Source organism: Loxodonta africana, chromosome 4 (assembly GCF_030014295.1).
Source record: "Loxodonta africana isolate mLoxAfr1 chromosome 4, mLoxAfr1.hap2, whole genome shotgun sequence".
Lineage (NCBI taxonomy): Eukaryota > Metazoa > Chordata > Mammalia > Proboscidea > Elephantidae > Loxodonta > Loxodonta africana.
Window position 1 is genome coordinate 111,226,932 of NC_087345.1, and position 114,279 is coordinate 111,341,210.

General features: G+C 39.8%; 1 protein-coding gene across 2 annotated transcripts; it reads right to left on the bottom strand.

Moving 5' to 3' along the window:
- Positions 1-23,025: 23,025 nt before the first annotated feature.
- BMAL2 (basic helix-loop-helix ARNT like 2) lies at positions 23,026-107,960 on the bottom strand. 2 transcript variants are annotated; one of them, XM_064284449.1, is made up of 17 exons: positions 107,815-107,960; positions 80,633-80,783; positions 75,887-75,988; positions 71,763-71,804; positions 67,838-67,995; positions 60,910-60,989; positions 58,571-58,663; positions 55,716-55,833; positions 54,513-54,656; positions 39,005-39,245; positions 38,427-38,533; positions 38,111-38,261; positions 37,398-37,456; positions 36,467-36,575; positions 31,798-31,876; positions 29,993-30,101; positions 23,026-28,862 (listed from the first exon to the last, which is right to left on the bottom strand). In XM_064284449.1, exons 1-17 carry the CDS (start codon positions 107,843-107,845, stop codon positions 28,726-28,728), a joined length of 1,911 nt encoding a protein of 636 aa, XP_064140519.1. In that variant the 5' UTR covers positions 107,846-107,960; the 3' UTR covers positions 23,026-28,725. The 2 variants fall into 2 exon arrangements, with proteins under 2 accessions (XP_064140519.1, XP_064140518.1); XM_064284448.1 differs by having other exon boundaries at positions 31,786-31,876.
- Positions 107,961-114,279: the final 6,319 nt, after the last annotated feature.

Consider the following 114,279-nt stretch of genomic DNA (forward strand, 5'->3'; position numbering starts at 1 on the left):
CAGACGTATAAAACAACAATAACACATGTAGGAAACATGCTTCTTAGTTCAATCATGTATACAAGGCCTAATGGGCATCATCTGCCCAAAAGCAAAGACAAGATGGCAGGAAAGGACAGGAAAACTGGACGAATGGACACGGGCGCGGAACCCGGGTGGAAAGAGGGAGAGTGCTGACGCATTGCGGGGATTGCAACCAAGGTCAAAAAACGGTTTGTGTATAAATTTTTGAGTGAGAAACTAATGTGCACTGTAAACTGTCATGTAAACACAACAAAATTAAAAAAATAAGTCACAGAGCCTTTATGACTGGTTCTATCACAATTTAATAGCCAACACTTATTGACTGCTTATTAATGTGCCACACACATTTCTAAGTGCTTTACATATACCACCTAATTTAATTCTTACCGCCTCAAAGCCTATAAGGAATGGAGCTGGAATTCAAACTCGATTAGCCAGGTTCCAGAGGCCATGCCCTCAAGTCCCACTGTAGATGGTCACTCTTCATGCTGGAGTCTCACTGTTACTCAGCAAAACTTTTATGCATCTCTGTTGACTCCCAGACATATTGGCCACAACAGCTGTTTTCTATCTTCCTCAGGTTCCTTTCCCACTCTGCCCCCACTCCCACACGCTGCCAGCTCCCGCGGTGACCTCGCCTCCCGAATTGCTGCACTGATCAAGGCCATGTGATGTGAGCCTTCGTCTTTCCTTCTCTCCCCTGCCAAGCAACTCCTTTGTGTAGCCTCCTCATCATTCGAATGTCCTTGTGTTTCCACTCATCCTCTCCCACTCCTGTCCTATCTCAGAGAAATAATTTTTCTGCTCTTTCCCAGGGCTGCCTTCATTAAATCCCTTGTTCATTCCTGAGAGTCCCTGGATGATGGAAAAGGTTACTGTGCTCAACTGCTAAATGAAAGGCTAGAGGTGGAAGTCTACCCAGAGGCAACTCTGAAGAAAGGCCTGGAGATCCACTTCCAAAAAATCAGCCACTGAAAACCGTACAAGAGCACAGTTCTACTCTGACACATGTGGGGTCACCATGAGTCAGAACTGGCTTGACGGGCTACTTGTTTTTTGGGGGGGGGATTATATTTCAGTAATTATCAACTGCAATTTCAAAAACTTTTTGAGTACCCATTCTGGTGTTTTGCTAGGCTCCCACAATTTCTTTAAAGAACAGGCATATAAATGCATTTCTTACATCTTCAAGCTCTGCCTCTGCATGGTCACTTTGCCTCTTTGCAAACCTGCTCCTGTTTCCCCTCTCTTAGAAAAAGAATCCTCACTGTGTACTTCGGCTGCCATCTTATCTCTCTCCTCCTTTTAATGAAAAATTTTCAAAATTTTCAGAGACTGTAGTTGCTGTCTCTATTGCTCATCACATATTCACATCTTAACTGCTTATAATATGATTTCTTGATTGCAAAGTTGTTTTTCGTTTTGCTTTTTTTTTTTATTGTTAGAGCCTTTAATAATTGAATTTCTTGCGGGCAGTAGTTTGGCAATTGTACTCTTATGTTTCTCCACTTATTTGGGCCTAGAGCTTTTTCTGTGCTCAAAGCACTTGTGTATCATGAGCCACACTTTAGGAGATCCTTATTTTTCATGTTTAATAATTTTTATTATTTAATTTTTTGCATTAGCACTTTATTTTTTTGTTGTTGTTGAAAATGTACAAGGCAGAACATATACCAATTCAACAATTTCTACATGTACAATTCAGTGACAGTGATTCCATTCAAGTTGTGCAACCATTCTCACCCTCCTTTTCCATATTGGTCCTCCTCCATTAACATAAACTCACTGCCCCCTAAACTTCCTAAGTTACTGTTGTCAATTTGATCCCATATAGATAGTTATTTAAAATAGCACAGTGGTCCAGGCAGATATTCTTTTTTTTTTTTTTCTTTAGATGAAAGTTTACAGAACAAACTAGCTTCTTATTAAACAATTAGTACACGTATTGTTTTCTGACATTGGTTACCAACCACACAATATGTTAACAGTCTTGCTTCTCAACCTTGCTTCCCTATTACCAGCTTTCTTGTCCCCTCCTGCCTTCTAATCCTTGCCCCAGGGCTGGTGTGCCCATTTAGTCTCTTTTTGTTTTATGGGCCTGTCTAATCCTTGCTCAAAGGGTTACCCACAGGAGTGACTTTATTACAGAGCTAAAGGGTGTCCAGGGACCATACTCTTGGGGTTTCTCCAGTCTCTGTCAGGCCAGTTAAGTCTGGTCTTTTTTTGTGAGTTAGAATTTTGTTCTACATTATTCTCCAGCTCTGTTCAGGACCCTCAATTGTGATCCCTGTCAGAGCAGTCAACGGTGGTAGCCAACTGCCATCTAGTTGTGCTGTACTCAGTCTGGTGGAGGCTATGGTAATTGTGGTCCATTAGTCCTTTGAACTAATCTTTCCCTTGTATCTTTGGTTTTCTTCATTCGCCCTTGCTCCAGACAGGGTGAAACCAGTGGAGTATCTCAGATGGTTGCTCACAAGCTTTTAAGATGTCAGGTGCTACTCACCCAAGTAGAATGTAGAACATTTTCTTTATAAACTATATTATCCCATTGATCTAGATGATCCTTGAGACCATGGTCCTCACAGTATTCAGCCCAGCAATTCCGGCCTTCAGGGAATTTGGATGTGTCTATGAAGCCCCGCCCCACCCCACCCCACCCCACCCCACCCGCAGTGGGAGTGGAAGTAAAGAAGAAGAGAATGGGATCACTTACAACCCCAAAAACCTGCCCCTTGGCTGGGATGGCAAACCCATTCCCTACTGGCTGCATAAGCTTCATGACCTAAATATAAACTACAACTGTGAGATCTGTGGAAACTACACCTACCAAGGGCCCAAGGCCTTCCAGCAGCAGTTTTCTGAATGGTGTAATGCTCATGACATGAGGTGGTTGGTCATCCCAAACACTGCCCATTTTGCTGAGTGACACAGATTGAAGATGCTGTCTCCTTGTGGGCCAAGCTGAAACTCTAGCAGGGGTCAGAAGGATGGCAGCCTGACTCTGAGGAAGAGTATGAAGACTCCAGTGGGAATGTTGTGAATAAGAAGATTTACGATGATCTGAAAAGATAAGGACTGCTCTAGTGTTCTGATCTGTCTCAGCTGTTGGGGTTGCCCTAGCTTCCCAGAGATCTGCTTTTTCCACTTTTCCCCATCAAATGCTCCTAAGGACTTTTTGCTACATAGTCTTGTGGTCTAGCATGCATTTTGTAGAAACAAGGCATGCTGGCAGATTGCAGGGTTGAGATGTGGTTTATCCTTGTTTTATACAAAAGAAGATTCTGTCAGAAAAAATCAGCATTTCTTCTGGAAAGAAAAAAAGAGCTTTAACATCACGTCACCAGATGGCTAGAGTTGTAACCAGGTATATGAGCCTAGGAGTCCATTCACTTTTCTTGTATGGAATCAGCTCAGGTGTCCAGGTAGTCGGTCATCAAGTGTGTGGTACAGGCTCTGTCCTACAGTCTTAGAGGGGCAGGGGTGTTTGGTGTAGGTACAGGTATCTGGTTGCAGGAAGGGCTCATGCTCTGAATATGGCAGTGGGCTGACAACCATCCCGTGAGTGTCTATGAGGAAAGCACGTCCCTGTTCCCTAGAGCACACAGGCGGGTGGGTTCTGCAGCTGGACCATGGGCTCCCACTGCTTTTGGTTGTAAGGACTGGGAGTTACCACTTATCCTTGGTCCCTGTCACAGGTGGCTAGGTGTTGTGGGTGGAGCTACCAATCCTTAGGCCCCTGATGTGGGTAGGTGAGGATCCTGTTTAATAGGCAATGTGGTGTCAAACATCAAACACCCACCTCTGGACAGCACAGCTGAAACAGTTGCAGTCTGCCAACAAGGGCCTATTCTCCTGAAATGGGCCCACGCAGGTCCATGCAGGGGTGAAAGGTATTCAAAGTCCGTGGACCATTTGTGCCTGGATAGGAGCCACTTCTGTCCTGAGCTCCCCAGATTAGTGGAGCTGGCAGATTATCTTTTCCCCCAATTGTTAATTTATTCCTTCTCTAAGGCTGGGAGAATGGCTCAGGGCTCGCAGCCAGACCTATCTCAGGCCCAGGGAAATTGATAGCCATTTTGGGGCTGGGGTCACGGTAAAATAAATGCAAGTACTTAGCTTTTGCTGAGAGCACCATTCTTCTCTGTTCTGGAGGTGTGAGTAGGCTGTGCGGCTGGCTGGTTCTCCCTGAGGAAACTGCGTCCAATGCTACCACCAGCCCCGAAGCAGTCACTCCAGGGGTTGGTGCCTGAGGGTTCCCACCGAATCAGCCCTGGCAACTCATCGCCACTTCTGAACTGTCTCTTCCTCCCCTGGCCACTCAGTCCATTTTCTAACTTTGCCTTTGACGTTCAGGGCTCCTAGCTTGTCATATATATAATCCTTTCATTTGTTTTTCTGGATCTTTATTGTAAGACGGATCACCAGAAGCCTCTGACTACTCCATCATCTTGGCCCTACCTGAACATTATTTCTAACATCTCCCAGGTAATTAATTCTCTGTTCTGGAAAGTGCTCCCTTCTCCAAAATATAGTCCTTGAAGTGTTAATTAACCAGTCCTGAAGTGTGGATTCTTAAGAACCCCTTTGATATAGATTAATGTTAATTTACACACAAATCCATCACACTGTACTGAAGTAAGTTCCTGGATCTACTGGCATTAGAGTCTAACAAATGATCTAGCTAAGAAGAAGCCTAAGCTAACTGATAAAGTTCAGTGAAAGATCTTCAGTGAAAACTGGGCATTATTAGAACAAACTCAGTTCAGGTCAAGTGGTGCTACTCAGACACCCCAGCCTAGTCTGGGGTGGGGTGGGGTGAGGGTGCAGGTGCTGGTGCAAGTGGATATGAGGATTACTGAAGAAATACAACGTTGCCTGATACCCGACAAAGGGATAAGAAGACCAGAATCAGTAGCACATCAATGGCCTTGAGGAGAATAAGTTGAGATGACCAGGTAAGACCCTCAGTAAGGAACAGACTGAAGCTGCCAGGAGAAATGACCTCCATGGATGTCTCTCCTAAGAGGAACAGAGCTATGTGCTGGATGAATGCCATGTCCCTCTTTGTGGTCCACAGAATTGATTCCTCACTGCATTTGATAAGATTAGCTCAAGAGGTTATTAAACATGATTGGAGTAGGGGCCATGAGCTAAAACTGGCAGATGAATAGACAGAGGTAAGAAAGAGGAGGGAGGCAGCAAAGGCAGGCAGCTAACTGCTAAGGTCTTTGAATAAGCCTGAAGGAGTGACATGGCTAGAGATCTTAGACCCAGGTAGCCAGGTATTGCGGGGACAGTGGTGACTCCTTGGTAGAATTTTCACCTTCTATTTTTTTTTTATGCAGGAGGCTCGGCTTTGAATTCCTGCCAGTGCACCTCGTGCATAGCCTCCATCTGTCAGTAGATGCTTGCATGTTGCTATGATACTGGACAGACTTGGAGAAGATTCCAGACTAAGAAGAACCTGGGAGGAAAGTCCCCAAGATCTTACTTCTGAAAGCCAGCCAATGAAAAGCCTGAAAGCCAGCCTTTGGCTCACAACAATTAGATCACAATGGTCCCAAGCGGCATTTTGTTCTCTTGTATGTGGGGTGGCCATGAGTCAGGGGCCAAGCACCCTTCTTTATGCTCTCCAAAGGGAAAACTGACTTTTTAAGAGCCAGTGGTTCTGCTGTGGGATGAATAGAAATACCCAACCAGAGAAATTGAATTGCACTGTATAGAAAGAAGAGTGAGATGTATTTGTATTACCAATGAATTACTCAATGGGTTTATATCAGGTGTTTTAACTTTCCTCCTTCAAGGCGACAGATGAGAACTAATTCTGTATAAATCCACTAGTGTTATATTTAACTTAAACCAAATCTCTTTTATGCAAAAAAAATTTCCAGGAAGGAAAAGCAAGGAGAAGGGCCCCATTACTCTCTTCTGCAAGTCTCTTAATCCAAACCCTCAACCAGCAGTTTCCAGTATTATTTGCAATTAGTTTTAATAACTTATTTTTTGCAGAGAAGTTCTTTATAATTGAGAGATCTTGTCAACTTGTTTCAATCCATTATTTTTTTCAGAAAGTGATGGAATACTTTGTCCCTACCCAAAACAGCTAGTATGTCTAAAAGGAGCCTGGGTAGCACAAGTGATTCATGATCGGCTGCTAACCTAAAGGCCAGCTGTTTGAACCCAGCCAGCAGTTCCGAAGAAGAAAGGAGTGGTGATCTGCTTCTGTAAAGACCACAGCCAAGAGAACTGTTTGGGGCAGTTCTACTCTGTAATGAAAGAGGTCACCATGAGTCAGAGACCCACTTGAAGGCAGCTAACAACAACAGTATAAAACAAATTATTATGCCTAACGGTCATTAATTTACTGCCCTACCTTGAATAACATTATAAAAGGTGCCCTTCTTTACTTTTGTTTAGGATATTGGTGGGGGGGGCGAGGGGGGCCAGGGGGAGTAGAGATTGGAAGAGAGGATTAAAATTTTTCTGGCTTCTGGAGCAGAGCCTGGCTGGGATCCCTTGCATAAAAATCTGATGGCCCAAGTTGAGTTTTGTCATTCTGACAAAGAATGCAGAGAAAGAGCAGAGAAAAAATATTTCAGGTTGATTCTTTTATTTGTTCTTGCTTTTACACAGTGGTTGGGGGTGAGCAGGAAAAAAATGGTATTAAATTCAATATGACTACTCTTGCTGTATCAACAAGTAGTATGTATTCTACTAAACACAGTAGTAAAGTCTAGCTGCCTGGGAGAGCCAAGAGGGAATCCAAACCAAACCCATTGCCACTGAGTCAATTCTGACTCATAGTGACCCTACAGAACAATACAGTTTCCAAGGCTGTAAATCTTTACAGAAGCAGACTGCCACATCTTTCTTCTGTGACATGGCTGGTGGTTTTGAACCACCAAACTTTCAGTTGGCAGCCGAGCGCTTAACCACTGCACCAACAGGGCTCCTTCAACCAAGAGGGAGTCTACTCATATTTATTGTGCCACTCTGACCTTGTGATCTGAGTTTATATTTATTATGCCATTAATCCTAACAACTTCTAGGGTAGTTAGTGTTCTGAGAGGTTAGTGACTTATCCAGTGCAATTAGTGAGTGGCAAAGCAAGAATTTAAGAGCAAATTTCCCTTAACTGAGAAGCTGGTGCCTTTTCTACTTCACCTATTTCAAAAAATATGTATTTTAATCAACAACTATTTACTGAGCATCTGCTAGAACAGTGCTAGGTACTATGCTGGGCAGGACGATACAAAAATGAAGGGACATACAGCTCCAACCACCAAGGAACTGCCTGTCCAGTGGGGTGATGGTCAGATGCAATATGTCAGTGCTAGGTTAAGTGCTATGGCTGCTAACCAAAAGATCGGCAGTTCAAATCCTCCAGGCACTCCTTGGAAGCTCTATGGGGCAGTTCTACTCTGTCCTATAGGGTCACTATGAGTTGGAATCGACTCGACGGCACTGGGTTGGGTTAGGGAAGGTCACCATGGGGCAGATCAGAGAGGCACCTGGCTGAGTCTTTGGGGCTCAAAAGCAGAAATCCATAAGAAGTATGTCTACAAGGGGCTTGAAAGCAGTGTTTCTCAAAGTTAGCATACATATGAATCACTGGGGGGTCTTGTTAGAATGCAGGTTCTGGTTCAGTGGTCTAGAGTGAGGCCTGAGGCTCTGCATTTCTAACAAGCATCCTGTGATGCTTCTGGCCCATGGGCCACACTTTTAGTAGCAAGGCTCTAAAGGACAAGTGAGGGTTAACCAGGTGAACAGGTGCTTTGGTGAGAACTTTCCCAGTAATGACCCAGAATGTACAACTCAAGGAGAATAGGAACAAGCTCAACTCAGGCACCTGCTGTTGATCATCTAAGCCTGGATCATGGACCATGCAGTGGTGAAGTAGTCTGAGATGGGGCCGGAGACGAAAGTGAAGGAGTGAGCATGGATGCATCGTGCAGGCCCCATAGCCTTGCTAAGGGGCTATACCTAATCCTGGGGACAGGGAGATGCCATTAACATGTTTTAAACTTAGAGTTTAAAGTTTTCAGATTTGTGCTTTCCAAAAAAGCCACAGTGTGGAAAACCCATTAGAGCAGTGTTCTCAACCCTGCCTGCATATTAGAATCACCTGAGGAGCTTTAAAAAAGCTCCAGCCCAGCCCTTACCCCAGAATCTCTAACTCAGTGGTTCTCCAAGTGTGGTCCTGGACGAGCATCTTCAGCATCATCTGGGGACTTGCAAGAAATATAGATCCCCAGACCCCACCCCAGACCTAATGAATCAAGAACTCTGGAGGTGAGCTCAGCAGTCTGTCTGAGACTGGATTAGAGGGAAAAAAGTAGAGAATGAGAGAGACTGATTTACAAATTAGGAAGTAGAGAGTCGATGGTGCTGTGGGGGCCCCCCAAAAGACCACCAGGGAAACCTTTTTCAAGATTTATTAAACTTTCCAAGCAATGGAGAACACCATCTTGACAGAGTCCCAGGAACATCACAAAACAAGGAGGTTAGGAAGAGGGCTTTGCTAGGGAGCTATTAGTGGTGGGGTGGTTTCAGGGTGGGACTAAGTAAAGTCTGAGCAGCAATCGGTCCAATTTGTAAAGTAGGCAAGCTTCTGGAACAATAAGTGGTCTTGCTGTGGAGTTACTGCAAAATAGTTTATGTTCTTATCTTGGAACACATGGGTGTGAATGAGTTGCAGCTATGACTATTTGAGCTTAGATAGCTTGTGTTGCACTTTATTAGTTTTGAAACGGTGGTTTCTGTTTCATTTTTTAGAATCCCAAGCTAAGGCAGTGATATGAGTAACTGAAAGTCAAAACCTATAATGGGGTTGCCAGGTAAAGTACAGGATGCCCAATTAAATGTGAATTTCAGGAAAACAAATAATTTTTTAGTATTACATGTGTCCCAAATATCGATGGTAGATACTTCTACTAAAAAGTATTTGTTATTTATCTGACTTTCTCATGGTGACTTCATGTATGCAGGGTAGAACTGCACTCCATAGGGTTTTCAAGGCTGTGACCTTTTGGAAGCAGATTGCCAAGTCTGTCTTCTTAGGCACCTTTGAGTTGGTTCAAACTGCCAACCTTTCAGTTAATAGTCAAGAGCTTAACCATTTGCCCCACTGGGCATCCTGTATTTTTATTTGCTAAATCTGGCAACCCTAAGCTATAAAGAACTGGTATAGATAGACAAATATTTGTTGAATGAATGATGTGGTTGATGAGATTTATAGAGTGAGGGGGAGAAGCAAGTCCATAATGTCTTCCAGGTTTCTGGCTTGGAAAGCTGAGTGAATCCTGGTACCCTTCAGGGAGATAAGGAACACTGGAGGAAAAGCAGATTGGGGAGGAAGGACAAAGTGATGAGGTAGATTTTGGACATGTTGACATTAAGGTCTCTTGGAACATGCAAGTAGATATGACCAGTAGCTGCTGGATATATAGTTCTGGAATGAAAGAAAAATCAGGAACGGAATCACGGATTTGGAAATCCTAAGCTATTAGGTAGTGACGAAGCTATAGCAGTGGATGTGATCATACAAAATAGAGTGTGTAGGAAGAATGCCCAGGAGTAAGCCTTAGAGAATTTCAACATTTCAATGGCCAGAAAGTTGAGAGAAAAACCAGGAATGAGACATCAGAGAAGTTGAGGAAGGAGGATTCAAGAAAGGGAGGAAGTGGTGTACAGTGACGAATATTACAGAGAAATAAATGCTGAAGACAATGAGGTCATTGATGATTTTGTTGAGGAGAATTTTAGCAGAGGAATGTGAAACGAGAAGTAAGCTGGAGGACAGGAAGTGAAAGCCGGAAGTGTGGGAATCTGAACAAGCTTTACAATAAGCCCAGCTATGAAGAGGAAGGGAGTTTGGAGAAAGACATGGAGCCTAAGGATGGCTGTTTTCCAAAGGGGAATAAATAGAGTAAGTTTAAATGGTGAAGGGATGGAGGCAGAAAAGATACAAGAGGGAGAAAGACTGAGGTACCCAAGGTACTGGGAGGAGATTAGATGCAGAGCCCAGGTTAAAGGCTCTTTGCTCAAGAATAGTCCTCTTCTATTTTGACAGGAAGGAGGGTGGAAGGAGTGGGTATACATGCTGGTGCATTTGTAGGTTTGGGGAAAGGAAATCAAGTTATGGCAGGAGCTCTTTTCATAGACCTTGTTCCTACTGAGCTGTCTTCCCTTTGTGACCTGTCCCTGCCAGTTGTACTTGTTATTGTACTTAGTAATGTAAAGTGATGGAATAAAAGTTTACAACAAAATCATTTTTATGAAAACTTTGGAAAAATCTTTAAAAAGTTGCTCTTCTTTTTTTTACAAATTAGGTGGGCAATACAATTGTAAAAGTTTGGATTAAAAAAAAATCAAGACTTGAAAATCTAGTAGTGTTCTGTACATACATTGCTTCACTTAAACAAATTCAAATTGAATAACAGAGAAGATAAATTATTGGCAAGGTTTTTGCAAAACTCTGATTAATGGACTTTATCTCAAAAGGGTAACAAATAGATGCACATTTGCATTTTAAATTGAAATGTTTAAGCTATGTATGTATTTTGTATGTGTGATTTTCTGTTTTAATAAAGCTTTTCAGTTAATCAGCCAACAAGCAGTCCTGACCACATCAAATACTAGGGCTTCTGCTTTACTCTCATGGTGAAGTGACATGCAAGGGCATCTTTTGTGAATAAGGAAGAAGAAAGTTTGAAGAGAGTGAAAAAACTCTGAAATAGCTGCTAAGGGAGAATGGACAAGACAACTGGCTTTGTAGCACCACTGCCATGCCCTGCAACACCTGAAAGGTACAGGTAGATGCAGCCCATTACCCAGAGGAGCACAAACTTACATAACCTTATTCACAGCTAGGTCACCAAGAACACACTTGGGATCCGTGGATGGTGCAAAACTTTTCTTCACCTGACAATTTTAAATTCATACAAAGTTAACTGTAGGTAAGTGCCTTAGTTTCTTAGTACTGCTACAACAGAAATACCACAAGTGGGGGGCTTTACAGAAAACAAAAAATTTTTTTTGCAGTTGAGGAGGCTAGAAGTCCAAATTCAGGGTGCCGGTTCTAGGGGAAGGCTTCCTTTCTCTGTTCACTCTGGAGAAAGGTCTTTGTCTCTTTTCAGCTTCTGTTCCTCCTCAGTTCCTTGGCAATCTTCCGGTGGTATCTTCCCCTCTGTTTATGCTTGCATCTCTGTCTTAGCTGTTCTTTTTTTTTCTTTTTGTGTTCTAAGTGAAAGTTTACAAATCAAGTCAGTCTCTCATACAAATATTTGTATACACCTTGCTATGTACTCCTAGTTGCTCTTCCCCTAATCAGACAGCACATTCCTTCTCTCCACTCTGTATTCCCCGTGTTCATTCAACCAGCTTCTTTCCCGCTCTGCCTTCTCATCTCCCCTCCAGACAGGAGCTGCCCACATAGTCTCATGTGTCTACTTGAGCCAAGAAGCTCATCCCTCACCAGTATCATTTTCTATCTTATAGTCCAGTCCAATCCCTGTCTGAAGAGTTGGCTTTGAGAATGGTTCCAGTCCTGGGCTAACAGAAGGTCTGGGGACCATGACCTCTGGGGTCCTTCAAGTCTCAGTTGGACCTTTAAGCCTGGTGTTTTTATGAGAATTTGAGGTCTGCATCCCACTGCTCACCTGCTCCCTCGGGGGTTCTCTGTTGTGTTCCCTGTCAGGGCAGTCATCAGTTGCAGCCAGGCACCATCTAGTTCTTCTGGTCTCAGGCTGATGGAGTCTCTGATTTATGTGGCCCTTTCTGTCTCTTGGGCTCATAATTACCTTGTATCTTTGGTGTTCTTCATTCTCCTTTGATCCAAGTGGCTTGAGGCCAATTGATGCATCTTAGATGGCTGCTTCCTGGCGTTTAAGACCCCAGACACCACTCTCCAAAGTGGGATGCAGAATGTTTTCTTAACAGATTTTATTATGCCAACTGACCTAGATGTTCTCTGAAACCATGGTCCCCAAACCCCTGCCCCTGCTACGCTGGGCTTCAAAGCATTCCGTTTATTCAGGAAACTTCTTTGTTTTTGGTTTAGTCCAGCTGTGCTGACTTCCCCTGTATTGTGTGTTGTCTTTCCCTTCACCTAAAATAGTTCTTGTCTACTATCTAAATAGTGAATACCCCTTTCCTCCCTCCCTCCCCACTCTCATAACCATCAAAGAATATTTTCTTCTCTGTTTAAACTGTTTCTCTAGTTCTTATAAATAGTGGTCTCATACAATATTTGTCCTTTTGCAACTGACTAATTTCACTCAGCATAATGCCTTCCAGATTCCTCCATGTTATGAAATGTTTCATGGATTCATCATTGTTCTTTATCGATGTGTTGTATTCCACTGTGTGAATATACCATAATTTATTTAACCATTCATCCGTTGATGGGCACCTTGGTTGCTTCCATCTTTTTGCTCTTGTAAACAGTGCTGCAATGAACATAAAAAAAAAAAGAGAGAGAAATTGCATATATCTGTTCGTTTTTTAAAGGCTCTTATTCCTCTAGAATATAGTCCAAGGAGTGGGATTGCTGGATTGTATGGTAGTTATATTTCTAGCTTTTTAAGGAAGCGCCAAATTGATTTCCAAAGTGGTTGTACAATTTTACATTCCCACCAGAGCTGTTCTTTTTATAACTCAAAGGGGGGACTGGTTTAACACACACCCTTCACTGACATGGCCTCATTAACATAAAAAGAAAACCCTATTCCTAAAAGGCATTACATCCAAAAGTATGTTGTTGTTTTGTGCCATCAATTCCGGCTCATAGCAACCCTACATGACAGAGTAGAACTGTCCTGTAGGGTTTCCTAGGCTGTAATCTTTTCATGAGCAGATGGCCAGGTCTTTTCTCCTGAGCCACTGGTGGGTTCCAAGCATTTAACCATTGCACCACCAGGGCTCCTTTCCACAAGTATAGAGGTTAGGGTTTACAACACATGTTTTGGGGGGACATGATTCAATCCAAAACAATAGGCTTCCAGGAGCTCATTCTTTTCCTGCCCCCCCCTTTTTTTGTTCTGTTTATGTAGTGTATTATTATTATTATGCTTTAGATGAAGGTTTACAGAACAAACTAATTTCTCATTAAACAGTACACATATTGTTTTATCACATTGGTTAACAACCCCACAACATGCCAACATTCTCCCTTCTCGACTTTGGTTCCTTTTTACCAACTTTCCTGCTCCTCCCTGTCTTCTAGTCCTTGCTCCTGGGCTGGTATGCCCTTTTAGCCTTGTTTTGTTTTATGAGCCTGTCTAATCTTTGTCCAAAGGATGTATTTTCCCTCTTCTTTTTCTACCTCTCTTCTCTCCTGCTAAGGTCCCTCCTGTGTGTGCTCCTCACGGTCAGTCTCCATTCTGGCAGGGTATGGCTGGATCCCTTGGTAAAAGTTAATTTCTCCTTACACTTCTCCACATGATTTGTTTCCCCACCTACCTCTTCAGAGTGTAGTATTACTAAGATAAAAACAAAACAAACAACCTACCCAAAAAACTTCAAACACAGACTCAGAGATTTGTATGCCAGTGTTCATTGCAGGACTGTTCCCATTAGCCAGAAGGTGGGAAAAACCTAAATGTTTATCAGCAGATGAATGGATAAACAAAATGTGGTACATACATACAATGGAATAATACTCAGCTGGTAGAAGAAACGAAGTCTTGATACATGCCACAACGTGGATGGAACTTGAAGAGATGTTGAGTAAAGTAAGTCAATCACAAAAGGACAAATATTGTACGACCTCACCATGAGTCGGAATCAACTTGACGGCACTGGGTTTGTTTTTTTTTTTTTTCACTTTTATAAAAAGATAAAATTCATTGCCATGAAGTTGATTTCCAACTCATGGAAATCCTACTCTCTATGGGCATTAGACCTGCCCCATAGGGTTTCCAGGGCCGTAATCTTTATGGAAGCAGACTGCTACATCTTTCTCCTGTGGAATGGCGGGGGGGTTCCAACCACCGACCTTTCAGTTAGCAGCCAAATACTTTAATCACTGTGCCACCAGGGCTCCTTTATAAAAAGACAAGAAAAGGCAAATGTATAGAGACCAAAGCTTATTGGTAGTCACCAGGGATGGGCGGGTGAGGGAAAGAGGGCTTAGTGGTGATGAAAATATTGTATTGATCAAGGGTAGGGTGGCACAGCCAATTATTGTAATTGCTATCAGTAAGGTGTACATCTGCAAAAAAGTTGAACTGGCAAAAACTATGTAATAGATATATTTACAATGACCAAAAAAAAAAAAAGAAGCATAGCTGCCGAGAATGCTTATGTATATCCAAACCTCATTGGATTTGGTTCCTCGGTTTAGAGGTTTAGGGTCATGGTTTCATGGGACATCCCGGTTAATTAGCTTAATAAGGTGTTCAGCACTTCTGTTCTACCTCGTAGTTAGTTGCATAGTGCCTGGGATCTTAAAACCTTGCAAGCAGCTATCCAAAGCTTGACAGTTGGTCTCTATTTGCCCGGAGGAACAGAGGAAGAAAGAGAGTCAGGAATAGGAGGAGGATATGGAATGCGTGGCTAATTGCCTCCATGAATAACTGTTTTTTTTTTTTTTTTGCCATAAGACCGCAAGACTGAATAGTGCCCAGCTACCTTTAGTGAACATTTTGATCAAAGATTTTGTAGAAGAATTCTGATCAAAAGGAGGAAATCCTGGGGAGGGACAAAGAGGGGAATTCACTAACTAGATAGTAGATAAGAATTATCTTAGGTGAAGGGAAGGACAACACACAGTACAGAGGAAGTCAGCACAACTGGACTAAATCAAAAGCTAAAAAGTTTCCTGGACACAACAGAACAATTTGAGGGACAGAGTAGCAGTGGCTGGGGTCTGGGAACCATGGTATCAGGGGACATTTAGGTCAATTGGCATAACAAAGTTTATCAAGAAAAAGTTCTTCATCCCACCTTGGTGAGTGGCATCTGGGGTCTTAAACACCAGCAAGCGGCCATCTAAGATGCATCAATTGGTCTCAACCCACGTGGATCAAAGGAGAATGAAGAACACCAAAGACACAAGGAAAATATGAGCCCAAGAGACAGAAAGGGCCTCATAAACCAGAGACTACATCAGCCTGAGACCAGAAGAACTAGATAGTGCCTGGCTACCACCAATGACTTTCCTGACAGGGAACACAACAGAGAGTCCCTGTTGGAGCAGCAGAAAAGTGGGGAGCAGAACTCAAATTCACTTAAAAAGACCAGACTTAACGGTCTAAGACTGGAAGAACCTCCAAAGCCGTGGACCCTGGACACTCTGTTAACCCAGAACTGAAACCTTTCCCGAAGCCCAGTCTTCAGGCAAAGATTAGACTGGACTATGAAACGTAAAATAATACTCGTGAGGAGTGTCCTTCTTAGTTTAAGCAGATACAGGAGACCAAATGGACAGCTCATGTCTGGAGGCAGGATGGGATGGCAGGAAGGGACAAGAGCTGGTTGGATGGACATGGGAAACCCGGGATGGAAAGGGGGAGTGTGCTGTCACATTGTGGGGATTGCAACTAGTGTCACATGAAAATATGTTTATAAATTTTTGTATGAGAAATTAACTTGAGCTGTAAACCTTCACCAAAAGCACAATAAAAAAAAGAGGGTTGGGGGGAATGCAGAACAGATTTAAAATTTTCACAGACTCCAGACTTTCTGGAGCCAAGAGGGCTGGATGAATCTCTGAAACTCTTGCCTGAGATAATCTTTAAAACTTGAAACTGAAAATACCCTCCAAAGTCTTCTTAAAACCAAACAATAGTTTAGCTTAACTAATAAAAAGATGTCTGCCTTGAGCATTATGGTCTTTTAAGAACTATCTAAATGGGATGAAAGTGACAACAGCAACTTGGAAAGAGTAGATAGGAGCCTTAGGGGGCAGTGACTTAATGGGGGAGGAACAACTCAGAAAAGGAGGGTATGAATGGTTGCACAACTTGAATACAATCAATGTCACTGAACTGTACATGTAGAAACAGTTGAACTGGTGTATGCTTTGCTGTGTATATACTCAACAACAACAAAATAGACTTTAAAAAAAAACATCCTTTTTGGGGGGAAGAGTAGGAAGGGCTATACTAAGCACTTCTTCAATGTATGTTGTGAGCTCCCACCCCGGAGAGGATGGAAAAGATTGAAGTGAGTGAGGGGAAATAAGAGGCTCGTGCTGCCTCACTGAGGCTAATTGGAGACCATGAATTTTGGCAGCTTTGATTCTCTCAGGTGATGTTTGGTAGCCCTACATAGGAGTGGGGTCATCAGAGAGCTGAATTGATCCAGAGCTGGGATTTTCTGGAGTAAGTGAGGAAGGACCATAAGGCCAGATTGAGGAAGAACAAGAAGGCCAGATTGTTGAGAATATTGACAAATGATCGGTGGAAAGATAACCTTAGAGGACTGGTCTGGGTAGGCAAGGAAGGAAAGGCTGTGTGTGTGTGTGTAGAAGGGGTCATCCAAGGAAAAATGAGAGAGATCAGAGGATGGTGGTCTTAATGAAGATAAAAAACAGGAGAGAAATTTTATTCCCATGCCCTTTAACAAAATGAGGGAAATAATTTCTGTAGAGCAATGGCGCTCAGCTGGAATGGGTGGAATTTTTCCACCTTGGGGACATTTGGCAATGTCTGGAGACATTTTTGGTGGTCACAATTGAAGGTTGCTACTGGCATCTAGTGGCTAAAGGCCAGGGATGTTTCCAAACACCCTGCAGTGCACGGGACAGCACATTCCACCCCCCACCCCCCACCCCCCACCCCACAACACCTGAAATGTCAATGGTGATATTACCCATGATTTAAAAAATGTGCCTGGTCTTTGATGGTTAGGAGGGTGGGGAGGGAGGGAGGGGGGTAGTCACTAACTAGATAAAAACTAGATAGTAGACAAGAATTTTTTTCGGTAAAGGGAAGGACAACACACAATACAGGCGAAGTCAGCACAACTGGACTAAACTAAAAGCTAAGAAGTTTCCTGAATAGCAGGGGCAGGGGTCTAGGGACCATGGTTTCAGAGAACAGCTAGGTCAATTGGCATAACAAAGGTTATTAAGAAAACATTCTGAATCCCACTTTGGTGAGGCATCTGGGATCTTAAGACACAAAGGAAAATATGAGTCCAAGAGACAGAAAAAAAAAAAAAAATAGTGCTGAAAGGGCCACGTAAACCAGAGACTCCATCAGCCTGAGACCAGAAGAACTAGATAGTGCCTGGCTACCACCAATGACTGCCCTGACAGGGAACACAACAGGGAGTCCCTGTTGGAGCAGGGGACAAGTGGGGTGCAGAACTCAAATTCTTAATGGTCCTACTGAGATGTGAGGGACCCCAGAAGACATGGCCCGCGGATTCTGTGTTAGCCCCAAATTAAAATTATTCCCGAAGCCAACACTTCCGACAAAGATTAGGCTGGACTATAAGACATAAAATGGTACTGGCGAGGAGTGTGTTTCTTAGCTTAAGGAGACACTTGAGACTAAGTGGGCAGCTCCTGCCCAGAGGCGAGATGAGAAGGCAGAAGGGGACAGGAGCTGGATGAGTAGACACGGGAGATACAGGGTGAAGAGGAGCATGCTGTCACGTTATAGGGAGAGCAACTACGGTCACATAACTGTGTGTATAAGTTTTTGTATGAGAGACTGACTTGAATTGTAAATTTAAAGCACAATTAAAAAAAAAATGTGCCTGGCTAGTGAACCCCCAGCTCTTTAGCAAAGTTTAAACTGGTATGAAGTGAATATGTTTATGAGAGAGTGGGTAGATCTCAGGAGGCCCTTGGAAGATGGGGGCTTGATGCAGCCTTCAAGCCCCCAACATGACCAGTGCCCGGTATCTTCTCTGCATAGCACCAGTCTCCCACAGATGCTGTCTCAGCCCCTGCATCTGTCCCAAATGTGGGGTAACCTTTCAATTCCTGGAGCAAAGATGCTCTCTTGCTTGGTTTGGAGGCAGCCCTCATTACTTAAAATGTCCTCTTTCTATTTATAGAAGCTTGGATTGTTTTCATAGCTGCGGAAGAGCTACGTTATTTTCCCCTTAAGCTGCCACAGATAATAGCAGTCAACTTCATGGCTGTATTCTTATCATGTTTTTTCCCCTCTTCTTGTTATTTATAAACGAAACTTCTAAATCTAGTGACAAAAGAGAATAGATCTTCTTTAGTTGGTTTGTTTTCTTGAAAATGCAGATTTTTTTTTTGTTCTAAAAATACACAACTTTTGTACTCGATTTTGATATGGAGGGAACATCATTGTCTGATTGCTCATTAGATGTTATATTTGAAAAACCTTTTCTGTATTCTGCTTCTCAAATGTAGTAATAATAGAATTATTATAATAATTCTACTATTGCCAACATCACACAAAATGACAGCCTTTAATGAGCCTAGGTAAGACTGGCCAAGCCAATACCAGACACAAACTAGAGCAGTCGTTCTCACGCCTTGGTGTGCATCAGAATCACCTGGAGGGTCTGTCAAAACAGGTGCTGGCCCTCAGCTGCAGTGTTTCTGGGGTGGGGCCCAAGAATTTGCACTTTTTTTTTTTAATTTTTTTTATCAACTTTTATTGAACTTCAAGTGAACATTTACAAATCAAGTCAGACTGTCACATATAAGTTTATATATACCTTACTCCGTTTTCCCACTTGCTCTCCTCCTAATGAGTAAGTCCTTCCAGTCTCTCCTTTCGTGACAATTTTGCCAGCTTCCAACTCACTCTATCCTCCCAACCCCCCTCCAGACAGGAGATGCTAACACAGTCTCAAGTGTCCACCTGATATCATTAGCTCACTCTTCATCAGCATCTCTCTCCTACCCACTGTCCAGTCCCTTTCATGTCTGCTGAGTTGTCTTCGGGAATGGTTCCTGTCCTGGGCCAAGAGAAGGTTTGGGGACCATGACCTCTGGGATTCCCCTAGTCTTAGTCAGACCATTAAGTATGGTCTTTTTGTGAGAATTTGGGGTCTGCATCCCACTGATCTCCTGCTCCCTCAGGGGTTCTCTGTTGTGCTCCCTGTCAGGGCAGTCATCGGTTGTGGCCGGGCACCAACTAGTTCTTCTGGTCTCAGGATGATGTAAGTCTCTGGTTCATGTGGCCCTTTCTGTCTCTTGGGCTCTTAGTTGTTGTGTGACCTTGGTGTTCTTCATTCTCCTTTGCTCCAGGTGGGTTGATTTTAGATGGCTGCTTGTTAGCATTTAAGACCCCAGACGCCACATTTCAAAGTGGGATGCAGAATATTTTCATAATAGAATTATTTTGCCAGTTGACTTAGAAGTCCCCTTAAGCCATAGTCCCCAAACCCCTGCCCTTGCTCCGCTGACCTTTGAAGTAAGGAATTTGCACTTTTAACAAGCTCCCAGGTGATGCTGATGCTGCTGGTTCTGGGACCACAATTTTGGAGTTCCAAGACCGGGTGCTGTCGAGTACGGGTGACCCCCTGTGTGCCAGAGTAGAACTGCACTCCATAGGGTTTTCAAAGGCTATGATTTTTTGGCTGTAGATTGCCAGGCCTTTCTTCTGAGGTACCTCTTGGTGAACTTGAACCTCCAACCTTTCAGTCAGCGCAGATCATGTTAACTGTTTTCATTACCCAGGGACTTGACACTTTAAAAGAACCACTGTAGATTTTTACACTAATTTTTGATGAATTATGCTTCAGTGTGATGTTACATTTAAGAAATCAGCTGTTTGTTTTAGCATCATATAGTATGTTGCTCTGTAAGAGAAAGAGTAGATTTGGTTCTTTTAACAGTTAATCCTGTGAGCACACATATCTGAGAGTGAAAAACATTAGAGGTTTTACAACCCTGGATGTTCAGAGCAGCTGTTGCTATGATTTTTAATGACTTGATTTCTACACTCTCTTGTAAAGGACTGACTTATTAATAAAATTTCACCAAAACTGTATCTATGTAAACACATAAAAAAAAATCTAGAGTAAAAGAAACGCTAAGCTCTAGGTGATGGGCCTGAGTGGCCATGACTCCTCGTTTGTTTAAAATACCAGGTAAGTGTCCTATTAGTAATGATATAATCCCTTTTGTTTTTAGTTATTCAGTCTTTTTAGTCATTTCAATTTAAAACAATCACTAAACAATATTGGGTAGCATTTTAGAACTTTCTTTCTCCTCACACTTTTGAAATCTGGATTCCTGCTTTGAAGGTATAGTGATATTCATGTTTTTTAACCTTTAAAAATTCATCATTTTTGTAGAGACCAAATGCCACAAGTTATATGTAGAATAAGCTAAAGCAGGCTAACTTTTTTCAGAGAGCTGATAGCAATGTTATAAATGATGATTCTCTGGGAAATACCAGAGGCCCATTTCAATAATACTATTTCATACAAAACTAATTTCATAATGTTTTAATAGGAACAATGTTACAAAAAGGGTTCCGTAGTCAAGTCATGTTATCAGGAGGGAACAGTCCCTGAAAAAAGACATCATGCTTAGTAGAGGGTCAGTGAAAAAGAAGACGACTCTCAGCAAGATGGGTTGACACAGTGGCTGCAAACAATGGGCTCAAGCTTAACGATTGTGAGGATGGTACAGGACTGGGCAGTGTTTCCTTCTGTTGTACGTAGGGTCCCTATGAGTTGGAATCAGCGCAATGGCACCTAACAACAACAAACAACAGTCAAATCAATTTAGAAAATGATGGATTAATCAGTTAAATAATTTTCTTCTGGGAGTATTTAATATGCTTGCCATTCAACATTAACCTCTGTGAATCTGCAGCTAGGGCTCTTTCTCAGCGCAGCATGTTTGCAGAATTTTGCTTTACCTAACATGTTTCAAGGATTTCATGTTTCAAGTAGATTTCATCTCATGTCACCTCAGCTGATTGTCAATGATTAGCCTAGAGCACTGTGTTCTGAAGCCCATCTGGGTTCAGCTAGAAAGAGTGTATTTCTTTAGCCAGTTGTGATAGGGGTGGTGAGAGAATGGTGGCACAAATGCCATGTACTTGCTCTCCCTTTTCTAGACACCTGGAGGGATCGTTCTTTCATCTTTCTCCCATTTCTTCTTATATAATTGTATTATCCATATTTTCTAGTTTTTTTTGGGTAATATGATGTTTTAATATCCACACCAGTGCCCTCACTGGGTTGGTGTCCCCCAGTGTGGTAACTCATGGTGTCACGCCTCCATGGACCTCCTCCTGTACCAGACCACACACGATTCTTGTAATGTTTTTGTACCAATGTTACTTGTAAATCATAATTCCCATATATCGTGTCTTCTTTTCCTTTAATCACTGTTTCATTCTCAAAAAAGTTATTGATATAGGTTCATAATACTAATTACCACAATATTGTAGGTAAAACGCCAGAAAATTTGACAAAAATCAGCAACTACAAAAACACTGGCAGCAAGGAAAACAGCAGCGCGATTGTAGCACATGCTTGTAGCTCGTGCACACGAAAACACGGGTCATTGTGACTGGGTAATAATGACAGCTCTGACCACAGCGCATTAGAAGGTTCAAAAAGTAAGTTAGTATAGAGTTTTAGCTTGTATTTATATTGATACATGTAAGCTGGGCTTATGAAAAATGTTTTTGTTGTTATAACCATAGGGATATTTTTATTAAAAATAATAAATTTCTGTTGATACACTGTACAAAAATTTTATAGACATTTTGTGTCATCCCCTTTGACAGTGTTACCGATGCAGTCTGCACCCCCCCACACCCCCTAATGACACCACTGATCTACACCCTTTTCCACCCATGTCTGCTATGTAAGAAGCCCCCGTAGTTTCCCATTTGATAAAGGCCCCGAGCCCCAAGTCACGAGTTTCAAATAAAATCCCTGAGTGCTCTGGCCTCTCCCAGTCACACTTCCCATAAAAACCACAAAACCCGAAGCCCCAATCCATCTCTGCCTTGTAACTACCCCTTTCAGTTACCCCGTGTGACCCTGCTGGGTGTGCTGTGAACACCATGGACTGTGAGTACAACTGCGGTGCAGTGAATTACTTAATATGGCCGTTGTAGCCAGAGTCTTCGTGACTTCCACAGAATGATTGGGTGGATCTATGCAAATAAGGTGCTTGTGGCCCACGAGGATTGGAGTTTGCTAATAATACAAATAAGGTGCATGGCACACTTGTGGGGATGGGACCATGCAAATGAGATATGTGGAACCCTAATGAAGGAATTGGTCAGTTAGGCTTAAAATGACCCATCCCAGAGGTGGAAAGTAAGGACTTCACTACCACCAAAAAGAGATGGTAGGGGAATACGTCCTCTGGACTTGGGATCCCTGTATTGAGAACCTCCTAGACCCAGAAGACAGAGAGGTGTGACACCAGAGAGGCACAAGACAGTGAGAAGTGGTGGTAGAGAAGCAGCCACCCCAGAGCCAGAAGATTGGCAAGAGACAGCACAGTGAGGTTACCAGCCCATGGAGCAAGGCGGTTACAGTAGGTGTGCCAACCCACAGAGCAAGAGAGCTAAGAGCCTTCGGGCAGGTGGCTTCCTAATGGGGTGATGCCTCAGGGCATTTTCATCCTTACAATTCCATCTTGATTCAAGTTCTTACAGTTTTCCGCCAAGCTCTGTGGCAGACATCTGGTGTGGTGTGGCCACTCCCATGTATGCCCTGTTGGTAACAGTAAACTCAGAGAACCTCTCCTCTCTCAGTTCATGGCATCCCAATAGGGCTGACTCACCCAACTGACAACCCAAGTTTGGGCACGTGACCAAAGCCTGGCCAATCTGTATATTCTAGCCTCTTGGCTACAGGGAAGGCAATGCAAACCACGTTGATTCAGAGACCCAAACAATGGACATTGTTGTGTGAATTCCTAGGAAATATAGATGCTCTTTTTCCATTGGGATTATCAGGTGTAAGAACAATTTATGCTCGGAGTTTCTGAGGGCAGAAGGCTTACGTGAGGATAAAACGACCACCTTAGAGCAAATCAAAACTGAGAGATGGAGAGAGGAAGAGACAGGGAGGAAGGAGAGCTAGACAGCAGTGATGACATCAGACTGGGATGTGAGCCAGAAAGAAACCTTTATTGGGTGATGCCACAGAGATTTAGAGGTCGTTACAGCTGTTACCCTGATAAGTACACCCTAAAACGCATATAGTAACATAGTCCAATGCCCCTCTCTGCCCAGTGGTCTGAGTGCACTGGATCTTTTCACTAATCTATGTTTTCACATTAAAAAAAAAATTAAGGACATGCTTTTTGCGTTCGTTAATATTCTAAAAAAAAAAAAAAAACCCTCCAAACTAGTAATTACTATAAAATATAGTTTAATTTTACTCTTTTCATTATTTACCACAAAATTTTTAAAAACACCAATACACAGTGCAAGTGAACTGGAAGAGAGCTAAAAATTGTATAAAAGACAAACGTAAACTCAAGGTTGTATGAGCAGTGACATACATACACCATACTCCCCAATAGCAATGAGTTCAGAAGGCAGGTTCCAGGTTGCCCAGGTTTTCTTTCTAAGGCCGGCTTTAACTGAGGCCACATCTGGAAAGGCTCCCTAAGCCAAAGGGAAGGATCTTCCCAGACTTCGCTTAGACAGCAGCTCCTTATAAAACAACCCACAAAAGGTACATACCTCTAAGAACCTCCAGTGAATTTTTATACTCAGAACTACCAGAGAGGCAGATTTAACCTAGGCACAAAAGTCACCCAGGCCTCTCACAGTCTCCAGGTAGCTTGGAAAAATCAACCTATTAAGGAAAACAAAGTACTATACAAAGGGAAAAGTGGCACCTAGTGGCCATTTAGCAGTTTTTCTTTATGGCTTCTGATAATTCTAGATGTCAGCCCTATTCTGCCCCTGATACTGTACTAGGCAAATGTGCCCAACGATGAGTTACCTGCGTGGTAGATAACTCTTTAAAGTAGGACTCATAACTGGTCACCATTAGTAACTGGTCATTGGCTATTTCATATATGTGTGCCCCAGGCCCTACAGAGATTCTTCAAAACTATGACAACCACTATAGCCTTTCCCTCTTTGGACACTGTAAATACACACCTTTATCACATTTGCTTACTAAAATTCTCTCTATTCTGTATTTTCCCATGTGTCTGTTTCTCAACAGATTTCCAAATTTAGTGACTACCATAACCAAAAAAAACCCGTTGCCGTCGAGTCAATTCTAACTCATCGTGACCTTATAGAACAGGGTAGAACTTCCCCACAGGGTTTCCAAGAAGCGCCTGGTGGATGTGAACTTCTGACCTTTTGGTTAGCGGATGCAGCTCTTAACCACTATGCCACCAGGATTTCCGTGGCTACCACAGGGGGTAGTCAATTTCAAGGTATTATCATGTAATAAAAGGATAACATTTTTCAAGTGTTAATAATTTTTAAAAAATGTTTTAAATTTGGTACATGAGTTCACAGCTACTTGATTGTACTGCATCAAGATCAATAAATAATAGTTCTTTAAACAACAGTATTTAGAGGTAAATATCATTTATGGCATAATCCTTTGGTCTACTTCAAGCTAATAATAGTTAACAATAAAATGTTCTAGAGCAGCACTGTACAACAGATATGAGCCACATATGTAATTTTAAATTTTCTAGTAGCCACATTAAACAAGCAAAAAACAAACACGTGAAATTAATTTTAATGTTTTATTTGACCTAGTGGATCCATAATCAACACCCACGGAAGCAGCAGGCTGCAAAAGACTTCTTTAAAGTGTTGAAAAGCAAAGATGTCACCTTGAAGACTAAGGTTCACCTGACCCAAGCTATGGTGTTTTCAATCGCCTCATATGCATGTGAAAGCTGGACAATGAATAAGGAAGACTGAAGAAGCACTGACACCTGTGAATTGTGGTGCTGGAGAGGAATATTGAATATACCAGGGACTGCCAGAAGAACAAACCAATCTGTCTTGGAAGAAGCGCGACCAGCATGATTCTTAGAAGCAAGAATGGCAAGACTACGTCTCACATACTTTGGACATGTTCTCAGGAGGGAGAAGGCCATCATGCTTGGTAAAGTAGAGGGTCAGTGAAAAAGAGGAAGACCCTCAATGAGATGGATTGACACAGTAGCTGCAACAATGAGCTTAAGCATAAAAACGATTGTGAGGATGATGCAGGATTGGGCAGTGTTTCGATCTGTTGTGCACAGGGTCACTATGAGTCGGAGTTGAGGAATGGCACCTAACAACCAAACAAGAGTATATCCAAAATATTATCATTTCAACCTGTAATCAATATGAAATTGTTAATGTGTTATTTCACATTCTTTTTTTATACTAAGTCTTCAAAATTCACATTGTATTTTACATTTACGGCTTATCTCAATTTGTGCTAGCTACATTTCAAGTGTTCAATAGCCACATGTGGCTAGTGGCTATCATATTGGGCAGTGCAGTTCTAGAGTCCTACACTAAAGCTCAAGTTCTGTGAATGAGAATCACAGGATCAGAGCAGGGTTAGAGACAAAACTTCTTTCATAATTCAGGAAACTGAGGCATGGAGACTAAAATGGCTTGCTTGAGATCATAGTTAAATGTAAGCCGAACAGGGTCTTCTTATTGTGAGTTTTCATTCTACTTCATTACATTACTGTACAAAGGGCAGGCATCAGCAATACCAATGCCCACAGACGCAGCAGTCAAGAAATCAAATGATATATTGCATTGGGCAAATCTACTGCAAAAGACTTCTTCAAAATCTAAAAAACAAAGATGTCACTTTGATAACCAAGGTACATATGACCCAGTCACCTCATATGCATGCAAAAGTTGGATGATGAAAAAGGAAGACTGAAGAATTGGCACATCTGAATTATGGTGTGGAATATACCATTGACTGCCAGAAGGGCAAACAAATCTGTCTTGTAAGAAGTACAGCCAGAATGCTCCTTAGAAGCAAGGATGGTGAGACTTCATTGTGCTTACTTTGGACATGTTATCAGTGGGAACCAATCCCTGGAGAAGGACATCATTCTTGGTAAAGTACAGGGTCAGTGATATAGAGGAAGACCTTCAAAAGATGGGTTGACGCAGTGGCTGCAACAATGAGCTCAAACGTACCTACTACCGTGAGGATGGCACAGGACTTGGCAATGTTTTATTCTGTTATACCTAGGGTCACTGTGAGTTGGAACCAACTCGATGGCACCTAATAACAATATTATTGTAGCAATAATTCTAAGGGTTAAAAAAAAAAAAAAAGAATGAGAGTGCTCTTCTTATGATCCTTCCATTCAACTTGGAGATGTATTATTTTTCACAGAAATGCATGAAATCAATTTGCAGGAGAAAAAAGTAATATTTAGTATAAAAATCAAAAAAACCAAACCCGCTGCCATTGAGTCAATTCTGACTCATAGTGACCCTATAGGGCAGAGTAGAACTGCCCCATAGAGTTTCCAAGGAGCGCCTGGTAGATTCGAACTGCTGACCCTTTGGTTAGCAGCCATAGCACTTAATCACTACGCCACCAGGGCTTCCAAACATTTAGTATAAGCCATAAAAATACCTGTTGCTTATAACAGTAATCAAATGTTTGTAGTTAGAATCCCTTCTGAGAAAACACTAAACTTGGGAGAGCTACAGTATCATACAGTACATGAGTACTGTATTCTGAATCCAAGGCAAGAGAATCTACAGAAAATATCTGAGTATCTAATAAAAGATCAAACCAAGCAGAAGACATTCAGTTGGCTATTTGCCCATTGCTCAATGAAATAACCCCTCCTCTTGTAAAGAGAAGAAACTTTCTGTGCAAGGCAGCAATGGCTTGCTTCTAGAAACTGTCTCTAATCCTTGCATCATGACAATCTGCCCTGCCTGCCTTTGAGGGCACCCAACCACAATGGCCTATCATGCTACCACTGGCTTGCGTAGACCCTCTTGAGGCCAACCTGCTATCTATGGTTTAATCCCCTAAAATGTTATATTGGTAGACAGGTCCCCCTGCTTGACTTAGAGAACAGATGTGATCTTTCAGGCTTCTGGAGACTTAATTATAATGCTTAGACTGCTGCAAACCAATGCCCTTCTTCCAGAGGTTTGTTTTTTTGGCTTATTCTACACCTTCATGCTCTTGAGGCCTCAAGTATCAGAACGAGGAACACTGTATTAGCTCAAGAGTACAGCATACCAGTACACCCTTGCCCACATGTCCACTGCAGATTCCATGCTTGAAGAGAACATTCGCTTTTGGTTATAACGTTTTGGTATGTTTGCTATTAACATGCCTGACAGAGGTTCTAATCTATCACCTACAGCCTAATCAGGCAGGGTCAAAATAATGCTTTGTTTTAGTGAGGAGCTCTGAGGGAAATTCACTGGAAAGGTGAAGCACCATATTGGGAAAGAAAGCTGGATTTGAACCCCACATCTGAGCCTCAGGGTTTCCCTCATTATTCTCCCAGTCTGTCTTACTTGTGTTTGTGAGGTACGAAAGAGAATATATAGGAACACACTTGGTGAGCAAAAAGAGCTAATAAGAAATAAGGTATTATGAATGCATGATCCTCAAAAAGGTAGACAAACAGTATTCTAAATATTCTTAATTCTTACACTCAGTTTGAGCCACCTCTGGAATAATTACTGGTTGAAAAATGTTCTGCAAATTTTTAATTATAGCAAGATAATTGGTTTTTAGATGATTTCTCATTGCCTCATGGTTTTAAAAATGTACTTACAATTTATGTCATTACCTTCGATTACATGCAATGATAACTGTATTTACTTAATAATCTAAAAGGCCTCAACTCGTTCCTGGGTCAGTTAATTATTTAACCACTGAGACCTCTGCTTTCCCAAATGTGTATAAAGAAATTGTTTTATATACAGTAAACATTAAAATATATATAATTTAATGTATGACTTTACACAAGACACTTGATCTGTCTGGGCCTGTTTTCTTCCTCTAGAACTAATCCATCACTAAATACACCCTTTCAGTATCAAAAACCTATCTATAATGAAAATCTTGAGTGGTTATATTAAGAGTAAATTCTGTATCACTAAGATTTAGGGCACAAGACAGCTCTTCCTTTTCTGTAAGCGAAGTTGAAGGACAACTTTTTATTCCTGAGTTTTAAATAAAAATTTTTCTCACTTAAAATCCATCCCAAAGTATTCAACCAAACATAAGTATCCTAGCTCTGTTCTTGCCCAAGTCTACAAAGATGAAATTTGGTATTCATTGTGAATATGATTATAAATTGCACTGTCCCTTTAAGTGTTCAAGTACTTACCATTTTCTTAAAGTGTGTAAGCCCTATCCTCAATTAGGAATGAAATACGCAAGGAATGGAAACATTCCAAATAACACACATCTACTATTAGAAACAAATCTTAAGACACAAGGAAAATGTCAATATATTAAATTTCTCAAATTCAAAAAAGTACATCAAAAATCAAAACAATACGTATGTGATATTTTTGGTTAAAAATATTTTAGCAAAAATATAGCCACTAGTGGGTTTCAAGCCATTTCACTGAGTAAAAGGGTCTGTAATAAACTCTGAGATGTTCTATTGGGAGAACATATTTCCTCATACGCCTGTGAGAGTAAGGTGCAAATCTATAAAATTTGATAGAACATTAATAGAAATAAAAGATAAAAACAGTATCAATACAGTACTGAAGAATATACAGTTTCTTGTAAATGAAATGCTTTAAAATGTTTCTCATTTTTGGAGTTAAAAATCAAATGCTAGAGTGTCCACTGGATGTCACTGAAGTCTCCAGGGTCTCCCAGGCCCCCTTCCGCTTCTAAATAATTCATGAACGCAGCCATGGCTGTGTCGTCATTGTCACACAGGGCATCAAAATCCAGTTGAGTACCATCATCTATCAAATTAAAATATAAGGCCGTGTAAGTAAAGGTGATCAATAAAGTCATATATTCATACATTTGAAGACTACAAAATGATTACCATAAAAATGGCAAAGCAAAACTAGGGTTCCATACCGTGTATTTTTGAGGGCCAACTATATGTCTTAAATTGCAGAAGTCTTATGTATCTTTAAATGGGTCACTTATTTTTATAACAGTCTACTGTCAAAAAAATTGCACTTAATTCACTTGATGCACAGAAGTGAGCTAGTCTACGAGTTTTCTAATAGAAAATGACACTGCTAAAGGGTATAATCAGAGAGGTGGAAGCTAGAGGCTGGCGTTTAAGTGTGTTGGGGAAGAGACTGGAAGGAGAAATTTAACTTTAATCTGTCTTGTGAAAAAACTCTGTTTAACTTGAAAAAAAAGAAGACTGAGACAAAACCATCATCTTCCAAAAATTTGAAATATTCTTATAAAAGGGGGTTAATCAGATTTTTTATTAAAAAAGGAAATAAGAAGGCACCATGGAAACATAAAGAAGAGGTTCTAGAAAATGAGGGCTAAAACACAGATAAAGGTTAACCAAAGTTTTCTACGTTATCTTTCAAAGTACAATAGAATTTGAGATGATTAGTGTGCGGCTCTGTGTGAAGCTGATACCCAGGTTCCTTCTAGTCCTTTGATTCTCTTTAACAGACATTTTCAGTAGAACAATTGATATCAGTTATGGGGCATGAAATGGTGTCATTTCAATTTACTCAGTTTGGACTTTGCATAAGCATTATTAAAATGAATGACTGTATTTTAATCTTTTAATGATTTATAGCCTTTAAAAATCCTTGGGAATTGCTTGAGAATAGACATTTTTTTCCTAGACAGAAATACCTTCATTTTTAAAATTGTGTGTATTCAAGACCAGCCATAACTGAATCAGGTGATAACCTCATTTTTAATGACAAGTCCATTAAGTAACATTCATTTCAAAATCAAAAGTGTGGTTATTCTATTTTTAGAATTCTAAATGGAAAATTTTTAGTTTTAAAGCTGTTTGCTTCTCTAGAAATCTCCTGTGCCTGAGAATACAGTGATTGAGGAGTTTTTGGAAAACTAAAATGGCGGACAGTTGCCAAGGAAAACTTACTGGGGAGTGATTTGTTACCGTGGAGAGCAACGGTGCTCTGGTTTTGCTTTGCAGCTTCTAGCTCCCCTATTTCAGAAGGACTTAGTGGAATCAACTCCTTATTTGACACCTGAAAAGACAGTCAGAATAATAAATAGTCAGTAAGGTTCCTACTTGAATGAAATAAAGCCCTTTTAGCAAGCAGTTACTAGATATAGGCCTGCCACTGGCACCACCACTGCCATCATCAATATGGCAGCTAGTGCTTATTGAGTATACCGCATGCATCCTCTCCTTTCGTTTCTAAAACACTATGACATAGCTGTATTACAGGTCAGGAATCTGAGGCCTAAAGAGGCTAGTATCTTGCCCAAGGTGTTGGAGCCATGATTCTAATCCTACTTTATCTGACTCCAAAATCCACAGTCTTAACAACCATAACTTAAGATACATACTATAAGGAAAAGTTTTGGATTAAGAAGGAAAAGTTTATGACCAAAATGCTTTGGACCAAAGTTATTTCTGTATTTTTAAAATGATGGCAAAACCATACGTCACATGAAATGACTATGGGAAATACTGCTTTAGAGCGGAAACAGGTTAAACCAGATGCTTTAACCAAAAAGCTCTTTACATAATTGCAGGGCAAACAAGAGTAACTCTGTTTTACATAGTTACAGGCCAAATCTAACATTCAATGAAGCTCCTCAAAATACTAAGAAATAATAGTGGTTAAAGAGCTCAGGCTGCTAACCAAAAGGTCAGCAGTTTGGATCCACCAGCCTCTCCTTGGAAACCCTATGGGGCATTTCTACTCTGCCTATAGGGTCGCTATGAGTTGGAATCAACTCAATGGCAACGGGTTTTTGGTTTTTTAATTGTCTGATGAAGTTTACACACTTTATTTATAGAATGCCTACATAATGTACACTACATGGAGATACGTGTTCACTACAATGACTTAAATCCCCATTTCTAGCACATTGCCTGGCACACAATAAACATTTGCTAATGTATGAATAAATGAATAAATAATATACCAGAAGACTTAAGATCTTATTTGGGTAAAAATATAATACTTGTATTATCAACTTCCCTTTGTCCCTGGCTCAGATTTAGTTTTCCGTTTCTCCTATGTTCTTATACCACTTAGTTTATATACCTACTTTAGAGCTTTTTGTTGTCTGTGCTACATCAGAATTATGTTGTATGTGAATCTTCCAGATGTTTAGCACTATGCTTAATCATTTTTGTATATGTAAAAATGCATTTCATGTAGCTAGTATTTGTTCAACTGAACTAAACAGTATACAGTTCTTATTTGTGGCTTATATTATTTAAACTTCTTTTCCCAGACCACAAAGAGTACATTTAATCCACTGAGTTGGAACCTATTAAAATAAGAACAATAATAATAGCTACCATTTACCGAGAACTTACTGTGTGCCAGGTACTGCTTTATGAGCTTTTGTCTGCTTGTTTTTATATTAAATCACTTAGCTCTCACACTGTTCTAACAGGTTGGTGCTATTATTATCTCTGATTTACAGATGAGGAAGCTGAGGAATGAAGAATTTAAGTAATGAGCCTTAGGCTACTTAGCAGTTAAGTGTCTGAGCCACAACTTGGACCCAGGCGTATGGTTCCAGTGACCTCACTATTAACCACTGTTCTCTATTGCCTCTTAAAAATCATCAACTGGCTGGAAAGAATTCATTTATTTTTCATAGGATGGCTTCTTTTCCCAGAAGAAATAATTAATCTCTTAGGAACAAATTTTATTGTTCATTCATTTAATGAATATTATTACTTACAAGTGTACTCACATTCCTGCAGTTTAACATGGTACCATCTTTCATTGGATCTGTTGGACCTGAATCACCAAGGGATGAGGCAGACTGTAACCTTTAAAAAGTGAAACATAAAGCCATTTGTTTTAATTGTATATTTTCAGAAGGAAAATTTCTCCTCTGAAAACATAATAATCTACTGATAATACATAGTGATGAACTAGAGGATGACTATTATTACAGTTTTCACAATTAGACTGACTTGTTAGGTGCCAGATTTATTTTTGACAATGGAGTATTGAAAGACATAGCGTTGTAAATAGACAAAACTCTGAGGTAAAAGCTCTTAAATAAATCATGCTTTCTGTCTTAATACAGCACATGGCCAAGGAATGGAAAACAGCACACTTAGTTTGAAACAGGCATTCAAATCAAGCTTCAGTACCTCATCAAGTTACTAACAGAAAGTAAACACACATTAACATTCTGCAACCTTTTTTAAAGTGGAAAATATTTCATAGTTTTACAGTAATACATTAGCACCAGGTACAAAACCAACGCAGCACATGCAGAGAACAGAACTGCATAAACCCAGCTTTATGTCTTTATTCCCTAGGAAGCAGCTGAGAAGAAATGACAGAGCAAGAAACTGAAACAAAGGAATGAAATGAATTAGGTAGGGAAACTCAGAGATGAAAAGATCAGTGACCTGTCTTGTGAGATTTTCCATAGTTAAGGTAAATACCCTGGCCAGATTTCATTCTGTGGTCCATTTTTAAAATCATTACCTGCTCATTTAGTCTTGATTTAAAGACAAAAGCTACACCCACACCAGGCTCTTCACTACCAGATTAATCTTCTGAAACATGACTTTCATCATATTAGTTCCCTGGCCAGAAATCAGCTTTTAAGTACTTCCACTACTTGACTTTGCCCTAGTTAAAACTCTCCACTGCTCACCAACCCAACTCCCCTCTCAACTGAGCCACCTTGTTGTTCTCTGAAACCATCATGATTTCTCCCACTCATCTCCATACCTTGGCTGAGGTTCCTTCTAACGCTGCTTGGCTGTATCCTAGACATTCTAATGCTACCCAGCTGTCTTAGTTTACTGGTGCTGCTACAACAGAAATACCACAAGTGGATGGCTTTAACGAACAGAAATTTATTCTCTCACAGCTGAGGAGGCTAGAAGTCTGAATTCAGGACACCAGCTCCAGGGGAAAGCTTTCTCTCTCTGTTAGTTCTGGGAAAAAGTCCTAGTCATTGATCTTCCTCTGGACTAGGAGCTTCTCAGCACAGGGACCCTGGGCCCAAAGGACGCACTCTGCTCCTGGCACATCTTTCTTGGTGGCATGAGGTCCCCCTCCTCTCTGCTCAATTCTCCCTTTTATATTTCAAAAGAGATTGACTGAAAATACAATATAATCCTGTAGATTGAGTCCTGCCCCATTAACATAACTGACTCTAATACTGCCTTATTAACATCATAGAGGTTAGGATTTACAATACATAGGATAATCGCATCAGATCACAAAATGGTGGATGACCACACAATACTGAGAATCATGGCCTAGCCGAGCTGACACATATTTTGGGGGGACACAATTCAACCCACGACACCAACTGTCAATATTTGACTCAATTTCTGCTTCTGCTTTCTAGATCCACTGAGTTTTTTCATTACTAAGTCATTGAGAGTTTTAAAACCTTAAAATTGGAAGAAAACTTGGATCCTATATGAAAATTCAGTATAGGAATAACTATCAAAAATGTGTGAACTGTACACTTGAGTATTTCATAATACACTATATGGTGCTATCCGTTCCACATAAGTTTTGTGAAGAGATTCATGATCCAAGTATATATGGATATGTTTGTGCATATGTTTTGCAGCACTTTCAATACCTGAAGTATAAAAAAAACTTGATTCCAACTCACAGTGACCCTAAAGGACAGAGTAGAACTGCCCCATGGGGTTTCCAAGGAGCAGCTCGTGGATTTGAACTGACAACCTTTTGATTAGCAGCCGAGCTCTTAACCACACAGCAATTATTTGATAACTTTTTTTTTTTTTAAATGAAATAGGCAGGTTTATGGCACATGACAAATGTCTCACTAATGACTTTTTCAGTTCAAGTTTTTTTTTCTTAATTTAAAACTAAAAATCCAAGCTGTACAAAAAGGTAGAAAATGAAAAAGCAAAGCTTTCTCTCATCTTTTACATCTCCTGTCCCCTAACACCTAGTCCCATATATGAGAGGTAACTAGTCAGAACAAATTTTTTATATTGTTGTATACTATATTGTGGAGTATCAGGTCACTACTGTCCAATTGCCAAATCTAAAATACTCTGGAAACTGAAAGATTTTCTATAATTCATTTGTCAGCAAAACTTGAATAGATCTAAACTCAGCAAAACCTGACCTTGACTGACATCAGTATATATATATATATATATATATATATATATATATATATATATATATTTTTTTAACCCTACTTTGTCTCCCTTATTATGCACTTTTACATATTTCACTCCAGAAATATTTTGAAGCTTTTTATTATGGAAAATTTGAAACAGATATAAAAGTCAATAATATAATGAAATCTCATACATCCATCAAACAGCTTCAATAATTATCAGCTCATTCCCCATCTTGTTTAATGTAAATACCCCCTTACTCTTGCCCCCTCTCTCCAGCTCCCCCGCCCCCCGCCAAGGATGTATTCTGTAAATACTTCTCATTGCAGAAATATTGGTATATTTGATTATTGGGTGCTGCCCATGATATAACTGCTCTCCGGGTTTGTTACTCCCTTAAAAAAAAAACCGAATTTCAAAACACTATCTAAATTAAAAAAAAAAAAAAGAAAGAAATCTGACTTCAAAACATAACTGGTCCCAAGGATTTTAGCTGAGAGATTATGGACCCATATACACACACACACATCTTTCTTTTTCCCTATACAAGTGGGATATTATACATAATTCTTTTTTTCTATTCCTGTGCTTTTTCGTATTTCCCATGTATTTTAAAGATCTTTCCATGTTAACATAAATAGAGCTATCTCATTTTTACCAGCTGCAAAGTACTCCATTTTATGGCTATTCTATAACCAGTTATTGTTATGATAAATATTTAAATCACTACTATAAACAATGCGACAGTGAACAGTCTTGTTCATACGTCTTTGCATAATTGTATAAGAGTGTTTGCTCCTGGAATAAAATTGCTGAGTCTACGATTATTACACTTACATTTTTGATGGATATTACCTAATTGCCTTCAAAAGTGGTTGCATTAACTTATACTCCCACGGTTTGAGTTCTTGTTTCTCATACTCTCACCAACATTGAATATTAAGTGAAAAAAGTATCTTATTATTGTTTTATCTTGAGTGAGTGTGTGTGTGTGTGTGCGTGTATTTTTTTTAACTATGACTGGGGTTGAGTCAAGTTTCTTGGCCTTTTTTTTTTTTCTGTTCATGTCCACTGTCCAACTTTTTTTATTGAATAATTTTCAAAAACTGCTTAATAAACTCTTCAAATATTAAGATAGTACTTTCTAATCATGTGAATTACATACATTTTCCTCAGTTATAATTTATCTTTTAACTTTGTAATAATAGCTATTGTTATGCTTAAATTTTGAATTTTTATATCATTAATTTTGTCAATTTTTTTCTTAATGAATTGTGGATTTTGTGTGATGCTAAGAAGGGACTTTGCAAACCAAGATTACAAAAATCCATACCTATGTCCTCGAAATACTTCTATAGTTTCATTTTTTACTTTGAAATCTTTTACTTATCTGGGATTTATTTTAATAAAGAATAAGGTTGGGATCTAGCTCTGCTTTTTTCTCCAAATGGTTATATAATTATTATAATGCCATTTGCTGTTAATCCATTCCCCCCACTGATTTAAAATGCCACTTTTCCCATATAATAACTTTCCATATGTATTTGAGTCTATTTCTGAACTCTACACTTATCCATTGATCTATCTTCCTCTTTGTGGATTATACCAAAATGTTTTAGTGTCTGTAGCTTTATAACATATTTTAATATCTGACAGAATTAGTCTCACCTCAGTACATTTGTTTTTCAGAATTTCCTCGGATATTCTAGTATGATTAGTATCATTTTATCAGATTCCAGAAAAACAAATGAATGGTGGTTTTTTGACTGGATTTACATTAAATTCATACATTAGTTTAGGGAACACTGGCATCCTTACAATACTGAGTCTTCCCATTGGAAAAAAAAATATATCTGGATAGTTATTCAAGTTATGTTTGTTGTAACATTGTAGAAATAAAGTTTTCTTTTATAGGTCTGAATTCCAAAACCCAAACCAAACCCATTGCCGTTGAGTTGACTCTGACTCATAGCGACCCTATAGAACAGAGTAGAACTGCCCCGTAGAGTTTCCATGGAGCGTATGGTGGATTCAAACTGCCAACTTTTTAGTTAGCAGCTGTCACACTATGTCACCAGCATTTCCATAGTCCTGAATAGTTTTTGTAAAATTTACAAATATTTTATCTTTCTTGCTGTTACTATAAATGGAACTTCTCTTCAATTATATTTACAAACTGATTATTTTCATATATAGAAAAACTACTGTCTTTCGTATACTAATTTTGTAAACATAATAATGGCTTTACTTGTGAAAATATTTGCAGCAATAAAACATTACCTTTGTAAATCCAGAACTTCATTTGCGATATCTGTTCCAATACTACCAGCACCAAGTACTATTCCAGAAGACATTCCAGGCATACTACTATAAGACTGTCTAGAGGACTCTAATAACAAAAAGAAAACACCAATTGGGAATTTTTTAGAAGCATATAAAATTATACAATATCTTTCAATTCAAATATATTTCCTATTTCCTCCTCTAAAAAAATAGATTAGCTGCATCCTAAAATTTTAGAAAACATTCAGATCTGTGTTACAAATACAACTCATGTGGTTCTAAGATACTTATGAAGAAGTGATATGAAACAAATGTCTAGAAAGTCATTTGAAGGTAAGTACACAGTCTCTTCCCACTTTATGCTCCATACTGAAGCCAGAGAAATACTACTACTAATAATAAAATACCAATATTTTTATTTTTAATAACACAAGTAATATATTAATACATTCCTGTGGTAAAAAAAAAAAAAATAACACAGATAAAGCAAAAAGTTCCCTTTAATGCTTCTCACTAATTTGTCCAACAGATATTTATTGAGCACCACAACATATAAGGAGTTATTCTGTAGGGACAGATAATGAATAAAACACCATTCCTGCTCCTGAAGAAATCACAGGTAGTGGAGGGCCAGTCAAATGAACAACTAATTGCAAACAATGTAATATTTTAACAAGTGTGAGCAAAGTGCTATGACAGCAGTGAGAAGAAATGGCGTGACCCCTGGCGGTTTCATCTGGGATACTGGTTTCCTTCTGGACTTAGTCTCTAACTTCTAACTGAAGCTGGGATTCCCACAGCCCAACCCATAGAAGTTTTTTCAGTTTCAACTTGAAATTCTTTCCCTCACCAAGAGACCAAAAGATAATGACTTAATAATAATTCCATAATAATACATATTGGGGAGTAATAAGTCTTCCAAACTTACCTTCTGATGATTGAGAACTGCAAGGAAGTAATGATGCTTCTCCAGTCTCACTGTGTCCCCTAGAATTAAGAAACACCATAGGACTTTTTTTTTAAGGTGAAGGAAATTGTTAAAGCAACTGTATTAGCTTCTGTATATTTGATTTGTCAATTCTTGACCCACTTATGTTTTATTTTGTGTGAAGAATTTAGCTTTATCCAAAGAAAGGTCTGGCCTTTGCTCTTAGGTGTTGGAAGGTAATCTTTAAGCACTTGGAATGTCATGACTTATAGAAGTGTCTTTCTTTAGGGAGCAGGCTAGCTATGCCAGAAAGTCTAACAATGTGATTTATGGAGGGATTCTGAGTCATATGCGGTATTAGGTTAACCTCTAGCAGGGTTGGAAACTGAGGTCAGCTATATGCGTAGTTGACATGGAGCCCCAGTGAAGAGTCTGGACACCATGGCTCAGGTGAGTTTCCCTGGTTGTCGATAATCCATGTGTATTGTCAAACATCAATTCCGAAAATATAAAGCAAACTTTTAGCTTAAATCTGAGAACAAATGCCAATGAATTTGAGTAAATCAGTTACTCAAAATATTTATCTCAAGTAATATAAGGCCAGAGGACCACACAATTTTAATGCTTTAAAGAGATGAGAAAAGAAAAGAGAAGCAAAGATTGCTCATTTGAAATTAATATAAAGGTCTTAACAACATAAGAAAATTACTTACAAAACTAAAGTGTTGATGGACACAATATATTCCAGTTCTTTGGTCCAAGGATTTGTGAAACTAAACCACTGGCTTTTTAAAGTTACAAAAGAGCCATCTTTCACTCTGAATTTGTAAGAATCTGTAAATATTTTCTCCTTACTCTGTAGAACTTAACAAGAAAAGATAATAATCAGCATAACAGTCTACTTTACCACTATAAAAATCAATCCCTTGAGGATTAATTCAAGCTTTGGATTTCACAGGAATGAGAAATTAAGAGTTTAAGCTGTAAATAAAGGTTTCCAAAGAGAAAAGTACCCCATTCAATGCATACCGGCTTTGTGCTTGTCAGTTAAATTACTATGGTCATCTTGATGAAAATATTCATAACAAGAAGTTCCCAAAAGTTCCTGAGGCAGATATCCTAAAATTGCTGTTGCCCTGGTTTTAAAATTGAAAAAAACATGTCAGAATTGGTGAGTGTACTCCCTCCCAGAATACTGCCGGCCCATAGGTGGTCAGGACCGATGGAAGGAGACTGGGGATGAGTAACCCATGTGTATCACTTGGGTCCCTTTGGCTGCCCTAGACCCAGTTGGGTGTTGCAGGGCAGAATGAACACCCAGGCACAGGGCCAAAAACTCTACCCAGGGTATGCTTTCACCACCATGCACCAATAAAACTGTGGCCACAGACCATGTCCAGTTTCCATGCTACTGGTTAAAAAATATTATGCACGTTTACATTCTTGCTTGAACAAATTTACTCACATATCCATATCCTTATTTCATTTAAACTTTTACCTCCCATTTTGAAGACTTAAAAAAAATCCAGTAGTGCTACAAAGCCACATCTTTTAATAACCTTAAACATTCCATTGAACCTTAATCGTTATGACATGGAAATGCTTACCTTTGGTCTACGTAGACAAATTTTCCATTCACTGCAAATCGGGTTATAAATTCAGTTGGTTTGACTTTGATCTCTCCATTGTTCTGTGGGACAATAAAAGGATGCAATCTTCCAATGGCAACAAGGCAAGTAAAATTACTGCTGTCTTTCTTATGGTCCCTTTCTTCTTCCATTCCAACAATATTTGAAGGCCAGCTTCTTAAGTAACCAGTGCAGTGGACAGTATAAAATTTTCTATGATCTAATTCAAAAGTTAAAAAAAAAAGGCATTTGAATGATTATGAATAAATTCTTAAATTTTTTACATTGACATTTGTAATAGTTATAACTGTGCTACCAAATGCTGTTTAAATATGCTAAAATACGAAAGGGAAACAGTGTATTGTATTGAAAAGAAATCATCGGTCTCATTTATCTTAACAACTTGGCTCTTAATGAGTTATTTTTCCCAGGAACTCAATTATACACACTACACCCAAAAGCTGACGGATTACTTTAAGTTTAAATAGATCTATAGATTAAGATATTTCCTAGTCAATTTTTCAATTACAGCAATTTATATCTGTTAGAAAAATTAATCTCCATGCCCCCTTTCTCTTAGCCACAAAGATGGCTTATTAAGTTTTTATATTATAATTTATATTCAAAATTTTAAAAGGTGGTTTAAATCACTTTGGATACATTCTTAAATTTCTTGTTAGGACTTATAATAGCTAACATATATAGTTATAATAGATTATAGATTCATTTTGGAAAACATCATAAATGGCATAAAAATAAAATTTGACTCAAAATTTTCACTTTTCAGAAAAACTCCAAGCAATTAACTCCAAAGGAAAAAGCTTGTCAAGCAGGTTTAACCAGAATAATAAAACTTTGGAAATAAGCGATATGCCCAAATATTAGGAAATGCTTAAGAACGCAATGAGATACAACACAGGCATTTGAGATGGACAGTTTACAGATTACAGCAATCCACACACACACACACAAAAGTGACTTAAAGCTTAAAAAGTAGGCAAAAAACTGTTTAAGTTACTTAAAATAACTGTTTGCGACAAGATTTAGAAAGGACCGGAACAGTCATTGCTTTAAATCAGCACTTTTTGGTAAGACTATTACTAAAAAAAAATCTTTTTTAAAAAAAGTTCTTATTAGAAGATGAAATGGGCTGTTTTATGAGATAGCAATTAACAATAATAACAAAGATTTATAGAACGCTCTATGTGCCATGCTCTAAGTGCTTTAAATGTATAACTCATTAATCTTCTTAATAGTCCTATGAGATGTTCTAATATTAGCCCCATTGTCTTAGGAAAGTAAGAGTTAAAAGCCAAGGTCACAGCAGATGAAGGACAGAGCTAGTGTTTAAACCCAGGCAGCCCGGCTTGAGAGCCCTTTCTTAGCCACTAATGCTGCACTCATTGATGATTAGTGAGTGCTCTGTCATGGAGGGTATTCAAACAGGAGTTGCCTGGGTGACAGAGGGGATGGGGTACAAAGGGGATGCAGTCAGAAGGAACAGCCAATGCAAAAGTGAGAGTCAAGAGAGCAGTCAGATGTGGCTAAAGCATAGACTGTGGTGGGGAAATGGCAAAGAATAAAGCAGGGAAAAGATAGTTTAGGTCTTGTAAGCAATGTTTAGGACCTTATATTCAACATCTAACAGACATCACCACCTCCATGGTCCACAGATGTCTAAAACCACAAACGTCCAGAAGTAAACTCATTGTTATCTTCCAATGCTAACCCAAGTCTTTATCACCACGCCCTTTCTTGTTTAATGACACCACAATCAACCCAGGAAGTTGAATTAAAAAAACTTGGGAATCAGTCTAGGCCCCTGCCTTCACCTTACCCCTAATATTCAAAATACCTCAAAGGAATTAAATTGGGATAAGCACGAATACAAGATGTTCATTCATATTAACAAAACAAGATGGCAGTCAAAAATTTTAGAAAAGGTTTATACACAGGGTTTGGCATTTCTGATGACATTTGCCTGCAAATTTACAAATGATACTGACTAAAAATATTCCACTCAACTGAATGTAGGATAAACGTAGAATATAAAAAGAAGTTTTGTATTTATAAAAGAATGTCATCACACAGAATCTAGACTTGTACTTCGAGTCTTCTCTTACAACAGGGTTACCACCTGAATTTCCAAATTAATGTCTCTCAGTTCTCACCTTGAACATTTATTCAGTTGGTAAATTTCTAGTTGGGATTATGTAACTCCATCCACATCAATTCATTTGATCAATTACCTAAAGTTACGGGGGGGGGGAGAGGGAGGACTATCCCATAAAAATATTCTTATCCCAAGAAATCTTTACATCTTTTCATGAATCATGGTTCCCAACCTCTGCCAAACTATTTATTTATATCAGCTGCACAGGATAGATTCAAGTGTAATCTATTCCATGATTTTAAAAAGGGAAAGAAATAACCGGTATTACCCACTGCCTTAATTTACAGGACATCCTTTCAAATTCCTTTATGAAATTTTTCCTCAACATGTTGCAGGCTGAGTCTCAACTTGGCATCTTGTTGCCTTAGTTTGAATTCTTGCAGAAGCAGATCTTAAGAAAAAGATTCAAGTATGAGAAATTTATGAGAAGTGATGGCAGGGAACACTGGTGGGGAAGGGCAGAAGTGAGACAGAAGAGAAGGAAGCTAGTATCAGGCAAGTTTTCTAGCAAGCTGCCGCTTCAGGAAACGAAGCTGAATCTATTGGGGCATCCTGGGGGAAAAGGCAGAACATGAGCCCCAGAGTTATACTTTCTTCAGTCATTGGGTGAGGGATGCTCCAAGAGGGGCATTATCCCCAGCACTTCAGGCCTGTCCCTAGCTAGTGTAGGCAGAATTGGCTCCAAAGAACTGAGGTAGGAGGCCAAGTGTAATGGCAAGTGCTGAGGGGATACCTCTTGGGCTCTGACAGTACCTGCTACACTTGTAAAAGAAGCAAATGGATTCTGAGTGCCACTACTGTAGTAAGATTATCTTACTAAGATAAATTTAAGAAAAACCTGAGACACTGGGTAGCATTCATCCACCCCTCTTCGGTCTTTGATACCTGAGTAATTTTATCCCAGCTTTAGAAACTTTCTCAAAGTTTGTGTCCATGGCATTAATGTTAGAATCAGCATAAAAATACCTTTTTTTTTAATGTTGATGTTGTTTATTTTTTAAACATTTCATGTTATCAAAATCTCAAACATATATAAAACTAGAGGGAACAGTATATCAAATTCTACTTCTGCAGTTATCAACTCATGGCCAATCTTGAGAAATGGCCTTTGGATAAAACTTAAATTCAGTTCCCAGTTAACATTAAAAGGGCCACTTTCTAGTCTCTCTTCTTTTAAAATTAAATGGCAACTGAAAGAAAAACACCTTTACTAGCCACAGGCTCTCATCATCAATGGGAAGTGCTCTTAAAAAACAGTGGATCCCATTCCTAATTATCACTGGAAAAAACAATTTAGTAGCAATTATATGCAAAATGAAACCCTGGTGGCACAGTGGTTATGAGATCGGCTGCTAACCAAAAGGTCAGCAGTTCAAATCCACCAGCCGCTCCTCGGAAACCATATGGGGCAATTCTGCTCTGTTTTATAAGAGTCGCTATGAGTTGGAATCAACTCTACAGCAACGGGTGTATATGCAACATAAAATTGTTTTACTTCAACAGACATTCTCAATTAAAGTAGAATATAAGATAATCTTCCGCTGGAAGTCAGCCCATGCAGCCAGCCAGGGTTACATTTTGCAGTTACCTTATCCTAGTCCAGGCCAACCACATGCAATTCTCACATGAGGAACTTATTTGGACAGGGACACACTGAATTATTACTACATGCCCTTACCATTCCTCAGGCCAAATCGGTCTCATGCCTTTGGCACAGAGCTCTAGGGTGTTAAATAAATACTTGGTTCAAGTGCTTGAGCAGATTAAAAGCTCCTTTTTAAGAAGATATTTGACGCTGACTGCAGGAATCTGTGTGGCCCAGCTTGAAGTGCAAGTGGAACCTTCTTGTGTGGGCAGGAACACATTCCTACAACAGAAGTCAACTCCCTTGACCATGACATAACATAGTTTATAAAGAATATGTTCTACATTCTATTTTGGTGAGTAGCATCTGGGGTTCTAAAAGCCTCTGAACAGCCATGTAGGATACTCCACGGGATATATGAAGAAAACTAAAAATACAAGGGAAAGATTAGTCCAAAGAACTAATCGACCACATCTATCATGGCCTCCACCAGACTGAGTCCAGAACAAGATGGTGCCTGGCTACCACCACTACTGCTCTGACAGGGATCACAATAGAGGGTCCCAGCCAGAGCTGGAGAAAAATGTAGAACAAAGTTCTAACTCAAAAAGAAAGACCAGACTTGCTGGCCTGACAGAGAACGGAGAAACCCTGAGAGTATGGCTCCCGGACACCCTTTCAGCTCAGTAATGAGGTCACTCCAGAGGTTAACCTTTCAGCCAAAGATTGAAGAGGCCCATGGAACAAAACAAGACTAAAGGGGCACACCAGCCCTGGGGCAGGGACTGGAAGGCAGGAGGGAACAGGAAAGCTGGTAATAGGGAACCCAGGGTTGAGAAAGGAGAGCGTTGACATGTCATGGGATTGTTACCCAATGTCATACAACAATGTGTGTACTAATTGTTTGATGAGAAACTAATTTGTTCTGCAAACCTTCACCTAAAGTACAATTAAAAAAAAAAAAAAGTCAACTCCTTTGTTGGCATGTCTGTTATGGAAATCATCTAGAATGAATCTAATTAATAACCTTCAGAATCTACTGTAGCAGATGGTATTGCATAGTAGAAAGAATAAAACCTAAAATCCGTTGCCATCAGTCAATTCCAACTGATAGAGAACCTATAGGACAGATCAGAACTGCCCCATAGGGTTTCCAAAGCTGTAATTTTTACGGAAGTAGGCTGCCACATCTTTCTCCTACAGAGCACCTGGTGGGTTCAAACCGATAACCTTTAGGTTAGCAGCTGAGCACTTAACCACTGTGCCACCAGGGTTCATTAGTAGAAAGAATACAGAACTTAAAATCAGATTCCTGAATCTGCCACTTTCTGTGTGACTTTAGACAAATTATATAACCTCTTTAAGCTTCAGTTTCCTCATCTGCAAAATGGGACCATATGCTGCATGAATGTTGTTGTGTGCCATGGAGTCGATTCCAACTCATAGCGATCCTACAGGACAAAGTATAAGGAATTATGCAAAGTACTTAGCACATACCCAAAACCCAGTGCCATCGAGTCGATTCCGACTCATAGCAGTCCTATAGGACAGAGTAGAACCGCCCCATAGGGTTTCCAAGGAGCAACTGGCGGATTCGAACTGCCGACCCTTTGGTTAGCAGCTGTAGCACTTAACCACTACGCCACCAGGGTTTCCACACTTGGCACATACTAGGTTCTTAATAATTATTTATTCTCTCCTTGCTTTTTCATTTTTCTTCTTTCTGAGCCGCAAATAACAGCTACCATTTGTTGAGTGCTTATTAGAAGCCAAGCACTGCATTACCAGTACCAGCTGTTGTCTAGTGGACTCTGATTTGTGACCACCCCATGTGTGTCAGAATAGAACTGTGCTCCACAGGGTTTTCAATGGCTGATTTTTCTGGCAGCAGATCACCAGGCCTTTCTTCTGAGGTGCCCCTGAATGGACTTGAACCACCAACCCCTTCAATTAGCAGTAGAGCACATTAACCATGTGCACCACTCAGAGACTCCAAGCTTTGCATTACATCAACTTAATCCTAGCCCCACTCTTACGAGGTGCTGCTATTATCATTTTTCATAGGAAGACACTGACAGAAACTTGCTTACAGTCACATAGTTGTTAAGTGGCAGACCTGGCATCCAAATCCTGTTGAATTCAAAGCCCAGGCTCTTTCCACTCTGCCCTAAAGCCTGTCCATGCAGGGCGGTTGTGAGGCCAAGCCTAGAACAAAACCTGGAACACAGGACCAAAAAAATACCAAACCCATTGTCATCAAGTCGATTCCAACTCATAGCAACCCTATAGGACAGAGTAGAACTGCCCCCATACAGTTTCCAAGGAGCACCTGGTGGATTCAAACTGCCAACCTTTCTGGTTAGCAGCCGTAGCTTCTAACCACTATGCCACCTGGGTTTCCAGAACACAAAAGGGGACTCAAAAGCATATTAGTTCCTTTAGCTCATACAGAATTCAGCTACGAGTTAACTCTAGCATTTGCCAAATATTCTTCAAATATCTGTATTTTCCACTAAGATTACCACTTCTTTATTTGAAAGGAAATAAAACCTTCCCTGTCTCTGCTATAAATCTCTAAAAATTATAATTAAAAAAAAAATCCTTTCAGAAACCACATGGAAGCACTAAAATTTGATTATTACATTCTTCAAAAATGCTGCTTGGACGCATGTATTTTTTAACCTACATATGTGTTTTTGCTTAACATTCAATATTTAGAAGATGACTTCAAATACTCTAACAGGACTGTGCAGTTCCATGGAGGACATCCCACCTTCCTTTTTGTATCTCTGCAAAGGGTTAAAAGACCACACATAGAAATCACCATAATTCCAAGGCTATTATTGGTCACCGACTTGGGCTTCCCATGTTTAAGAAAAATTCTCCAAGAATGTATACATTTAGTCCTGAGTTATCTTAGAATTTCACAAAAAATAAGATGAAAAAATGTAAGGCAATAGAAAGAGGGGAGAGCCTAGAAACAGTAGAGTCCTAATACCAGTTCATGACTTATAGCTCCACACTTCGAGCTGCAATTTTGAAAGGCCAATACAATAATATGCATTTATTTTCAGCAAGGCCAGATTCCTCTGGTTCTCATTACAGGGCCTTTTCCAGGTTTATTTCACAGGAGAAGTATGGGATAGGAAATGGTCCAAGTTGTTTGCTAAAATCTTCTTGGGATAAAATTTAAAAATTACATTGAAATTGCTTTTGGGGTGGAACAAAAACACCACAATGAAAATTCATTCACTGGATTCTTAACAGAGCCCTTGTGGTGCAGTGGTTAAGAGCCTGGCTGCAAACCAAAAGGTCAGCAGTTTGAATCTACCTGTCACTCCTTGGAAACCCTTTGGGGCAGTTCTACTCTGTTCTATAGGGTCACTATGAACTGGAATTGACTCAATGGCAATGGGTCTGGTTCATGTGTATATTTAATTTAATTAAAAAAAATTTTTTATACCTACTACCGTACTGATATATCATCTGTGTCATAAATCACAGATAAAACCAAAATTAAAAATATAAGAGAAAAAGACAAAAAAACACTATTTTAAGGCCACATTTTATTTATTAATTGGAAAACCTTTTGTTCTCTACAAATTATTATACATATTCTTTAGTGAGAGCAATATAATTAATTATGCTTCATTATTTTTTTTAATCTTATTTTTTAATACTTTATGAGATAGTGATTTAAAGTCCTGGTTCTAAATTTAACTTCCTCTTTTCTTTTTTTTCATAACACTTATCACTACCAGCAAGGATTTTGTTTTGTACACTGCTCTGGCCCCAGCACATAGCACAGCATTCAGCAGATAGTACGGAGTCCCTGGGTGGTACAAACGGTTAATACATTCGGCTGCTAACTGAAAGGTTAGAAGTTTGAGTACCCTCAGAGGCACCTTGGAAGAAAGGCCTGGCAATCCGTTTTTGAAAAATCATCCATTGTGGAACACAGTTCTAGTCTGTCACACATGCAGTCTTCATGAGTTGGAATGGACTTGATATCAACTGGTATGTATTTAATATTTACTGAAAAAAAGTTCATTCTTTTTAAGCACAATACCATATAACAATGTGTCATTTGTACATCTCTACTCCATAAACGTTTGGCTGCTAAACAAAAGGTTGGCAGTTCAAATCGGACTGTCACTCCTTAGAAACCCTATGGGGCAGTTCTACTCTGTCCTACAGGGTCACTATAAATTGGAATTAACTCAACGGCAACGGCTTTGGTTTGGTTTTATTGGTTTTCCTACCCCATATTGAATGATTTCATGCTAGTAGCTTGAAATTGACCACAGAGATTAGCAAAGCTACAAATCAGGGCAATTCATTCATTCATTCATTTATGCATTATTGTCAACAGCTAACGAAGTGATGGAGAAAATTTAATATTATAGATTAAACTTAAAAGTGTGTTATGTCTGTGAATAGCATTAAAAAATTAAATAGTCTTTCAATATTTTAAAACTATTATCCAATTCAGCAAAGAAGTCACTCACAGCATTGATGAATGACTGAAATTCTGATCACATGCCTTTGTGGTTTCCCTTTCATCTTACTCATTAATATAGAGAAAAATATCAACAGCATTCATGTCAGAACTACACTCAGAGAACCAGCTGTTAAACAGCTGCCAGCACACCACTGCCCATAACTTTGATGGGTCTACATATCTGGTCCCAGCTGCCTCCCTTCCTACCACTATCTTCTGCATCCGGGCTCTAGTTACACTGATGTTTTTTTTTTGGTCCAGACGTTTATACTTGCCTTTCTCTCTGCCAGGATTTCTTCCCATAGATCTCTGCATGACTGGCTCTTTCTCATCATTTAGGTTTCAGATCAAATGTCACCTAACAGTGACTTTTTCTGAGTGCTCTATCCAAAGGAGTTGTTCCTTCCCAGTACCTGTCCTTCTCAGTACCCCACTGTACTGATTTCACTGTACTTCCCATTACCTGAAATATTTGCTAGTTTATGTGTTTAGGGGTTCTCTCCTGTCCCTATATGGTCCAGTAGAGCAGTAACTTTGTCTGCCTGCTCACCAGGGTATCTTTGCATTTGGTACAGTACCTAGCATACAGTAGGTACTCAATAAGTAATTGTTGACTGACCAAATCTATTTATTTATTTAATTACAGTCTATTACACCAAGTTTGACACACTGATGGCACAGTGGTGAAGAGCTCAGCTGCTAACCAAAAGGTCAGTAGTTTGGATCCAGTAGCCGCACCTAAGGGGCAGTTCCTCTCTGTCCTATACGGTTGCTGTTAAGGATTGAATAACGTGCGCCCAAAAATCATGTGTCAACTTGGCTTGTCCATGATTCCCAGTACTGTGTGATTGTCCACCATTTTCTCATCTGATATGATTTTCCTACATGTTGTAAATCCTACCTCTATGATGTTAATGAGGTGGGCTTGGTGGCAGTTATGGTAATGAGGCAGGACTCAATCTATGTGATTAGGTTGTGTCTTAAGGCAATCTCTTTTGAGATATAATAAAGAGAAGCAAGTGGAGAGACACAAAACCTCATACCTCCAAGAAACAAGAGCCAGGAGAATAGCGCGTTCTTTGGAACCAGGGTCCCTGCGCTGACAAGCTCCTAGACCAGGAGAAGATTGATGACAAGGAAATTCCCCCCAGAACTGAAAGTGAGAGAAAGCCTTCCCCTAGAGCTGGTGCTCTGAATTTCAACTTCTAGCTTCTTAAACTGTGAGAGAAGAAATTTCTCTTCGTTAAAGCTATCCCCTTGTGGTATTTCTGTTACAGCAGCACTAGATAACTAAGACAGTTGCTATGAGTCAGAATCGACTTGATGGCAAGGGGTTTGGTTTCGGTTTTTATATCAAGTTTATCTATAGCATTTCTACTTAAGCATACCCAATGTGCAGGGACTCATTTAGAAATAAGATGGTCATAGAAGTTGTGAGACAATGAGAAAGAAAATACAAGTGGAGGAGCCATCCCCACTAAGAGAACTCCAGCCCCTGACGTGGGCACTGCTGCCCGGTATTCCTTCCTTCTTTCTCCCTTTCTCCTCCTCTTGTGCTCCCAGAGATCTGACATTTAAGACTCTGAAGCAGTGGTTCTCAAGGTGTGTTTCCTGGATTAGCAGCATCAGCAACACCTGGAAACTTAGAAATGCACGTTCTCAGGATCACCCCAGACCTATCGAATCAGAATCTCGGGGGTGGGGCCCAGCAATCTGTGTTTTAAAAATCCATCCACGTGATTCTGATGCATGCTAAAGTTTGAGAACCACTGGTCTAAAAGAATATCTTAAAATATGTATTTCTCCAATGTACCTAAATTCTACTAAAGATTTGGGAGGGGTTTCAACTGCAATGAGTGAGTTTGGGTGGAGGATCAGGCCACGGGATAATGCAGTTTTGCAAAGGGGTTTATGAGTAGAAGCTCACCCTGGATACGCATTTTCAAGCTCAAGAGAAGAAATCATTCAAATGCAATATGGGTTCAAAATGAAGAAAGATGAGTAAATTTATTCATTTTGAAAGGGAGAATCAGATTGGAAGACTGACAGGGAGAATTAGACTAATGGGGAGGGGAAAAAATAGAGACAGGCTAAAAATCAAACCTGTGGGGTTGCAGGGTTTAACAGCAAAGAGTGAAATGGTAGGGCAAGGAGAGGAGGGTGAAATCAGAATTTATAGAAGTAAAGGGTTACACTGGGCACTAGCCATACACCAAGACAAACAGATGAACGAAACGCTAGTACTAAATAAGTCCATGGGGGAAAATCTCTTCCTGGAGGGAAAGACAAATATATTTGGTAATCTTTAAAACTCTTAAAAAACCTGATAATTTCAGCCTCTACCTGATAATTTGTATCAACTACCACAGAGATTTCAGCCACGTTAACGTACTCTAATTAGTTGCTATGTTTTCCTCTCATATCGGTTGCTGGCAGATTACCTGATTTGCTTATGGTTGGATCTGCTTGGCATGGTGTTTGTTCACCTCAAGTCAATCCTAAGGGTAAAATGTACTACAGTCCAGGTTCTACCTGAAGTATGACTCCTTGGACCATCCACACAGAGGGGATGTTCCTGCCCTTGAATACTATAATATGGCCATGTTCCATGTGTCCACTATAATAAGATTAATATGGAAGACTTAGGAAGGAAGATAGAGAGAGCAGGAACTTGAGGTAATGACAATAATGGGTCTACCAGAGAGTGCTCCTGTGAGAATTAAAACATACAAAAACGCTTAGCACAGTATCTGGCACAGGGTAAGTGCTTAGTGAGTGACTATTAGTGCTTATCATTTTAGATGGTTCCCAAAAGAAATTTTAACTAAAACTGACAAATGGATTGAATTTTGTAGCTATATATTGATATCCATTTAAAGGATGTAAAAACAAATTTCACATTGACCCAAAAGACTTGAAAGCAGAGACTCAAACAGAGACTTGCACACCAATGCTCCTTACAGCGCTATTCATAATAGCCAAAATGTGTAAACAACCTAAATGTTCATTAATGGATGAGTGGATAAACAAAGTGTGGTATATGCCTACAATGGAATACTACTCAGCCAGTAAGAGAAATGAAGTCCTGATACATGCTACAATATGGAAGTCTGGATACATGCTTGAAGACATTATGCTGAGTGAAATAAGTTAATCACAAAAGGGTAAATACTGTATGATCTCACTTATATAAAAAGATAAGGACAGGTAAATGTATAGAGACTGAAGTTTCTTAGTGGTTACCAGTGGCAAGAGGGAGGAGGAAAGAAGAAGGTTACTACTTATGGAGTACTGAACTTTAGTTTATGGTGCTGCAAAAAAATCACATTGATTAAAGTATGGTTGCACAGCCAACTAATGTAATTGCTGGTAATAAGTTGTACATGCGTAAAAAGTTAAATTGGTGGAATTTGTGGGGTAGATACATTTACAACAATGACAAAAAAAGAGTAGCTGCTGAGGCTGGTTACGTACAACCAAACACCTCATGGAATCTGGTTCCTTGGTTGGAGGTTTACTGTCTTGGTTTCATGAGATATCCCAGTTAACTGGCCTAATAATGTGTTCAGTGCTTCTGATCTACTTCCTAGCTTGCTGCACAGTGCCTGGAATCTTAAAAGCTCACAACTGGCCATTCAAGTTACAATAATTGGTCTCTACTCACCTGAAGCAACAGAGGAAGAAGGAGAGTCAGTAACAGGAGGAGAAAATGCAATGTGTGGTTAATCACCTCCATGAACAACTGCCTTCTTTGCCATGACACCAGAAGAACTGGATAGTGCCTGGCTACCATTATGGAACATTCTGATTAAAGATTCTGTAGAAGAATCCAGATTAAAAGGGGGAAAATACAGAACTTCAAATTCCCACAGAATCCTGATTATCTTGAGCCATGGAGGTTGAACCCCTGAAACTATTACCCTGATACAATCTTTAAACCTTAAACCAAAAATATCTCCTGGATAGTTTAGCTTAACTAGTAAAGGATGTCTGCCTTGAGCATTGCGCTTTTTTAAGATATAAGTACATGGGATCGAACTGAGAACAGCAACTTGAAAGATTAGGTATGAAATTTAGGGGGCAGTGAGATTATGTTAATGAGGGAGGAACAACTTAGAAAAGGAGGGTGAGAACTGTTACACAACTCAAAGTATGTAATCAGTGTCACTGAACTGTATTTGTAGAAATTTTTGAGTTGGTGTATGTTTTGCTGTATATATTCTCAACAACAACAAAAATAAAATAAAATGTTCATGTTGAAATTTGTATAGGGAATCCTATATATAATAGCTTAATAATCTCCTAGGAAAAAAAGGCATGAGGTATTTTGCAGTCCATGAAATTTTCCAATTAAGTTTAATAGATGAGTGTTAAATCAATTCAAAATGTAAAAACCTATAAATCAAATCTATAAAAGAATCACAAGAAAACAGAACTAAAAATATATACCAAAGAACCACAATGTCATGAAAATTAAAACCACCTGGAATATCTTAAGAAACTTTCACCAAAATTAATCAAATCAGGCTCCTGTACTATGGCACTATTTTTAAGGACCTAACTTTACATTTTAAAAGTGATAATGGAACTTCACAGCACAAGTGTTATTTCCATCTCTCTCAATTTTTCCCACTTTCTAGGCCCCAAACTCCAATTTCAATGACTCCATTAAAATCTTAGGTAATATTCTCTAATGAGATGGAGAAACAAATCAATTTCATATGGAAGGGAAAGAGGCCCTGGATAAATAAGGCATTACTGAAAAAGAAGAACAAAGTGGGAGGCCTTATTTTACCTGATTTTAGAACCTATTATACCACCACAGTAGCCAAAACAGCCTGGTACTGGTACAACGACAGATACATGGACCAATGGAACAGAATTGAGAATCCAGACATAAATCCATCTACATATGAGCAGTTGATATTTGACAAAGGCCCAAAGTCAGTTAAATGGGGAAAAGACAGTCTTTTTAACAAATGGTGCTGGCATACCTGGATATCCATCTGCAAAAAAATGAAACAAGACCCATACCTCACTCCATGCACAAAAACTAACTCAAAATGGATCAAAGACCTAAATATAAAATCTAAAACGATAAACATCATGGAAGAAAAAATAGGGACAACGTTAGAAGCCCTAATACATGGCATAAACAGTATAGAAAACATTATAAAGAACGTAGAAGAAAAACTAGATAACTGGGAACTCCTAAAAATCAAACACCTATGCTCATCTAAAGACTTCACCAAAAGAGTAAAAAGACTACCCACAGACTGGGAAAAGTTTTTAGCTATGACATTTCCGATCAGCGCCTGATCTCTAAAATCTACATGATGCTGCAAAAACTCAACTGCAAAAAGACAAATAACCCAATCAAAAAATGGGCAAAAGATATGAATAGACACTTCACTAAAGAAGACATTCAGGTAGCTAACAGATATATGAGGAAATGTTCACGATCATTAGCCATTAGAGAAATGCAGATCAAAACTACAATGAGATTTCATCTCACTCCAACAAGGCTGGCATTAATCCAAAAAAACACAAAATAATAAATGTTGGAGAGGCTGTGGAGAGATTGGAACACTTATACACTGCTGGTAGGAATGTAAAATGGTACAACCACTTTGGAAATCGATTTGGCACTTCCTCAAAAAGTTAGAAATAGAACTACCATACAATCCAGCAATCCCACTCCTTGGAATATACCCTAGAGAAATAAGAGCCTTTACACAAACAGATATATGCACACCCATGTTTATTGCAGCACTGTTTACAATAGCAAAAAGATGGAAGCAACCAAGGTCCCCATCAACAGATAAATGGATAAATAAATTATGGTATATTCACACAATGGAATACTACGCATTGATAAAGAACAGTGAGGAATCTGTGAAACATTTCATAACATGGAGGAATCTGGAAGGCATTATGCTGAGTGAAATTAGTCAGTTGCAAAGGACAAATATTGTATAAGACCTCTATTACAAGAACTTGAGAAATAGTTTCAACTGAGAAGAAAACATTTTTTTGTGGTTACGAGAGGGGGGAGGGAGGGAGGGAGGGTGGGAGATGGACGTTCACTAATTAGATAGTAGATAAGAACTACTTTAGGTGAAGGGAAAGACAGCACACAATACAGGGGAGGTCAGCACAACTGGACTAAACCAAAAGCAAAGAAGTTTCCTGAATAAACTGAATGCTTCAAAGGCCAGCGTAGCAGGGGCAGGGGTCTGGGGACCATGGTTTCAGGGGACATCTAAGTCAGTTGGCATAATAAAATCTATTAAGAAAACATTCTGCATCCCACTTTGAAGAGTGGCATCTGGGGTCTTAAACGCTAGCAAGCAGCCATCTAAGATGCATCAATTGGTCTCAACCCACCTGGATCAAAGGAGAATAAAGAACACCAAGGACACAGGGCGATTACGAGGCCAAGAGACAGAAACGGCCACATGAACCAGCGACTACATCAGCCTGAGACCAGAAGAACTAGATGGTGCCCGGCTATAACCGAGGACTGCCCTGACACGGAACACAACAGAGAACCCCTGAGGGAGCAGGAGAGCAGTGGGATGCGGACCCCAAATTCTCATAAAAAGACCAGACTTAATGGTCTAACTGAGACTGGAAGGACCCTGGTGGTCATGGCCCCCAGACCTTCTGTTGACGCAGGACAGGAACCATTCCCAAAGCCAACTCTTCAGACGTGGATCAGACCGGACAATGGGTTGAAGAGGGATGCTGGTGAGTAGTGAGCTTCTTGGATCAAGTGGACACTTGAGACTATGTTGGCATCTCCTGCCTGGAGGGGAGGTGAGAGGATGGAGGGGGTTAGAAGCTGGCGAAAAGGACACGAAAAGAGAGAGTGGAGGGAGAGAGCGGGGGGAGAGTAATTGGGAGTGTGTAGCAAGATGTATATGGGTTTTTGTGTGAGAGACTGGCTTGATTTGTAAACTTTCGCTTAAAGCATAATAAAAATTATTAAAAAAAAAAACTTAGGTAGTAAGGAAAATATGTACTTACCTAACCAATTTAAATGATATGATTTGAATGAGTCCATCTAAATAATTCACGTTAAAAAAAATCTTATTTTCTCAGGTGCTTTTGGCCTCAATTATTAGTATGCCTTAACCATATATTTTATTTTTTCTGTATAGAAAACATTTAGGGTATTCATTTTATATCCATGCCTTAAAATATCTAACATTCAAAGCGATGCTACCTTTCTTCCGTGAGTTGGGTAAGCATTCATGCTCTTCTTTGACAGAGACTTTACAACTCTTTATCCGACAGAAAAAGGATCGTCTTGAGCCAGAATACACATGTGTCCTTCCAGTGTGGAAATTACCATGAACTCGCAAGCCAGCTTTCGTGGCAGAAGTGGGCAAGAGAATAGGTGGAAAAGAATTATTTTTAAATAATTGTGAAATTTATCTCTGAATGTTTTTTAGTTATCTATTACATTTTTGTCTCATAGAGACCCTATAGGACAGAGTAGAACTTCCCCATAGAGTTTCCAAGGCTGTGATCTTTATGGAAACGAATTGCCACATCTTTCGTCTACAGAGTGGCTGGTGGGTTCAAACCACTGAGCTTTCGATTAGCAGCCAAGTGCTTAACCACTCCACTTAACCACTGCTCCACTAGGGTCGCTATGAGCCAGAATCGACTAGACAGCATGCAACATTACATTTTTGTACAAATTTTAAAAAGAGAAATAGTTGCTTAAAGCAATGACATGATTGTACAGTAAACCCCAATGCAAAACATTTAAAAAATGTATTTGTCAAGCAGTCACATTTTGATGACTTACAAACACTTGCAATTTACCTTTACTTTTTCCCCAGAGAGTGAATAATAAATATAATTTAAGTAAAATGAAGTGAAAAAACCTGAAGTATAGCTGCAATTAATGGAACAAAGCTTCATTAGTTTTTTTAATTATAAATAATTATTTGGAACTTAGCATTTTCAGAGAAGATAAGAAATACTTTATAATTTCCCAACCACAAGTATACAAGGTCTTTTGTACTAAGCAAACCTAACTCATGTAAGAAAAAAATTATTATCTCTCGGTATATAGCTAAATAACTAAAATTCCAGCAATCTTTATCAAAAATAAGATACTTTCTTGAAAATATTTTATTAGCACAGGAAAAACAGAAAATATGAATCTATCATATTTTCTCAAATCAAAGTACCTTCATGTGAATATATGTCCTCATATGTGTGTATAAATACAGAAATTCTCTATACAGCTATACTGATGTTTTTTTTAACTCTGAAGTTAAGCATTATCAAGTTTACTAAATAATTCTCCTCTCAATAAAACCATTATTAACTGTCTAAAAACACCGTATAGCTGTACTTTTAAGTAATAATTATATTTACATACAACGGTAAATATGCTAAAATGAGCACGTACTTTTGGCATCCATTAACTTCTCTCTTGGTGAAACATCAGAAGAAGAAAGTTGTTCCTTTACTTTGGCAACATCTTTGGGATGTAAGAAGTCAAATAAGCTTTGTCCAGTCAAACTAGCCTATTTATAAGGTAGACAGATGTTCATTTAAAGAGTGCTATAACATTTCTACTTTTCCTTATACAGACATATGATAAATACTTTTTCTTTTATTAAAGTTGCTTTTTCATAAGTTCAAAGATACATTACTCTACTGTGTAACATTAACTTAGTGCTAGAAGCAGGGCAATATTTGTAGACAGGAAAAAATACACGAATACAGAACCATAACCAGATATACACAAACCAATACAAACACCTCATCATTAATGTCCTGTTAACTCTTGTCTAATGAAAAACTTCCTCCAAATCACATCTTACTTCTGAATCATATTTATGATTTACTTTTAAAATTTTTATCCTTGGTAAAAAGAGATATCATAGTTTATAAAATGGAAGTATTAAAACATCGGTGATTTTATGGAGTGACTCAAAAGAGGGTTACCATACTGTTAAAAAAACAAAATCCAACCCAGAACACTTATCATTTCCCATTCCCCCTCCCACTCTGCAGGGCATCCTGGATCTATGCCTTTGCTTACAAGGTTTTATCACCTGTAATTCACTACTCTTTCTCTACACAATCAATTCCCTGACCATCCAGCTAGTTGCCTTTTACTCCTTAGACTCCTCTCCTGGCCCAAAATGTCTTCCTCCCTTTTTCTGCTCATGTTAGAGAGACAGGGCTAGCAGATATTCCATTTCATGTGTGAAGCCCTACCTGACCCTCAGCTGTCACCCTTCCTGTGAACTCCCTTATTAACCAAGTAGAGATTACTATGCAAGTAGTGTGCATTGCTTGGCAGTTAGATATCTCAGTCCAAAAAAACTAGCAATCTGATTTATCCATCAGTCTATTGTGTATTTGGTTAATGTAAATCTATGCCCAGAGTATGACTAACTCTTGGCTTCAGAGCAAATCAGGTTTCTGAATCTAAAAAGCTGAGGACTAGACCCTACATCATGGGAACCTCAATGTCCTCCTGAGCAGGCAGTGAGTCTCTTGGATGGCCTCTGAAATACAAAGTCAGTGAGTGCACAGTGGAATTGGACTTCTTGTCACTTATGTGAAACTTAAGTGCTATCCTGAATTGTCAGTTATCTTAGTGTATGTATGCAGTGTATGTAGTGTTCTGTTTCTCCAGTTAGAGGATAGAATAGTTGGGTTGTACTGTTTTTGTGTCCTTAACTGTTGCGTGATTCGTATGGTTCTCGATCCTTCTGTATATAACCACATAATATCTCTTTTTCTGTTACTTAACTCATTATCTGTGAATGCCTAATATTCTCCCAAATTTTTAAGTTCGTAAGGAAAAGAGGCTGAAGTTAGTTAGAGTTATTTAACATTAAAGCTGTGGTCTATCTGACTTCTATTTTAAATGAGATCACAGGTGCTAGTTTCTGCCCTCTGTTGGATTAGTTTCAGTTGCTATAGTTTTTTAAATAACTAGTTTAAATAAATTGTGTTCAGTAATAAGGAGGTACTTACCAAGCTACTTAAATAAAAGACACCTGTTAGTGTTTACTGCCAGAGATTAGGCCAAAAGCTGTTATGTAATACATATAAGTTAATAATTAACAATTATGTTGCCTCTTGAAGGAGAGTCAGGAAGAGGAGGAGGAAATGGAGTGCATGACTAATTGCCTCCATGAACAACTGCCTCCTTTGCCATGAGATCAGAAGAACTGGATGGTACCCAGCTACCTTTATTAACATTTTGATAAAGATTCTATAGAAGAATCCTGATCAAAAGGGGAGAAATGAGGAAACAAATTTAAAATTCTCATGGAATCCAGACTTTCTGGAACTACTAAGGCTAGATGAACCCCTGAAACTATTGTCCTGAGATAATCTTTAAACCTTAAACCAAAAATATCCCCTGAAGTCTTCTTTAAACAACGGTGTATCTTAACTAGTAAAGAATGTCTGCCTTAAGTAGCATGCTCTTTTAAGATCTATCTACAGGGGATCAAATTGACAACAGCAACTCAAAAGGTTAGATAGGAACCTTAGGGCACAGTAAATTTAAGTCAGTGGAGGAGGAACAATTCTGAAAAGGAAGGTGAGAATGGTTGCACAACTTGAAGGATGTAATCAAAGTCACTGAACTCTACATGTAGAAATTATTCAATTTGGTATATGTTTTGCTGTGCGTATTTTCAACAATTAAAAAAAACTTTTTTTTTCAAAAATAATGTTGCCTCTTAGAGGATATAGAGATACACTTTTAGATACAGATATACACTTTTTTTTAGATATAGAGATACACTTTTTTATACATTTTTCAGGTACTCTCAAATACAAATACTGTATTTAGTCTTTATATCCTGAGAGACAGTTATAATCATCATTCCCACTTTTACACAGGAGAGAAGACTGAGGTTCCGTAAAATTAAGTAACTTGCTGAAGGTCAGAAAACCAAAAACCAAACCCATTGCCATCAAATCGATTCTGACTCATAACAACCCTATAGGACAAGGCAGAACTGTCCCTATAGGGTTTCAAGGAATGGCTGGTGGATTTGAACTGCCAATTTTTTGGTTAGCAGCTAAGCTCTTAACCACTAAAGGTCTGAAGAAAAAAAGTGAACACTAATTCAATAAAAATCCATACTCTTTCCATCTCTCTTGGAGCTCTAATTTAGCAGAACCTAACCCTATATCCCAATGGGAACAAACAATTTAGGAAAAGCACTTTAAAATGTGTTTCTTTGAAAAATTAAGAATTGTGTAGAAAATATCCTCAGTTTTGGATACCTGATCATAATTAATCGTTTTGGAGACTGATTTAGAAACGAAGAGAATTTTTCCTCTTTCACATCCAACCACAAAAAGGAAGCCTTCTGCAATCTAAGATTAAAAAAAATAAAAATGAGTATTTTAAAATACCTTCTGTCTCACACAAACATACATTCAGATTTTGAGGAAATTATTGTGGCAGTATAACTAATGAGGTGGTCATAAATTTTCTTAAGATATAAAAATATTTATAAATAACAACAAATTGAATCCCAGTCTAATAATGTTTTTGACATGGAAAGTTCAGCCATGGAATATTCAGTTGGGATATTTCCTAATATAAGGATAACTTTTACCAAATTCTACTATACTCTATAGGAGATAGCCTATAAAGATATCAAAAAACTTCAGTAACAATGATTGCCTGTGGAATTGATGGAGTGGAAGGACCATGCAGAGGGAAGACAAGGAAAGGATGAAGACATTTATCGTATATATTTTTAGACTTTTTGGTATAAATTTAGTTTTTTGAAAACTAAATTTAAAAATTCTAATATGTCAACTACTCCCATAAGTTCTACCCAATAAATCCCCATGAAGCAATCAAATGGTTAAGGTGCTAACTGAAAGGTTGGCGGTTTGAGTCTACCCATAGTTACTATGGAAGAATGGCCTGGAGGTCTATTTCCAAAAAGACAGCGATTAAAAACCGTATAGAGTACAATTCTTCTCTGACACACATGCGGTCCCTATGAGCTGAAGAAGACCCAGTGGCAACCTTTTTTTTTTTTAATGTATTGACACACAGGATAAGTCGGGCACTTCCAACTTGATGTTTCCTTGGACTAATTTGTATCAATTGGAAACAAATATGAGGTAAATTAGGTAGACGTGTTCTAGTCAAATAAGGGGACAGGACCAGGGTTACATTAAGTTATGACTCAAAAAACAAAGATTGGCGAGAATTCTTATAAGCTATGGCACATTCTACTATCTTTAAAAATGGTTTTGGTAAAAAAAAAAAAGGGCTAGCTGGTCTGACAGACTGGAGAAACCCTGAGAGTATGGTCCCTGGACACCCTTTTAACTCAATACTGAAGTCACTCCTGAGGTTCATCCCTCAGCCAAAGATTAGACAGGCCTATTGGGCCAACAATAGCACACGTGAGGGACGTGCTTCATAGTTCAATCATGTATATGAGACTAATGGGCACACCAGCCCAAAAGCAAAGGTGAGAAGGCAGGAAGGGACAGGAAAATTGGACGAATGGAAACAGGGGACCTGGGGAGGAGAAGGGGAGAGTGTTGACATTGGCTGCGGTGTGGCAATCTACGTCGCAAAACAATTTCTGTACTAACCATTTAATGAGAAACTAATTTGCTCGGAAAACTTTCACTTAAATTGCAATCAAAAAAAAAAATTCACAGAGCTGCAAAAAAAAAAAAGTTTTTGTTATCTGCAAAAATCCTTTATGCTTCTGTCAGGAAAACCATGTTTAAATTTAGCTATTCAAATAAAAGAGTGGCTTTTAAAAGAAATTTTTAATAAAGAAAAATGGACAAAAATATATACAAAGACTGCATTTAATCACACTATGGCTTAACACCTGGTCATATTAGGCCATGAACAAGGCACTTAACAATTCCTGTGAGCAGTATATGCCAATTCCAAACCAAAGCAAACCCACTGCTTTCAAGTCGATTCTGACCTACAGTGACCCTATAGGACAGAGTAGAACTGCCCCATAATGTTTCCAAGGCTCTAATCTTTACGGAAGCAGAATGCCACCTTTCTCCGTCGGAGCAGCTTGATGAGTTCAAACCACAGAACTTACTTAACAACTGTGCCCCCAGGGCTCCTCTGTATGCCAATTACATGATCATATTTTCTATGCCAAATAAACCCCTAGAGCGGTGAATCTGAAAAACCACGCATTTGAAGTGATGAGGACAGAAATGTCAAAGCATCAACTCATTAAGTAATCAGTGGCTGGCTACTCCGTAGAGAACAGGATTCTGAAGAATGGGATACAAGTTAAGCTGGCTTTGAAGGAGTAGCAATAGTGGAGCTCAGATCCTATGGTGTGACAGGTGAGTCCATTAGGCAATGGAGGAGGTCAGTACTAAAGACAAGCTTTGCTTCATATTTGGTAAAGTGCTTACCTTCTCTCTCTACTTTGATTAACCTGAACTAATAAGGCACGGCTACTTCTATAACTTACATTTCTATATTACAAAAATAGGGTTTAATGTAAAGTCATGTTTACAACAAGAAGCAAATTAAAGAAAATCTGGCTCCCATTTAAATAAAAATGAAAAGATAAATACAACTTAAACAAATCGATTGTTCTACTCACCTTAAGGATTAAGTGCCTGAGCTCATTATCCTGAATAAATGAAGGCCTGTAATTATCTCCTACATAAGAATTTGGCACGCCTAAAAATAAACAAGCCAAAAGTTATTGAAAATATAATATAATAGAGAGGAAAACACAGTTAAGTGCTCAATAATGTTAGCAATGCTGCTGCTGCTATCGTTGGTGATGATAATGATGGTACTTTCTTTCAGCAGACTGTAAAGAGGTAGTTATTCTCTTTCTTCATTACTACGAGATTAAAATTTCTTGAGTGTAGATCGTAAATTCCCGGAACTCCTTTTCCTTTTTACTCAAATGCACAGACTTAATAAGGGCACGATATAAAAAAGAAAGTATTTTAACAAAATATACATACAAGGACATTTAAGAATATAGTTATTTTTACAATTGCTTATCTTATTAAAACTGATCATATGAATTGCTCTGAATGTTCAGATTTTATGGATTCATAGCAGTGGTGTCACTAGGTGGATGCGGGGTGTATGGACTATACCATATGACAGTCAGAGGGGGTGACACCAAAATGACTGTTTATAAAATTTTTGTGCAGAATTCAGAAATTAATTATTTTTTATAAAAATATCCCTGTAGTTAGTTATAACAAAAAATATTTCATAAGCCCAGCTTACATGTATCAGTATATCTACAAGGCAAACAAAATTATAACTCAAATAGAAAGACCAGACTTGCTGGCCTGACAGAGGCTGAAGAAACCCTGAGAGTATGGCCCCGGGACACCCTTTCAGCTCAGTAATGAAGTCACACCTGAGGTTCACCCTTCAGCCAAAGATTGGAAGGGCCCATAAAACAAAATGAGACTAAAGGGGCATGCCAGCCCAGGGGCAAGAACTAGAAGGCAGGAGGGAACAGGAAAGCTGGTAATAGGGAATCCAAGGTTGAGAAGGAAAAGCATTGACATGTCATGGGGTTGTTAACCAATGTTATAAAACAGTATCTATACTAACTGTTTAATGAGAAATTAGTTTGTTCTGTAAACCTTCATCTAAAACCTTTGCCGTCGAGTTGATTCTGACTCATAGCGGCCCTGCAGGACAGAGTAGAACTGCTCCATAGGGTTTCCAAGAAGCACCTGGTAGATTTGAACTGCCAACCTTTTGGTTAGCAGCTATAGCACTTAACCACTATGCCACCAGGGTTTCCAAAACTTCATCTAAAGTACAATAACAACAATAACAAAATATATATATATATTGTCATTGTTGTCAGGTGCTGTTGAGTTGATTTCGACTCATAGCAACCCTATACACAACAGAACGAAACACTGCCCCATCCTGTGTCATCCTTACAATGGTTGTTATGCTTGAGCTCATTGTTGCAGCCACTGTGTCAATCTACCTCGTTGAGGGTCTTCCTCTTTTCCTCTGACCCTGTACTCTGCCAAGCATGATGTCCTTCTCTAGGGATTGGTCCCTCCTGATAACATGTCCAGAGTATGTAAGACACAGTCTTGCCATCCTTGCTTCTAAGGAGCATCCTGGTTGCACTTCCTCCAAGATTTGTTCGTTCTTTTGGCAGTCCTTGGTATATTCGATATTCTTTGCCAACACCACAATTCAAAGGCATCAATTCTTCTTCGGTCTTCCTTATTCATTGTCCAGCTTTCACATGCATATGATGCAATTGAAAATACCATGGTCAGGCACACCTTAGTCCTCAAGGTGACATCTTTGCTTTTCAACATTTTGAAGAGGTCCTTTGCAGCAGATTTGCCCAATGCAATGCGTCGTTTGATTTCTTGACTGCTGCTTCCATGGCTGTTGATTGTGGATCCAAGTAAAATGAAATCCTTGACAACTTCAATCTTTTCTCCGTTGATCATGATGTTGCTTATTGGTCCAGTTGTGAGGATTTTTGTTTTCTTTATGTTGAGGTGTAATCCATACTGAAGGCTGTGCTCTGATCTTCGTTAGTAAGTGCTTCAGGTTCTCTTCACTTTCAGCAAGCAAGGTTGTGTCATCTGCATAACGCAGGTTGTTATTGAGTCTTCCTCCAATCCTGATGCCCCATTCTTCTTCATATAGTCCAGCGTCTCAGATTATTTGCTCAGCATACACACTGAATAAGTATGGTGAAAGGATACAACCCTGACACACACCCTTCCTGACTTTCAACCAATCAGTATCCCCTTGTTCTGTCCAAACAACTGCCTCTTGATCAATGTAAAGGTTCCTCATGAGCACAATTAAGTGTTCTGGAATTCCCATTCTTTGCAATGTTATCCATAATTTGTTATCATCCACACAGTCGAATGCCCTTGCATATACATATATATACCTACAAGGCTAAAATCCCCTGCTAATTTACTTTTTGAACCTTCTAACGCTCTCCAGAGCTGTCCTTATTACCCAATTACAATGATGCTTCGAATCATGTGGTTTCATCTGGATGCACTACAAGCATGCGCTGTTGTTTTCGTTGCTGCCAATGTTTTTAGAGTCACTGATTTTTGTCAAATTTTCTGGGGTTTTGGCTACAATATTGTAATTAGCATGGGGGTGTCACCATGAGTTAACACACTGGGTGACACCAAACCTAGTGATGCCACTGATACACAGGATTTTCAAGTAAGAAAGGTCCTTTATAGAGCATATGGAGACTCTGAAAATACACACAAAATGTATAAAACATAAATGAAATAACTCATTTTAAGCCCGTAGCCCAGAGCTTATTATATTAGTCTCTGAAGCAACAAAAGAGCTGGCAAAATGATATGGAATTATCAGGCCAAAACCTACATGAAAGTTTGACTGGAGAGAAACAACCAAAAAAAAAAAAAAGGTTGCCATCGAGGCAATTCAGACTCATAGTGACCTTATAGGATAGAGTGGAACTGCCCAATAGGGTTTTCAAAAGCTGAAATCTTTACGGAAGTAGACTGCCACATCTTTCTCCCACGTTGGGGCTGGTGGGTTCAAACCACTGACCTTTCAGTTAGCAGCCAAGCACTTTAACCCCTGCGCCACCAGGGGAGAAGGCAAGCACCAAAACTATATTTGTCTTGAGGGCATCTGCCAACCCTGACACATCAAAGCCCTTCAAGGACACAAAGGGTATAGAGGAAGAAGTGAGATTTCCTCAGCTACCGCAGGGTAAAGTGATTCAAAGTAAATCAGTTTCCTCTCCCTTGTATCCAACCACTTTCCTAATCCCAATTCCCTCCCCTTGAGGACTACAAGAAAGGTTGCTATCTCAAGAAAGGTGGGGGGTAACACTCTGAAATGTTTAAATCACAAATTGGCCTTTGGATGGATTTGCAACCCAAATTCACCAGTTGCTTAAGTGATAAAAGAAACCAGAAAACAAAATCACCTTCTTCTATGATTTGGTAAGTATTTTCAGACAGGTAGCATCCCTAAGAGCCTGGCTTGAGCAAAAGAAAATCTTCTCTTTAGGAACGTATCTTTATTCTAGGCCTCAAAGAATTCCCACAAGTCATTTTTTGTTATTATTGCAGGCAGGTAGGACTATAGCAGGAGGGAACTGAGAAAGGGATGAAAGATGCAGACCCAGAGTGGCAAACCAGGGAACACCAATAAATCGATTTTGAGAAGGCAGTGACATTTCCAGGTCTGGCCTGAAGCTAAGCTGGCCAGGGCACTGCAGAATTCGGCTGGGGAGATCCTGTCAGCGTAAATCACCGGAAACGGTGAACCCTGACTAGGTAAGTAAGTGAGGATGCGTTAGAGAGAAAATGAGGGTAGTAAACGCAGAGCTGAAGTGAGGGTGAGGTTGGCTAACAGAACGCATCTTGTGACGTTCCATACACTTGCTGAAGAAGGATAACAAATGTGACTCTCAGATTTCTGGTGGCAAACAAAAATTAGGAAACATGATCACTTACCTTTTTCACAATGTTCATTAGATTTAAAAAAGAAAATGATCAAAATGACAACAATAAATACTACTACTACTTCTACCACCACCTCCACCATTCGTGAAACTGTGCTAGTACTTTATACGCTTCATTCTTTAGTCTTGACAACAACCCTATGAGGCAAATGCATTATCCCTATTCTACAGATATGGAAACTGAGGATTAGAAGGTTCAATAAGTTGAGCAAGTCACATAGCCATTAAGAAGTCAGGGAGCCAGAATTTGAACCTAGGAGGTTTGTGTCCAGAACCCACACTCATGAACCACTCTCCCTATTGTCACCGGATACTTAAGCCACAAACAGAATGCCCACAGGCTGTCAAAAAGTGCATGCGACAAAGCAGGGGTACTCCAAATGTGGTCTGCAGACCAATGTCATGAGTGAACTCTGGTGAGATAAGTACGGAAATTAAGAGTAATCATTTAGACACTTTTCAAGAAATATAACATTGCTGTGGTATCCAATCCATGACTGTTTTCCTACTAATTGTGCTACATTTTACAATGCATTGGGAAAAAAAAAAAAACAAAAAAAACTTGTCCTTCACCCAGATAGTTTGCAAAGCACTGCAGTAGAGTACAATGAAAAAAAAAATTTATTTCACCATCCTTCTGTCTTTAAAGTAATTAAGCTAAGGACCAAAAATAAAATGATTCATATGCAGCCCTCTGATGGTTTGGCTTCTAAGCTTTTTTTACCAAACAAGTTTGAGGTTCTACTCTGGTAAGTACACTGGAATGCAGACTCAACCTCCTTAAGTCATCTCACTCACAAATAGATACATAGATGTCTGCCATCCAGCCCACTCTGACTCATGGCGACCTTAGGTATAACAGTACAAAACATTGCTCCGCTGACCCTCTACTTCACCAAACATAATGTCCTCCTCCAGTGATTGATCTCTCCTGATGTGTACTCAAAGTCAGTGAGTCAGACATTGTTATGTTGTGATCCATAAGGTTTTCATTGGCTAATTTTTGGAAGTAAATTGCCAGACCTTCTTCCTACTCTGTCTTAGTCTGAAAGCTCCTCTGAAAACTGTCGACATGGGTGACCCTGCTGGCATTTGAAATACTGGTGGCATAGCTTCCAGTATCACAGCAACATGTGAGCTACCATAGCACAACAAATTGACAGATAATGTGGTGGCACTGGCTAAAGGTGCTGGCCAGGACGTGTGGCCTTTTATTTTTGCTTAAAAGTGGGCCAGTGGCAAAATCTCTGTTTCAAAGAATTCCCCTCTGGATTTAGACAGATAAGTATCTCCTCCATGCTGAGTGTTCACAGCCTCTCATCTCACTCATCCCTGTCATAACAGTCATCACACTAGGTTTCTCTCTTCCTTGTTTATTAGATCATCAGCCCCTAGAGGACAGCAACCTTATCTCATTCATTTTTATAGCCCCAGCCCAGAACAGGAACCCAGCTGATGCTCTAATGTTTGCTGAATTAATTGACTGATTCATAGCTTCTTCCCCATCCGCCCTCCCTCAGGACATTTCTAATGTGAAATCAAGTGATTTTAGGGCTGCAATCAAATGACCTCAGTTGAGCCTGCAAAAATTTCATTGCTGAAAGATTTAAGGGAAATGCCACATATAATTTGTGCAAGCCCCAGTTGTGGGTAAAAGAGAATCTTATTACACAATAGGCTATTATGAAAATAAGACCTAGAGTCCCACTCCCAAAAGGAAGCCTCCCAGGCAGTATCTCAGCACTCAATCTGCTTTCCAGAGCACTGAAGGGATCAAGGGCTTTACTCTCTTTTCCCCACTGTCTGCTCTCCAGAGAGGCACACACACAACCAGCTGACTGGAGTACGTTAGCCATTATCTACCATATGTGGAGATCTAAGGAGGGTGATTTAACGTTATTATTTTTATTTTTACGACCTGCACAAGTTACTATTAAATAAGCCTTTAATAGTTGTCTCTAGTTTTACTTCCTAATTTATATTTACACAGGCCCAACCTCCCCCTCCCCGAATGTATTTCACAGGTCTTTTTTTTGTTGTTGTTCAGTATGAGATATGATTCTCTTTGTCTGAGCCTGGTTTGCACCAGGAGTCCAGGTTAATACTGCTCTCCTTTAAGACACTTTAACTTGACATAACAAATTCCCTGTATTCTGTCTACATAATTCCCCTTTTCCCTGAAATAGATGTTTTTTTCCCCTGGCATGCAGGGTAGGACAGAGATCTAAACTAAGACCCTTGGGTCATCCTTTGCTCATTTCTTTTTCATATTTTTTGAGCCAAATTTCTCTAAAATCTTTTATATTTTTACAGATCTCAACTTTTACAGGGTTCTCCTCTGTGGTCTCCAGTATGCTACTCCTCCAGGTCATCCTGTTTTCTCAATCTATCTAAAACTCAATGCCATTCCCACTACTCTGTCCCCATCCCCAAGTTTGTATTAGGGTTATTCCCAAAGCAGATGTGACTTCTACTATCTATATGTATATATACACACATACACACATATACATTCATTATACTTCAATTTAAAATTCAAACTCAAGTTGGAGACTGCAAAAATCAGAAATGATTACACACACACCAAGAGGCACTGAGGATCTCCTTCACCCAATCTCCAATATATGTGAAAATACCTGAAAGAGAAATTGCTGAGTTTAAGGATATTTTCTTTTCTAAGGATGGGAATTGGTTGATAAGTTATAATAAATACTACTACATTTCAGAACTTCTAAAATATTCAGAGGTATGTGGGGCAGGTATTATCTTCATATTACACATGACGAAACAAGAAGAAATATAAAATCTTGTTTAAGTTCACACAGATAAAGCTTTTTCAGAACCAAATGTTCTGACATCAAATTCAGTATTCTCTCTACATACAGTTATGGAAAAGCTTCAAATAAACACCTATCAAGCTGAAAGACAACTTTATACAGAATCTCAATAGCCAATATCAGCAAAACAAACCAATCATAGACCTCAATTACAAAGAAGGCTCTACAAGTCTAAGTGTGGAGCCATTTTCAAAACTCACCTTTTAGAGATTTCAGGTGTTGAACAGCCATTCTTAAAACTGTAAGTTTGTCCAGTTTGCGTGCCATGGGATTGCACTGAGGGATCATTGCAGACAGTTCTTCAATCAGGTTGTTCATTTTATCTCTCCTCCGCTTTTCTGTTTGGCTATGAGTTTCTCTAGGAAGGAAAGATTCAGCAGACCCACAGTTACCCAGGAGGTACGAACCAAAGCAGATGTCAAGCCCCGCAACCACACATTGTTCTTCCTCCCAACTTTAGCCCTGCAACTGCCATTTAGGGAAGGGGAAGGAGCTTCTAGGAAAAGGAATAACCAAAAAAAAAAAACAAACCCAGTGCCGTCAAGTCGATTCCGACTCATAGCGACCCTATAGGACAGAGTAGAACTGCCCCATAGTTTCCAAACAGCACCTGGCTGATTTGAACAGCCAATCCTTTGGTTAGCAGCCGTAGCACTTAACCACTACATCACCAGGGTTTCTGGGAAAAGGAATAGTACTAATCAAATCCGTGTTTCTTTTACCCCAACGCCCATACTTGCCTTTCCCTCCCTATCTCATTTCCTAAAACCTTTAAGACCTAAGACATCTGTCCAGGAGTCACCACAGTTTGTCTGCTTCCTTCCCATCTCAGAGGAAGAGATATGTGAGCTTCTATTCCAAGTTAATTCCCTTCTGCAACTACCTTATACAGTTATATGCATCTTAACCTCATTCTCTCTCCCAGCTCCTTATCATGTGTCTATAAACGTGCTCAAGTCTTTTCCTCCAGAAAAAATCCTTTCTGTAATTCGAGTCTTTTTCTTGCTACTGCTTTCCCTTCTCAGCCAAGCTTCCTGAAAGAGTATACTCTCCACTCAATCTTTCATTTCCCACGTATTAAAATCAAGCTTCCACACCACCACACCACTAAAACCACTCTAGCAAAGGTCATCCTTATGCAATCCCTTAGCTGACCCCAGTATTGAATTTGACACTGTGACACTCTCCTGAACGTGCCTCCACCATTCTCCCTGCTCAGCTCCATCCCCTTGATGTCCTTGCTCAGCTCTTCCTCTTTCCTTAAATGCTATGTCCCCCATGATTCCCCACTTGGCACCACTCTTTTCTCTCTCTCTATGGCTTGTCCCTAAGAAAGCTTATTTCTTCACAAGGCTTTACAACTACTTATAAGCTACTTACTACTCAATCCCTATCTCATTCATACTTGACCTAGTTGAGACTTTTGGAACTAGACTTTAGCACCCCAGTGATTCACAAGCTCCCTAAAACTCAAGAAATCCAAAACTGAACATATCTATCCAGTTCACCTGAGTTCAACTCTCCTTCCTTCATTGCCCTTGTTTATTCTTCCTTACATAGGGCTTATCTTGGTTGCTGGCATCACTAGACTTATTCTAGACCCTTTCCTCAACTGTAACCTAGGAGCCAAATAATTGCAACCTCCTGTAAATTCTAGTTCTAATATTTATTAAACCTGTCTGTTCCTTCTCTCCATTCACTCTGCCATTACTTTAATTTAGTCCTTTATTATAGTTCATTGCACTACCCCAAAAGCCTTTTAAACTGACGTTTCCTCTAGTCTCTTCCTCTTCCAGCCTACCCTACCCACTACTTCCAGAATATCATACTAAAAAACAAATCAAATCATCTAAGCCCACTTAGAAAACTGCTCAATGCATTTCTACTGCCTAAGAGGAATAACCAGACTCCCTAGGATTACACACTAAGGTTCTCCATGACCTGACTATGCCTTCATCTTCAGATTCATTTCTCCATGTCTTTTCCCTACAGCTCCAAATTTTACACAGCAGCCATATAGCAATTTGCCAGTCTTCAAGCAAGCCATGTCATCTCACATCTCCTTCACGCCTGGCCCTTCGCAAACCCTGGGATATCCTTCCCTTCTATATTCTTGGAAAGATCCTAGTCTTTCTTCAAAACCCAGCTCAGTTATTATTCTTCTGGGAAAGACTACTTTCTCTGACTACTAGTGCCATCGAGACTACTACATAATTAATCACTTCCTTCCTCAGCTGCCTCAGTACCTTTTACAAACCAATACTACATTTCATCAAACCTAAGACACCATCAATTGTAACAGGCATCCCCAAGAAAGAAAAATGCTACCAATTAACAGTCAGATGCCGTTGAAGAAAAGACATTTTCCAAGATGATAAAATGGGCGAGGGGGTGTAACTCTTAAGAATTGAAAAATTATGCTATTGTACTTTCATACTTTACTGTAATTATCAGTTTCTCTTACAACACTCAGAGCATAGCAACTTCAGACTCTCTTGATAAGAAGAGCTTAGGAGGGCAATTCAATGAGAAAGAGGATAAGCAGGGGACTTGCCCTGAATCTGTCTTTAGAAAGACTATAAATTAGGTTTTTTAAAAATGTTATTTTCCACATAAAGAGTGTATGGGTTGGGGGTGGGAGGCGCAGACTCACGGAGACCAATGGTGCTAACTCCCTGACCCATTTGCCCTCAGCATTGCCACTCCTGAAACAAAGTACATACCTTTGAGCCAACTGAATGAAATTCAAATTGAGGCAAGGACCACATGTGTATTTACATAAAATTTGATTACCTACTCAAACTTTGGTCTATTCACAAGCAATTTTTAGCTTAAGATTTTATGCTTAAAAGAATGTTGTAGTTTTGCTCTTGCTGAAATGATCCCCTTGTCTTTCTACCAGTACTATGCATTAGCAGGGACACTAGCTGCTGATGTCCCCCAAGACAGTGTCCCTGCTATGGACAGAAGCCTTACTCCAGGAATGTACAGCAGAAGAAGGGGTGCTGTCTCTCAGAGCTCGGATTTAGAGAGGGGTGAAAGCAAGGTGCAAGCAAGGTCACTGTGGAAAACAATGGATGATGACAGCAGAAGCTAGGAAACTCAGAGGAAGGAGGAATAGCCAGCTTTTTGTTGTTGTTATTATTGTTGAGAATATACACATCAAAATACACACAAATTCAACCATTTCTACATGTACAATTCAGTGACATTGATTGCATTCTCCGAGTTGTGCAACCATTCTCACCCTTCTTTTCTGAATTGTTCCTTCCCCACTGACATGAACTTGCTGTCCCCTAAGGTTTTTATCTAATCTTACGAGTTGCTGTTTCACTTTGTTCCCATATAGTTCTTAAAAGAGCTTAACACTTAAGGCAGACATTTTTTACTAGTTAAGCTAGACTACTATTTGGTTTTAAGAAGACTTCAGTGGATATTTTTGGTTTAAGCATAAAGACTATCTCAGGATAACAGTTTCAGGGGTTCATCCAGCCTCAAAGGCTCCAAAAACTCTGGAGTTGAAGAAAATTTGAAATTCTGTTTTGCATTTTCACCTTTTTAATCAGGATTCTTCTATGGAATCTTTGATCAAAATATTCAGTAATGGTAGCCTGACACCATTCAGTTCTTCTGGTCTTATGGCAAAAGAGGCAGTTGTTCATGGAGGCAATTAGCCATATGGAATAGCTAGTTTTTTTTTAAAAGTATTTTACTTGAACTAGCTGCACAAGAAAAGGTTTTGGAAGATTTCATTAAGGAAAGGTGTATTTATCCAGAGGCTGGTTCTCTGCATTGTAACTTATCGAGGCTCTGGCTCTTCACTCTGTGTACAGTTACTGTCACTTTAAACCACTCCAGTGTTTTACAGTATCTTATCAGAAAACAGAATAAATGGAGAGAAGGCAAAACTCAGATCTGGTCATGCTGACAGATGTAGAAAAAAAATTGTTGTTGTTGAAAGAATACATTGAAACAATTGACAAAGGATATATGATGGCATAACAAATGAGAAAAACCTAATATTCAAGAATCCATTCCATCTTGACATCACCTTTAGCTTTGGCTAAAGGTTTGCATGTATAAAATTTTCCACCCATCATGTACCATCTCAACATTTTAATGTACCTGAAGGACTTCATTTTTACTTGCTGATCACCATCTTCCATTCTACAAAAAAGCAGGATAAAACATCAAACTACATGAAACAGCTTTTCTGTAATTCTTGAGAGAGAAATAAATGTAAGAGTAAGTCTAATCATCCTAAAAAAATTCCCGTTAAATATTTAGTTACAAATGCTATCACTGGGCACATAATGACCTGAAATGGTTATCTATGTGAGCTGCTCTCCTACTGATGGTCACACCGGTCCCATCAGGCTAACAAAAAGCTAACTGATAATGAACAATAATTGGTGCTCTATTTAGAAATGATTTCATGCCAGCTCTGAGAAAGAGTAAACTTTTCATAGAAATAACATTAAAGTATTATTCTTAAAATAACTGATGGCTTAACCAAAAATTTTGACAGCTATATTTAAAAAGGACTGAAAACACATTACAAATCTCAGACCTTTAATCAAAAGGATTTACTTTGTCTAAATATCTGTAAGGATTATTACTGAAACCTGGAAAATAATACTAATTTTCACATTCCTACATTCCCTAGCATCAGAAATGTAGTCACCAGACCACTACTGAAATGAAATATATTGATGGTAATAGAACACTTTCAACATTAAAAAATTAGGCAGGTTGAGTAGTTTTTTTAAATACGTTTTTGTTAGTGTTGTTGTATTCCAAAAGTATCATTTGTTTTTGGGGGGGGAATTTAAAAAATTCTGGGAAAAACATCACCAATACCACTACCTGGAAATAACCACAGTTTTTTTTTTTTTTTTTTAAATATTTTAATGTGTCTCAGTCTCTTTTCTAAACATGTTGATACATATTAAAAAAAAAAAAAACACTCAGCATTGACTATTTCATTTAGCCATGGCATGTGTGTGCATGTGTGTGTAGTACTGTATATACATGTCAGTGTCTATGTGTGTTAGATCTACATAATAAACAAAACTGAGATCATAGTGCATACATTTTTTATGTCTTGTCTTATTTACTTAACACTATAACGTGAATATTTTTCCATATCTTCAAATAATCTTGAAGAACATGATTTGAAATGGTTAAATAGTAGTCTAACGATTAGCCACACCATAATTTACTTAATTTCTATTGTTAGATATTCAATTATTCTAATTTTTCAATGTTATAAATAATATAGTAAATAATTTTGTGGTGTATGCTTCTTTGATTAGTTTCCTAGGATAAATTTCTAGAAGTATAATTTATGGATAACTATTTTAAGCCTTTTGAGTCATCTTGCCAAATTTCCCTCTTGAAAGACTTAATGATCATTGTCCAGACTTTGAATAAAGTCTAACCTACCTTTGAACTGTTTTATTCATTTGAATTATTTTAGTATTTGTTTTTAATAATATTTTTTCTGTTTAAAAAAGATAATATATGTTTACAGAAAATTAACTAATTTTACGAAGTTGTTGTTGTTAGGTGTTGTTATTTATAAACATTCCAAATAAAAAGGACCTCCTTTTATTCAGGGGTTCCTTTTTCTTCTTACCATCTAAATAAGAGTAGTTTTATATTTATAGTACTTTATCAATAATATTTTCACATACATTATTTAATTCTCACAACACAGTGATGTTGATGTTACTACTCCCATTTTACAGATGAAGGAACTGAGGCCCAGTAAGGTTAATGACTGCTCAAGGTCACATCCTAATAAGAGGCCAAGTGAAGACTCAAAACTGATCCTATATAGGGTGGTGTGCCTGTACTATACCTTGCTATTTCTCTCATCATTGTCAATTTGTTCTATGAGTAGACATATAGAATTACAGCTTCTTCAAAGCAAAATAGAGGATTAGATTAAGTTAGCTTCTTTTCTCTTCTTAGCCTGACCTCATATGTGGGGAATAAAACACAGAAAATAATTATTCAGGTGAATAAGTTTCTTCCTTAATGGCCTAGAATTATATATTCATATTTTTTTTTATACAGCACTTCAATTTCAAAAGGTAAACTTTGGCTTTTTTAAAATCATGCTTTTGCTTTGATTATAGGCATTTTAGCAAACAAACTCACTGAACTTGCTTCCTTGTGTGAAATCTATATATATTATATTTATGAAATCCAAATACAATTGTACTTAATGGTCCCTGGGAGGAGAGAATAAAGGCATGATCTTGCTAGCCAGACAATTTTTGTTTGAAGCACAAACTTAGATAATTAGTAAATTTGCTATTCGTATTTTTTCTCTGTGCTGGCATTTGGTCTACAGCCATAATATTTTTACATATGGATTTTAATGGACACACATATGGACATTAATAAGGTTCACATTACTTAGATGTATTGTCCTAAGGTAACATCTTACACTACAGTAACAATTTTTTTCAAAACACAGTGCAAGCTTTGCTTGAGAACTTTGACTGCATTTTAATGAAATGTAAAGACTCTCCTAAGCCATGCAAAGACAAATGAAATTGGAAACAGATACAATCTCAAAACATTCTCCAGATTTTCAACTTTCCATGGCTTCTCTTTTTGAAGCTCTCTTCCTTTGGTTTCTGAGATACCACCCCCACTTCAGAGATATGTCTTCTCACATTTGGGGGTCCATCCCCTCCTCCCTTTACTGTCTTTATGCCGAAGTACCCCAGAGTATATCCTCAGTACCCAGTCCTCCCACTTCATATGATTCCCGCAGTGACTTCATCCAAACCTACCACTTCACTTCTTGGGTATAAATGATACCTGAATCTCTATCTCCACGCCAGGCCTCAAACTGGAGTTCTACACCCTCTTACCTAACCGCCTACTTGAAGGTCCCATAAATAATCCATTCTCAGTATATCCAAAACTGAATTAATCTTTCTCTCAATGTTAGTGAATGATAATACCATTTCCCATCTAGGTGCCCAAGTCAGAAAACTCAGACACTTCTTATATTCCCTCTCTCTGCAATCAACCAACATGAAGTCAGAGATTCTATCTTCTAAATGTGCCATGATATATCCTTTCCCTTCCAAGCCCTTCACATCCCAGGCCACTCTCTGAGACCGATGTTCATAAGATCTAATCTATACCCCAGCTAGATTACTTGACGGCACTGGGTTTTTTTATACCCCAGCAAAAGTCTCTCAGCTGCTCTCTCTGCCTGCTGGGTGTTCCTCCTTCATTCTCCACCCTCCTTCCAGAGTGAGACGCTGAAAATGTAAATCTGATCAAGTTACTTGCAGGCTTAAAACCCTTCAGTTTTCTCTATCTTTTTCGAGATTTTTTTTTCCAAATTCTTTAGTTCAGCAGACAAGGTCCTTCATGACCTAGTCCATGTCATCTTTCAAGTCTCATAGTTCACTCACCATTATGTGCACCGTTGGTTCTACTGTGCCAACCACTTGTCATTTCCCAATCAGCAATGTATTATTTCATACTCGTGTGCCTCTACACATTTGTTGCATTTACCTAAAATATCTTCTCCACTCCTGCTTCACATGGTTCATTTCTACTCTTCGTTTAAAATTTAGCTTACGCCAACTTCAAGAAGCTGTCCTTTATCCCTGACCCCAATCTTATTTAAATGCCCAATTTTTTGTTGCCTTAGTACCCAGAGTCTCTATTATAGCAGTTATCATAATATGTAATAATTATTTTTATTCTTCCAACTTGTACAAGTTTCTTGAGGGCAGGGCCTGTGTCTTACCTGTATTTATACTTCCTTATCTACTGGGTGTCACATAGTAGGTATTCAATAAATATTCAATGACCATATTCCAGGAATCTTCATCAAAGACCCTTTTAAAGAACCAACTCTCCAGTCAAAACCAACAGTGCTGCAGAAAGGATGCACATTCTCATACAGTCTTATTTGTTAAAAAAAAAAAAAAATCCAACAAACTATGGAATCAGTCTCATATTAATTGACTGGCTTTGATGCCCTGAATCTCTGGAGAGGATACTATAAATCGGCACTTTGTAAAATACATTAAATACTTTGACATCCATAATTTCATTAGACGGGATGGAAAACGATGGGATGAAAGAAGGATTGAGCAGAATGAAGATGCTCTGGGCTAGATAATGAACAACTCGGTGGGATGCACATTCTCTTTCTACCACCTCTTCAGGTAGGGAGGGAATATGTCAGATGAGAGTCCAGGACTTACCTGTTGCCACTGGATGCTGATATTCCTATCCTTGTTGAGAGAAGATAGGTAACGGGATGCTGAGAAAGCTTTTCCACCACTTTTTCTGTCATAATTCCAGACCTGGAAGGAAGGAGGCCTTGGGTCACCCCTACTCAGTCATTCTGGGAAAAGGAAGGTACGACAGCCGTCATGTACTAGAAGTACCTGGGCCTGTCCATTTGCAGAAAGACAGGGAGCAGGGTGTAATGAAAATACAATAGGAATTAGGTACCCTAACAGTTGTGTAACCTTGAGCAAGTTGCTTGGTATTTCTGAGTCCTAGCTTCTCCATTTTCTATAGTATGCGCAGTTAACTAATTAACTGCCAAAAATCATACTCTGTTGGAACTCTGCATGTTTCTCATATTTCTCTTACCCTTGACCCCATCCTCCCATTCATGCCCCCAAACAAATATAAAGTCTCAACCGTGCCCCTTAGTTGGCATAAAAGTGTGTTACCTCTAGTAGTCATTGCCCCACTTCAATATCCACAATCACATTTAGATGCTAAGAAAGAACAATGCTTATGATTTTGAAGAGTAAGAAAGACAATCAAAAGAACTAACAACCAATTCTAGCTGAAAGTGACTGGAGACTACCAATTGATAGTTTAGGATAAAAAAACAGCAAATTGTATGTATGTAGAATGGCACTTGGTTGGGTGCAGCTAATTATGATCATCCACATTAATGGGAGAGACAGAGAAATGTAGACAGCCAAAAACAGTAGATAATCTTCAAGTCATTTATGTGTGGTTTGGGAAGTGCTTTGGTTCTTTTGAATAGCACTGATTCTGCTGCCTTGGGAATTGAAACTAAATTATAAAAAGTACCGGTTTTTTTTTTTTTTTAAGAGCTAAGATTTTTTTTTTTTTTTAATCTTTATCCTGTCACCCTACTCAGAACTTTTTCCTTCATTCTCGTTGAAGAACTATCATCAACCTTAACGTGTATGTAAAATACCAGCCTAAGATGAGTTACGGTTGTTGTTGTTGTTGTTAGGTGCCATCAAGTCGGTTCCCACTCATAGCGACCCTACGCACAACAGAACGAAACACTGGCTGGTCCTCAGCCATCCTTACAATCGTTGTTACGCTTGAGCTCATTGTTGCAGCCAGTGTGTCAATCCACCTCGTTGAGGGTCTTCCTCTTTTCTGCTGACCCTGTACTCTGCCAAGCATGATGTCCGTCTCCAGGGACTGATCCTTCCTGACAACATGGCCAAAGTATGTAAGACGCAGTCTTGCCATCCTTGCTTCTAAGGAGCATTCTGGTTATACTTCTTCCAAGACAGATTTGTTCGTTCTTTTGGCAGTCCATGGTATATTCAATATTCTTCACCAACACCACAATTCAAAGGCGTCAACTCTTCTTTGTCTCCCTTATTCATTGTCCAGCTTTCACATGCATATGATGCGACTGAAAATACCATGGCTTGGGTCAGGCACACCTTAGTCTTCAGGGTGACATCTTTGCTCTTCAACACTTTGGACAGGTCCTTTGCAGCAGATTTGCCCAATGCTATACGTCTTTTGATTTCTTGACTGCTGCTTCCAGGGCTGTTGATTGTGGATCCAAGTAAAATGAAATCCTTGACAACCTCAATCTTTTCTCCATTTATCATGATGTTGCTCACTGGTCCGGCTGTGAGGATTTTTGTTTTCTTTATGTTGAAGTGTAACCCATACTGAAGGCTGTGGTCTTTGATCTTCATCAGTTAGTGCTTCAAGTCCTCTTCACTTTCAGCAAGCAAGGTTGTGTCATCTGCATAACGCAGCTTGTTAATGAGTCTTCCTCCAATCTTGATGCCCCATTTTTCTTCATATAGTCCAGCTTCTTGTATTATTTGTTCAGCATACAGGTTAAATAGGTATGGTGAAAGAATACAACCCTGACGCACACCTTTCCTGACTTTAAACCAATCAGTATCCCCTTGTTCTGTCTGAACAACTGCCTCTTGATCTATGTAAAGGTTCCTCATGAGCACAATTAAGTGTTCTGGAATTCCCATTCTTCGCAGTGTTATCCATAGTTTGTTATGATCCACACAGTCAAATGCCTTCGCATAATCAATAAAACACAGGCAAACATCTTTCTGGTATTCTCTGTTTTCAGCCAGGATCCATCTGACATCAGCAATGATATCCCTGGTTCCACATCCTCTCCTGAAACCAACCTGAATTTCTGGCAGTTCCCTGTCGATATACTGCTGCAGCCGTTTTTGAATGATCTTCAGAATTTTGCTTGCGTATGATATTGTTCTACAATTTCCACATTTGGTTGGATCACCTTTCTTGGGAATAGGCATAAATATGGATCTCTTCCAATCATTTGGTCAGGAACCTGTCTTCCATATTTCTTGGCATAGATGAGTGAGCACCTCCAGCGCTGCATCTGTTTGTTGAAACATCTCAATTGATATTCCATCAATTCCTGGAGCCTTGTTTTTCGCCAATGTCTTCAGAGCTGCCTGGACTTCTTCCTTCAGTACCATCGGTTCCTGATCATATGTCACCTCTTCAAATGGCTGAATATCGACTAATTCTTTTTGGTATAATGACTCTGTGTATTCCTTCCATCTTCTTTTGATGCTTCCTGCATCGTTTAATATTTTCCCCATGGAATCCTTCACTATTGCAACTCGAGGCTTGAATTTTTTGTTTGGTTCTTTCAGCTTTCAAAACACCGAGTGTGTTCTTCCCTCTTGGTTCTCCATCTCCAGCTCTTTGCACATGTCATTATAATACTTTATTTTGTCTTCTCAAGAGGCCCTTTGAAATCTCCTCTTTTCTTTCTTTCCTGTCTTTTCAGTCACCTCTTGCTTTCTTCATGGATGATGTCCTTGATGTCATTCCACAACTTGTCTGGTCTTCGGTCACTAGTGTTCAATGAGTCAAATCTATTCTTGAGATGGTCTCCAAATTCAGGTGGGATATACTCAAGGTCATATTTTGGCTCTTGTGGACTTGCTCTGATTTTCTTCAGTTTCAGCTTGAACTTGCATATGAGCAATTGACGGTCTGTTCCATGGTCAGCCCCCTGGCCTTGTTCTGAATGGTGATATTGAGCTTTTCCATCGTCTATTTCCACAGATGTAGTCAATTTGATTTCTGTGCATTCCATCTGGCGAGGTCCGTGTGTATATTCGCCGTCTATGATGGTGAAAGAGGTATTTGCAATGAAGAAGTTGTTGGTCTTGCAAAATTCTATCATTCGATCTCCGGCGTTGTTTCTATTACCAAGGCCATAGCTTCTAACTACTGATCCTTCTTCTTTGTTTCCAACTTTTGCATTCCAATCTCCAGTAATTATCAGTGCGTCTTGATTGTATGTTCGATCAATTTCAGACTGCAGCAGCTGATAAAAATCTTCTATTTCTCCATCTTTGGCCCTAGTGGTTGGTGCGTAAATTTGAATAATAGTCTTATTAACTGGTCTTCCTTGTAGGCGTGTGGATATTATCCTATCACTGACAGTGTTGTACTTCAGGATAGATCTCGAAACGTTCTTTTTGACAATGAATGCAACACCATTCCTCTTCAAGCTGTCATTCCCAGCATAGTAGACTATATGATTGTCCGATTCAAAATGGCCAATACCAGTCCATTTCAGCTCACTAATGCCTAGGATATCGATGTTTATGCGTTCTATTTCATCTTTAACGATTTCCAATTTTCCTAGATTCATACTTCATACATTCCACGTTCTGATTATTAACGGATGTTTGCAGCTGTTTCTTCCCATTTTGAGTCATGCCACATCAGCAAATGAAGGTTCCAAAAGCTTTACTCCATCCACATCATTAAGGTCGACTCTACTTTGAGGAGGCAGCTCTTCCCCAGTCATCTTTTGAGTGCCTTCCAACCTGGGGGGCTCATCTTCCGGCACTATATCAGACAATGTTCCACTGCTATTCATAAGGTTTTCACTGGCTAATGCTTTTCAGAAGTAGACTGCCGGGTCCTTCTTCCTAGTCTGTCTTAGTCTGGAAGCTCAGCTGAAACCCGTCCTCCATGGGTGACCCTGCTGGTATCTGAATACTGGTGACACAGCTTGCAGCATCACAGCAACACACAAGCCCCCACAGTACGACAAACTGACAGACACGTCAGGGTGAGTTACGGTAGACTGTTTTATTTATTTTGCCCTGTTATTTTTGCCATATAAACCCTAGTTTTGTGGATGTCATTAAGGGCTATCTGGCGCTGCAAGCTGCATTAGGCAACAAAAATAAACAAGAAGAGAGTAAGTATTCTCAACAATGACTTTATTACCTACTTGGGTTAATAAATACGGAAAATAAGAGTTTTACGTGAAGAATCTGACCACAGATAAGCAGGGTTGGTTATTCTATAGATAATAAGTAAGGTGAGAAGTGAATGTGGTAATTATTATTTTAAGCCAAACATGCAGAAAGATGTCCTCCTCAGAGTTAAGTATTTCAATTAGCAAGGCAAGTATCTTGCCATGAGTATAAAAATTAAGCTATATTCCTACATTTCTCTCAGACTCCTCTTGACTTTTCTGGATACCTAATAACCTTTGGAGTTTGAAGCCAAAGTGCCAGGTCAGCCAATGACAGAGGTGGCAAGCAGTTGAATAAATAAGTGCACCAACCCAAATGTTACCATGTACTTAAAAAATAATTAATGATTTAAAAATTAATCTTTTTCTCTTCTCTCTAGAGTCAAAGATTTCAAGGGGTGAGAGGAACAAACTCGCTTACTGGGATGGGTCTGAATCGCTTCCTTTGCGTTTCCTTGGAAATTCTGTCACATGTGGGCTGAAGGATCCAATAGCTGTTGGCTTTATCCCTGGGGTCAAACGACCGGAAACCACAGAAGTTATGCACTGGCTCTCTTCTACTAGCACTTTATCTATGAACGAAAAGCATAGTAGGACATTTATTTTAAACATTAACTTTTGCTTCATACACATCCCATATCACAGATTTTTAATGGCTTTCCTAGCTTGATATTTAAAAAAAATTCAGCCAAAAACAACATAACACAGAATGAAAGACTAATTATGTACACTCGAATAATGGTTAGAAATGTATTTGTTAGTCTATATTTCTATTTTCCAAAATTAAAAAAAAACAACTTGTTAGCCTTATTTTCCCTATCTATTTGTAAAAGAAATACAAGAGTACTGTAGACAATACAGAAAATACAAAAAAGTAGAAAGGTAGGGGAAAACCATCAAATTTCAACAAGCAATGTTACTACTTTGAGATTCTTTTTTTAGAACATTTCTATAGCATCATTAAAGTAACTGAAATCCTACTGTATATCCTGCTATATTTACTTATCCTTGTGATACAATATCAGCCACTGAAAACCCTGTGGAGTATAGTTTGACATACAAGCTTCTACTACAAAAATAGAGAGGGAAGGAAACTTGGTTTGTGGAGAGGAAACAACACTTGAAGCATTTTTTGGACGTGCATTTCAGGATAAAAGAACATTATGGACACAAAAGAAGGTCCTGGGTAGAATGGGAGAAAAATGTAGAACAAAATACAAATTCCTAAAAAAGGCCAAACCTACTAGACTGATAAAGGCTAGAGGAACCCCGAAGACTATCATCCTAAGATAACCTTTGAACTTGGAACTAAAGCTCTTTCTGGAGGTCACCTTTCAGCCAAATAACAGATTAGCTTATAAGATAAACAATATCACCTGTGAGTAATGCGCTCCCTTAAACAATCAACCATATGAAACCAAATGGTCAACCTTTACCCAAAAGCAAAGATGAGGAGAATGGAAGCTAGATCAACGGAAAAAGAATAGAGTGGGAATAACGAGAATGCTGACACATTGTGAAAACTGTAACCAATGTCACAGAACAATCTGTATAAAAATTGTTAAATGGGAACCTAATTTTTTGTGTAAATTTCCACCTAAAACACAAAAAAATATTATTAAAAAAGAAAATACTACGGGCTGGAGGCAAAGCAAATGCATTCAATAAAATCCTATGCAGTAATTAAAAATTACATTTGTGATGAGTTTTACACACGTGGAAAAGGCTTGGGTAAGAAACGTTTAGTGGGAAAAAGCGGTCTATTTTTATACAGACTATATAAAAACCAGAAACACAGAAAACACGCTCGTGTAGGAGATAAAAACCTACAAAGAAATGTAGTAAAATGTTTCCAGGTGTTTTGTCTCAGTAGCCAATCAAAAGAGTTTTCTCCTTTCTACTTTTCTATATCGTTCCAAAATTTTATAAGTATATGTCTTACTTTTATAGGACATATACACAATTTAAAGAGAAAAAAGAATACCTATGGGCTATTAGGGAATAGCAAGTAGATCAGTATGGCTGGACACCATGTGAAACATCGCCTATACTCAGTAACTGAAGAAATGATGGATTATTCAACAACTGATGCTAGGTCAATTCCTTAACTATTCAGAAAATGCTAGATCTCAACTTCCTTTGATTTACCAAGATAAATTTGTGATGGATGGAGTTAAATATAAGGAAATAAAATCACAAAAGTACAAGAAAAAATACAGATGAATATTTATATATTCTTAAACCGAGGACAGACTTTCGAAGTATGATGCCAAAGATAAAAATCATAAAAGAAATGACTACATAAAAAGGTTAAAATTTCTGTATATCAAAAACCACTATAAAATTAACACATATAAAAACTGGGTGAAATAGGTGCCAAAAAAACCCATTGCCGTCTAGTCACAGCAACCCTACAGGACAGAGTAAAACTGCCCCATAGGGTTTCCAGAGAACAGCTGGTGGATTTGAATTCCTGATCTTTTGGTTAGCCATAGCACTTAACCACTGTACCACCAGGGCTCAATTCCCTATAAGGAACTTGTAAAACTCAGTAATTAATCCAAACATCACTGGAAAAAATAGTCAAAGAATAGGAACAGATAATTAAAAAGCATATATATTGTTAATATTTAAAAAATAAGTGTCCAACCTTATTAATAATAAAGGAATGCAAATTAAAACAGTAAAAGTCTGCTTTGCCTATAAAATTGGCAAAGATGGAAAAAAAGGACAATATCAGTGAAATTGGTACACACATATATGGTGGTATGAATGTAAAATGGTAACACATTTTTAAAGAGCAGCTTGCCTATACATATCTGTAGTCTTAAATTCCACATGCTTTTTTCAGAGGCAGCACTTCCTCTTCTGGGAAAATACATTAAGGAAATTATCTTATATGTGTTCAAATATTTAGCTACAAAATGGGTATTGCTGTTATATATCATATAGACATTAAACAAACTCTATGTCTAATAACAGGGAATAAATAAATGATAGTAAGCCCAGGCAAGAGCATCTGATTACTAAAAATAGTGAGGTAGAATAATATGTAATATCATCTAAAATATCTCAGTCTCTTATTAAGTAGAGTCCTTGAGTGGTACAAATGGTTAACGCACTTGCTACTAACCAAAACGTTGGTAATTTGCGTCCACCCAGAGGCACCTCAGAAGAAAATCCTGGTGATCTACTTCTGAAAAGTCAGCCACTGAAAACCTTATGGAGTACGCTTCTACTCTGACACAAATGAGGTTGCCATGAGTCAGAATCAACTCAGTGGCAACTTACAATTATTAAGTGAAAAAAGGCAGTTATAAAAATATACTTTGTATAAAAGACACACACAGAAAAGAAGTTAACATCTGTCAAAATGTTAACGGTGGCTGAGTCTGTATAGTTAGATTGAGAGTGATTTTCATTGTCTTTTTTTAGCTTGTTTATGTTTCCTTAATTTTGTGCAGAACACATGCTTTACCTTTATCTCAAGAAAACAGTGTTAAAAGTGTTTTTGAATGTTGAGTTTTCCAAGTTCATCCTCCTTACTCTGTCCATAAATTACACCCTAATAATTGGAAACCCTGGTGGTGTAGTGGTTAAGTGCTATGACTGCTAACCAAAATGTCTGCAGTTCAAATCCACCAGCCGCTCCTTAGAAACTCTATGGGGCAACGAGGTTTCATTTTTCAAATAGAAATCAAACCTCTAGCAATGGGCAACTCATTTGCCCATAAATAGACCATAAATTTTTAAAAATTAACTTCATTGAGGTATAATTTACACATAATAAACTGCATCCATTCAAACCGTACAAGGCAATGAATTTTGATAGCTGAACATACCTGTGAATCTACTGCCACGCTCAAGACACAGAACATTTCTCTTGTCCCCAAAAGTTTCCTCAGGTTCCTTTGTATCCCCAAAGTTTCCTCATGTTCCTTTGTATCCCCAAAAGTTTCCCCATGTTCCTTTGTACCCCGTCTCTCCCTCCATCCCCAGCCTCAGGCAACCCCTGATCTGCTTTCTGTTACTTAAAACATTTGCTTGCATTTTCTAAAAAAGCTTATAAAAATAGAATCATACAGCATATGCCCTTTTGAGTCTGGCTTCTTTCCCCCAGAATAATGATTCTGAAATTCACCCATGTCGTATCATGTATCAGTAGTTTGTTCCTTTTTATTGCTGAGTAGTATTTCATTATGTGGATATATCATATTTTCTTTATCCGTTTAATTTATCTGTTGGTGGCCTTTTAGATTGTTTCCAGTTCTTGGCTATTTTAAATAAGGCTGCTACAAATATTCGTGTACAAGTCTTTGTGTAGACAAATGTTTTCATTTCTCTTGGGTAAAAACTTAGGAGTAGCAACACCTAGGTTAAGTGGTTAACTACCAGCCTAAAGGTTGGTGGTTTGAACCCACCTAGAGGCACCCTGGAAGACAGGCATGGCAATCTGCTTCCAAAAGGTCACAGCCTTGAAAACCCTATGGAGCAATTCTACTCTGCACACATGGGGTCACCATGAGTCAGAATTGACTTGACAGCAATTAACAAGAGAGTGGCTAGGTTGTATATGGTTATGTATAAACATATAGGTAGGTATATGTTTAGCTTTTCGAGAAACTGTCAAATCATGTTCTAAAATGATTGTGTCATTTTACATCCCCACCAGCAGTGTATGATTGCTTCACATTCTCGCCAACATTTGGCACTGTCAGCCTTTTTAACTGTAATTATCCCAATGAATGTGTAGCATTATGTCATTGTAGTTCACATAATTTTAAGACATTTCAATTATTTGAAAAGTTTACTTCATGGAAGGTCAAAAAATTTCTCTGTAATTTCTACCCATCAATCCTCTGTTTGCTAAGTCTAATACATTTTCAATTCAGTTGCAAGTATTTGCATACCTACTATTGTATAAGGCTCTTTGTTAGAAGTCAGAGAGGATTCAAAGTACAACACAGTATTTGCTCTAAAAAAAGATAGTCGGCAAAGTACAGAAATAAATCGACTGCAAGGCAGAATAAAAAGTGCCTTTGGAGAAGTCTGGATTACAACAATTCATAAAGGCTTCACGAAGGCGGTGACGGCTGAGACGGTCTGTGTAGCACATATCTGAGCTCAAATTTTTATTGACAGTCGTAACATTCCACCTTTTTGACCCAAATTCTTCTCTCTCCTAAACAAAACAATGCAGTTCCTTCAAACATTACTCAGAAATACCTTATCACCAGCCTGGCTGCTCTCTTCTGGACATACCTTGGCTAAAAATCCTTTGATGTGTGGTGTGATTGGCATACAACACCCCGGGGTGGTCTAGTCTCCAGAGGGAGTAAAGTGGAATTGTTACTGGAAATGTTCCAAATATGAAGCTTTTGTTGTTTATAGGACTGCAATAGCTTTGGTTTTATACATTGAGCTTTCACATTATACTGTTGATTCATTTATTTACATATTAGAACTGGGATTGACATTACTGATGGTCTAATATGATTTCTTCTTTTTCCAAGAAAATACAGTTCAATGGATGATTAAGGTATTTACCCTTTATCATACAGCCAGGCAGTGGTAGAGGGGAAAGTACTCTGTAGGTATCCTGACTCCCAAACAGGGCTTTGAGTTAACCCAAATCTTTCTATTTTACAGGCTGTTGTTAAGCTACATCTTTACCATTTTATATATCTGTGTATCTTTTTTTTTTAATTTTTATTGTGCTTTAAGTGAAAGTTTACAAATCAAGTCAGTCTTTCATACAAAAATTTATATACACCTTGCTATATACTCCTAGTTGCTTTCCCCTTAATGAGACAGCACACTCCTTCTCTCCACCCTCTATTTTCGCATCCATTCAGCCAGCTTCTGACCCCCTCTGCCTTCTCATCTCCCTTCTAGACAGCAGCCGCCCACATAGTCTCACATGTCTACTTGATCCAAGAAGCTCACTCCCCACCAGTATCATTTTCTATCCTATAGTCCAATCAAATCCCTGTCTGAAGAGTTAGCTTTGGGAATGGTTCCTGTCTTGGGCTAACAGAAGGTCTGGAGACCATGACCTCCGGAGTCCTTCGGGTCTCAGTCAGACCATTAGGTCTGGTCTTTTTACGAGAATTTGAGGTCTGCGTCCCACTGCTCTCCTGCTCTCTCAGGGGTTCTCTGTTGTGCTCCCTGTCGGGCAGTCATCAGTTGTAGCTGGGCAACATCTAGTTCTTCTGGTCTCAGGCTGATGGAGTCTCTGGTTTATGTGGCCCTTTCTGTCTCTTGAACTCGTAATTATCTTATGTCTTTGGTATTCTTCATTCTCCTTTGCTCCAGGTGGGTTGAGACCAATTGATGCATCCTAGATGGCTGCTTGTTAGCGTTTGAGACCCCAGACACCACTCTCCTAAGTGGGATGTAGAATGTTTTCTTAATAGATTTTATTATGCCAATTGACCTAGATGTCCCCTGAAACCATGGTCCCCAAACCCCTGCCCCTGCTACGCTGGCCTTTGAAGCATTCGGTTTATTCAGGGAACTTCTTTACTTTTGGTTTAGTCCAGTTCTGCTGACCTCTCCTGTATTGTGTGTTGTCTTTCTCTTCACTAAAATAGTTCTTGTCTACTATCTAATAAGTGAATACCCCTCTCCCTCCCGCCCTCCCCACTCTCGTAACTGTCAAAGAATATTTTCTTCTCTTTTTAAACTATTTCTTGAGTTCGTATAATAGTGGTCTTATATAATATTTGTCCTTTTGCAACTGACCAATTTCACTAAGCATAATGTTTTCCAGATTCCTCCATGTTATGAAATGTTTCAAGGATTTATCGTTGTTCTTTATCGATGTGTAGTATTCCATTGTGTGAATATACCATCATTTATTTATCATTCATCCGTTGGTGGGCACCTTGGTTGCTTCCATCTTTTTGCTATTGTAAACAGTGCTGCAGTGAACATGGGTGTGCATACATCTGTTTGTGTAAAGACTCTTATTTCTCTAGGATATATTCCAAGGAGTAGGACTGCCGGATCGTATGGTAGTTCTATTTCTAGCTTTTTGAGGAAGTGCCAAATCAATTTCCAAAGTGGCTGTACCATTTTACATTCCCACCAGCAGTGTATAAGTGTTCCAGTCTCTCCACAACCTCTCCAACATTTATTATCTTGTGTTTTTTTTTTTATGAATACCAGTGTATATCTTTTTTTTTTTTTTAAGCGCTGTCCTTTATTTCTGTTAAGTTTAATCTTCTTTGTATCACCCTACCAATATTTTTTTTTTGGATTCAGATTATAACTAACAGATTTGCTAAGTCTCCCAAAAATATCCCATCTGCAAAAGTGACTAACATGAACATGACATTTACTTTTGCAAACCAAATGGACTGACTGTCATGTTAAACAAAAATAACAAAGAGATAAAAGCAGGGAATTTACTCACTGTGACCAAAACCAGTGTAGGCAAGATGGAAGCCCATGTCAGAGTTACAGAAGAGAGCAAGAGATTGATACTGGGGAAGAGATATCAACAGTGAGAATTTGTCAGGCAATCATTCAGCAGGTGGAAAAACTGAACTAGGTTGGCTTGGAGAAAGCAGTCTAGGACTAATGCAAGGGTGTTAGAATATCAGGGATTAATTTGTGACACCTGCATGGGCTATGGTTGGCCTAGTGGTGTAAACGAGCCAGAGAAGATCTGCTTACTTATACGACATGTCTCTCTTAATATTAAGGAAGGGCCAGGAATTTCCCAGGCTTGCTCAGTGCAAAGGTACATATATTTCAGAGTGTGTTTACAGTAAGATATGGATTTGCTTATACTGCTACCACTGGACTATGGCCTCCAAAATAGCAGGCGCCCCGGATCTCTTGCACAGGATATACTAAGGCTCTCCATATCTCATCACGAGGGCATGGCATTCAATGTAAAATGCAAACCAACTGTACAAGAGTAAACAGGAGAAGCTGGAAGCAGGAAGAAATGAAGTTTATGACTTCTAAAACTTAGAATGAGTTAAAAAAAAAAAAAAACAGCTCTCTAGATTGCAGCATGACCTGGTGGAAATAATATGATAGGAAATTTCCCTATTTGGAAGGTCATCCTGGTGAGAGGTACTTGTCAGCAGTGGTCCTATAGTGCCCTACAGACTATTCAATCAGTAAATATTCATTGAGCCCCAGACTATACACCAGCTACTGTGCTGGGAGCTAGGAACACGATGCTCATCAAAGAGAGACTGGTCTTTCCTGGAACTTAAAATCTAAATTCTCCTGTATATCCTAGAGTTCTACAAGGTACTACTAAGGCTTGAGTGCTGTTGGTGGTGTGAGGAAATGGGGAAGGCCAAAATCACTGTCAAATGGTATCATTTGTGCATATTAGTGAACAGAATTTAGTACACAACTTTTGAAATTTTGAGCTATGTGGCCCAATCACTTGCCAGCATGACATTCAATGCCAAAGACGTTATTCAAGAGTTTGATTTATCTCCTGCCTGATTACACATTTGTGGATTATGGATTTATATTTGAAGGGTCTTAAAATGCATCCTCCAAAATCATGACACTACTACTGACTGTTCTGATAGGGACCACAATAGATGGACCCTGACAGGATGGAAGGAAAACACAGAACTCAAATTCTTAAAAAGTCCAGCCTTATAGGAAGAGTTGAGACTAAAGGAATCCCTGAGACTACTGGGCTGAGATATTCTTTAAACCTTGAACCAAAACTATCCCATCAGGTCACCTTTTGGAAAATAACAGATTGGCATGCAAAGGATATTACCCGTGAGTACGGTGCTCCATTAAAAAACAGCTATATGAGACCAAAAGGTCAACAATTACTCTAAAGCAAAGAAGAGAAGATAAAGGGGCAGACAGCACTGTGAACAGAACAACCAGAACGCAATTAAAGAAAATGCTGACACATTGCAAAAAATGTAACTAATGCCACTGAATAATCTGTATAGAAATTGTCAAACGGGGACCTAATTTGCTGTGTAAACTTTCACCAAAAACATAATTTTTTTTTTTTTTTAAATCATGACACCAACCGGAAGCCACCATCTAACAGACTATATACCTTCTCTAGTAGCAGCAGACAACCACATAGCCTAAGGAAATATCAGAGTCATAGTTAAGTGTGGAAGCAAAATTTTGAAAACAAAGATGCAATGATAATTGTCACATTCAGTGGATAGGATAAACCAAAAATAAATAGGAAGGTGTCTTAATTACCTAGTGCTGCTATTGGGTATGGGCTATAACAGAAATAACACAAGCGGATGGGTTTAACAAACAGATGTTTATTCTCTCAAAGTTTAGGAGGCTAGAAGTCTGAATTCAGGGTACCAGCTCCGGGGATGGGGGGCTTTCTCTCTTTGTCGGTTCTGGGAGAAGGTTCTTGTCTTCAATCCTCCCCTGGCCTAGGAGCTTCTCAGCACAGGGACCCCAGATCCAAAGTACACGTTTGTTCCAGCCTCTTCTTTCCTTGTGGTGTGTGGTCCCTCTCCTCTCTGCTCAACTCTCTTTTTTATATCTCAAAAGAGACTGACTCAACTTATAATCTATGGATTGAGTCCTGTCTCATTAACATAATTGGCTCTAATCCTGCCTCATTAACATCATAGAGGTAGGATTTACAACACATAAGAAAATCACATCAGATCACAAAATGGTGGACAAACCACACAATACTGGAAATCCTGGTCTAGCCAAGGGGACACATATTTTGAGGGGATATAATTCAACCCATAACAGAAGGTAAATCAAAAGTTTATGAGTCAGGAAGTTTAGTATGAGTTTAGTTTGGGCAAGCAGTTCAAAGTAAGGCCAAAACAGTCCTCAAGTCCTAGACTACTACAGTTCCCAAGTCCAATCACTTGTTCACACATTTTCTCTTATCTCATGGAGTGGGGAAGTGGAAGACTTTCTTGGCCAATTTTTTATTCATTATTTGTTCAACAATAATTAAGTACTGCCTTTTAAAGATTTGGCTTGATGTGAAAAAAAAGATAAACTAGTTTTGCTACTAAAGATTAAAAAAAACTAATGTAACATATTTGGAGAAAAACCCAAAAAGATAATTTCTGATACTCATTTACAAAAAAAAAAAAGTCTAACAGCCATGAAAACAGAAGAACTGGGGAATGCCCAGCTACTATTACTGAATATTTGGATCAAAGATTCTATATAAGAATCAAAAGGGGGAAAATGCAGAAGAGAATTTCAAATTCTAATGCAATCCAGATTTTCTGGAGCCATAGAGTCTGAATGAATCCTTGAAACTATTGCCCTGAAAAAATCTCTAAACCTTAAACCAAAAATATCCCTTGAAGTCTTATTAAAAGCCAGTAGTAGTTTATCTTAACTAGTAAAGAATGTCTATAATTGGGAGTTCCTAAAAATTAAATACTTACATCAAAGGACTTCATCAAAAGAGTAAAAAGAGAATCTACAAACAGAGAGAAAAAAATTGGCTATGCAAGCGGCCATCTAAGGTGCATCAATTGGTCTCAACCCACCTGGAGCAAAGGAGAATGAAGAACACCAAAGACACAAGGTAATTATAAGCCCAAGAGACAGAGAGGCCCACATAAACCAGAGACTCCATCAGCTACAACTGATGACTGCCTTGACAGGGAACACAATAGAGAACCCCCGAGGGAGCAGGAGAGCAGTGAGAAGCAGACCTCAAATTCTCATAAAAAGACCAGACTTAATGGTCTGACTGAGACCAGAAGGACTTCGGAGGTCATGGTCCCCAGACCTTCTGTTAGCCCAAGACAGGAACCATTCCCAAAGCTAACTCTTCAGACGGGGATTGGACTGGACATTGGGATAGAAAATGACACTGGTGAAGAATGAGCTTCTTGGATCAAGTAGACACATGAGGCTATGTGAGCAGCTCCTGTCTGGAGAAGAGATGAGAGGGCAGAGGGGGTCAGAAGCTGGCTGAAGGGACATAAAAACAGAGAGTGGAGGGAAGGAGTGTCCTGTCCCATCAGAGAGAGAGCAACTAGCAAGGTGTATATAAGTTTTTGTATGAGAGACTGACTTGATTTGTAAACTTTCACTGAAAGCACAATAAAAATTAAAAAAAAAAAATTTGGCTATGACATATCCAACAAGTGGCTCATCTCTAAAATCTACAAGATACTTCAATACCTCAACAACAAAAAGGCAAATAATCCAATTAAAAAATGGGCAAAGGACATGAACAGATACTTCACCAAAGAAGACATTCAGCTGGCTAACAAACACATGAGGAAATGCTCTTGATCATTAGCCATCAGAGAAATGCAAATCAAAACTACATTGTGATACCATCTCATGCTAACAATTCTGGCACAAATTCAGAAAACACAAAATAACAAATGTTGGAGAGGTTATGGGGAAACCGGAACCCTTATGCACGGCTGGTGGGAATGTAAAATGGTACAACCATTTTGGAAAATGATATGTCACTTCCTTAAAAAACCAGAAATAGAAATACCATACGATTCAGCAAATCTAATTCCAAAGAATATACACTAGAGAAATAACAGCCACTACACGAATAGACATATGCATACCCATGTTCATTGCAGTGCTATTCACAATAGCAAAAAGATGGAAACAACCTAAATGCCCATCAACAGATGAATGGATAAACGAATTATGGTACATAAACACAACAAAGTACTATGCAGCAATAAAGAATAATGATGAATCTGAGAAACATCTCACAACATGGACGAATCTGGAAGGCATTATGCTGAGTGAAATAAGTCAGTCACAAAAGTACTAATATTATATGAGACCACTATTATAAGAACTGAAGAAAAGGTTTACACATAGAAAAAAGCATTCTTTGATGGTTATGAGGTTGGGAAGGGAGGGGGAGGGAAAATCACTAACTAGATAGTAGACTATCAATTTTGGTGAAGGGAAGGACAACACGCAATATAGGATAAGTCACCACAACTGGACCAAAGCAGAAGAATAGATGTTTCCTAGATACATCCAAACACTTTGAGGGACTGAGTGGCTGGGGGTAGAGACTAGGGACCAGACTCTTGGGGGACATCTAGGTCAACTGGCATAAATAACAACATAATTCATAAATAAAATGTTTGACATCTCACTTCGGTGAGTAGGATCTGAGGTCTTAAAAGTTTGCAAGCGACCATCTAAAATACATCTAATGGTCCCATCCCATCTGGAGCAAAAAGGAATAAAGAAAACCAAAGACACAAGGAAAATAGTAGCTCAAACAACTAAAGGATCACAAGAACCAGAGACTCCACCAGCCTGAGACCAGAAGAACCAGATAGTGTTTGGCTGCCAACAACTGCTCTGAAGAGGACCATAACAGAGAGTCCCAGGCAGAGCAGGAGAAAAACGTAGAATGAAATTCAAATTTACACACACACACACACACACACACACACACACAAACAGACTTTTTGGTCTGACGGAGACTAGAGGAGCCCCCAAAACTATGGCCCCTGTACACTCTGCTAACCCAGAACTGAAATCATTCCCAAAGCCCACTTTTTAGACAGGCCTTTTATAAAAAAAAAATATATATATATATATATATTTTATAAAAGAAAAAACAACACACGTGAGGAACGTGCTTCTTAGTTCACATATACATCCAAAAGCAACTCCTGTTCAAAAGCATGACAAGAAGGCAGGAAGGTACAGGAACTGGATGTGTGGACACAGGGAACCTGGGGTAGAAGGAGGGAATGCGTTGTCACATTATGGGGATTGTAACCAATGTCACAAAACAATATGTGTATAAATTTTTTAATGAGAAATTAACTTGAGCTATGAACTTTCACATAAAGCACAGTTTAAAAAAAAAAGAATGAATGAATAGGAAAAAAAAAAGTTTGCCTTGAGCATTGTTCTCTTTTAAGATCTATATCCTAGGAATATATCCTAGACAAAATGATTCATCACACGAATAGACATATGCACACCCATGTTCACTGCAGCATTAGTCACAATAGCAAAAAGATGGAAACAACCTAAGTCCCCATTAACAGATGGATGGATAAACAAACTATGGTACATACACACAATGGAATACTACACAACAATAAAGAACAATGATGAATCTGTGAACCATCTCACAACATGGATGAATCTGGAGGGCATTATGTTACGTGAAATAAGTCAATTGCAAGAGGGCAAATACCGTATGATACCACTATTACAAAAACTCATGAAAACGATTACATACACAAAAAAACAATCTTTGATGGTTATGAGGGAGGGGTGGGGTGGAGAGGGAAAAACACTGACTAGACAATAGGTAAGTGGTAACTTTGGTGAAGTGTAAGATAGTACACAATACTGGGGAAGCCAGCACAACTGGACCAAGGCAAGGTCATGGAAGCTCCATAGACAAATCCAAACTCCCTGAGGGACAGAATTAATGGAGTGGAGGGCTGGGGACCGTGGTCTCGGGGAACATTTAGCTCAATTGGCATAACATAGTTTATAAAGAAAATGTTCTACATCCTACTTTGGTGAATAGCATCTGGGGTCTTAAAGGCTTGTGAGTGGCCATTTGAGATACTCCACTGGTCTCGCCCCATCTGGAGCAAGGTAAAATGAAGAAAACCAAAGACACAAGGGAAAGATTAGTCCAAAGGACTAATGGACCACAATTACCACAGCCTCCACCAGACTGAGTCAAGCACAACTAGATGGTGCCCAACTACCACCACCAACTGCTCTGACAGAGATTACAATACAGGGTCCCAGACAGAGCTAGAGAAAAAGGGAGACCAAAATTCTAACTCACACACACACACACAAAAAGACCAGATTTACTGGTCTGACAGAAACTGGAGAAACCCTGAGAGTATGGACCGTGGACTCCCTTTTAACTCAGTACTGAAGTCATTCCTGAAGCTCACCCTTCAGCCAAAGATAAGACAGGCCCATAAACCAAAACAAGACTAAATGGGTACACGAGTCCAAGGGCAAGGACAAGAAGGCAGGAGGAGACAGGAAAGCTCGTAACAGGAACCCAAGGTTGAGAAGGGGAGAGTGTTGATGTGCTGTTGGGGTGGCAACCGATATCACAAAACAATTTGTGTATTAATTGTTTTAATAAGAAACTAATTTTTTTGGTAAACTCTCATCTAAAATACAACAAAATTAAAAATAATAATAAAATAACATCCAGGTGACCTTGAGTTTGGTGATGACTTTTTAGATACAACAAAATCATGATTAAAAAAAAAAATCTATCTATACTGGATCAGATTGAAAACAGCAACTCCAAAGATTAGACAGGAAACTTAGGGGGCAGTGAGTTTATGTTAATGTGGGAGAACAACCCAGAAAAGGAAGGTAAGAATGGCTGCCCAACTAGAAGAATACAATCTATGTTGCTGAGTTGTGCTTGTAGAAACTGTTGAATTGGCGTATGTTCTGCTGTGTATATTCTCAAAAACAAAATAAAATTGTTTTCAAAAAAAGACTAACAGAAGGAAAAGGAATCAAAGAAATTATATTTCCAGTTCACTCACCTTGCAGATAAGGAAACTTAGGCTCAGCTGTGTATTACTTCACAGTTTAAATAAAAGAAAAAGAGAACTTAAATATAATTGCCTTTATTTTGGAGAAACAGTTCTCATACATGTCCCATCCTCACTCTCCATAGAAATTCACAAGTAACAAAACACAGAAAAAAATCTAGAGCAAACAAGGGGGACACTTTGTTGGGGGGGGGGATAAAAGCACCTCTGAATGTGACGATTATCATTGCTTATGGCATGGCACTGATACCTCGGAGAAAGCTGTAAACGTTGTGTGTCTGGAATTCAGTAAAGCACTTTTCACTGATGGAGGTAGTGGGCTAGGTCTATCTTGTCTAGTGATATTAAGCCTCTCATGACAGCCTTAAGAAAAAAAATGGAGATAATGGTTTAAAAGAGATTTGAAGCAGAAATACCAGTTAGGAAACAGACCACTGCAACGAACCAGGATGACCAGGAGACGGACCGTGCAACTGACAAAAACAGGAGTTAATTAATGAATGCTTCGAAGGTCAGCAAAACAGGGGCAGGGGTTTGGGGACTATGGCTTCAGGGGACATCTAAGTCAATTAGCAAAATAAAAATCTATTAAGAAAACATTCTGCATTCCACTTTGAAGTGTGGTGTCTGGGGTCTTAAAACGCTAGCAAGCGGCCATCTAAGATGCATCAGTGAGTCTCAACCCACCTGGATCAAAGGAGAATGAAGAACACCAAGCTCACAAGGTAATTATGAGCCCAAGAGACAGAAACGGCTACATGAACTAGAGACTACATCATCCTGAGACCAGAAGAACTAGATGGTGCCCAGTCACAACTGATGACTGCCCTGACAGGGAACACAACAGAGAACGCCTGAGAAAGCAGGAGAACAGTGGGATGCAGACCCCAAATTCTCATAAAAAGACCAGACTCAATGGTCTGACTGAGACTAGAAGGGCCCCGGTGGTCATGGTCCCCAAACCTTCTGTTGGCCCAGGACAGGAACCATTCCCGAAGACAACTCGTCAGACATGGATTGGATTGGACAACGGGTTGGAGAGAGATGCTGATGAGGAGTGAGCTACTCGCATCAGGTGGACACTTGAGACTATGTTGGCATCTCCTGTCTGGAGGGGAGATGGGAGGGTAGAGGGGGTTAGAAACTGGCAAAATGGTCACGAAAGGAGAGACTGGAAGGAGGGAGCGGGCTGACTCATCAGCCGGAGAGTAAATGGGAGTATGTAGTAAGGTGTATATAAGTTTATATGTGAGAGACTGACTTGATTTGTAAACTTTCACTTAAAGCACAAAAAAAATTATTAAAAAAAAAAAAACAGGAGTTAAGTCATGATCATAGGTGGGACCACCATCACCACCAATAAAATAATCTTTCACTGAATCCTTACATGTCAGGCATTCTACCGTTTACATTACCTTATCTTATACAGTCCTCACAGCAACCCTCTAGAGGAAACTGAGGTACAGAAAAATTAAGCAATGTGCTATGATGGTGTTTTTGCTGTGTCTACTTGGCTAGGCTACAGCCCTAGTTATTCAATCAGACACTAATCTAGGTGTTGCTGTGAAGGTATTTCATAGATGTTATAAAAGTCCATATCAGCTCCCTGGATGGCACAAATGGTTTGTGATCGGCTGGTAACCAAAAAGGTTGGAAGTTCAGACCCACCCAGTGGCTCCATGGAAGAAAAGCCTGGCAAACTACTTCCATAAAGACTACAGCCAAGAAAACCCTATGGAGTGGTTCTACTCTGTAACACATGAGGTTGCCATTAGTCACAACTGACTTGATGGCAATAGGTCTGTTTTTCTGTTTTAATCAGTTGAAAGGCCTTAAGAGCACACCTGAGGCTTTCCTGATGAAGAATAAATTCCGCCTGTGGACAGCAGCTGCGGCCATGCCTGAGAGTTCCTTCCAGTCTGCACTCCTGATGGCCTTCCCTATGAATTTCAGTCTTGCCTACCCAGCCCCCACAATCATGTAAGTGCACTAAATCTCTTTGTATCTCCTATTGGTTCTGCTTCTCTGGTTGAACCTTGACTGATACACTTGCCACAGATCACACAGTTGTTAGGTGAAAGAGCTCAAATTCTCTCAAAACTATTCCACTACACCAAACTCTCCCCAAGAGAAGGTAAACTCCATTTTAGATATTATGACTTCATAGAAATGGCACCACATCTAAATGTCTAAATCAAAAAAAAAAAAAAACAAAACAACCCATTGCCATCCAGTCAATTCCGACTCATAGTGACCCTATAGAACAGAACTGCCCCACAGAGTTTCCAAGGAGCAGCTGGTGGATTTGAACTGCCAACCTTTTGGTTAGCAGCCATATGCTTAACCACTGTACCACCAGGCTCCATCCAAACGTCTAGCAGGCATTAAAGGAATGTGATCCTGGGCAAGGTTAAAAGCTCTGGAGGCCAGGCTGCCTGGGTTCAAATCCTAGTTTTTCTACTTACTATGCAACCTTGGAAACCCTGGTGGCGTAGTGGTTAAGCGCTACAGCTGCTAACCAAGAAGGTTAGCAGTTCGAATCCACCAGGCACTCCTCAGAAACTCTATGGGGCAGTTCTACTCTGTTCTTTAGGGTCACTATGAGTCAGGATCAACCCAACAGCAGTGGGTATGGGTATGCAACCTTAACCTTGGTCAAGGTCCTTAAGATCTCTATATCTCAGTTTCTTCATCTCAAATGTGGGAATAATAATGGCATCTACCTTATAGAGTTGCTGAGGATTCAGTGAATTATACCACACTAACCATTCAGGACATATCTAAACCCAAAACCAAACAGTGCCGTCGAGTCGATTCCGACTCATAGCGACCCTATAGGACAGAGCAGAACTGCACCATAGTGTTTCCAAGGGATGCGTGGCGGATTTGAACTGCCGATCTTTTGGTTAGCAGCCGTAGCACTGAACCACTACGCCACTAGGGTTTCCAGAAAATACCTAGCACATAGTAAATCCTCAGTAAAGGTTAAAAATTTATTAACTATTTAGCAGAACCAAGAAGTAAGAAAGATAAATGCTAAGCTTTTGAAACAGGTCAAAAGGGAGTTAAAAACACCCAAGATGACTGTAAGGAAATTGGAGTATTGGGAAACCACTCAGACGTGATGCAGAAAATAATCACAGTGACATAAGCACTAAAGAATGCTTCCCTGACTATGACCACCACAGAAAAGGCCGATATTTCGTTGTCATTGTAACCTAATCCAGGGATGGGCAAAAGCAAGAAACAGCAGTTCAACAGAATTTCAGTCCCACATCAAAACAGAAAAGTCCCCTAACCTGTTCAGGCTTAACTGATCTTCAGGCAAAGGAAGAATGGCAGGGTTCAACATTTTCAACATTAGCAGGTGTTTCCAAAAGGCACAAAAATGCATTTAGATTTGGATGGTTTACACCCACATCATTGTTACACATGGAAAAATACAGCACAACAAAAATGGTGTCCTTGCAGACTATGAGTAAGACGAAGATGAGGTGTGGGCCATTGTCACCATTTATATTAGTCAGGCATGATTAAAAAAAAACATGCCAAATTCTACACAGAGCCTACAAAAGATATGTAGTTCCTGACACCTAAGGTGTCATCAAGATGAGACATATTTGGGCTAACTTTAGGAAAGAAATTCAACATTGTTCATAAAAATATGTGTGTATCTTAGCGGCCATCTAAGATCCATCAATTGGTCTCAACCCACCTGGAGCAAAGGAAAATGAAGAACACCAAGGTCACACGACAACTAAGAGCCCAAGAGACAGAAAGGGCCACATGAACCAGAGACCTACATCATCCTGAGACCAGAAGAACTAGTTGGTGCCCGGCCACAACCGATGACTGCCCTGACAGGGAGCACAACAGAGAACCCCTGAGGGAGCAGGAGATCAGTGGGATGCAGACCCCAAATTCTCATAAAAAGACCATACTTAATGGTCTGACTGAGACTAGAGGAATCATGGTCCCCAAACCTTCTGTTGGCACAGGACAGGAACCATCCCCGAAGACAACTCATCAGACATGAAAGGGACTGGACAGTGGGTAGGAGATGCTGATGAAGAGTGAGCTAATTATATCAGGTGGACACTTGAGACTGTGTTGGCATCTCCTGTCTGGAGGGGGGATGGGAGGATAGAGAGAGTTAGAAGCTGGCAAAATTGTCACGAAAGGAGAGACTGGAAGGGCTGACTCATTAGGGGGAGAGCAAGTGGGAGTACGGAGTAAGATGTATATAAACTTACATGTGACAGACTGACTTGATTTGTAAACGTTCACTTGAAGCTCAGTAAAAGTTAATAAAAAAAAATGTGTGTATCTTTTCACTGGATGGTGGCTATTGCAGAAAGAAGACAGAGCCTTTAAAAAACAGAAAGCACTTGACACTGCAACAGGCAAATACTAAAGTTTTACAAACTGAAACACAATGTGAATTTTAGAAATAATAAAACCCAATGTGATGTTAGTACAGTATAGGAATAACATATCATATAAAAATGGGTTGAGGGCAGTGTCTGACCTCCTCTAACTTCCCAAGACTAACAGCCCAAGGTTGATTCTTATGAGGCGGGGATCAGACATGCCTCCTCTCTCCGCATCTTTACCAACTCTGACACCAACTGTCCCTCACACAGAACTCTCTACTTTTCTGCTGGGTTTGATTATTCACTGCAATGGCTACACAGAACTCACAGACCACAATCACGGCTATGGGGTTTACTAGGGAAGTAGGAGTTACAATTCAGGCTCAGGAACACTCAGGATACAGTTCTTCCATCAGGACAGCCTCTACCCAGCCGTGTTCTCAGGCACAACTCTCCCTGGCCCTCGGCCTCTGCCCAGAGGCACTCAGTTTTCTCTGTCAGCTGGGAAGTCCACTGAGCCAACTCCAGCTTCCAGGTCTCTGCTGCCCGTCTCTCCTTCCTTGGTGATGATGGGTTCTTATCTCTGCTCTGGAATTGGCTCTCTTTTAAGGCAAAACTGACCAATCCCCTTGGTCTGCCACAGTTACCCTATCACAGAGTTCTGCCCGATTACCTGGGTGGGAGTTACAAGGCCATAGCTAGAAAGGCCATGCACAAAAGTAATTAACTGCACCGCACCATAGTAACAATGATAATCAGAATCTAAAGCTACTTGCATACTCGCCCTAGAGAAAGAGCTAATAGGAAATTCCTTTTAAACCTTTTGATAAATAATTGCTAGGTGTATTCTAATTAGCGCCTTCTAATACTTGAGGTGTGAATTTAAATGTCCCTCTAAGATCAAACTGCATATGACCACTGTCCCAGAGGCAGATATGATTACTGTTGAAGTAAACTGGTAAACCAAGAGTGCTAGCATTTTATGAACTCAAGTTAAAAACTAAAGAAAAGAAGAACCATCCTAAAGAAGCCACTAGCACCATGACACATGGAAAACTGGTTTTGGTCTCTCATTTCTAGGACAGTGTGGTTGCCTAGGTGATCCATTATAGAAGAGATGGCCTACCTAGAAGGCAATATTGTTTGTCTCCATGGTAGTGTAAGTGCAGCCTACCTTTGGGTACCGTGTGACTCAGAAAGGAAATTCAGTTCTCCAGGCAGGTTGCTGGTAAGTGTTCAGAGAAATTTATGTAGAGTTGAATATCATGTTCAATATTTCAATCAGAACTTTTATTTAGATCTTTGACAAAACAATTATTAATCGCCCTAATCTTTTACTCATTTAGACATCAATTTGATACCTACTCTGGAGAATGTTCAATACATTTCAATTCTGTCTATTGTATACTGATCTATCTTTTAAAATCTGTATTTCTATAAAATGCACTAAGGCTTTGGTACCATTTGGGTATAACAATAATCTCTAATCTCCTCTCCTAAGAAATATCTAGGGGTATACTGATGTGGCTTAACAGCACTTCTACTTCTAAGTAACTCCTAAGCCAGAGATCCTATGTGCTATATCTGCATCAAAATAAGATGAACATCTTCTGAGGTTATCACACAGGGGACTCTATGCATGGTCTTGTCATACTAGGAGCATGCTCAGACATGATGGCAGTAGGTTCCTTTGTGTTTCTAAATCTTCATTAAGCATTTGTCTGAGGGTGTTCTTCAGCTTTGTCCCATGCAGCTGCACGGGCAGGGATTGTGAGCACTGCGTGTTCTTCTCTGACAGCCTGCTAGAACACACGCCCACATGAAGGGTACATCCGTGATGGGGACACTGGACCAACACAGGTCATTGTGTTGGTCTGATGTTGGAAGTCCAGACACCTATTTTCCAATGAGCTGTAAAGAGAATAAATAACACTTGTGGTGCTTTTCAGAAGAAAGAACGTGAAATGGACTTAAAGACATAAGCAGTTGCTTTTTTAGGTGAGAAAAGAAGATGAAAGAGAAAAAGAAATCCAGATGGACTTGGGGTGAAGGCCAAGATCTGACAGCCAAGTAATTGGCAGAAACCAGGACAGAAATATGCCATAATTAGTCTTTCCAAGTGATATAAAAACTCTGTTGCTGACCAAGAACCAAAAAGCAGAGCATGTATCTTTTCTTTGGAGTGCAGGAAGACACCTTCTGTCAGACAGGCTTTGGGTGTAAACTGCCCATGCTGCACCACAGCCCTGGAGTGAAAGCCCTTCACAACACCAAGGATGGAACTGCAACAGTCCAAGTCTTTCTTTTTCAGTTTTCCTATCCGATGCTAAAGAATTCTAGCGTCAGGTCCTCCAAGCACATAACTGGTGAGTTTCCATTTCCGTGTTTTTTTCCTCTCCTTAAAGACCCTCTTCTCTGCCCATCCAAGATTTCTCCATTCATCAATACTAAAACTGGCACCTTCTCTGAAAGCCTTCTGTGCCTTGCCTCCCTGACAAACCAGATAAAATTTCTCCCAACTCTGGGAAAGGAGGTTGACTCCTAGCAGTTAACCTACATATTTACCATGTTCTATCTTGCATTCCAAATATTTTGGCTGCATGTCTCACTTACCCTAATAAATTGTATAAGCTCTTTAACCCATTCTCTTGCTTTATTCATCACTTCATCTGTTTGCCTGACACAGTAGTTAAGTTCTGTATTTAATGGATGCTTTAAAAATGACCCAAATCTATCCAAACCTCAAACAAATCATCATTCAAATTATCAAACAAATCAACAAAGCTTTATTGAGTACTTATTAAGTGCAAGGAACCAAAAATTGCAAAGATAAATAAGAACCAACCCTACCCTCCTAGTAACGTGCAACCTAAGGGTGAAGCTAAGAAACCTACATAAATAACTGTGGCAAACAAAGACAAGTATTAAAATGGACACACAAAAACCTACAATGTGAAAAGAGTAGGGAAGAATCATTTCAGTTTTAGGGGGCTTCTGGGAGAAGAGGAAAAATCATTTGTTGATGGCCAGATTTCACTAAACAGTTTGTGATCCTTACCACTTTTAATCCCTACAACAATCCCATTTTTCCTTTTAGAGGTAAGGAAACCGGGGCTCAGAGAAGCAACTTGGTCAAGGTCATATAGCTGGTAAGTAATGAAGCTGGCAACCACATCTGGAACTGCTGGTTCCAAAGTTCATGCTGAGTTCCCTACACCAGACCTCCTCATCCACATGCAGATACAAAAGAAATGACAACTTCTACAGGCTGGTCTGAAGGGAGGGTGGGGGCATCCCAGGAACAGCCAACGGCCTGAGCAATGGCCCGGAGCTGGGAAAGTGTCAATCATGTTTGGAGCAAGGCAGATCACACAACTGAGTGTAAGACATATCAGGGGATGAAGTAGAGGTGTTTGGGAAGAGAAGGTTCATGGATGAGTCTTCATTTTCCCTGCAATATGCTAGGGACATATGGTAAAGAGTATTTATTATCTACCTAAAAAAGACACTGAAATATTTTAAGTAAAATATTTTTAAAGTCTTCGAAATTATTATTTTATGGCAATCATCTTGACCCTCAGCTCCATAATCCACACCATGTTGAGTGGAAAAACAGAATGATGAAATGATTCTCTCTACATTTCCTTTTTCTTCAGCCTTCTTTGTTTTTTTATCCCTCTGGAAAGATACTACCTGGAGACTGAAACCATAAAATTGGAGACCACAGAAACTAAATACCAATAATTTACTTGGATAAATGTCAAAATTTCCATCATGCCAACCAACATCTAAGCCTTTTCAGATGAGAATTAATATGCTATTCTTTTGATTTTAATATTATATAAACAGGCTGATTTAAATATTTTAAGTAAGGTTAAAAATATCTTAAGTAGGTTTAAGAATTGGGTGGGTAAATGAGCTATTATAAGCTCAAGTAACATAATGTAAGTAGTATGTATCAGGGTTCAATAAGTGTGACAGTACCGAGGTAAGAGAAGAAAACGGAGTAGGGGGCATGCATAGCTTAACTGTTCCATAAATTATTAGTAAATACCATATGCTACAGAGAACATATCCTACCTGTGGTCCCAGCCCCAGTAGGACCTTACATTGTAGGCTCTTCTTAGTTCTCACAGCTTCCTGCCACTGGGCCAAGCAGGGGGGTAGAAAGGGCCAGGATTTTAGCACCATGCAGGTCACTTTAGTTAGCAGACATAGAAAAACCAGGACAGGAAATCACCATCTCACCAAACAGGCAGATGTCTCAGGTACACCTGCCTCCTGTAGGGCACCTGGTAAGGCCCTGATAATGCTGATGATGGTGTTGATGCTGACCCAGATTCCAAGCACCTGAGTAACTCAGCTGTCACAGTGGAAAACTGGGGGTCTTTAACTAACTGGGACAACTGAAATCAGGGCTACTAGAATTAAAGGTTATTACCCTATTTATGATTTCCTGAATATTATGTAAAGGGAGAGAGTTCAAAAAGGATGCTATAATCAGTGATCACAGCACATAAAGAGATAGTGCTTTTTAGAATCATGGAGTTTTTCCACAAGGAAGAAAGCAACTAAAATTACTGTATCTACTATACTTTCAATACATATTTTAAACATTAAATTACTATTTTTTCCCTAGAGTCAAGATGGGGAGGCCGTCCCTCCTTCCTCTCCCTCCCTTCTCTCTTCACCTCCATCCCCTCCCCAATCCCTCTTCTCCCCATTCACTCTTCTTCTCATTTTCCTTCCACCCTCCTCCTCCAGCTCCAGCTCCTTCTCCCTCATCTCTTCCCCCCTCAGTCTCTTCCCCTCTCCTTCCCTCCCTCTTCACCTTTCTCCTCCCCTCACTGTTTTCCTCTCTTCTCTCCTCCTTTACCCTCTCCTTCTCCTCCTCTCTTTTTTCCACCTCTCCTCACCTTCCTTGTCCCCCTCCCCCATTTCACTAGCTTTCTTTTTCCTCTCTAAAGTAATTAGACCATCCAAGCTTATCTTGGGAAAGAGCCCTGGTGGTGCAGTGGTTAAGCACTCAGCTGCTGACCAAAAAGTCAGTGGTTCAAACCCACCAGCTGCTCTGTGGGAGAAAAATATATCAGTCTGCTTCCATAAAGATGACAGCCTTGGAAACCCTAAGGGGCAGTTCTACTCTGTCCTACTGGGTCTCTATGAATCAGAATAGACTTGACAGCAACAAGTCTGTTTTATCCTTGGAGTCCCTAGGTGGTACAAATGATTAACACACTTGGCTACTAACCAAAAGGTTAGAGGTTCGAGTCCACTCAGAGGTGCCTCAGTAGGAAGACCTGGCAATGTACTTTTTGAAAAATCAGCCGCTAAAAACCCTCTGGAGCACACTTCTACTCTGACACACATGGGGTCTCCATGAGTTGGAATCAACTCGTCATCGACTGGTTTCAATTGGTTTTGGGGTTTATTTTGAAATATATACATTTTCAGGCTGAACTTTGCCTAAAGATTCAGGCCAGGAACGTAAGTATATGCAAAGTTAATTAGGACATGACTTTTGATTTCTGAGTCACAAAAAAGATGAATTTAAGCTACTGTAATTACAGGCGTATACCTCTAAAGATTGGGACTGGTAACATCACAGGTGAAAACAGGGGGTGCAAGAAAAGGGGTTGTGAGAAATGCCTAGATCCAAGACCATCTCTGGCAGCCAAGATAAAGCAAACTGCTCTCTCCCAAGTCAGCTCTCTCCCTAACTGCAAGCATTCTGGAATCAGTCACCAGAAGAACGCCCAGTCACCTGGCAGCACGCTTAAGTTTGGTGTTTACCATAAGCCTGTCAAAAAACATAGGTGAACAGGCAATTACATTTGGTACCAGCTAATTTTTGGTGACAATCTTAAAAACCAGCTCTAAAGTTTTTTTACAGAAGCAGTACAAGCCAAAGGGTCTTTGTTTTTTTTAATCCCCCTCCACCACCAGTTTTAAATTTTTATTTTACCACGAGGGCTCAAATGTCAAGCTGTCTAGGAAAAAAGAATCTTCAGAGATTCTGTGTAAGGAAAACAGGGCCTTGGATTCCAATACAGAGACCTGTTCTTCCCAGGGAGGGGTGACAAGGACTACTGATGACAATATTTTTTTTCACACTCTTTAGAGAAAGGGAAACCCTGGTGGCGTAGTGCCTAAGTTCTTTGACTGCTAACCAAAACATCAGCAGTTCGAATCCATCAGGCGCTCCTTGGAAACTCTATAGAGCAGTTCTACTCTATCCTATAGGGCTGCTGTGAGTCAAAATCCACTGGATGGCAATGGGTTTGGTCTGTTTTTTTTTTTTTTTAGAGGAAGAAGTGCCTGGAAGTGCGCAAACATGTGAAATCAGGAATAAAGAAAAGCAGCCTCTGTTGCAGCCACGGATTTCAACTCCAGCTTTGTCTCTTTCTGGCTGTGGAACTGTGGGCTGGCTTCAGTTTTTTCATTTGTAAAATGGAGATAATACTACCTACATTTGAGAGTTGCTGTGAGACTAACAAAGAATCACTTGTGAAATGTCTAGCACCTAGTAATCCTCAATTAATGCTGGCCCTCCCAGCCCCCACTGAAACTGTGTTACTTTTAACTAAGAAAGATTAATTCATTTTTATCATTTCCAACTTCATATTTGATATTCAGTTAAACAGCAATAAACACTTTACCAAAAAACTTGTCATAAATCCATTAGACTTATTGGGTGAAAGCTGTTCTTTGTATTAGTAGGTGCGTTTTCACTTTTCTCCCCAGAAAAGTCCCAAGAGTCTTTCAGTTTGACCCATTTTAACTCTCAACTCTTATTTTAACCCATAATTCTTTCTTAATGGGCTAGACAGACCTCATGTTAACTTCACAAAGTACAGCTGTAAATTAGTAACTATAATTATGAAGCTAATATTTATGAAGCACTATTTACCAAGTACTAGACTAAGTACTTTATACGTATTTACATACATTTTTATCTCATTTAATCCTAAAAATCCTATAACTCGGGTATTTTAATTTTCTCCATTTTATAGATGAGGAAAATAAAGCTAAGAAATTGCAAATAACTTGACTAGGGTGAAACGGCAGAGCTCAGTCACAACCCAGAACAGAGGAGAGGCTGTCTGAGCTTAACCCTGTTCATACAGCCTTCTCTTTTCAGCAAAGGGTTTATCCAACTCTTTATTTCATCAGGAAAGATTACAAATATTTAAATGATGGAATTTTAGAAATCTCCCTAGGACCCGAATTCCCACCACAGTATTAGAATTTTGAAAGCCACCTCTTCTCATTGCTGTACTTCAGAGAAGGATCTAAAAATATGTCACATTTCAAAAAGGAAGGTGGAGATTTAATCAACTGGTTTATCGACTTGACTTTCTAACAGTCTTCCTTTTGGAGCCCTGGGGGCACAGTGGTTACTAGTTCGGCTGCTAACCAAGAGGTCGACAGTTCGAATCCACCAGCCGCTCCTTGGAAACCCTAAGAGGGCAGTTCTACTCTGTCTTATAGGGTCACTATGACTCGGAATCCACTGGATGGCAAGGGGTTTTGGTTTTTTTGGTTTAGCCTTCCTTTAGTTATTTGTGCTTTGTTTTTGTTTGTTTGGTTTATATGCTTTAAACAATAAGCTGTTTTATAATCATCAAAAAGTTGCGAGTAGTATATAGTAATCTCAGAGTAGGAGCCTGGGTGTGCAAACAGCTGCTTCACATGAAGGTTGGCTTTTAAACCCAGCCAGCAGACTCTGCAAAAGAAAGGCCTGGTGAACTGCTTCTGTAAAGATTACAGCCGAGAAAGCCCTCTGGGGCACTTCTACTCTGTAACACCTGGGGTGGCCGTAAGTCAGGGCGACTAGTCGACAGCAAACAACAGCAGCCGCGTAATAGTCAGGCCCACAGAACTTTGCCAGTGAGTACTAGAGAGAAGGAGAAAGCAATTCCAAGCTTCCAACTCGATCCACCGAAACTCCTCAAATATATAAAATGAAATAAAAACTCCACTGATGGCTTTAGTGACTCTGTAATGGTAAAAGACAGGAGCTGCCTCTCGCTTACACAGGGCTTGGTGGACTCACCGCGCTCTCACCTACCCGCCTCTCCATCCCATTCCCAGTTTTTGGAGAGTATTTCCAGTTCAGAGAATGTTCAGAAGGTATGCGCTCGCAGTACCCGAGCTCCTTCGATGGCTGATGACAACTGGTTTATACAAAACAGGGAAGAAGAGATCTAAGAAGTCCCCGCAACAAATCTAGGGAGAAGAGGGCTGCACACGCCCAGGTGAGCGCCCAGTGGTGGGCAGGGGGAGGCTGCTCGCCCTCGCAGGTGGATGGTCTCTCGCCAGCTACCTTCGCTAAAACGTCCGACCCGGGACCAAGACGACCCAGCCGGGCTGCGGGCGACGCAGAGACCCGGCGATCCCGGGCTCCAGTCCCCACGGCTCGTTCGCTCGGAGGACGCGTGAGGAGCCACGAAGCACCTGTGTCCCAAGGGACGGCCTGGATCCCAAAGCCAGTCGGAGGTGATGCCGGCCGAGGGCCCGACGTTCCCGCGGGGCCCAGGGGGCCCGGCATGGGCCCTTCCCCCGCAAGTGGGCAGAGCTGGGTCGCCGCGCCAGCACCTAGCCCCTCGGCGAGGGCTGGGGCCTCCCCGGGCTCCGCGCCCCCCGCGCGTTAAGCGCCGCGCCCCCACCTGGAGCCGCCTCAGCCCGTCGGCCGCCGGCAACCTCACCTCCCGCCGCAGCCTCCTCTTCCGCCGCCATCGCAGGAGCCACCCGGCCGGCTCCACAAGCCGGGGGATGGCAGCATGGAGGAGCCCCGGGCCCGCCCCGCCCCGTCCAGGCCCAGGCGGCGGCCGCGGAACTGGGACACGGGCACCCGCGGGTCTCTGCCCCGTGCCACGGCGAACGCCACTGCAGCCGCTGGGCGCGCAGCCAGCGCCGAGTCGCCGCTCGGGCGGCGCTGGCTACTGAGCATGCGGGCTGAGTTCGCCCGCCCGCCGGCCCGCCGGGTCTGGGCGCCGCGGGGCTCCCTGGCGGGCGAGAGGTGGTCGGGGCGCGGGGCGGAGTCACAGCGGGCACGGCCCCCTGGCCTCTCGGGCGAGAGGCACAGCACGGAAAGACCCGCGAGGAAGTACCTCGAGCCTTTCTAGACACCCGCCTATTTAAAACTGGTTTTCACGATCACATAAGATTCGTTTTCTGAGTGTTCCGAAGGTTGGATTCGTAGATCCTTGGAGAAAAAGTAAAGGACTTAAGGAAGATCACAGAGCGGTGAGGGTAGCGGGGTGCTGGGAAAAGGTCATCCCTGGCCGCTAGAGATGCGGGCTTCTTTTTTCTGCTTAAGGAAGGGCTTAGCTACAGAGGGAGGGTGCTGACTACTGGAACAGTTGGGTACAACCAGAGGCAATCTCCTTAGGGGGCCACCTGACAGTCCTACATCCCATTACAATGTTTCTACAATATACTGGTTCTCTCCTCTCTCACAGGTTCCTAGACTGGGTTCCTTGATTACAGTTTCCTGGTGGAGGTAGCGAAGGAAAGGAAACGCAGAGAAAAACACTAAAGGTTTGCATTAAATAGCCTAAATCCGAACATTTTCCCACCAACCAAAACCAAACTCGCTGTCGTCGAGTAGATTCTGCTTCCTAGCGACCCTGTAGGAGAGATTAGAACTGCCCTATAGGGTTTCCAAGGCTGTAAATATTGACAGAAGCATAGTACCACATCTTTCTCCAGCTGAGGCTAGTGGCTGTTGGGTTCTAACCATTGACATTTCAGTGAGCAGCCGAGTACTTAACCAATCCTCAACCAGGGCTCCTTAATTTTCCTACCAGGACTCATAGCATCTTAACTGCTTATGTATCCAGAAAGTTACTTAGGGCCCAGCCTGGGCAAGGAGATTGCAAGTGTTTTCCCAGCCAGAAGAAGGCATTATAGGAGGAAATTATAGGAGAAAACTGTTGCAGTCTTAAGTGGGTACTAGGACTTTATACTGGAGGTGGAATGAGGTGTTAAAGAGAACTATTCTGCCAAAACTCACCTATACCAAGACACATCTCTAATCAAAACCGTTCTTGAAACATCTGGATCATAGTTTTGTTTGGAACTCTACCGTCTACCCCAAATTCCAGCAACACCACCTTCTGCTGGCAGCTCAGAAAGAGTGCATGATAAAAGAAGGCAACACACAAGGTCTAGTAGACAGTCTTCAAATCCGGCACGGTCACCCTGAATGGATCAAATCATGGCTTTCCGGACGAGGGTTTACACATTGAGGTGCCCTCTCTCCCACCACCACTAAGGAGAGGGCATCTCCTAAACTTGCGCATGTGTTAAATGCCACCTTGATGGTGAAGCAGAACTGCTAGGACCCTGGTTAAAATGTACCTTACTATTTTATAAAGCATGTTTGCTTACAACATACTTCTCATGTGAGCCTCAAAACAACCTTTGTGAGGTGCATTAAGAAAAAAAACCCATTACTGTCAAGTCGATTCTGACTCATAGTGACCTTATAGGACAGGGGAGAGCTGCCCTATAGTGTTTCCAAGGCTGTAACCTTTATGGAAGCAAGCTGCCACATCCTTCTGCTGTGGTGGGTTCAAACTGCCCACCTTTTGCTTAGTAGTCAAGTGCTTAACCACTGTACGACCAGAGCTTCCTTGTGAGGTGCATTAAACACTTATAATGCCTGTTTTATCAGCAGGGAAACAGGCTCAGTTAATAAATGATGCAGGCAAAATCAAAAAGTCAGATCTCCTTCTTAGGAGTTCACACACAGTGTCCAATAAACTTGCCTGTGAATCATTGCAGTCCTCATTTCTTAGAAATGATGATTCACTTCTACCAAAAGTCTGAAAACAAAGAGAAAGAATCCAGAACCTAAAATATGATACCAGGAAGTGGAAAGCATAGGGTAAGCAGGTTGGCATTGTGAACCATTGCCTCACAAACTAGGGTTTTGTTGAATGTTGAATATGTGTTCCCTTCATTGTCCAGGTTTAAACCCTGTTATTGTTAGGTGCTGTCAAGTCAGTTCCGATTCACAGTACAACAGAACAAAACACTGCCCAGTCCTGCACCATCTTCACAATCATTGCTATGTTTAAGCCCGTAGTTCCAGCCACTGTGTCAATCAATGTCGTTGAGGGTCTTCATCTTTTTGCTGACCCTCTACTTTCCAAGTATGATGTCCTTTTCCAGAGACTGGTCCCTCCTGATAACATGTCTAAAGTACATGAGATGAAAGTCTTGCCATCCTCACTTTTAAGGAGCATTCTGGCTATACTTCTTCCAAGACGGGTTTGTTCATTCTTCCAGCAGTCCATGGTATATTCGATATTCTTCACCAACATTGTAATTCAAAGGCATCAATTCATTGTCCAGCTTTCACATGCATAGGAAGTGATTGAAAATACCATGGCTTGGATCAAGCTCACCTTAATCTTCCAAGTGACACCTTTGCTTTTTACTTTTTAACACTTTAAAGAGGTCTTTGGCAGCAGATTTGCCCAAGGCAATACATAGCTTGATTTCTTGACTGTTGCTTCCGTGGGTGTTGATTGTGGATCCAAGTAAAATGAAATCCTTGACAACTTCAACCTTTTCCTCGTTTATCATGATGTGGCTTATTGGTCCAGTTGTGAGGACTTTAATTTTCTTTATGTTGAGGTAATCCATATTGAAGGCTATAGTCTTTGATCTTCACCAGTAACTGCTTCAAGTACTCCTCAAATTCAGCAAGCAAGGTTGTGTCATTATCATAATGCAGGTGATTGTGAGTCTTCCTCCAATCCTGATGCCCTGTTCTTTATATAGTCCAACTTCTCAAATTATTCACTCAACATACAGATTGAATAAGTGTGGTGAAAGGATTCAACCCTGACACACACCTTTCTTGACTTTAAACCATGCAGTATCATTCTGGGTTTAGTATCTCCTTGTTTTGTTCAAACATCTGCCTTTTGGTCTATGTACAGTTCCCCAATGAGCACAATAAACTGTTCTGGAATTCCCATTCTTCACAATGTTATCCAAAACAATTTAAATCCTACTCACTTTTTCTTTAAGCTCTAGAACTTTACTTTCTAAGACATGATTTTTTTTTTTTTTTTTAAGAATAGTTAGAGTGGTTATACCCCATGGGGTAACACAGAGATAAGAGAGCCACACAATATCTTGACAGATGGCCGGGAAGGTCATCTCTTATTTCCAACCAGAGATCTTCTCATATTTTCTTCTTAGACAAGGAGACATATTTTCTATTTGGGCAAAATATGAAAAAAGGAGTTTGAAACATGACTTGCAGAATGCATGGTGTGTTTCTGTTAGTCAACAAGGTTTCCCTGCCAAAAGCCCAGGAACTGCCTTGCTCTTCAGGAATCATTGCCTACCCTTCACTGAACTTAGCTTACTCATTAATTTTGTTCTACTGCTAAGAAGTACTCACAAGCACAGTACTACATTCAAGGTGGAACATACATTCCTGTGCCCTCCTGGAATTAGTTTAGGAACCATTGCCTCACAAACTAGGGTTTTGAACCTCCTGCTGGGAGTGTAACAAAGTAACTTAGTTTGAGGGTTCCCTTAAAGGCTACTTAAATATTTTAGTTGGAGGAACCATTCCCGAAGACAACTCATCAGACATGGAAGGGACTGGACCATGGGTTGGAGAGAGATGCTGATGCTGTATCAGGTGGACACTTGAGACTGTGTTGGCGTCTCCTGTCTGGAGGGGAGATGGGGGCGTAGAGAGGGTTAGAAACTGGCAAAACAGTCATGAAAGGAGAGACTGGAAGGAGAGAGTGGGCTGACTCATTAGGGAGAGAGTAAGTGAGAGTATGGAGGAAGGTGTATATAAGCTTATATGTGACTGACTTGTAAACTTTCACTTAAAGCACAATAAAAATTATATAAAAAAATATTTTAGTTGGTTCAGGACAAAAAAAATCCACCTGTTTGAGAGTGTAGATAAGTTGAAAATACTATTTCCAATGATACATAAAATTAAGAGCTACCCTTTATTGAGCTCCTAAGTGACTGGGGAAACTAATCATCTAAGTATTTTAAACTACCCTTTCTATCCCTCCAGCTCCAGTACTCTATGGAGGGTGAATCCCGAGGAAGACTCTTGGATTTGCTGAGCAGGTTAATAAGGAGTGTAGTTTGGAGAAGCAGAGAAAAGTAAAAGTCCTCTGCATGTTTAAACTTGTTGCGGTTGAGTCGTTTCCGAGTCATAGTGACCCTGCTTTTAGAGGGGTGGAAAAAGATTAGCTTGAGATTGGCCTGAGAAGCAGAGAAGGTAATTGGAGGAGGGTGTACACATGAGAAATAAGGAGAGGAAAAGAGAGGAGAAAGAGGTGGCAGCTGCCAAGGCAGCTGAAATTTGAGGTCTTTAAAAAGGGTATTTAGGGAACTTTGGTGTGTAACGCTATAGTGTTACTATGAGTCAGAATCCACTCGATTTGGGTTTGGGGTTGGGTTATGTAATGTAAACCCTCTTGTATTATTTCCCCGGAAAATAACAGCTTCAACAAAAACTTTATTCCCTTTCAATGCTTTTGGAGTTGTATTTATGTTTTTATTAGATGTGAAAAACATTTTTTTAATTGTAGTTAGATGAAGGTTTACAGAACTAGCTTCTCAATAAACAGTACACATATCGTTTTATGACATTGGTTAACAACCCCATGACATGTCAACACCCTCCCTTCTCAACTCTGGGTTCCCTATTACTAGCTTTCCTGTGCCCTCTTGCCTTCTAGTCCTTGCCCCTGGGCTGGCGTGCCCCTTTAGTCTCGTTTTGTTTTATGGGCCTAATTTTTGGCTGAAGGGTGAACCTCAGTGGTGACTTCATTACTGATCTAAAAGGGTGTCGTGGGGCCATACTCTCAGGGTTTCTCCAATCTCTGTCAGGCTAGTAAGTCTTTTTCTGTGAGGTAGAGTTTTGTTCTACATTTTTCTTCAGCTCTGTCCAGAACCCTCTATTGTGATCCCTGTCAGAGCAGTCAGTGGTGGTAGCCAGGCACCATCTAGTTGTATTGGACTAAGTCTAGTGGAGGCCATGATAGTTGTGGCCCATTAGTCCTTTGGACTGATCTTTCCCTTGTATCTTTAGTTTTCTTCATTCTCCCTTGCTCCCAAAGGGGTGAGACCAGTGGAGTATCTTAGATGGCTGCTTATAGGCTTTTAAGGCTCCAGATGCTACTTAACAATGTAGAATATAGAACATTTTCTTTAAAAACTATGTTATGCCAATTGAGCTAAATGTTCCCCTAGACCATGGTCCCCACAGCCCTCAGCACAGTAATTTTGTCCCTCAGGGATTTTGGATGTGTCTATGGAGCTTCCATGACCTTGCCTTGTACAAGTTGTGCTGGCTTCCCCAGTATTGTGTACTGTCTTACACTTCACCAAAGTTACCACTTGTCTATCATCTATTTAGTGTTTTTCCATCCCCACCTGTCCCCTACCTCGTAACCATCAAAGATTGTTTCTTTTTGTGTGTAAAGCTTTTCATGAAGTTTTACAGTAGTAGTCTCATACAATCTTTGTCCTTTTGCGATTCACTTATTTCACTCAGTATAATGCCCTCCAGATTCACCCAAGTAATGAGATGCTTCGCAGATTCATCAGCAGATTCACCATTATTCTTTATCGTTAAGTAATACTCCATTGTATGTATGTACCATAGTTTGTTTATCCATTCATCTGTTGATGGGCATCTAGGTTGTTTCCATCTTTTTGCTATTGTGAACAATGCTGCAATGAACATGGGTGTCCGTATGTCTATTTGTGTGATGACTCATTTCTCTAGGATATATTCCTAGGAGCGGGATTGCTGGATCATATGGTATTTCTATTTCTAGCTTTCTAAGGAAGCATCATATATTGTTTTCCAGAATGGTTGTAGCATTTCGCAATCCCACCAGCACTGCATAAGAGTTCCGATCTCCCCACAACCTCACCAATATTTATTTCTTGTTTTTTTGATTCGTGCCAGTAATGCTGGGGTGAGGTGGTATCTCATTGTGGTTTTGATTTGCATTTCTCTAATGGCTAGTGATCGCATTTCCTCATGTGTCTGTTGGCCACTTGAATGTCTTCTTCGGTGACGTGTCTGTTCATTTCCTTTGCCCATTTTTAATTCGATTATTTGTCTTTTTTGTTGTAGAGGTGTTGGATTTTCCTGTAGA

What these genes read in the sequence shown, in the direction of transcription:
- BMAL2 (XM_064284448.1), bottom strand. Translation starts at nt 107,845, where the DNA reads ATGGCGGCGGAAGAGGAGGCTGCGGCGGGAG. An exon ending in AAACGATTAATTATGATCAG is followed by an intron (nt 55,834 to 58,570) that starts GTATCCAAAACT and finishes CCTTATAAATAG; the next exon opens with GCTAGTTTGACTGGACAAAG. An exon ending in ACCCAACTCACGGAAGAAAG is followed by an intron (nt 39,246 to 54,512) that starts GTAGCATCGCTT and finishes CTTTTGAATTAG; the next exon opens with ATCATAGAAAATTTTATACT.